Here is a 144179-nt window from a genome sequence, read left to right on the forward strand (position 1 = left end):
GTTCACTTGGGTTTCCCGTACAGCAAACACTAGCCAACCACTTGAGTAACTCCAGCTCAAATGTGCTGTGGGACTGCCAGGAGCTTCACAGCATGGATAGCTGTTCATTGACTACAAGTCTCAACAACCATATCATTAGCTTTTGCTTTAACTGGGAATTTTTTGCAAAGCTGTCCTCTGCCAGCGTTAGACGTTTCATTTTCTCAGGTCCTGTAAAAATATAAAGGTTTCCAAGCTCCATCTGGTTCCAGTTACTCAAGCAATAGAAATACACATGCTTCAGGAATTTGCAGATGGAGACTTACTGCTTTGCTGCCTTATAAAATCCTTTACAAAGTTCACCATGCTCTGCTGCCTCCTGATATACCTGTAGTTTGTAAAACAATTTCCCCAAAAACTTACGTAAGTTAGACAAACAGATAAGCTGGCAGTCTCAGGCCCTTCTTTCTAATAAGGTTAACCTGCCTTCAGTACTAAATATGGCTTTATAACACACACACGCACGCACACACACCCTTGACCACCAAAGACTGCCTCTTCCTGAAATCCCCTGTTCATATAAATACAGGAAGTAGAAATAAGAGAGGCTAAAATCAGACCTTCTTAGTAGTTTGCTTTCATTTCAGTGCTTGTTTAGTCCTCTGCCCTCCGATACTACTGAGATTGAAGCTGGTTTTAAACATCCTCCCCCTGCCACCCCTTGAAATATCATCTTCAGTACAAAACCTAAGGATGTGGAGATTCTACTCAGCGATGGAAAGGAATTGCTTTCTTTACCAAGGAACTCTAAAGCCACTGTGAAAGAGAAAGTGTCTTAAAGTTTGCTGTAATGATGAAAACATCAGCAGGAGACGAGGGAGCCAGGGATGACTCAGGGTAAGTCCTGAATCTTTAGTGACTGCTCATTTTAATAACTTGCTTTCCTTTTCCTACTTAACAAAGAGCTCTCGGCTGCATTTGCGAGCTGGCTGCTGAGTTACCAGCTACACAATGACAATGGTGTGGCATGATTGTACTGTAATTTACAGGATTTGCTTTAGCTAGCATATTCCAACTGAAAACAAACTGCATTACCTTTTTTTAGCTTGAATCTTAGCTATTTAGGGAAGGAGAAGGATGAATTCCAAGCTGCAGTTTAGGGCAAAGGACAGAATAAGGGAGTTCTGTGCTTTTGGAAATGTGACAAATCTTTCCTGGGAGGCTTGCTTTGTTTCTGCTGAAATGCTGAGAAGTGGATAAGGGCTCGTCCCTATGAGCTGATGGTCACTCCAGCTCCAGCACACTCAGGTACACACAAACCCTGTCCACAGACTCCCAGGAGACTTCAGATGTGCTTTCTGTTAGGAAAAGACTCAGGCTTTCCTTGCTCCTGGCCAACAGACACTGCACCTTGCAGGATCAAGCCCCAGCAATGGGAGAGAAAATGGGTTTTGATTGGGAGGACAATCACTGCTGGGATTCCAGGATCAGGCTGGAATCCACCCAGTTTTATCATAAAACCCATGCTGAAGCTGACCGTTTCTGTTTCCTGTTGAAAACAATCGGGAAAATTACATAGCTGCCGCAACCTTCAGTCATCCCCCTTGGAAAAACATATAATAGCAGATATTAAGAGTGTTTCTTATCTGTCTGACACACTTAGCCTGTTTCCCATGAATAAAAGCTCCTAGTTGTGTCTGTGATAGGTGCAGTAGAAGAAGCTGTATAGGTGGGTAGATATGGGATGCTTGCATTTTCAGTCACTGAGTGTACTGCAAGTCAGTCCCCTTTGACTTGGAGCACACTGAGTCAAAAAGGGGATAAGATTGCTGCTGACAGGCTCGTGTGCTTAGTTTCACCATAGCACTGATCCCAAATACGCACATGGAGCACGGGGGCTGGAGGGAGAACCCTGCATTACAGCTGTCACTGCTTTTGCTTGTTCAGTTGTTTACATTAAGTGGAACAATGTCACTCCTGTTCCAAGGTACAGTTCCTCAGTTCCACTTAATATTAAACACTGAGGGACAAAGATCACACAGCCATAAGGAAAAAATGAAAGAATCCAATCCCTGTAGACCGGCAAGAGGAACTGTCACGGTTTATTAGTAGATGGTGATACAAAGAATTTGCACTTTGCAGATATTCCCTGCATTTGTGTTAGTTAAGATGCCAAGTACTGAGAAACTGAAAGATTTATACTGTTTATATCTTTCTCAGCTTGTCTGAAAGGAGCCACATGTTTGCAAAGGTTTGCTTTCAGTTTAGAATTGCAGACAAAAGTAAACAAGCCATAGACCCTGGATTTGGACTGTAAATCAAGTGGTTGCAGGAATACTGAAGCATGAATGGGTGAGATGCATGCATTCTTCCTAACTTTATGAGCATCAGAACAACTTAACAGAAAGGCCTTTTATTTCGTTAACTGATTGTCTTTATTTTCAATCTATCTCCCGCTCATAAAAAGGAACTTAGGTATTTAAAAAATCTGTTTTAACTCTCTCTGTTTACATGCCACAATATTGCTGAAGATCCTCAAAGTTACACTTCAGCATGTATACCTTGTGGCCTCCAACACATTACAGAATTAGAAAGGTGTCTAAATGATTAGCTAATTTCCTGTTACGGTAACATTTAATCAGGTGCTAATTTCACAAAGTATGTGTAGATAAAATTTGTAGCAACTTGGAAAGTATCCATGTATCCATTCCTAGTAATGAGTGACGGGTCTATTCTGCATGTAACAAATCAATAAGGAGGTTTTGCTGACTTTCACTTCTGAAAAGGCAGAAAGACACTGGGGAGAAATCTGCCTCCAGAATAAGTAGCTCCTCAGAGAGAAATGTGGGGAAAAGTGTAGCTAGGGGCTGGACAGAAATCAATCTAGTCAAATCTTCCCAAATGTGTTGGGAGAGAAACAGGGAAATTTAACCAGTAATTCTGACCTAGAGTCAGGCTAACTCCTAGGAACGTTAATAAGTGGTGAGATCACAAAACATCTGGAGAAATGTGAGCTGATTGAGCCTGATGACCACGGTTTCATGAAAAGATATATGCCTTCATTCCAACATCTGGCAAATGTATGGTGGAGATGATGAGGAGAGCAGACAGGAGCTGAGACAGACACATAATATGCAAATATTAAATAGTTCTTTGGGATAATGGCTGGTTCAGGTAGCTGGGATGGGTTAGAGTGGTTCTCATTTCTGAGGCACCAGGCTGCCTATTTGAAGTAATGATTGTACATCTTTTCGGTGACATGTTTTTTGGCACAAAAACCACCATCATGGTTGACAGATTTCATGTGATGAGCATAGACATAAAGAGGTCCAGCACTGGAGGAATCTGGAAACTGAACAACTCTCATACGTTCACAGATTTTAGCTTCAAAAGGGGCTGTTTTGATTGTCTAGTCTGATCTCCTGTGTAGAGCAGACCAGAGAAACGCTTTGGTAAACACCCTGTCAAACCCATGACTTCTGCTGGAATGGGAGCTTTTAGATACTTGTTGGGCACAAAAGCTTCTGTCTCTGCAGTGGGCTAAATAAATCTAATATCAACATTTACAGGCTTGAACTGAGAAAACTATTTTTAAAAACTCCTCAAGAGCCATCCTTTGTAAAGGACTTAATCTAAGCTTATTTGAGTCAGTGGAACAAAGTCCTGTTGGCCTCAGGAGATCTTGGACCCAATGCACAGTACTGCTCAAAGAAAACCTCAACCTAGAATGTGTGAGATGTGGTGTTTAAGTGGGGAAGGGACAGCTCAAGCAACTGGAAACAAATCAGTGTCATCAAATCTCTCTGTTGTCTTTCATGCTCTGATAAGGGGTACACTTTCCAGTCCTGGGGGATGGTGTTTCCCAGAAAGGAAATGTCTGTGCTCAAGATGTGCTGTACCAAGAATGGGGTATTACTGTAAAGATACAAAGACAGAGATGCTCTCCAAAGATACCTGGATGTGGTGCATCCAGAGAGGAGACATAAAATCTCCCGAAATTCATTTAACAGAAAAGCATGTTTACAACCATGCTGACTTTCGTGATCTTTCCAGCATTTCTCAATAAGTGGGTACTCGCCACACTTAGCGGATGCTTTGAGCGTGTTGTGCAGTGATATTGGTGGCAGTGCAGAAAGCAACCGTCCCTTTGTTTGCTAGAGGGTAGGCTACACTGGGAATATTGCCCCTGAGTAGGGAACTGCTCATCATTGCAGACAGTCTCATACCAGTGTTCACAGGAATGGGGGCATGAATGTAAGCAATATTCTGCTCTTTCTCCTTTCTACTACGGTTTCAGCTAAATATAGTTTTTCACTTCCTGTCCTAAATGGCTACATGCTGGTTTGTATAGTTGACTTTCCAACCTAGATGCAGCATAGGATGAAAAATGTACACATATGTGTGCATGCATCTCTCTTTGTGTGTACAGGTATACCTGTAGAATAGTGTGTCCTGGAGAGTAGCTATGAGGGTTGATTGGCACAAATTTGGGCTGGCTCCATCCCTTATCAAACCATGTGTACGTAGTCCAGATATCTCAGCGATTATCTATTTTATAGCATTTTTCCAAATGATAGTAGGACTATATTTTAACTCATCCATCAGTAAATATAGGCGGCTTCTCTGAGATCAACAATATAGGCTTGTGAGACTCAAAAGGATCTCTAAAATGACCTGAAAAATAGACATAAAAGCCAATACCTAAACCCAATCCATTAGAAAAAGAAGCTGCAGCAAGATTCTTTTCCAGAGTTTCAAATGCTTGCCTGCTGTAATTGCTAAAAAGCACAGAAACCGAAGTGTCTTAGTGAAACTAGGACAAAATATTGTCCATCACAGACCTTTAGCCATTATAATTTTGGAAGGGAGGAGGGGTTTTGCATTTGGGAATAGAAAGAAATAGTTCTTTGGAAGAATAATTAGAAAGAAAAGGCAGCTGTTTGGAATTATTGATGAAATTCTAGTGCAGATGGGTCTGTGAGTAGAGGGTAGGTATGGTCATCAAAAGCCCTGTGATGTCCGGTAAGACTATTGCACTTTCCCAACTGTATCACAAGGGCACTTGCTCTGTGTAGGGAAGGGTGTATCTATGTTTGTGATTGTTTAGGTTGCCCTTTGTGAGGATTTACAAATGAATGACAATGAATGCAGATATTTAAGAAGTCATTATCAGATTTAGAATTAGAAAGACCTAGGGGAAAGCACATTTAGCACATGTTCTCTGGAAGACCAAGGAGAGGTTATAATCCCTTTTGCAATATTATCGTCAGTACAGAGTGGTCCTACAGTCAAAGGGGGTGGGATGTGCTGGGATGGACCCAATCTTGGCAACCCTGGTATTCAGAGCAGCAACTAGATCATAGATCACTGTGCTGATGTGGGGCCTTACGCAGAACAGACTTCTGAGGAATTAAAGCAGGAATAGTTACAAACCTGAGATGTTTGGTCATTAAAAAAAAAAGCATAATATTCTGTAGGTTTGAAGTATTCATACTACCAAAGAATCATAGAATCATGGACTCATTTGGTTGGAAAGGACCTTTAAGATCATCAAGTCCAACTGTTAACCTAGTCTGGAGAAGACTCCAGATTTATCAAAACTGAGAAAACAAGACTGACAGAAGACTATGTTTCAGTGCAGAACAGTAGCTTTAAGGCGGCCATCAAGAAGCAGTGGAAGCAGTTAATCAAAGTCATGCTGAAAAGGCAATTAAGTAGCAATTCTTGGATCTCAGAGCAGGCACTGGTCTAAGCAGGGGTCTGCAATTCAGAGTCACTTTTCTGGTAACCAAGTACAAAATCCACCCGTCTCCTCCTCCAACTTCTTCATCCATGGGGCTCTGACTGGCTGGCAGTTCACACCAGAGCTGGCCCCCAAGGCAGTGGGATTGTGGATGAATTTCTCCTCAGGGATGCTGCAGCCACATTCATTGCCACAGCTGCACGTTGGATTACTGTACCGGTTTGAGGTAAGGGCCCTCCCCAGCAATGAACATGCCCTTATCCTTAGGGAGGATTGGGGGTGCTATTGCAATACAGAGAAGTAAACAAGTAGACCCCTAAGCAAATGGTGCTTAATTTCAAAAATCATTCGAAAAGTCAAGACCTCGTGCTTCCTGATCTTACCCTCCCTGTACCACAGTTGTCACAAATACGAATAATAACTGAGTAGCAGCACTACAATCACCAGAGCAACATAAGAATTGATTAACTGAAATTTGTTAAGAGTTTTTAAGGTGGCAAAGGCAAGATGATACTGATGTTTAGAGGAGAAGGACTTGAAAACCACTGTTCTGTTCAGAGGACATCAGTTTCTCAGGGTTGCAAGATCTATAGCAGAAATTCTGCTGGTCGATTAATTGTGTCTATTTTAGGAGAAATAATTTGCTCCTATGGGATGTTTAATTTGAGGATGAATAGATCAAAATTCTGCCAATCTTTCGTTTCCCCAGTTACGTTTCTGCAAACTTTTAGGAGGGTTGTATGTGGACAGGTAATTGATTATTTTGCTACTGTGGATATTTGTTGATCCTTATGTATGAGCTGGAGGGGTCTGGAGTGCTTGTTAGGTATTTTATAACACTAAAAACCTTCAAACTTTGTTCCCCAGAATTTGCTGAATGAGAGGAGGCAATGCCCTTACAGCCCTGTTGGGCATGGCCTGGGTTACTGACTATGTTGTCAATCAGAGCTGCAGGACTTGTTCAAAGCTGGTCCTTTTACTAGAATTACTAGCCGTGGGCTGCAGGGGACATAGTATGGCACTTCTGGGGTGAAATCCATAGGGGCTGCCCATGAATTTGAAGAGCAAAGTACTTGAAGAGATATGTATGACTGAGTCCTGTCCTGCGTGCACACCACTTGAATGAGGGTGCGCAGCTCTTCTGGGAGAGGCAGCCGGCAGTGGAGTACTCTGAAATTCATGGTTACAGGGACAGGACACATCTATACTGCAAAGTGGGAGATGTAAGGGTGCTGGGCACACCCGGGCTCTGGCATTGATCTAGCTGCACGAAGAGAAACAGCAGTGAGAAGACAGCTGAGCAGGCAGGCAGGCACCCATAGGAACTGCCTGCCAGAAAGGGTGCACAGCGTCTGCAGGGGTTAAAATCTGGCTGTCAGGCCAGTTCTGTACGTCCCTGCCAGAGACGGCTGCCTGTGGTATGCAGGGTAGAGTGTTGTCCTTGTGCCATGGTTGCACCCCACCTGCTGTGGAGGGGCGTGGGGCTGTTATAAAAACGTGCTTGTGTGTATGCTGTATTTTCGGCAGAGACCCTCGGCACCCCACTCTCCCTCCACTGCTCTGTTTGGCATCCACGATCTGCTCTTACAATGTAGGAACACATGTGCCAACCCCATCCTCTCCCCCGATGGAGGGAATCCCTGAAACACAAATATGCACATCGCTGAGTTGGAACCCCTTGCTGGTGTCAGTCTGGAGTTGGAGAGGGGCTGAGTTCGGAATCCATCCCAGGTTGTCAGGTGCTCGCTTCTCAGAGAGGCAGGGCAAGCTTTCAGCTGGTGTTCTTTTAACTGTGAAGTTTGGGGGTGTGTGTATGTGTGTGAACGTACATGATAAAACGGCACTGCAAAGCAGCTGTGGTCAAGCAAGCAGCGCTATTTAAGCTGTGCAAATACAATAAAGCTACAAGCATCACCCAATATGCTAAATATTGTAGCCGCAAGCCTTTCCTCTGAGCTGTCTAAAGTAATTCTACCCACCTCCAGAAATGAGATCCCTGCCTCAATATACCCTGCTGGAGCGGGAATGATAAGGCAATGCTTCCCTCAAGATATCAGCTGCAAGAGGGTTGGAGCACTTAGCTCCTCTTCTCCTGCACCCAAAATAGTGTAAATCTTTTTGCAAGTGAGGATGATTACTTGAGCAGCAAAGGATTAGCAGATGCGAGCATTGCATAGCTGGTTATGCTAGTCACATTTTCCTAAATAGATATTCTATTAGATGCACGCGAGCCAGGGAGTGCTATGGAATGCAACTCTTTTCAAACAGACGAATATACACATGCATATCTGTGTGCCTTTCCCAGACTTTCAACCACCTTTCTGCTCAACAGGGAATATATTTATGTCTGAGTAAAGGACTTCTGCTTTCTGCATTACTGGTACCTTTAGAAGGAACACAGTGTTTTCACTAATCATAATGACATTGTATGATTAATATAAAGCCCTTGTGTGTATGAAAGGATCTTTGGGTGTTTCATGAGTATTCAGCCTCCCAACAACCAGTTGAAGGCAAGTATCTACTACTGCCACTGTTGGAAGGGAAACTGAGGCATGAGCTCATGGAGCTGACTTGATTATAGTTACTTACTTTGTAGCCCGATCCCCTGGATCCTTGTTAAGCAGTTAAACCCTGGCCTTGCCCTAGACCGTCCTTTAGGTTTGGGGTGATGCCAGGAACAGAATTCAGTTCTCAGAAAGCCTTTTCTTTTTGGTGGATGAGTTCCCTGCTGCATTACGGAGCTGAACCAGCTTCCTCAGTGTTTGCACAGCCTCTACACCTGAAGCAAGAGAAGCAGCAAAAGTGAAGTGCTGGGAGTGTGTGCAAGTGGAGTCAAGGGACTGCCCTTTCTGCAGTATCCTCCCATTGCCCTGGATTAAGAGGAGCATGAAACCACACCCCGAGAGTTGTTCTCTGAGGCAGGGCTGCAATTCTGGCTCAGATAATGGTCCTGCAAGGGCTGGGGCTGCCGGTATTTGCTCTAGGTGAATCGTCGGGGTCTCTGGAACAGCACTGTTCCTGGTAGGGCTGAAAGACCTGTCTTACTTCTTGAAATTATCTCCTGACCATGTTAATTAGTACTTTCTATTTGCTCTTTCAAGGCTAATGAATTTTTGGGGAATTTCAAGTGCTTTGTTGAAACCAGCTGAATACATACAACCTTTTGGATGCTAGGAAAACCTTGCCAAATATAGGGAATGCACGCAGCTCAGGTACAGTCCTCCTGTGGCCCTCAGAAGAAAGCCAGTCTTTTGAGGCCTCTGTCTTGTAAAAGCAGTTGTTGGGCAGAACTGGAAGCAGCTGCAGCCCTTTGTGAACTGGATTAAATTTTGTGCTGCTTGGGAAAATTCACCAAGGAGACAGAGAGAGACCAAAAAATAGCAGAGTCTGGAGACAGACAGCTCTGCTGGCTACCTGCAACACTGTTCTGCAAATTGCTAGCAGAATTCTAGGCAAAAGAAGGTTGTCCCACATATTTGGCTAAGTAACAGCCTGGGACCTGGCCCAACCTTTCACGTTGCCTGCCAATAATTTTTCTCTCTTATCTCCTTTTTTTTCCCCTTGAGTTCTCTCCAAGGAATTTGTCACTCCTGATACCCCACACAAAACCATAAACAGGCAAAGCTCAGTGCTTCTCCTGCTGAATCAGCAGACAGTAAAGAGCTTGGCTTTGGATGACTTTCCTTTCTGTCCAGGGTACAGATATGTAACACAGGACGTTTTGGTGTAACTCTGTACTGAACTCCCATTCTAATCCTTTCTAAGGATTAGAAGTTAGTTAGTTTTAGACTGGATCTCATTGGTAACCTTTCCAGCCTACAGGGAAAGTGACTGTGTCACCCTCCCAGCAGGGATGGGTCCTCTGGTCCGCAAAACCATGGTAGAGATTGCCTGAGGGGCACTGTGAAGAGCAGCCTGTGATAGGGATGGATGGTAGGGGTTAGTCCCTTGGTCTGGTGTTCTGATACCCCCCTTTGCTATTAGACCTAGCTATCTAGGTCTAGCCCGGATTCACCTTGCCTAACTGTAGGTGTTTAATTGTTGTGTTCCATTTAGGAACCTGTGCACCCATGAGGATCTCTGGTCTCCAGAAGATCCAGGGTGACTGGTGCCAGCAGGGCTGAATCCAAGTCAAATATTTGTTCATGCCTCACCAAGCTGAGCAGGGAGCCAGGCCAGAGAGCTATGTCCAGCACAAAGCTGCTTTCACACTCCCACCCCCTGAGTCAGATTGCCCCGGGGTCAGACACGCAGTGGCAGCCTGGAGGTGGGGGTGGGTGCAGCACTGATGTTTTCAGGAGGACATGACAAAGGCAGCAGTGTTATGGATTGTCTTAAACTGCTGTGAACCCACAGCCTTTGGCTCATGACATATTTACATCGTAGCCATGGTGAGCAAGTGACCAGGTTTGGTAGTCACATGCTGAGCTCCCAGCCACCACAGGGACAATGCAGCAGCTTCTGACACTGCTCCGCTAACCAGTCCTTTGTCCCCAGGCTGTCCCATCGGCACAGGGGAATGAGGGCCATGCCCACACACAGGGCAGGTCACTCAACTCAGCCCAGCAAACTAGAACACCTCTCATCATCCTTGTGGTGGGGGACCATGCCCTTTCACCACCTTTCCATATCCCTGAAATACCCCAACAAGCCTTTTTCTTCTTTCTCTTTCTAACCTTGCCTCAGTTTGAATGCAGGCAGGGATCCTATCAGATCATAAAGCAAGAAATAAACACATTTCTCCAATGCCTCATCAAAATTAAGTATGAGAAGTATGAAATTGCTGGAGTAAGGATTAAGGACGACAGTCAAAGAGTAGGTTCACAGTTTTAGATATATATTTTTTTTTTTACTAACAGCACCATGTATTGAAATGCATTCACACTGACTTTAGAAGGAAATCTTACCCAAAATATGAATATTCGTGTGTAAGTCTGCAGATCAGTGTCCGAATGACTGGTTTGAAGACCCTTTGCGTGATACCTTAACAAGAGGGGGGACCTCTGAAGGCCTGGTCTCTGCTCCTTGAGATACCACAGGATGCAAGTTCAATGGATTTCTTTCCCTTGGCAAAATGGCCTTTTCTAGTTGCAAATCATGACTGAGATAAGTGTTGGCAGGTATTTCTTAGAAGAGGGGAAGACTGCTCAGCTTTTGGCAAGTCTGTGTGGCTAGCACCTCGCATCTTGTATATCTCATGTCCACACTAAATTCACTCACAGGATGAGGAAGCCATTGCTTTTTACAACTAGTCGGATGTTTCTCTTAATATTTTGCCCAGGGTTTTGACTCTGACACGTCATGCAGCTCCAAATAATTTTTGATAAATAGAGTTTGAAACAGAACGGCTTTATTTAAGCAAAACTACAGTGTATTCTTAATGAAGTTTGAATTTGGGAATTTCTCCCTCCCCTTCATTTTCCATTTCCCTTTCCCCTCTTTGTTAAGTGAGTACAATATAGAAAAGCATTCCCCGGGTTTTCATTCCTGGCTTCCTTCCTGGCCAGATGAGCTGCGAAAGGGCAAAACCTCTGCCAACAGCCCTGACCCTGCAGTCAAAAGAGGGGTGCTTGGGGCTTCCAGGTCCTGGGGTGTTTTTCAAGGGCACGGAACGAACCCATCCATCTTCTGTCCAGCTGGTGGCTCTGCTGGGCCCTTCTAGTGCGCTGACACCAAGGTGGGAGGAAGGTCTTGGACTTCCTCATGTTCTTACAGCTTAGGAAATTGTTCCTCTTCTTGCAAATATTTGCTTTTGGTTCCTGCACCTCACAAGCTTTTCCAGAGAAGCTGAAGTAGAATTATCCAGCAAACACTTTCGCAGCTTTTTGTCAAGGAAAATGTGCTTTCTTTTGCTCCTCTGACCTCACCAGAAATGGCTCCTGGCTAGGCCCACGTTTCCACAGCTCTCTTCTTTGCAGTGAAATGACCTTGCAGAAGTATAAATTATCCTCTGTTGCTTGCACACAAAGAAAAATCTTTAGTTTTGCTGATATGCTGAAATTCCTAAGACAATAATTTGGGTTTGAAATAGGCAAAGGACAAATGACCGAAAAGCTCTGATTATGACTACGAGGGAGAAGGGCTTATCTTTAACGCAGCAACTGTCTGTTGTTAGTCAGGGAGTAGGCTAGTAAAACTTGCAAAGTGGTTTTGACTTGCAAAACTGTGTTTTGACTGAGTAAAAAGAGAAAGTTGATAAGATATTTTGAGACAAATTGTTGAATGCAAAATACATATGTGCAAGGTTACATAAAGATAGCAGTATAATTTGTGGGGTGGATACAAGCCAAGTCATGTTACACCAATAGGATTTAGTAGCCCAAGTCCACTATGGGGCCACAGGCAGCATATACCATCTGCATTAACTTCTGCATTACTGAATGCAGGAAACAGCTAGACTGAAGAAAAAAAAAGGGCTTTGAAAGAAGGCCTCTTCCTTCAGGGAATTTATGGTGGTGGTTTTTTTTTGTCTTGTTTCTGTCCATGTCATGACTGTGAATGTGAGAAGGCTTGTTTGTTAGTAGAGCTGACCTGGGTACTAGCAGTAATGTGAATTAGCTTGTATTTTGTTTGGGTTTTTTATGCATATGCAATTCCTTATGATATACATACCTTTGTGTATGAAAATGGAGGGACAGACCAAATGAACCTAGGAAACACGTTGAAGTTAGCAATTTAATAAACACTTAGTGGCACCTCCCTGCTCCTTGAAAGCACTCCTGCGCTGAAAGATCGTTCACAGGGTTAAACAAGAGGCTTTGACAGAGGTATTGCCACTGCTTCACTGTAGGCACTTAGAGCTAAGCTTGACTAATTTAGGAGGAAGAGCAGCTCTTCTAGAGGAGCTGAGAGCTGGCCCCTAACACCTGAGATGGGTGCCCCTGCAATGGGAGGTCTCTCTGAGTGACTAGAGCAGAAACCCAAGCAGGTAGCGCGGCTGCTGCGGTTGGGTGGTTTACGGGAAGCACTGCAAGCACCCCCTCCTTCTCCACCCCTGAGTGACTTGGCCCTGCTGCTCATGCCCTTAGAGAAAGATCATTAGTCTTAATCACCCAGTTTGCGCTCTGATGAGTGACAGTGGTTACGTGTCCCTCCTAACATCAGTAGCTCCCATCCAGCAAGTCTTCTCCAGAGCTGACCTAACTCCTGACCTTAGAACAGGGCCAAGATTCTGCTCAGTTCAAAATCCAGATAAGCTGACATCATGTCTTTTTCATGATGGCAGTAATGAGGAAAAATAGAGTTGTTAGCTTTAAACCAGGTAAAGGCAGCAGCCAGGGTACCAGAGCTTAGCACAAGCTAAGTTATTCTGCCAGCAGGCTCTGTGTTTTTGCATAGAGCCTACTCTTGTGGCTCAGCTAACATGCTTAAAGCCAGCTCAGCTGTCCTTGCTGTGCTCTGCAGGCAGCAGTACAAGTCCGCACTGTTACTTTGGTGTGATGCTGGTCTATCAGACCTTCAAACTGAGCCCTGTACTGTATAAGACAGCAATCTGGTGTCATATGTGAGCAGAAAACTGTCTGTGGCTGCTTATTACTTAATAGATCAACACATGAATTAGCATTCTTCCACCTGCACAAGTGGCCATTACACCCTTCCCCCCATGGACTTGCTCATTTTTGTGATTTCTTCTGTTGGTTTCTGTGACTGGGGAGGTGAGTGCTCAGTGAACTGGTGAGTGATTTAAGGGCAGATGAGCTGTTCCATACCTGATCCCTCTGTGCCCATTAGTGGAGCTCCCAGGCAGAGTGATGACTTGCTCCACTTTGGCAAACATGTGAACATGTGCAGGCAAAACAGGTCCAGCTGGGGAGAGGTGGATGCCTGCAGCCTGTGTGTGCAAAACTCTGCTAGCCTTCCCAGAGGCAGGCAGCTTGGAAATCCCTGGAAGGTAAGGAAAAGCTCGCAGAAGTGAGCCTTCAATTGCAGGCTGCAAAACTTCACTGCTGAAATTGAGGGTACCTGTATGGAAAGTGGAGTAGGTGGGGAACAGAGAGGTTTGCTGAGCTATGAGGTGTCAGGGTATTTAGGAGACCCTTGGTTTGCCTTACTTGTGGCAGCTGGAACAGCTGCTGCCTTGGCTATTAAGCATGGTGCTTTCCAGGCTGAGCAGAAAGGCCTGGACATGCAGACCATCAACTGTAGATCAAAGACCAAACAGATGACGGGTGGACATAAAAGCTAGAGTGGAAACAAGGATAGCAGCGAGCAAGAGGAAGTGCTCTGCCAACCACAGGTTGTCCACAGACCACAGTTCGAGAAGCACAATTTCCTGAGCTACGTGTTTGTCACCAAGGTGGTCCAGTAACACAAATGTTCTGCAAGGTAGGAAGGACTACTGAACAGGCAAGTATGCCTCATGGGATGCACTGAGCCTGTCATGCCGCTTCCATTATCCAATTTTTCTGTACATCTGAGAACCTTACAATGCAGGAAGCTCCCATGGCTTGCTTAGCTACCCTTTCTTTTTGCATATCAAACAAGAAGTTTGGTTTTTATTTCTAACTAAAGGGTGACAAACATCTGGGTGTGTTCTCTGAAGACCTCAAGAACTTTCTTCTCTTTCTGCTTTTTGAGTTTTTAATTGTGTTTTTTTCCTGGTTGTTGGTTTGATTTTTGTCAGATGTCTTGGATCTATTATGAAAAAGCATTTATTAATGCCTGAATTTTCTGTGAGGCAGTGTTAACCTCTGGTGCACTAAGTTAGCTGTTGTGCTATGGGTTTTCCATGTGTCACCATGTGCCACCTTCCCATTTTCCTAATACTCTGTTGTATGATGAAATCACTCAAGAAGTTTACAGATGATGGAGCTCTCCCCGTAGCTAGGTTGGGTGCAGTGCCTCAGTTTCACGAGCTGTTGGAAGAAAGAAATTAGAATCCAGGAACGTGACCCAAGCCAGGTCCAGAAAGTAAATGAATCCTTCTCCTCCGCCTTGTATTAGTTTGATCTGAACTGATAAAGTGAGCAAAGATGGGCTGGCTTATGAGAATAATGAGAAAGCATTGAGAAATGACCACATCTAAGATGGAAGCAAAATGAAGTTTGACATCCTCTAGCTGGGGCACTGCATAACTTTCCTCCCAGTGAACTGAAAATAACAGCACATGAATTCACATGCATCTGAACAAAGATTTTTCATGAGTCTATCTAATCATAAGTTATATCAAACCAAGGAAAGCATAGGTAGCTATGTATGTAGCAAGGGTCTAACTGATAAAACCTTGCTGCACTTCTTTTGCTGCTACTCACGTAACTCTGATTATTCTTTCTCCAGTGTGCTGGGTTCAGAACTCCATGCTCTTTTCAGCAGGAAGGTGGCTATGAAAAAAGGGATACAGAGATCTACCTCTATCAGCAGTGTCATAGAGCCCTGCAGCTGAGTCCAACTAGGCTGGCTGTGCCACGGGATGTAAAACAGGGCTGTGAGTTTTCTGTCAGTCTCTTATTCTCAGCACCATCATCTGACCCATCTCCACGAAGCCCCGTGCTCCCATGTCTCTCTTTTAACCACAGAAATTACCAGCATTGTCCAGCTACTTCTGCTGGGACTGGTGTGTCAGCTTCAGGAGCTTCTATCTTTTCCTCCTGCTTCATATGCTCCTTGTAAACTGTGTTGCTGTGCTTGAAGGGTTTCCACATGTGAGCTTCAGATACAAGCTGGCTTGTCCTGAATGGTCTCCCTTCAGGTACCAGGTGGCTTTGGTGCAAAAAGTTGCTCTTCACCTGGCACATGGAGTTTATGGCCACTTGTCTGTCTTTCTCCCTCAGTAGCAAGCCAGCTGGCACACATTTTAAGACCTGTGGTGCCTGCTTTGCTATAAATATGAATATACCAGAGTATCTCTTTTCTTGAGGACAGCACAGCAAACCCTTGCTCTTGCTCTCTCTTGATGTCTTCTAATATTCAAGGGGAGAAATAAAAGCAAAAAATATGAAAAAAAACATAGCTTCTAATTCTTACACCTGGTCTATTTAAACATTAAGGCCCTCAGTCTTTACTTATCAGTGCACTACAGACCATTTGGTTTCTGACTGCAGACTCAGATTTAATAACACCTGATGCGTCTTCTCAGATCTGCTCTGGTGACAGGCAGAAGCTGCAAATGTGTGGGGGTGATGAGGACGACCAAGGCTGACATTGTTGGAAGCTCTGTCCTAGCTCATCTGACAGTCCCTGCTGCTGTTGCACACAGCTGCTATGTCTCAGAGTGACCAGGCCTGGATAGTACAGCCAGCAAGCCCTTAGTGTCAGCAAGTTTGTGGCAATATTTCTAAAGTCCCTCACAAACGTATGCCCAGGCCTGCACCTGCGTGAAATTCAGTGGATTATATCCCCTTGCAGTTCTGATGATTTCTGGGAATATTCAGCTGGCAAGCGTGGCTCTTCGTTTCTGAGGCAATGAATCACGGTGGTGTCATGTGTACAGTCACTGTGCAATAATTCTAATCACCATTGTTGTCATTATTACTTTCCAACCAAGCAACCTGATACCTTCTGCCAAACTGGGGCAGGTGTGTGAATGTAATCACTGTGCAATTAATTAATCTGTGTTGCTGATCAGTATGCAACACACAGCTCCCCGCATCCCAGCTGAGTTCAATTTCACAGAGCGGCTGCAGGATTTAAAAGCACTTTGCAGTAAGAACTCAGTTAAAGAAAATGAAAAGCAGGCAGCTCTAGGGCCAGCTTTTCAGCTTTGCATCACACCTAACAAAAATGAGCACCTGCCTGTATCAGTCGAAGGGTTTTGCAGGACTGTGGGAGAAGGAGAGAGTTAGCCAAACAGCACGTTATTTCTGAAAACTGAGCTTAGAAATCATCTGATGCATGAATTCTGAGTGAGTGAAATAGTGAACACCGGATGCTCACCACGGCGGCCCCACAAATCCCTTCAGTTGGCAGCACAGCAAGAACCTGGGAGCTGCCTGGGCTCCCTCCTCTCTGTGCAGCTACAGAGCTACTGTGGAGCCAGATGAAATTGCTGGATTAAGCCCTCCTGCAGCCTGGCATCTGGATCTCGGTGACAGCTGTGCCCAGGAAAGAAGTCGAGCATTGGTGCCATAACTGCGTCAGCTGGCGTGTCATGGGTCACAGCATTACAGCTGGAAAAGGTCTGTTAGGTCATTCACTCCCATTTCTTAGCCAGCACAGGATTTGACTCAATAAAGTGTTTGCTACTGCTCTAAATGTGGCATTTTAAGGATTTTGGTAATGCAATCCTCTTTCCCTTCTCTTGGGAGCTTATCTGTCATCTGTTATAACTCGCTGTCAGGAAGTGTCTAGCCTACCATCCTGTGTTTTAGTAAGATCCCATTAATGACTCTTCTTGACTTTCCTTTTCATCAAAGCCTCCCCTTTTGCTGAGCTGTCCTTTCCTCCCTCTGTACAGGTACAATAGCCTACTTAGTTCCTTCTGGGCTGGGCTGGCTTCTGAGGGGAGGATACTCCACAGCAGGGCTGTCATCCCTGAGGGCCCTCAAAAGGCTGGGTTCCTCTTCTGCCAAAAAGCCTCATCCACTGTCCTTAATTATCTGCACTGAAAGACCCCACACACTCAAATGGTGAGATGTTTCCATTAAGACAAATACTTTCAGACTCTTCATTTTTTATCTTGTATGTCTATGTTTGGAATCATTTTCTATTTTTCATCCATTCTCCAAAACTTAGATGATGGGCCCTACATGCAGCCACATGCTTTGAAAGGTCAGTTTGGTTATTTTTCTTCACCAGTCTGTTGTTCTTGTTGCTAAACTGCGTTGCTGCTGCGAGCAGGGCTCCATCCAGACGATGTGCCTGTTGTGGGGAGCAGAGGGCTGGGTGCCTCTGCCTGCATCAAGCCTGGGTTCCCCCATGGGGAACACCATGCCCGTGTCACTACATGCCTGGTGCTCACCAGGTCCAACCTACTTTGTATTACTTCCTTGCCTTTGTTGATATCCCTCATTTCCCTCCAGGCAATGGGATTCTTGCGCATCAGTGCTTTGCTGGCCCTTTTCACCTTACATAATTAATGGGTAACGAAGTTCAGCATCCCTGGAGCTATCGCAATGCATGTCACCTACTGGTGCTGCAGCAAGACATTCTCAGCATTGGGCCTGTTTTGGTCTAGGTTTCACACTTCATTGGCAAGATCAGATTCATGCTTTTGTGACTAATTTGGGGAGTAGCTTTTGCTAACAGTGTTATGGAACATTTCATTATAACTCACCTTTCTTTTCCTTCAGCTCATTACTTCTTTCCCATTATCGAGTATGAATGTTGCCATCCAACACACACTTTCCTTTCACATGGTTACTAGGCATTTCTTTTGGTTTTTACTGTAAAGAAAGAAACCGAGAGGTGAATCAGGTTAACTTCCAAAAGCTGTCCTCCACTGTTTTACTCTGTATGTTCAAACAATACTGATTAAAATCATATACTGTTGCATCTGAAAGAAATTGCCTCACCTGTGTGACAAGCTGTGCTTTTATCATGAGTGAAGAGAATGTGTTTCACTTATTTCTATTTGCTTTTTAAGCACAATTCTCATTCTTAGTGTCTTGGCTATGATCTCGAAAACTGATTGATTAAAATCGAGACTCTGTGGACTAATATCCTGAGTCAGCAACTGGGATTGCAGAAGAACATGTATTTTCTAAGGAAGCTGTCTCTATAGGGTTGAAAAAGAAAAAAACTACTAAAAATAAAATCTCACTGTTGGTTTTGGGACTTGAAAGGCTGTTTTTCTAAAAACTAGCTTTTGGGATAAGCATGCTGTTTTAGGTTAGGTCTTTGAAGGGACTCTCTTTTAGTAGTTTAAGTCTGATGTATTTGAAATGTACTACTTTAAGATCTGTATCATTAAAAATAAAAGGAAAAAGAAAAAGACTTGAAATAATGGCAAATCAAAAGTGAGAGTCCTGCTCTTTTCAGCTCTGACATCTAAGCAGCAAAACTGGTACAGAAAAACGTAATATTTTATGTATGTTCTCATACATTTTCTTTATTTTTAAAATCAGTTAATCCAATGAGTGACAAGCCTATAACCGTGAGTCTGTAACCTTATCCAGTAGAGCTCTTAAGACCAGACCTTTCAGCACAAGTATTTCCACTGACTGCAGTGCTAAGCACATGTATAAATACTTTGTTGAATAAGCACCGTATCTAGAAACCAGCATTTAATGCCAGTCTGCCATTAGACTGCGAGGACTAAAAATAAATCGAATTCGTTCTTTGTGTCTCTGATCAGAACAGGAATCTAGAAGAGAACGTGTCCCAGATCATTAATATTCTCAACCGCATAATTTCAGTATTCTCACATTTTGTACAGCTGAGAATCGGCTCTGAGACATAAGCTGTGACTGGATATTGCTAACACATGGTGCCGCAGGGTGGCCCCTCTCTTGTCACTCAGCATCTCCCACGTATCTTTTTGGAGCTTCCAATTATGTCTTCAGGACTGGCCAAAATGACAAATGTGGCAAGAAAAAAGAGGGAAAACAAGTCTTCATTTCCTCCCACCTGAAGGTCCCTATGGTGTTTCCCCACGTTTCCTGTGTTCCCTCCCATCCCTCTCCCTTGGCGCAGGGAAAAGGTTCACTATGTCTGTGTCCTTTGAGTCTCATCCCGCAGGACTTGCTGGGTCACTCTGAGCAACCTAGGGCTCCTTGCAGGGCTGCGCCCTGGATTATTCTGCTGCTGCAGATCAGCCTTTGGGAACCAGCAAAGATACCTTTTCTGTATTGGAGCTAGCTGTTGAATGCATCCTATCACATCCTCCTCCTCCTCCTGTACTCTGAGTGACAACAGAGGTGGAGGATATCCCCCTCCCCATGAGCAGCCACTGCTGGCCCCCTGGGTGCAGGAGTGGAGGAGTAACCATGTCTGCAACCACCAGCCCCAGCACAGACTCGTCAGTGGAGATGGGGAGCGCTTGGTGTTATTTTTAAACAGTGACATGTCTTAGTCTGCCTTTCTGCAGACTGCCTAAGGTGGGCACAGAGGGTGGCTGCCAAAACGTGAGAGAAGCTGACGGTGCCTCTGGCTACTGCTGGCAGGCTTCCTCCGAGAGGCTCTGTGAGCGGGGGGGAGGTACCACGCCAGTGCCCATCACAGCTCCTGCATGATCAGAGAAGCGCTGACAGTGGCATGGCCACAGGGTGAGCTGCAGGCTGCCTGGCCCCAGTATGCCTCGGATGCTGACGGATGCTGTGGCTCTGTGTGTGTGTATTCCCAGCAGCTGGAGAGGTCTGTGGCCCCTTGTCTCTGCTGCAATGCTCCCTTTGAAGCCATGAAAGGTTGCTCTGACCCTTCAGCTGGAGATGGGGGTCCAGGGGACAGGCATGCTCTACCCTCCGCAGTGCTGTCTGCCTCTGTGCTTCCCTTACCTCTGTCTCTGCGTACCTGTGCTTAGGCAACATAGATAGATGAGCTGAAACCAACAGGCCTCAGCACAAAGCACCCTGCAAGCCTGTGGTCTGAAACCCAGGTGTGCATCATTAGTATGAGGTTGTAGTCCTTAGGATGGGATGTATCTGTCTGTCTTTCGAGGACTGTGCACCCAGTTTGCCACTATCATAGCAAAGCATGTGTGGTCTGATGCCCTTCGAGGAACTCTCCCAGTGTGTAAGTGCCTCTGTGTGTGCCTGTGTGTTTGCATTTACAGTCCTTACTCCCTCCAGGTTTTCCATTTGCAGTTCTGCTTACAAGGGACTCCCTTGCTGTGTTTCAGCCCTATCAGAGATACTGGCAAAGAGGAAGAAGAGACATATATCTGTCAGGCCACTGCCCCGCAAAACTGCCTCCGGCTTCCAGGGATCAGCATCCTTGATAAACTCATCAAGACCTGTCCCGTCTGGCTTCAGCTGAACATGAACCAGGAAAGGGCTGGGGCGATACTTGGCAAAGAAACAGCAGGGGTAAGTCCAAAGCGGTTTTGGTTCAGACAACCACATTTCCTGTCCTTGGTGGAGCTGGTTAGGAGAGCAGTGCTTTTTTTCATGTGGAAGCAAAAATATTTAGCAGATTATGCTCTCTGTTTGCATTACCTTTTGATGCTTTAGCCACTTGCAGTGGTGCAAGACAGATGTAATGGCTTTGGGGAAGGAGGAATTTTATCTCTGGTTTTATTTACTTAGCATGTAGATTCATGGAGATGCCTTCCCATTCACCACCATACCCACAGGTATTTTGACTGTCCTCATTTGGAGCAATAAAAAAAGAAGTCCTGAAGAAAAGGTCTTTAAATTCTGGGAGCTGCTGGGAGTATTTTTTATTGCAATAATTGGTATCTGGTCCCCATAAGCTGTGTTAGAAAATGTGAGGCTCATGCAAAGCTCAGAGCTTGCTTAAGGAAAACAGCTCTGTAGGAAAGGGAGCTCCCTATTCCTGGGGTCTCGGAGGTGAGGCATGGCAGGGCAGTGACAACATCCAGTGGAACTCACCTGACCAACCTCGACTGTGCAGCGTGCCTCACCCTGAACCAGATGTTGGGCAAATTATTCTCTTTGTTTTTCTGCACTGTCTGTAAAAGGAGACCTGAGTGATTGTCTCTGATATAGCCATGTATGGCCCCAAACCTCCTTGGTCAGGCAGGGCCATTCCCCACCTCTGAGCAGCTTTGGGAATAAATCTTGCCTCTGTTCCTCCTGCTCACACCATCCTTAGGCACGATCTTCAGCTGCGGCTCAAAGCAGGCAGGAAAAGAGCTGATGCATCAGAAGTGTCCCACGGCAAGGGCAGGCTCTCCTGCCCACTCTGAGCCCACCTGAAGCTGAATCAGCACAGCACCTTTCCTACTGCCGGTGAAAATGGAAGAGACTGGTTTGCTACCAGTCCTGACCTGGGCAGTAGGGTTAGGTACAGCTCAGAAAACCCACCTTCCTCTCATCTGAAGAGTCATGGGCCAATTTTAGCCTTTGGAGCCAGGGCAACCAGTCGTGCCAATCAGGAAAACAGAAGTGATTCGTTCCCAGGTTTCACTTCTCTCCTTGCTTAAATTTAATTTCAGATGAGCAATTTCATTGCTCTTGACCGATGCAATGTGAGATAGTGCTGTCTGAGATCCAAGGTCGCAGTAGTCTCTCGAGGTGGATTAGAGGGACCGTGTTGTCATGTGGGTGATAGGACCTGGGGAAGGGAGAGCCTCTATGGCTTTTTCCTATCTGTACATATTTTCCGTGATGTAGAAGGTGGGGGCTGCCCTGCGTTTGAAATAGGTCTGTTTCAGGCATGCACCTGTTTGCCATGCGTTTATTTGGATTTTCTCTGCGCTGGTGGTCCTGAGCCCCCGGGGCTCAATTTCATATGAATGGCAGAGGCCAAGACAATGGCACTGTGTGAAGTTGCAAAACCGCCCCAAAGCAGTGTGTTTAGTGTGGGTGCTTCAAAGTGACAGAAAATGCCCCTATGACCAGGACTCATGCAGAGAAAGGTCCTGGCTTCTAGACAAGCTTTTGTTTAATTCCTCTGTCCAAGAAATTCGTGTTTTCTTGATAGATTTCCAATGCATTATAATTGATTAATCATTTTATCAGCTCACACTTCTTCTTTCTAATATTAATGTCCAGACTCCAGAATTAGCCTAATTTTTTAATTCTGTTTTTATAAAAATACCTCAACTCTCTCCTGCCAAAACCTGCTATCAAAGAACAGATAAGGGTGAAGATTACTTTGTCTTTGTATCTGCAGCTTCAAGGTGCAAGCTAAAAATATCCTTGGCAATAAGCTTTAATTAGTAACACACTTAGGAGCTCACACAATACAAAGAATGAGATATTTTTCTTTTTTTTCTTTTATCTTTTAAAAGTTTTTTACTTTCTCTCTTTTCTCTTTTTTCTTTTTCTTTTGTCTTCTGTCTTTTCCTCTTTGTTTCTTTTTCTTTCTATTTTTTATTTGCTTTTGTCTTTCTTCTTTCTTCTTTTTTTTTTTTTCAATTTCACTGGTCCCATTGGTGGGAACCAATGGCTACAGTGGTTCCACTGGTTCCAATTAAAGACTCAGGGGCCCCTTATCAATGTGTGTGAATACCTGATGGGAGGGAGTACAGAAGATTGAGCCAGATCATTCTCAGTGGTATCCAGTGAAAGGATGAGGTGCAGTGGGCATAAATTGAAACACAGGAAATTCTGTTTAAATATTAAGAAAAGCTTTTTTTACTGTCAGGATGATCAAACATTGGAACAGGTTGCCCAAGAGGCTGTAGAGCCTCTATCCTTGGACATAATAAAAACACTACAAGACATAATCCTGAGTGACTTGCTGTAGTTGATCTGTCTTTGAGCATGAGGATTGGACTAGATGATCTCCAGAGGTTCCTTCCAACCACATCTGCTCTGTGATTTCAGGACCAGTCAATACACTTGAAGTCAGTGCTGCCATCCAGAGGGATCTTAGACAAGCTGGGGGGACAGGGCTGGAAGAAACCTTCTGAAGTTCAACAAGGACAAACACAAAGCACTGCCCCTGGGAAAGCAGACCCCTGGCAGGGATCTGGGCTGGGACTCCCTGGCTGGGCAGCTCTTCAGGAAAGGCCCTGCAGGGGCGGTGGGCAGCAAGATGAGCACAGATCTACTGAGGAGAGGCTGTGGGACCAGGGTTTGTCCAACCAGGAGGAGAGACAACTCTGAGGAGACTGCACAGCAGTTCCCTGGTACCTACAGAGAGGTCATGGCAAAGATGGACCCAGGCTCTGCTCAGCCTCACATGGTGGGAGGACAAGACATGACAGGCGTACATTGAAACCAGAGGGGTTCAGACTGGGTACATGGAAACACTTTCTCCCTCTGAGAACAGTAAGTGGTAGGACAGGTTGCCTGGAGAGGTGGTGCAGTCTCCACCCTTGGAGGTTCTCCAGACCTGTCTGGACCCTGAGCAACTTGATCTGTCTCATGGTTTCGCCCAGGGGGTTGGACAAGAGCCCTCTTGGGGTCCCTGCCAGCCTGAATAATCTTGTGATCCCATGAAAAAAACTCTGCCATGAGACACTGTGGCCACCAGAGCCTTTGGCCTTGTGTTCCACTTGTGAACACTTGACTCAATGTACAAGTGACTCTCTTGCTTTAGTCCTGGACTGGGACATTCTAGGGTGAATTGTCCATGATTTAGGGCACTTATGTGAGGAGAATCACTTGATGAATTGCGAGTGCAGCTTTATACTCTTCAGTTAGTGAAATAGTTTGCCTTAGGCTTAAGTGGGACATCAGCGATGGATAGAAATTTTGCTGGTTCCTTCACAGGTCTGAATTTCACCCAGATGAAAAGTCCCTTTATTCATTATTTTTGCTCTGTAAAGTTCAACCAAGTGGAACAAAGCTAAAATAAGATCATTTAAAGGTGGATTGTACTGATAAAAAACTTCATTGCAAATGACCTAAAATAAAGTTCAGAAGCTCACATAATGTAGCTAAACTCTTGATTCCTTTCTCCTTTTTCAGATATTCTTGGTTAGGAAAGAGGGTAACATGAACAACATGGTCCTTGCAGTCCACCTGCCAGTGCAGAATAAGGCTCCCAGTGTGCTGGAGTACAGCATTAAAGAAGAAAAATCAAGTAAGTTCTGTACATTTTTTGATCTTGCTCTGATTATTGTACTGAATCCTCCTGTGATCGCCAGTATTTATGTAATCTCACTTGCCATGAGCAGGTTCCTCTTGTGACTGGCAGCAGATCTTGCTTTTATGGTGTAGTTCAGTTAATATTTCCTGCAGCTGCTTTACCTCAGCTCCCCTGTGGTTCTGCACCTCATGTTATCATTTACAGACTCACAACAGGAAAATAAAGCACCTCCAGATGAGCAGGCCAGCACTTTGATCAAGCGAGAGGAGCTGCCTTTCACCAGGTGGAAGTCCTGAGCAAAGCGCAAGGCACTGACAGACTAAGCCTTGTTAACTCACTGACTCTATTTCTGCCACTGAATTTGAGGACCACCAGGCATCTGACATCTGCTACATTCCCTTTTGTCGCACCTCATACAGTCATACTGAACAACTGGTTACTCCTAAACTGACTGTTTTCAACGCCTCGCTGTTTGTGGGACGCAGCTGAGTCTTGGGACTGGTGGTATCGGTGCTGTTCCTGATCGGACGGCCAGGTCTGCCATGAGCAAGCAAAAATGAATCCAGTTTACAGTCAGCCATGCCTGATGCAGCCCTTGGTGTAAATGTATGTGTAAGGCATATGATTTCCACCTTCCAAGAAATATTTGTAAACACGGGAATTTTAGGGTAGTCACAGAAACATGCACTTGAAACAGTTCATCAAAATAACTTCTCACTATTTATATGAACACATCCAAATCCTCTGTCACTGAGCTCTGCCCCAAAGCCAGCTCTCCAGGTTATATGTTTTACTCTCTGCTAAAACACTTGTATTTCCACTGATCAATGTTGTGGCTTATTTCTTCCCCATTGACAGTTGCTCAAGTGAATTTTTCCCTTCTCATGTGTTTCTTTGCATACCTCTGTGTCGTAAACAGACTTTAAAGCCAGAGGGACAAGTGAATCTCTTAATCTGCTCTGATCTCAAGCACAGACCACAGGCTGTCACAGCGTTGCTCCTGCACAGAGCGCAGCTGCCTGGCTGCCATGTACCCCCTAGGAAAGCTTTCTCTCTCATCTGTGTGCACCTCGGAGCACACAATTGCGGAGATGCCGCACGTGTTCAGTGCTCCTGCGTGAGGGCAGGAATAGCAAACCTTTTGCCACAACTTCAGGTGTCCAGATTAAGAACACAAGGGCAAGGGTTAGCTGCAGGGTGGGGAAACTTTTTTCTTTATTTAGTTATTTGAAGTTGACCTGGGGCTTAGGTTTTGCATGGTGGGGAATTGTTTTTTGATGATTCAAGTTTTCCTTTGGATAAAAGTTAAAAAATTGAATCCTGCCATCCTAAAAATGTAATTTATAGAAATGTTACTTCTTGACTTGTGTCCTGTGCCATAAAATCTGATTTCTTTGAGGACAGGCAAAGTAAAATGTAGTACAAAATACGCACTGTGAGCCAGCCTAGCTAGAATGACTTTTGTGCCCTCTTTTTGAAACTTGCTTGCTTGCTATTTCTAACTTATCACTAACTTAACGCAAAGGATATGTTCAGAGACACAGCTTTCTGGTAGGAACAAGAATTAAATCAGTTTCCATCACTTTCATACAAGGTGCAAAGTAAGTGAAGGAGGGTAATTAGAAATTAGCTCTCATTCAAAAAGCAGGAGAACTGCCATCACATGTGCAGTGATCCCTGTGGCCATGAGGCCGGTGCATTCCTATGGTGGATATTCACATTATTTTTAGCTTGAGTTCTGTCAGTGTTGAGCTGTAGAAAGACTCTCAGTTCTCCATCCCGTACCGTTTTGACAGACACACATTGGGCATGGTCTCGTGCTTTTGCTTCCTTTCTTATTTAGGGTAAGTAGCCTGGCTTTTGAGTTTAGAAGAAATCTAATTAATTTCTGTTTGTAAAGCCAAAGGACTATATCTGGCAAAAGGGGAGATGCTAAATCTTCTATGTCTCGGAGTAAACTAATACATTAGCTTTGATTTATTGTCCCTGTGTTACTCATATAACATATAATAAAATTATATGTTGTCCGAATGCTTTAAAAGAATTAAGACTAGAGTCTGAGCTTCCTTGCTAAGTACCCTGGTACGTCTGGATTGTCTTAGCTTAATGAATTGCCCTTCACTCTTCCCTGGTATTCTGTAAGTGTCAAGGTAGGAGACCTCTGAGCACCCTTGGTAACTGCAGACCAGGGACGTTATCTTGCTGTGGAATGCCAGTCTGTTGACAGTTCGGTGTTACACCTCCTGAGAGTGTGTACAGAATGCCAGCTGCATAGCCTGAGGACCACTGTAGCCTGGCAGGGTTTTTCCAGGCATCTAGTCTCACTTCGGAAAGTCCCTCTTCAGTTCTTCTGTGCTTGCTAAAAGAAGGCTTCAGCTCGCCACTGAACGTCGCAAACAGGGAGGTGGATTGTCCTGATAGCTACCTGCTCTTTGAGTCTGCATGAAGTGGAGCAGAGCTGGTGCCCTTCCAGTGCCCTTCCAAAGGAGCAGCTGTAATTCCCCTGCCATTTGAGAATCCCCCTTCCCAGCTGTACTGGGGACAAGTAGCTTTGGGTTTGTTGGCCTGCTCCTAGTATTTCCATTCTGAGTTGACACATAAGCAATGATCTGTGTAATCTGCCCTACAGAGAACTGTTTGTCCCTTTCTGAGAGATGACTCCTTGTAAAGGGTTTGAAGAAGTGGGAGCAAGTTCCCCCTGTTACCTCACTTCAGCTCATTAGACTCCACAGACTTGATGCATTCAGATGTAAACTGAAAGCTGAATTTGCCTTGACATACATAGTTCGGATTTGATGGAGAGCCTCCCTTCCAGTTAAAATTCAAGTTGCAACCCATCTACTGTTTTGGAGCACCTTGCCAGCTGCTTCTTGTCATTCTCACGAGGACTCAGTGCAATCTCATCTTCACAAGTGACACAAAGAAGGATGCGCTATCCTTAGAGGTGACATGATGGCTTTGTGCCATCTCTACAGTGATGTCCATCTCTTACTTTTACCATATGCAGTTTTAAACAGCAACTTTTATTGCTCAGCTGTTTGTGAAAAGCCATTCTCATCCTGTCCTGCTTTTCAGATAGTGTCTGAAAAGGTTTTCCCCAGTATCATAATGACAGTACAGAGGTTGCTGCCCAGCCCCTGAGATCCATGTATAGATGGCCGTTCAGTGAAGTACAAAAAATGGAAGCTTCCTAGCATTGCACTGCCAAATGATGGTGGATCATTGTTTTTCTCTTTCCTTTCCCCATATCAGATCTGCTTTGTTGACATTTGATGAAATATTTAGGGAAGTGTAATTTTCTGAGGGGAAGACCTGATTTAATTGTGATTTTTTTAAAAATGGAAATCCCCAAAGAACCCACTAGGTAAGAGAGTCAAGAAATGAAACCTCTTTCCCTTTTTTCATGGGGAATTTTCACCCGTTCTGTGAAGTAGCCCTTAGAATCATAAAACAGGAGAATGAAGAGACTGGATTTTAAAAGTTTTCTTCTGGTTCTTTATCTTTGGTTGTAATTCCTTCAGAGACAGGAAGGCTAAATCCTGGTCACAGCAGCAGGTATGGTAGAGACCCAACAGCAGATACCCTGTGGTTCATCAGAAAGCTGAGAAACCCGGCAAATTTCAAAGCTTTGGATCTCTGTGGTTTTGCTTCTCAGCCTGACAGATCCCTTACTTCTTATTCAGAACAGTGGAAATCTCCCAGGGAGAAGGCTTGTTACAAAATTTCTTTCATTTAGGGATGCAGTCTTGGGAGATACCCCTCAAGCTCTGCTAAAATCTCAACTACTTTGTGCACTTTCAGTTCTGAGTTGTCCCTTACTTCTACTTCATCCTGAAATGGAGCCCTAGCCTCACATACCTCAAAACCTGAGCACCATTTCCTCAGCTAACTCCTACCCTTGGCTCTTCTCAGCCAATCGATTGTAACCTCAGGTCCTGATTCTCCTTCCCCTTTGTGTGTATACAGTCAGAAATCATTTCACTGACATCAGTGACAACGCAGCAGTATTGAAAAGAAAACAGTCAAATGTTTAAAGTAAATGTGCGTGTTTGAAGTAACATAAACTCAGAGCTTGAAAGAAGCATCTGAGTATGATAGACCACTTGGTGCAGGTAGCGACATGCCACAGGGGTTAAGTCTTTTAATAGAAGAATGGTCTAGCACCATATGCTGAGTGTAATGCTGCTTTTTTCCTGGGAAATCTTGTGAATTATAGCTGAAAATAATTTGATTTCATGAAACATGAGCTGACCATATACTTCTCAGGAGTCCTGCACATATGCTTTGGTGCAGCATGTGTAGCAATTGTTTTCCAAACGCTTCTGTACCAAAAAAAGAGGATGTGATTTCTTTCCAAATATGCAAAAAGATGCTAAACAGAAGTATTTGCAATTGCACAGAATAAAGAAGAACATATTATTCATATAATTAGGTATTTTAATAGAAATAACTATGGAAATGATTTGCCAAGTCAGTACCGAACTCCTTGGGCTCATGTCCTAAGGGGTTTGAGGCTGGCCTGATCCTGCCATGGATGCCCACTCTTGTAATCCTGCTCCTGCCTGCCCCATCACTGCAGCTGACTTTGCTTACTTGGAGATTTATTTTCCTGAGGCTGTTCACATGAGCCTGCGTTGTGGAGTTGCTGTCCTTGTTCCTTATTTAAACCATACCCGCATGGGACAGTCTGCCACCAGGCGTAGCTGGCTGTTCAGAAGCATCTCTTCCAACGTGCTGGGCCCAGGCTGAGTTGAGCCCCCAAAATCAATGAGTGCACAGCTGAAGGACAGGTTTGTAGTGAGCCTTGTCTGTAGTGTGGTTATTTCATTTATTACAGGAAAATTCTGAGATTTAAGTTAAAACTCTGCCTGCTCTGACCCTCCTGCCTTCTCTGAAGACACTGAACGAGCTGGAGCATAACGAAGGTCTTGAAATAAGCTTAACACAAATAGGAAAGCCAAAATAATTTATCCCCAAGTAATACAAAAATGTCCAGATCACGATTAATACCACCTTTGAAAGATGAGACACAGTGCCATTGGACACGATAGATTATACTCAATTTCTGGTTTATGGACAGCAGCTGTACTTCAGGTTATATGGTACGGGCTTGTGGTAAGGACCCACAATATATCTTGACAGAAAAGATACAGGCAATTACTGCACTCAAAAGCAGTTTAAGAGCAATCACTGAGTACTGCTGCAAAGTTGCAAGTCTTTTAGCAAAAAGGATGTTGATAAAGAAATCCAATGTCCTGCCATGGTCACCTTATTTGGCCTTTCTTAAAGTTAGACTGAGCTCAGGGAATGCAGGCTGGAGCCTGATACAAAATGCTTGAGACCGACGGCAGGGATTTAGGAGAAGACCACAACTCAAGTAAAACACACGGCAGCAGTTTACCTGCCTGGGCAATTCTCTGATTGCTTTTACCAAAGGAAATCTGTTTGCCTTGAAAGCTCATGAGGACATGACCACTTTGTACATCCACCAGCCACTGAGCTCTGTCCACCAGGACAGAAAGAAGAGTTACACCAGGTCTAGAGGCAGCAGGAAGGCAGGCCTTGCCGGGGAATCAAAACAGCAATTTAGATGAGCAAAGGTGTTCCTTTGCACGCTGGATTTTAGGATGGGTGAAATCAATTGGGAAAGGGAAGAGATTATTTAAAGGCTAAAATTTCACAATCTACTTTCTTGTCTTAATAATCCCAAATAGGTGCAGTCTAACTCTGTGAAAGCAAGCTTAACTCTCAAAGCCAACTTTGTCCATTATTACCAAGTTACTTCAGCCACTTCTACACTTCCATTCTTACTTCCCAAGCACATATGGGGAAAAAAGTTTTTTATTATAGACTAGTGCCATTTTCATAGGATAAAAAGGGCATGTGCAGTCATTCTGACTGTCCTGTAGCAGTAACAGATGGTAATTAGACAACAGTAATCAGGCAGCAGCATGTTTACAGAGGGGCATTAGACTGACACGGGGATGGACTTTGTTCATATTTGCAGGCTTAGCTCTAAACAAAGCTGCTGAAAGCCCTGGTCTTTACAGCCCAGCCAGCCTGAGGTGAGGGCTGTGAGCATGCCTGGCATGATGGTAGAGCTCAGATGCAAGGGATACAAATTCCTGCCTGTGTCCCTGCATGGGTCAGCAGGCCCAAACACTATGTGAGGGCACTCACCGAGTGAGCACAAAGCAGGGAAGAGGAGGCAGATTGACTGGGAACAACTCAGTGGATGCTCTTTGTTGGCTCAAACATCTTCAGATGCTGATAATGGACTTGCCTATTGCATTCAACTGGCACCCTGGCCACCATGGCCAGATATAGTCCATTATGGCAGATTTCACTGTTTTATTTTGTTAACATTTCTTTTAACACATGTTGCTGAGGCTGGATTAACAAATTCAGAGCCCAAAGTCCTCACTGCTAACATGGCATAGCATGGTCAAGTGGTATTTTCCCACATGAACTGCAATGAAGTACTGCACGAATGAGGTCATGGGAAAAAATGGGAGGATAGCTGAGTTACTGCAGCCTACTCACGATTTAACTCCTTTAATGAGAATGGCCAGTTGTGCAGATGATCTTTGTGACATGAATATTTTTGTGGAAGTTTTGGCATCTCTTGCAATAGCTTCCTCCGTTTTGCAAGTCTTTTTGCTAACACCCTGCCTTCTGGAATCAGGAAGTAGAGTGAAGACAGACAGAATTCTTTTTTTTTTTTTTCCCCCAGAAAGAGAAATAACCCTCACAATTGCAAAGAAAAACCTAAAGATGTAACCTTAAAATTTCTTAAAGACTCAGAAAACAAAAGATACAGGAAAACAACCTATAGGAAGACAATCTCCCATTTTTACAATTAATTTTCATTGCATTTATTTTGGATCCCCTCTGAACTGGAACGGAGATGGGGAAGGTGGAAATCTGTGGTACTGACTGAGGTCAGAAACATGGGATCTTTCACTGCATAGCTAAAGTGAATGAACTGAAGTGCATGCTGGTATTCATGACACTGCCTTCTAAGATAAAGCCATTTATTTGGGTAGCACTTGCAGATTTTCACGGGAGGTTTTCAAGACATGGCTGGATGAAGCCTTGAGCAACTTGATTTGACCTTATGGCTGACTCTGCTTGAGCAGAGGTTTGGGCTAGAGACCTCCTGGGGTCCCTGCCAGCCTGAGTGATCCCATGAGAGGGAAGCAGCCAGTAAGACTGAGTCAGTCTGTGGGCAAGTTCAGGGCGGACAGCAGTTCTCAGAAGGGATGTCTCAGAAGAGCAGCAAAAGCAGTTCCCATTCTCTAAGACCCAGGTTCTGGGAGAAATACTGCTAAGATTTACAGAGGGATGGTGGTGAGAAAGGGTAAATAAAACATAAACATTTCCTAGGTTAGTGTCTCACCTGTGATTTCCCCCAAAACTTCCTTTCTTTGGTAGATACCTTGTGGATGGGGGAAAGGAGAGAATGTGCTCAGTCTACTTAGTGAACATTTCCAGTTGAATTAACTCATATGAGGTATCTCAGCATGCTTGAAAAGGCCCAGTAATGCCCTATAGATGGAATTATATGCCCTTCGGCATATTGCAGAGCTAAGCTTGCTGTAGGCTGAGACAGACTCCATCATGCAGAGTTAATAGCACTGCAAGGCTCCTGGACTGTTTTTGTGCAGGCGCTAAAGGGTCTTTTCAGTTGGAGTAGGCCAATCCAAGGAGTAAACGTACATCCTGTCCTTCCCAAGTCAAACCTCTGGAGACAACCTCTGGCTCATCAGAGGGCAGGCAGAAGGGCCCATCAGAAAGTACATTTGGTTACTTCTGTTATCACTGTAATGGTACCATGGTTCTTTTTTAAATGGTCACTTTAACCGAAACAGTTGGCCTCCTTGAGTGGAAACCCTGCAGCTTTCAACACCGGAAAGAAGAATTCTTCATACTGTAAACTACGGCATGAAAAGCAGGGTAGGACTATTTATAGCTCTGATTTCCTCTGAATAGATGAGAGTCTAAACCTGACCTTATGGAGTGATAAGATCAAGTTATTTTTATTTTTTGTTTATACATCGTGCTGCTATTCAGCAATAAAGCAGACAAAGAAGGGACTGCCATGGCAACCTCCTCATGAACCACCCTGGAGTCTTATCTACCAGCCAGAAAGGTCATTAGCCATCTTCAGCTTCAGGTTTACTATAGAATATGATCTTACTGAATATAGTCCCAGTAACTAGTAGTTAGGGTACTGCAGCCTCATAAACACAAGTAAAGTAGATGGAAAAGGGTGTGGGCACTGTCCATAGGAGAGGCAGGAGCCAGGTTTTAGGTGAGTTCAGGCTGTAACTTTGTGCTGACACTGCTGTCAGACACTGTCATGAGAAGTGCTCTTGCCATCCCTTATCTGCTGGCCATGTGTGTCCATGCTCTCATGCCCCTCTGGTCCCTGTCTTCCTCTCCCTTATGCAGGTTATGGCTGGGTAGGAGTGAGCAGTGTGGACATAGGGATGTGAAAGGAGGATGGTGTGGTGGGGCAGTGCTTCTTTAGAGGTGCTGCCATGTGCTGGCTTGTGTGAAATAAAGCCTGGAAAGGAGAAGAAGGTGATATGGGGGTGGAGCGGCAGCTGGTGACTGTGGGGAGGGTGGGTGGCAGACTGGAGACAGAGATCTGGGAACAGGGTGGAGAGGGACAGAAGGTGGCTGAGGATGGGGTCACAGCCTGTAGTGCTGGGTGACTGCGTGAACCTCTCAGATGCTCTGGGTGAAGCCGAAAGGAGGCTGCCCATGGAGGCAGGAGCTCAGCAGAGCTGCCCAGTGGTGCAAGGAGAGGGGGCTGCAGTCAGGGGGCAAGCACCATCGGGAAGGGTGGGAGGTCTGTGCAAAACCACGGACAAATTGCCCCTTGGCAGCCAGCTTCCTCAAGGCAGAGCATCGCTGGTGTTGTGCTGAGGAGCTGCCCTTCCCCTCCCTGCCGAGCTGAATTCAGCTGAATTTTCCCAAGGAAGTCAGTGTCATTGCACCCATTTTATAGACTGAGAGCTAAGGCACAGGTTGCTGAGGGGCTCGGCCAGCCGTGCACCACCAACCCTGAACAAGTCCAGCTCCCTGCCAGCACCATATTTATTGGGCTGCAGAGAGGCCCTTTGCCTGCAGAGCACTTGACTTTGTTCAGCACTGAGGTACCAACACTACCATTCAGACATTTTTTGTACGCTTTCTGTAACCCCTGACAGGCAACTCCACTGCCGTACTGAGATGGAAGCCAATTTTTCTGCTTCAGAGGAATGTTTTCCTTTATTGTTTTGTGATGGAGTGTGTGATCGAGGCAAAGTTAAGAAACTGTTGTCAGCTCTGGGCCTAACTAGCCTGAAAAAAGCAGAAATGTGCTGGAAAAAATAACAACAGAATTATCAAAGCCCTTGGGAGAGAAGATCCCTCTTCCCTTCTCTTGCCAAAAATGGCTGATTTCCCTAATTCCATCTCAATTAAGCAAATCATACATTTCAGCAGCAGAACTTGACCAAGACTACTTTTTTCAAGGATTAGCCAGTCGATGAATAAATGTTTGTGTAGTTTTAGCAGGGGAGGCTGGAAAAGCTGAATATGTAGTTAACCTTAAGCTTCAAATTTTAAGCAGTTTAATTGCATATAAGAAGGTCTCTGGGCATGCAGGCTAGTATCCCATTTTCCTGTAGTAAGTGTCTCCTGTTCAGTGTGGTAGACACTTTGCTGTTAAGGAGAGTAGACTGACGAATGTTATCTTTTAAAGAGGTTCCTGTTGCTGCCAATGGTGTGTCTGTGCGACAGCTCTGAAGATAACCCTGGTTATCTTCAGATTAGCCTCGCTCAGACACAGATAACGATCTGCCTGCATCACCCAGGGCTCAGCATGCACTAATTTCCCAAGTTTATGCATGTTTCTCAATAGCAAGAAAAGTGTACCATCACCTACGCAGCTTCTTGGCGTGAAACACCTACCACTGAGCTGATCTGCCCCATGGTGTGGGACAACTGGGCAGCTCTGCCCCAGCCATGGACTCCAGCTCAAAGAGTGCCATTCTGCTGTTGCTTTCTGCTGGATCTCATCTGCCTCCACAGGCAATGCAAGGCCAAAGGCCACCTCTACGAGGGCTGTTATAAGGACACAGGAGACGTTATCATTGTCTGGTCTGCTGTCTGTGGTTTGGTTGGAGATAGAGACTGAACAATTTCTAGTTCCCTAAGGATGTCTAGGCTAGACATCTTCCCAAGGTTAGTCCGCCTGGCAAGGATGAGTCCTCCATTATCCCTGTTGTTATTAGCCCTGAAAATTGAGTTAGTGTCAAGGAGTTCCTACTCAGGAGACTACTCTGAAGTGGGAGCCCAGAGTATTGGTTTGGCAAGAACAGCGACCGAGGGCTTGGGAGATATTGTAAAATGTGGTATGAGGACACATTTTATAACCTGTTGTGCAAGTTCATCATTTGTCTTCTAAATGCAGGCATGCACAAGGAAAGCAGAAAGTCTCACCAAGTCCTGCTCGTTTGAGCCAAGTTCCACATCGCTTTAACGCACTGCTTATTTTAAAACATAAAATGCTTTTCAAATATAAAATACTTTTAAAACATAAGACACTTGTGCAGCTGCTTTTTCAAGATGTAAAAGTGCCAGGTTTCTGTGTGGTTTACAAGTTGTTTTGGAAACATTCTGGTTGCTTATAGCGGGTGTTTTTTTTCCTTTTTGTCTTTAAACTCTCATCCTGAAGAGTTACCTCCCCTCTCTCCATGCAAACATTTTCATTTTTACTTTAGGCTTTAAAACAATAGGATTGTAGGGAAATCCTGTTGGAAAGAAGCCCTCAGGGTCTTGTTACCTTTGTTAATCCTCACTTTGGCTTTTTTTTTGCCTTATTTCTCACTCCCAAGAGGCATAATGCAAAATCTGTGTGTAACCAGAGCTAGAGACTCTGCATGCTGTTCTAGGATAATATTGTCTTACCCTACTCTGCTTAGTACCTTGAACATAACCCAAAAAGCTTACTGGTTTTAAAACAGCTACTCTAAATCAGTACCCACAATACCAGTGCCCTTGTCTCAGTGGCTAAACTGGAACAAATTATAATTTTTGCCCTTAGACAGTGTTTGCTATCTGCAGATCTTAAAGAGCTTAATAAACAAGAGTTTAGACTTGTAACCAAGGTAAATAAGATACTGCTCGAAGTAAAATGAGGGCATCAAGGACCTCATACTTTGACCTTTGAGTAGGACCCTCAAAGTCAGTAAGAGTGCAATCGATCTCACTCAGAAGAGTGGGAATCAGAAGACCTTCTTCCACCAGGTTGGCAACTAGGTAGGATTGCAGCTCTCAGAAGCAAAAATATAATTTTTTCCTTTTATTGTCCACCCTATTGACCTCTGCCATTTCAGAGTGGGTTAGTCCCTTTCATTACTCACCTTTGGAAAGTGTGGTGTTTCTTCTTGGAAGTCTCTCACGCAGAATGTGGTTCTGGGTACCAGATGGCTTCCCTTAAAATGCTCAGAAAACTTCCTTTTTCTAATGTGATTAACCTCAACTCTATGGTGTTTCATGTTGTAGCTCAGAGACAGAGAAATAAACTTTTCTCCAAATTAAATAGAAAAAAATGGTTATTAATAACATATATCTGTATGATAACATATATTTTTCACATAAGGACTGATTCTCAAGATTATCTATATGACCTGGAAATTGTTGCTAAGAACTAAACCCCCAGAATTTCAAATCATAGCGTCCTTTCCTGTTACATGAGGCACAGGGGAGACCCTTTATATATCTGAAAGCTTTGTTTACTTCACAAAGTTTTACCAAAGAAACTTGCCTTCTGAGAGCAATTTGCAAGTATCCCTATTCAGTTTGTCTTGTCAGCCATAGCCCTGAGCCCCAACAGTTTGAATCACCGTGCTGGGCAGCATAAATCTTGTACTGCCATTGTAATGTATGGGTGGATGCTGAATTACCTGTGAAAATGTGACTTCTCCAGCAATGATCCCACAGCGCTCAACTGCTTACAGCAGGGACCATGCCAATTGAACGTGTCACCCTACTCCCCTTGGTGTCCTTGGGAGCCCTCTCAGTCCTCAACATTTCAGAAAGGCCACATTTTCCCCCTCATCCCTGCTGTGTGAGAGCAAGAAAACAGACCCTGCGTAGCTACATCTGCAACTCCAGCTAAACCTCATGTTGCCATACGGTCCTGGGAAGAAGTCCTGGATCTCCCCAGCCTCTGGCTGAAGAAATGGTGCAAACCAGGTATGGAATTTCCACAGACTTTAAGGTGTTTATTTGAACACTGAAAAGGAGATGCAGGGTGAGGATCTGACAAGGAAGGCACGTGCTTTGAAACAGAACAGCAGTTCACCAGGCTGTGCTCTGCTCTTAACCCCTGAAATGGCTGGCTGTGCCCGTGGGCCTGCCGAGACTGTTCGCATGGATACCTGTAGAGAAAGCACAGAGGAGTGTCATGGTTTAACCCCAGCCAGCAACTAAGCCCCACACAGCTGCTGCTCACTATCCTGCAGTGGGATGGAGGAGAGAATTGGAAGAGTAAAAGAGAGAGAGCTCGTGGGTTGAGATAAAGACAGTTTAATAGGTAAAGCAAAAGCTGCACACACAAGCAAAGCAAAACAAGGAATTCATTCACTACTTCCCATCAGCAGGCAGATGTTCAGCCATCCCCAGGACAGCAGGGCTCCATCACGCATAACGGTTACTTGGGAAGACAAACGCCATCACTCCGATTGTCCCCCCCCTTCCTTCTTCTTCCCTCAGCTGTATATGCTGAGCATGATGCCATATGGTGTGGAACATCCCTTTGGTCAGTCGGGGCCAGCTCTGCCAGCTGTGTCCCCTCCCGACTTGTTGTGCACCCCCAGCCTACTCGCTGGTGGGGTGGTGTGAGAGGCAGAAAATGCCTTGATTGTGTGTGAGCACTGCTCAGCAGTAACAAAAACATCTCTGCATTATCAACACTGTTTCCAGCACAAATCCAAAACATAGCCCCATACCAGCTACTATGAAGAACATTAACTCCATCCCAGCCAAAACCAGCACAGGAGCTGTGACACTTTTAGCTGGGTTAGCTGTGCTTGAAGTACCCTTGAGAGCCACCCTCTCAACCCCTGCTGAAGCACTAATCGCAATAAGGAAGAAACAGAGCAGTGAAATGACTGTAACAGGTTTCTGCTCAAGCATCCTGCAACAGAGGCAACAAGACCAGGCAGCAGCAGGAGTTTATGCTGAACTAAAGGCATAAAATCTGAGTGGACACCAAGGTGCTGCCCATCTGCTTGGGTGAATGTGGATGAGCCAAAGTACAGTGGAGTGGCCAAGAGCCCTGTGGCTGTTAGATGTGAGGATGCTCCTTTTCCTTAGCACCAGGATATGGACATGGTGCACAGGGAAACTGAACTCTGTCGAGTGTCCCCCGACTCAACCCCAGCCTGAGAAGAGTGCAAAAGCCTGTGTTTTGCATCTTCTTTAACAGCATTAATTGAACTCTGCACAATACAATTATATTTTGTGAAAAACATAGTTTAAAAATAGATTTCTCTTACACTCAAGACCCAAACTCATTAACACTTTATCACTTGTAATTCCTTAGTTTCAATTTCCCAGGGACTGCCATCAGCAGTGATTTTTTTCTATCAATCATAGCCAGAAAGATTAAACTCTGTAGGAAACCATAAAATTGAAATCCTGTGAGAAAGCGTGAGTTGGATGCACAACAGAAGACTCTGGCAGAAGTCCAAAACAGGGAAGTTTCTGCCCTTTCTTGATGAGGGAAAAAATAGAAACAACTGACAGTTTCATGAAAGAATCACTAGGAAAGCCAAGAAAGACAAAACAGACCTGAGTTGCCCAAGACGGTCTGGAACTGTGCAACCAAAAAGGAAACTACAGCTTAGACATCAGATGGGAGAAGCAGAGGCATGATATTTCAGAAGAAATAAAAAGGCCTTGAGAAGAGAAAACAGATAAACAGTGACAGTGTTTTGCAAGAACACAGCACTTGAATGCCATACAGTACCGTCCAGAAGGTCATCAAGAAGTAATACAAGAAACAATGTCAGGGACAGATACTAGGAGCTTTCAAACAAACAGAGCTGTTGCAGAAAGACACCATAAACACCCTGAAGACTTCTACCAGTGTAATCTAAATTTCCTTCTATCCAGCTAAAGCTCTTTCTCTTAGTACCACTACCAGCCCAGTGCATGAATAAGGGCCAGAAGGAGATTTGCACATGCTCAGGGAACTGAAGAAATAACCTGAAGGAATTACGTCACGCTCTCAGGCTTCTCTGTAAAGCACGGCAGGTACGACAAGCACAGTGTATTGTGACAAGCACACTGTATCGTGACAAACGCAACAGCCTCAGCACCAGGGCTACGGCAGTCACTCTAGTCCTCTGTTACAATACCCAGGGCTCATTCCCCCGGGGGCAGGAAACTTCTAACCTCGCCTGTGCAACAGCTAGGATTGTCAGCATCTGGAAGTAGGAAAGTCGATAACCTCTGCCTTGGAGTGATACTATCTCCATGGCGAGTAAAGGGCTGAGGGTAGCAGAACAGCAGCAAAGCTGACCAGTGCTCCTTACTGCAAAGGTCAGTGCAAGCAAGGTCATGGCAGCTGTGGTATCAAGCCAGAGACTTATTAAAGGAGGGAGACACCAAGGAGAGGTCTGTTTAGGAGCCTGTGGAGTTATAATCTTAAATCTTAAAATAGAAACAGAGAAGTGGAATCACTCCCATGATGATAGATCTCACAGTTTGCCAGAATCTGGAAAGATAAGAACATCTCAAGCACATCCAAGCAGGACTTCTGAGGATGGTTATGTTCTCAGTAGACCTCTGTCAACACAACTGCTGCAGAATAAGGAATTTATATATCTTTGAATTCAGATATTTCTGAAGGATTACACAGATATCAAAACCAGTGAATAGGACTAACAGCGCCATTGGAGAAGAAGAAGCTGAAGTAATTGGGTCCCATGAGCCTATGTAAGCAGTAAGAAGATGGAAATTGAGGTGGTTTGTCCCCCTGTTGACCAGAACAACAGGACTAGCAAACACAATTCTGCAGAGAAAGGTCAAAAAGGAAAGGACGGCAGAATGCCCAGGGACAGTGTGACTCGAAAACATCAGCATTTGGATGGAGAAATGATGGGGAGATCTAAAGAGTAAAGGAAACATGAAGACAGATCCCAATCAGTGCCTAAAGATGACACTCTTCAGAGGATGTTTGTGTAGTAAAGGGAATGACAAGACAATAGTAAATATTTGTAGCAGTTCATAACGTGGCCATGTCCTGTTCGCTTATTGAGTTGCACAAAGGACACAAAACAGAATATGGTCAACAGTGAACCACTAGTTCGTGTTACTAATGCTTCCATCACCCATAAAAAAATTTTCAATTAATTCTGATAACTTTGTTTCACACTGCTCAAAATTGCCCATTGATCTACACATTTCCCCCTTTGTTTCCTGAAGGTAACTTTTTTTCTGTGGGCTTCTGAATATCAGGTAAAACTCAATATACTGTGGCAATATGTTTGGCTCACAGAACCCAGCCTATTTTTGCTGTTGCTTTTGATCATATTCTTGACATCCTGCCACTGTTCTGGTGAGATACAGAGATTTCCTCGCTCTTCAAGTGCCCTGGGTGTAGCTTTATGAGCCCAAGAAAGGTGAATTTTGTCTCTGCGGTTTTCAGCAGGATTACAGCAGTCTGGCAGAAAAGAGTATGCTTGTAGCTTTTGCAAAAGTCATGAGTTCCTATAAGTGGCAACATCATGATCCCTTCCTGAGCAGCAGTGCTCATGTCAGTGAAATGTCCCCAGCTACCCACAGCACATCCCCAGCCAGAGAAAAGCCCCTCTCCCTGACTGTCTTCTTGGAGTAGGGTGCCTGGAGAGCAGTAATGGCACTGGAGGAGAGATATTTTGTCCCCAACAGTCAGCGGAGCCCTTTTAGCTGTACAAAATTGCTATTTTCTGAAAGCTATTTGCCACAAGTTATGTTATTCTTTCCGAGAATCAGAAACATGCAGCAGGACCCACTTAATGCTCTCCACAAGCCAATGACAGCCATTCCCACTGGAGATATTCCTATACTGAACCCGTCACCTGCCACCTGATGGCGAAGCGGTCAGGAAGCCCTACTTATCAGTGATGCCTGCTGGTGGTCAGCAGCTGTCTAGATAAAAACAGGTTAAGGAAAAAGTGTTACAGTTTCTCCCAAGGAAGACCTTCCCCACAGGAGATTGCAAGGATTTTCCTCATGGGTACTGTGGTGGGAGTGGATCCAAGTGGCCGTAGCAGTCTTGCACAGGCTGCTTGACACTGTCAGCGTTCAGAATAAGTTTAGGGTAGAATATTGGTCCTGATGGTGCTCGTACCTTGAGTAATGATCCATCTAAAGCAGTGTTTTTCTACTCTTACTTGTTTGCAGGCCACCCAAAAATGTCCCAGCAGAGCTGTGGGTCTCTGTACAATAAATTCCAGCCTGCTGACAGATACACTTGATTTTGTTACTTTCCGTGACCTCTCGGAGCTGACCAGGACAGTCCAGTTTCTATATACTGCCTGCTGAAAACACCTGTCCTTAAGCTCTGGCAGCTTTTGTACCTAGACTGCTTTAGCTATCTAATCCCTGGTGATTTGTGGTGTTTTATGCTATTTAATTATATATAGGAGCAGGAGTAACTGTGCGGTGACAAGGCACTTCTGTGTGGATACTCCTGACACTGAGGGGCTTGGTTTAATATTCTTCTGCCTAAAATTCAAGCTCCCAAATGGCAGAGCTTCTGGCACAGAAACAATCATTAGTCACAATCCAAGCGATCTGCTCATGTCTGTAAACATGTACAGGTGCAGCCTGCTCTCCTACGTACACCTGCAACTCAGGATGCCAAAGTGAACATGTGGTTCTTAACAGAAAAAAAAGTCCTTAAAACCGTCGTCCACAAAAGGGCTTTATTTAATTGCTGGAGATTCGAGTGAGTTCAGACTCTTGGGTTTTGGTTAATTCTCTGGAACAGCACTGAGTTTTGTCTTTATTTTTGTTTCCTGTGTCAGAGCTGCAAAGCAGATGGCTTTCAAACTATAGAAATTCTTCATGGTAGATGTTTAATGGAAATCCCTGACTGAAACATGATTCTTATTATGGAAAAAGAAAAAACTTGCTGAACATTTATTTTTCCAGTTGTGGGAGAAAAGTAAGGGGAAGAGATTGTATTTCTTTAAGTATGTTTTAAATTCCATGCTGCAGTCTGGTATCAGTGCGCACACTGAGGTTGATCTGTTAGTGCTGATACAACACAAATCGATGTTAGGAATGACTTCTGAGAATTACATGGCATTTGTCTCTTTGAAAAATGCCTACATTGGTGTATTCAGCTCAAAATAGCAACCTGCAGGGCCTGGGCTAGGACAAAGGGAGAAGTAAAAGGAGGAAATGCCTTGTTTGGGGAATGAACTGTGAAGCTGAACAAAAGAGACAAGCTTGAGCATTTCCTTCCAGTGGGATTCTCTGCTGGCTGGAGAACAAGAGCCAGTGCACAGAGCCAAGCAGACGTCTCCCTCCCACAGGTGGTGGAGGCCCTGCTTTGTAGGGGAACTAATAGCCAGGCAGGCAGGGCAAGGAGCTGGAGGTGTTTCACTGGGCCGTGAATCACAGCAGACTGAGGAAGCTGAATCATGATAGCTGAGCTTCATGTCCACAGCTCTGAACTGTGGCCTAGAAAACAGAAGGTTGATGGAAGGAAGATGCAGAGTGGCTGTGGGCATGGGTTTGAGCTGGGGGCATGGGTTGCTCCCCGAGGACTCCTGGCCTGCTCGTGGGGCAGGAGCGGGGCAGCTCTGGGTCTCCAGTTCTCCACCACCAGTAAGTGGGCATTTTTGAGAAATCACTGCAGATTTCCTTAAAATTGTCAGTCTCTGTTTGTGGTGATGTGTTGTGTACATACAGGCACAGAATTTGTGAGACTATAGAGCAGAAACAAAGATGGAGACCTCTCTCCTGCAGATCTATCTTTTTCTCTCTGCCTTGGATTATTGGTCAATGTGAAACTTTCTCATCAGCTGGTGAATTTTTTCTAGCTTAGCAGACAAAAGTGCTATACTAGCATGTGAGATTTGGGCTACGCAGTGCCATATCATGCTGTTATAAAGGAGATCATCTTGAAGAACTCTGCAATGTGGTGTACATTGTCTTTTGGCACTTAAAGGAAAGTGCTGTTGCTGTATAACACAATGGAAGGGAGAAGATGGGAGACACAAACAGGCTGTGCTCACACTTGCCTGCATGACCCAGGTCAGAGCCCACACACATAGTGATGAAATTGTACTTTCTAATTTTTTTACTTCAAAGCACTTTGTCCATCCAGACCAGACCAGATTCCAGCATGGAGAGTCACAAGGTCAGCCCCATATGTGTTGCAGATCTGTACATCCTTAGAGACAGATGGGTTTGTAATGAACCCTTTGGCTGTCACCTGGGGTTTTTTTCTTCCCATTATTTCTGTTACTGTCACAACACTGATATCCTGAGCTAACCATTCAGAGAGCCAGGCTGAGACATTTCTTCTCTAGTGTTTCCCTGAAGAATCTCATTGCTTTTGATCGCCTGAAGCCAGTTCTTTATGCTTCTTCATATTAGTCCATGCAAATACTGGACAATCACAGAATACAAGATGTGTGAACCAAACCCACCAGCTTTTTTTTTAGCATACAGCTCAAAGAAAACAGTTACTGACTGTCTTTTTTGTTTTTCCTCAGTCCTGTACCTGGAAGGATCTGTCCTTGTATTTGAGGATGTCTTCAAACTGGTTGCCTTCTACTGCGTTAGTAGGTGAGTTGGATTCATTGCTTCCATGGAGGGGTCACTTCGCTCTCCCTCTGGAGTGCCTTTCCCCAGTATCCAGTCACAGCACAGACCCAGCTGTTTCCTCTAGTTTCCTCTAACCTGCCAGACCAGGAGGTATTTCAGATTCTAGTATCTATGATGAGACCAGATCACCCAGTTTCTATCCAGGCGCACCATAACCACAGCTGTCCCTGAACCTGGAATCTTTGTCTGAGGACAGTCCATAGGGCTGCACCCACAAAGGACCAAGGCACAGGACTGGGCCTAGCAGGGCAGGGAGGAAAAAGGTTCCTGGATTAAACATCTCTTATTAAAAGCAGCTTTAAGCATCCACACACACCTGGCAGCGACTTAGCAAACCTGCTAGCAGACTTGCCTGTGGGAGACTCAGAGCACTTAGTCACCTATGGCGAATCTGTCAAGGAGAGTAGTCCTGAAACAATTTCTGTTCTTTAGCTCAAATTTAAAAATAAAATAAAGCGATAAACAACAGACCTTGGTTGTTTGCTCAGCGCAGAAATACCAGACGTAGTGGGCACAGAGATGGGAAAGACCTGTAAGGTCATTTTCATTAGGGCAAGGTTTGATCAGCAGCTGATGAGTCCCTCTGTGTAATTAAACCTGTGTGTCTGCAGTCTCCTCTAATCTGTGCGTCTGTGCTAAGCACACTGCAGCAATACCTCCACAACCTACTTATCCCATTCCTGCTGGAGCAGGCCTGGTTTTCAGTTGGATTTAAACTTTTGACCTCCCCTATATAAACTTAGATGACTCCTAAAGTAGTTATTTCCATTTAAGAGGGGAAAGCAGATTCAGGCTATGTTTACAAGGCAGTCATGTTAGTGACTTTGTTAGGTCACAGAATAGGAACAGTCTATCTATGGTATGATACAGCGTGCTGCAGCTTACCCAGCCAGTAATACTCGCACTGTTTTGGAGGCTGCTTCTGCTGCCAGCTGAGTTCGAAAGAGTTCTGTCATACCAAAGGGGCAAGAAGAGCCCAAATGCAAACAAGAATTGTGTGTTTCTAGTCAAATGGCTGGTGGGAGGTAAAATCTGCTCGCTTCTGCTTTCCTGCAGAAAGGACCATGGCTTAAGAGAAAGAAAGAAAAGCTTTTCTGTTAGTTCCTGTTATAGATGTTACTTCTGAGTGTCAAATACACATTCAGATGGTTCATGTGATTTCTCAGGTTGCAGTCAAAAGATAAGGTAAATAGGGAATAATTTTCTGAGGGAGGCAGGTAATAAAAAGGCTGCTCAGGCACTGACCTACCATTTGCTGGCAGCTTGTAGGAGCTCTCCGTGATGGTGAGTGGAGAGGCCTGTTCTCAGGGCTGCAGTAAATAATCTCTATAAATAGCTGGAAACAGCTTATCAGGGCTGAAAGGCTCTTCTCAAAAGAAAGTTTGGTGTGGCTAGATTACCTTAGATCACAAAAACAGCACCTGTAGGTAACAGGTGACTTGGTGGCTTCTCTGCAAGCTGCTTCTCCATGAATAAAACCAGATTTTTTTCTATTAGGGTAATGTCTTAATGTTTCCTGATTTTTAGATATATTTTTCTACCAAAAAAAAAAATAGAAGGGAACTACTCATGCATATAACAACAAACAAAGCAAGCAGAAGGGCCATGGACCCTCTTCCTCTTTTAAACTTGATATCTGTCATGAAAAAAAAATAATCCTGGGATCACACCAGTTTATGTCAAACATTGTGACAACAGAGTGCTCAGTGCACAGAGAACCCATGGAGAACACAGTACATCAGTAAGATATGTGTCTGTTAATAAGGGCAAAAATAGCCCCGCTGCATTCATCTGTCAACAGGTTGGTCCTCCCCAGGTCTGCAGTCACATGTATTTTTGGGGTGTGTGTTTGTGTAGTAGAGATCACCTACTCACAGGGGCAGCTTTTTCTAAAATAATTTCCTGCAGCTTGCAGAATATTTTGTTAAATTTTTAATGTGTAAAATGACCATTCCTTGCTACCTTTTAGGGACTATTATTACTGGCTTTTCTAGTCCTTGTTAGAACAGGAATTGAGGTAGGAACAGGTTTAGTGAATTGTCTTTGGGCAAGAGGCAAACCTGAACAGTTCACCATCAGCCCAAGAGCTCCGCTAAATTCTTTGAGACTTAGGGTGTGTTTCAGTGAAACCCAACTAACATCCTCTGAGAAAGTGCATCTTCTTTACAGTAAAAATACAGCATCTTTCAAGAAACTAAGCAGTCAGAAGTCTGAGAGCAGAGAGTAGAGGGACATATGTGTTTTCTCAGTGTCATGCAGCACTTCATTGTTGTTGGTCACTTCACCCAGGGGCTTCCCTTCTCCAGGAGGGTTCTTCATTCCCTAGCCCCACTGTGTCTTGCCACATCCCTGTGCCTTACACTGAGTTTTAGAAGAGGAAGCAGGGTGGGGAGAGAGGGGTAAACAGAAAGAAAAAGAACTGCAAATCCCCTCCACACCGTAAGAATGGCTTTTCTCATTACAATATTTACCATTTGCAACACCTCACTTTTCATGGGAAGGTATTTCAACCCTTGCGGCCTCCCCTGAGGTGGGCGGCGTTCCTGTTTTCAGAGGAGGAAGCCAAGGCACAGTGATTAAGCCAGTGGCACAGCATGAAGCATTGCCACAGGAGCTGGTGATCTCTTGTGAAATCAGAGCAACCCAGGCCAGCACAATGTCCATGACGCCCTACTGGCCATGAGATCTTCCTTTGACAACATCCAGGATTTTGCAGAACAGGGCTGAAATTGTGAACCAATTCAATCATCAAAACCAAGGGTAAAATCTGGAGTTCCTAACAGTTGTGGAGTTTATTCTTTTGTTGGTTTTTCACTGTGCTTCTTTTTACAGAGATTTGCTGCCCTTCACCCTGAAGCTGCCACAAGCAATATTAGAAGCCAGTAGCTTTCAAGACCTTGAAATTATCTCTAGTCTGGGGATAGGTAAGTCAAGTCCCTCAAAGCAGCCAGGGTTTCAGACTTGTGAGTACCATGGTGCTTCACGCAGACATAATGCAACTGGTGAATAGATGAACTATTATCTTCAGAATAGCTGAGGAGGCCTGAATGCAAGAGATAAGATGTTTATGATCTTTATGTTTATAGAAGCACACTGAAAAAAAGGCCACTTACCCCTTTGGACATAAACCTCTACTTGGACTTCTGTGCAGGGTGTGGGACCTACAGTCTCACTGTATAAGCTGGGGCTTTCCACAACTGAAGCACAGCATAGCCTCTCAGGATAGCTTACACATGTTGGAAGTAGTTGGCATCTGAGAAGAGGAAAACACCTTTTCAATTTCCTCTTCTAATGTGTGGGGGCAATGCTGATGGAAGTGTGATATTTTTGAATTTTGATATTTCTGCCTCCTCTTGCAGGACTTCTAGTTGGTAGAGAAATGTGTGGAGTCCCAACATGTTCTCTCGCCTCACACTAATCAGATACAAAAAGGAATGTTATTTTTAGTGACAGCACCAAGCAAGCAAATTTTAGATCAGATGTATAAAGTTACAGAGTTGGGAAATGCAGTTCTGTTAACTAAAGGAGGTCTGCTTCCTATTCCTTCCCATTATACACACTCCACTTGAGACAGCTGTTACAGTTAGCAACTGTCTCTCATGCTACTTTGCTTTTCAGTTTTCCCTCAGCTGTTGAAAACTGCCAAACAATGCTGAAAGCTGAAGAGAGCTGATTTAGAGATTCTCACTAAAGCACCCTGGGGATCTATTTTTGGATCTTCTGCATTATACATCCCAGAAGGCATGGGCAAACCCCACTGGTTTCAGTTCAGGCAGCTTTGTTGAATTTGACCATCAGATTTGCCTCTAACAATTTCAGCATCCTCTGTTTTGAATATGTTCCAATTTGTCAAAACATCCTTGAGTATGGGTGTCCAGCCAGCACTTAGAGCCTAAAGAAAGCTCCTTTGCAACTTGAGATAGCAAGATGTAAACTTATTATTAATTTTATTATAACAAGTGTAAACATTTGGATTAAAATATAAGAAGTGTATCGTGATTCTCCAACCTTCTGTCTAATCTGAGCCAGCAGAGGAGATCCTGACTCAGGCAACAGTCTCCAACAGCTTCTGAAAGGAAGGATTAACTAAAGCACAAGCACCAAAGCAATGTTGGTTGTAGTCTTCTTCCTTCTCTCCTGTACACTGGTGGTCATGAAAGTGGTGATGCTTTGGAGGTTTGCTTGCCACAGTACATTGCATGCCAGGAAAGTTTCTGACAACAGACAAAAAAACTGCTGCTGTGTAAAGATTTCCTGGGAAATGATGCTAGCTTATTGGAGTGCCGTGCTGTCTCAGTAAAGTCAACCAGGCTGAAGTAATGAGTGATGCTGTTTACTGCTACCTGGGTACACAAACAGTAAGTGCTGCCCAGAGTGGCTCTCCCAAAGGAAAGCTAGCATTGTTTGAAATTCTAGTATGGTGGGTTTTATTTATTTCAAAGTGATATGTTTTTTGAGGGGGTAGAAGTAAGATGTTTACCTGCAAGCTGGATTGTTCCGCAAGGGATCTGGCTGTTATGTATATTGTCAAAGAGCATGTACTGCAGGCCCTCTAGTCCTGACCTCACTGGTACAGAAGGCATTTTAGCAGGAGAATTGGCATGATTGCACTGCACAAAGAGCACATACCATCACAGACGTGCCAAAGTCTCAAAGAAGTGCTTAATTATCCCTCCCAGAGTGTAAGCTAAGGGAAGAGCCAGGACAGCAATGGGAGACGATCAAACTGTGAGACAGTGTGGCTGGGCTGGGAAACACCGTTTCTGAAGCAGCTGTGTAACCCTTGGTAGGACCACCTCATCTGGTCCTTCACAGTCTGAGTGGAGCATTGCATTTTCATCACAGTGTCTTTCTTATCCTTACCACTACTGAGAAAAATAACCAACTTCCCTTTTGTAGATTGATTTACTCACCATTTCCTCAGCCCATGAAACTCCACAGCATTATATTCTGACTTAAACAAGCAACATCCACTGTCTTGCATTTGCTGATACCCAGTAAAGTTGGAGTGTTTAAAGGAAATCATACCCCAGACAGTCTCAGACATGAGGGGGCTGGCAGCGTAATGCTATTATGTGCGGCTACATCTGCACATCTACTCCCAAATTCTGTTGTCAAGAGTGCTGCTTTTCCTGGCAACACTTTAATTTTAAGCTGCTTTGTTCACTTCTCTCTCATGGTAGGAAATCAGAGAATAAAGCTGTTCTAACCTCAGCCTCCCTAAGAAAACATGGTGACATGCTTATGAAGTCCAATTAGCCATGGACACTAGCCTAGGCTGCAAGAGGCTAAATTGGCGATTTTATCCTGATGGGAATGGACAGTCTTTTAGTTCACCTGTGCATGGCTTACTCTGTGCCTGTGTTACAGATACACTTGGTTAGAGGGAGCAGAGGGACAGCGAGGAGTCAGCCTTCTGCCCTGCCCTGCCCTGCCTGCAGCACTGGCACATGCTGGAGAGAAGGGGACGTCCCTGTCCCTGGGGGAGCTGGCTGTGCCCTGGGGGACCACATCGCTGGCAGAGGGAGGCAAGGCCAGCAGTGGGCTCAGGGCACCAAAGGGGAAAGGCAGAGCCCTGCAGAGGACAGGTCATGGCGGCAGCAGAAAGAAGATGGCCTTGCCAGCAGTGGCATGGAGCTGGCTGCAAGCAGGAAGCCATCAAAAGTCACAGCTGCACCAGAGAGCAAAACGGGAAGAAGTGGCCTGTCTTTGGGGATGCAGTGGGCAAGGGAGAGATTTTACCTGAATGTGTTTCACCCCCAAGTTCTGCATTGGCTTTAGTTTAACTTCAGTTAACTCTTTAGCAAAGAGTTTCTTTGCTCTGTTTTGAGTTCTGCTATGACTTTCCTAACTAGAACTCCCTTTGAGCTTTTCTGGGGTGCTGTTTTTTAGGAAGAGGCACAGGCAGATCCTGCCCAGGGCTCTGGCCAGCTCCACCCTGTGCCCCCTTCCCCATGATGGGCTGGGGGTTATGCTGGTGCAGCCAGCAGGAGAATGGGGTCCTAGAAAGGCACAGCTGAAGGCACAGTCCTCAGGGCTGTACCGCAGGCTCAGCAGCGGGGGTCATCCCACGCTTGTGCAGCCCCATTAATCCCTTCTCAGGCCCGACGTGATGTTTTTGCAGTGGGACAGGCTTGACACCACAAGACAGGGTTCAGGCACTGTGTGGCAGCCCCATTCGCATCCCCTGTGAGTCCACCCAGAAGAGTGTGCTGTCAGTGTCAGCTCTGTGTCCAGGGACCAAGCGTGCTGAAATAGTTATTTAGTTATCCGCATCCTTATGTCTCCAGGATTTCCCATCTTCCCCTTGTCCCTAAATCTCTGGGCATCTATACAGTCCTCACCCAGTGAATACCCGCAGAGGTTTATACCCTTTTCCTTGGTCAAAACACATGGGATTTGCAGGATCTTGTTTCCTGATGCTTCTGGTAGTGGACCCTAGATTAGCAGCTCTAAGAGTGATTAAAAGCAATCAGACTGGTAAGGCAAGCAGGTTTGAAAACTCACCTCTGGGGGAAGGGAAAAGGGTTAAATGTGATACTGAATCTATTCAAAAGATGTACAAATGCTTTATAATTTTTTTAAAACAAGTTATTCAAAGACAAATTCTAATAAGAGGTTTGTGACATACAGAAATGACTACTTGCATCTGAAACACCATCTTCCTTTTCCAGTCACAGTTGATGGTACTGAAGTACTTAGCTATTCTTTAGTCCTACAGTATACAACCTCCCTGCATACACAGTCTTTTGCACCATGTTTCCTCTCTTACACCTGCAGGCAGGCAGTCTCAAGGCAAGGTGCAAAACAGAGTTTACATGGCTATGGATAATTGTCATCCAGAGCTATAGATGTTAATGGTAATTTTAATCTGTGGAAGGTATTTAAAATCATATGTTTCCGGACTGATTGTACTGCAAAGCAGGATCAGACCTCTGTGTAGAACAGACTCTGCCACATGAGCTTGCTGCATAGTAGAGTCATCTTCATCTGATGTCTCTTGTACTCCCGGTGCACATTGAATACAGGCTGTATATCTCAGCCCTGCACCTTCCCACAGTCAGCAAGAGGGAGACAGAACTCTCCTGGGGTCTTCACAACCTCGCCTCAGGTATCCACAGCTATTTGCATTTGGAGGGCAACGAACACTGAACAAGCCATAGACACTTTTCACAATCATGCATGTTTGTTACCTGTACCTTCCTGCTCACACTGCATAGGCTGCACAGCATTAACAATTTTCACTAGATGAGTGTCCTAAAATTGGCAAGAGGTTTCTGGTGAAGCTGCTGAGCTTGTCCCGAGGTTTGAAGCATCTCACACACATAAAACAGGCAACCCTTTCTTCACACTGTTTTGTGCAGAGGTGTGAAAGCTTGTGTACTGTTTCTTTTAACAAAAAGTAGGACTTCTACATACCATTAGCAGCTAATATTCTTTCAGAGCATTTTTTCATTCTTCTTTTCTTTCTTTCTTTTTCTTTTTCTTGGACAGATTTCTGGGATTCCTCCTTAAACCACAGAAGAAGAGGAGAGGAGCTATCCCACCCTGCAAAAAACTCTGCTTTCAGCACTGCCCAGGCAGACAGTTTAAGATCTACCCAGTGTTTTGCAAGTAGCACAAACCACTGCTCATGTGAAATTGAGCTGTCAATAGGAAATGACAGGCTGTGGTTCGTGAATCCTATTTTTATAGAAGAGTGCAGTAATCCTTTTCCTCCAGATGTACCTCCTCCTAAAAGCCATGCTGTGAGCGCTGATCTCCCCCCTGCCACCATGCTCGCTGAAAGGAGGTCTCCCCGCCGCCCGCCTCCACCTCCACCTTCTCACGCTCTTGTTCAGAAGTCGTCTTTGAAGCTCCTGCAGGATCCCATGACTGCCTGTAAAGAAAACGAGCTGCTTCTTCAGCCACCAGGAAAAAGCATCAAGGAAACGAAAACTGAGGGCGGTGACAACAAAGAAGAAGAAGGGAAGCAGAGCTGCTCAGTCAATGAGCCCTCAGCAGTGAGCCCCAAGAAGGGCTCCCAGCCCTTTGTACCCCCACGGAGGCGGCTGTGCGAGAGGACCTCGGAGGAGAGCTGTGTGGCTAAGCCTGGAACTTGTGAAACGCCGAAAGGGGAACGGACAGAAGAAAAACAAGAAAGAAGTACAGAGAGCACAGATAATAGGTCACTGTGCAAAAAGGCTGTAGAAATGCCTGGGGAGGTTCCTGAAAGGGCTGTATCACAGTTTCAGGAGACAAAACCCGAACCCTCAGAGAAGAAGGAGGACATGCCTGAGATACAAAGAAATGCCATTGAGAAAGGAAAGTCACCTCCCATCCCACCACCGAGAAGGAAGAGGCTTTCCCAGGTACCGAGGATCCCCAGCTCCTCCCAGTTGAAGCAAAGAACAGTGGCAGAGACAGCCACAGCCAGGGTGCAGGCTTTGTGCAACAGCAGTTCAGCTACAGTGGCAGGTGGTGCTACTTGTACACACACCAAGACTGAACTGGGACATGGCCACAAATCTGTCAGCTCAGCTGAACTGAAAGGTTCGCACTCCTCCCTGGAGGGCCCGGGAGGCAGCACTGTGGCTCAGGCGTCAGCATCCGAGCCAGACTCCTACTCCACCAGCAGCACTGAGGATGACCTGGAGATGCCGAGTAGTTCATCTGGTAAAAAGACACGCTCCATGATCTTGGACAAGGCCAAGAACAGGCTGTCCTTTGTGAGCCTGTCCAATGTCTTCACAGTCTTTTTGTCTAGTGACAGGAAGCTGCAGAAGAAGATAGTGGAGCTGGCACAGGACAAGGATTCTTACTTTGGCAACCTGGTGCAGGACTACAGAGTGTACAGTTTAGAGATGATGGCAAAGCAGAGCTCCAGCACAGAGATGCTACAAGAAATCCGGATGATGATGACGCAGCTGAAAAGTTACTTAGTGCAGAGCACCGAGTTGAAATCTCTGATAGACCCAGCCTCCTACACCGAGGAACAGTTAGGTAGGTGACTATGCTTTACTCATCCTTGGGCAGGATTTGGGAAGGTGAGGAGGGATACAGGATTATGCAGACACAGGTTCTGCTTTACAGAATTGTAAACCATCTCCTAGAAGCTGAGGGGTGCAAATTGAAGTCTACTCTGTGGTTGCCAGCACTTGGAGGAGCAGCTCTAAAAACTGGGAGACCAATGAGGGGAAAAATCCCATAATCAGTGTTTTAGAGGGAAGAGTTTAAGCAGAAGAGATGTGTGTTTGTGTGTGGGAGACATACATGTATATGCATACGTACAAATATGAGTGTGTATGTATGTATATATATGTGTGTGTATGTATAGGCACACACAGAGCTGTGTTCACTGGAAATACAAAAGGCCAACTTCCCTGCGCAGCTGCGTTCCCCAGGGCCTTCCACGTCCACTGCCCCACGCTCTGTAGTGACGATGGAGAACTCCCTGCATGTGGCAGCCAGATCAGGGGTCAGTCACTGTCTCACAAAGAGGGACAAGACTATGATGATTTTTGAGTGGCAGGTTGGAGAAATCACTTGATCCCACTCTGCTCCTCAGAGCTCAGGGGCACGGAAGAGCTGCCTGCTGCAAGACCACTGCTGGCTCCAAAATGCAGCCTTCACCTCTCTGCCTCAGACATAGTTTGCCTTCAGGGAGGAAAAATAATATTTTTGTCTCTTTAGGGGTGTTCTGTTGCTTCTCAGTCAATATTCTGTGAGGGAGTAATGTGCTACTTCCCTCCTTGATAAGGAATGGACTGGCCTGTTTAATATACATTCATGAGCAGATATACAAAGAGCTATAGGATTTTTTATCCCAGTCAAGCCATACAGCCATAAAAAGCATGCATGCATGCACTTACATGCTCTTTTGACTTAAAACTGTTTCCTGAGGACCTGAGAACCAATGCAGAGCTATTTATGAGGTTCCTAAGTTGGCTTAAAGCAAGCTGGGAGCTGGAAGACCCCCAACACAGAACATGGCCAGCCACAGAAGTGACCAGGGATTCCAGGGGATCCTGCAGCTCCAGTATTAGGTGAGACCCAGTAAAGTGGTGAGCCAGGACCCAGAGGCACTCAGCTGTCAGTCTCAGCAGGCCCTGCTGACTTCTTTCTCACCCAGCAAAGGCTTCACAGGATCCTGCAGTCTCCCCAGCCGAACAGACCTGCTGCCAGCCCCTTGCCATAGATAGGAGAGGGGAGCTACAGTTTAACTTCTCATGCATCTCATGTAACATCTGATATTTTTGTCCCAACAACCCCTTTCTTTGAGGCAGAGGGGGTGTCAGCACAGAGAAGTCTGTTTTGAGTCTTGATTAGGGAAGGTGGAGAGGAGGCAGAAAGAAGTGTCCTTGTTCTGCTTGGTAGAGCTGCGTGCATGCAAGGATTCCCCCCCTTCACACAGACACACCTGGTTAGATCTAGCCCGGTTCACTGGCACTTCCTTAACAGGATGATATGGCCCAGTCAGCCTAGGGAAGACTGTCTTCTCCTGTGGAGGACAGAGATTCCCACTGTGGAAGATTTACCATTTGAATTTGTCTTGCTTCAGGCTGGTGATTCTCTGGAGTCTTTGAAATAGTTGCATTTTGTATACATAAATGTTACTGCCCTCTATTTCATTCCTCACTGGCTGAGCGGATGAACTCTTTTGCTGGTGACCTCTTTGCCTCAGTGCAGGGGTGACAAGAGGATCCCTTGCAGTCCCTCTGGCTCTGCCTCTGGTTTCTAGGAGTCAGACAACAGACTTTCTCAGAGTCTCTCATGCTTCCTTTCGTCTCCTGCTAAATATTAAGCAAACGCTCAACCCACACAGACTATTTCCTCATCCACAGGTGTCGTAAGAGGTGACCTAAGTATCAGTAAGTTAGAGTCACTTGAGCAGTAAGGCTGAGAAACTTCTGACCAGGTGTTGGTGTCTGCCTCTGAGCTGGAGGCTACAGTCCGTTTTCAGTCACTGTGGAGAAAGAGGCACTTTGAGGATGCAATTGATTTTGTCCCAAAGCGAATATCTCAGACAGGTCAGAGGGAGGTATCAGAAGGGACATGAGATGAATCCCACCTGGGCATCTGTAAGGGCAGGGCTGTGAAAAGAAACAGAGTTAGGCGAGGTTCCTCATCTCTACCCAGAGCTGGCTTTCCTGCTGCTGACAGTGCCTTGCTAATCAGCCAGGAGTCAGGCAAAGACAGCAGGGGCTGCTGGTAGCAGGAGCTCTCCTGCGGCTCCAGTGGCAGAGATTGTGCGTTGATGTTCATCTCAAGACTATCCAGGACTTCTGGAGGGTGTTGGTAATGAAATGTTTACTTTCTGGGATGTAATTTCTGTTCCCTGCTCACAGTGATGCAGTAGTGCATGAATAACCAACCACATGCTTGCTTAGGAGTTTTATTTGCACCTGTACTTCTGTATTGGTTATTTATTATGGACTTTTGTGTTCTCCCTTCTCTATGCAGAAGTGATTGCTGAGACGGCTTTGTACAAATGTGTCCTGAAACCTTTAAAAGAAGCCATTGATTCTTACTTAAAAGAAATCCACAACAAAGATGGATCTTTACAGCAGCTAAAGGAGAACCAACTTGTGATACAAAACACAACTACCACTGACCTCGGCGTCACAACCAGTGTGCCTGAAACCGTTGTGCTGGAAAAGATCCTTCACAAGTTCACAACCATGCACAAGGCCTACTCCCCAGAAAAGAAGATTGCCATCTTGCTGAAGTCCTGCAAACTCATCTATGACTCCATGGCTCAGGGAAACCCAGGTACAGCACTTGTACTGAAAAGGTATCCCTCACTGGTCCTTCTCCATGTATCAAAGGAACAGGATTTATGATACAGTTGGTGTGGTAATATTCAGATTGGAGGTAACAGTGATGGTCGGTGTGTTTGGTATCAGCTGTCTACAGGTTGTGTTCAGAATGGGCTAGTTAGTGACTGCGAAGTTCTCTGCATTAGTAACAGGTATAAGATGTTACCTGGTTAACTTTAAGCTCCATTAACTCCAAAAAACAGATGTCTGTAAGTGTGTGTTTTATAGGTAATGTCCTTTTTGCACAGGTCTTCACACAGCTCTCCATAAATCCTCAGAGCTCTGTCTCAGTTTGTATGAGCTTAATGGTAAATTCTAGGAATGGGTCTGATTTGGCCTTTACAAAGTTTTGCCTAGATTGAGGAGGAGATGCAGAATGCTAGTACTGCTTGTTACTAATTCCTGATGCTCCAGTAAGTTCCAAAAGCCACTACTACACTTCTTCAGTGTGAGAAAGTATGTGCTCTGAGTATAAATATAACTTGGGCTTCAGGCCAACCACTAAACGCACACGTTAAGCCCTTGGCCTGCAGACAAGATGCATTTCTGCAGATAGACCAGGAAGCCCCTTCCTCCAGGAACCTGCCTTGCCAGTTTAAGAGCTTTCTTTGTATACTGGTGAGCTGATGACCAGCCATGCATAAATTTGGAGAGAAGACAGATACTAATTTGCGACAACCTGTGGTTGTTAAAGAACTCATGATCTCCAAAGGTGCTTTTAGCTATTCTGCTTTATTTTGTACTGACAACAGCCTTGGAGCACTCATACAGGAATTGTTGTGTCCCTTCTGAGCCTCACCTCAGGGTCATCCCTTGAACAGTATGCAGCAAGGTTCAATGACCAATGTAGACACATTAACAGCAGAGCAAGAAGTCACCCCAGGGACAAGCCTAAGCTGCAGACCTCTGACTGTCTTCAAGTATTATGAGAAGATTTGGAAACATGTAGGGAATTTGCTGTAACTTTGTTAAAACAGTTGTGTTAAGTTTGAGAGTGAATTTAGTATAGATCAAAGAGTCACATGCCTCATTAAAACCCCCATAGGAGACACTGTCTCCTTCTGATGCTGGTGGTACCTTATGTGTCTGTCACACCTCAGTTAGCTCAGGGCTGGAATTTCTCTGTTGCAGGAAATGCCGTTGTGTCATTTTATGTAACAGAAATCAGGTGGTAGGGAAATAACTCAAAAAACCCTACATGTTTTAAAAGCTTAACATGCCTGAAATCAGAGGATTTCGTTGTGGTTTGCTATGCTAACCAAAGCGCTTCATTTCGGCCAGCTCAGCTGTTTTCTCATGTTGAGTACTACTTCAAGCGGGGTATAGGTCAGAAGCTGACTTCACCCCTGTGTGTCCAGTTCCCTCTCCAGAATATATGATCAGTGATGCATATCAAGGCCTGGTCAAAAGGAACTGGCCTGGCATTAAGGAAATATACCCCAATGAATTCAGACCGGAAAAGAGGTTAAAGGGAGGAGAATGCTATAGCCTACCTCCTGGAAGACAGTGGACTCGGAGAGGAATTGAGTGAAACGTCCTGTAGACCCACTTAGAAGTGAAATGTGTGAAACCTCTTCAACAGAATGAACTGACCCCAGATCACTGTGATTTTCCACCTGGCAAAGACAAACGTTCAGCAAACTGAAATATTTTTCTGACAGGGAACTCCCAGCTGGTGGTGGGCAGAAGAGTGCACTGCGAGCTGCTCAGGCCAGATTTCAGCGGGTAGGAATTCTCCTCCTGCTCTCTGCCCATCTCAAGAGCAGCGGCCCAGGGACCCTTTTGCTTTCAGCCAGCCCTGAGGCAGCACAGCACTGGTTGCGCAGGAAGAGCAGCAGCCATGCTCAGCTTCCTGTGCAGCAGTCTGTTCTTTTAGCTCCTTTTACTCACTGCTGAATTAGTGAGTTTCCTCCTCATCCAATCAGAGCAGGTGGAACACAAAACTAATCATTCCCTCTGCCGCCAGACCAAAATCAGTCTACCTCTGTCAGAAAAGTTATCTGTTCGGTAATATGATAACTACTTATGCTGTCTGTTCTAATTTGCAATTTGGTAGCTCAGGACAGCTCTTTTTCCACTTTAGGCTGACCATAGGATGAGCTGACCTGAGAATATGGTTTCATATTTGAAAACAAAGTGCAAATACCACCAAATCGAGCACCCCTTTTTTTCAGACTCCCATGAAAACACAAGTTTTTTAACATGTTGAGACCCCCGTACATCAGTCCAGGTTTGGCCAGGGTGTCCAGACAGGTACCAAGTTTTCTTTAAAACTAGGGATAGGCTTACTCAGGAATATCTGTGCCTGTGGTAGTGCCCATCTTTGCACTGCTGAAAGAGTCTTGAGAATTTGAAGTCAGCCTTGACTGTCTCCATGTGTATCAGGCCATTTTAAGAAAGGAGTTCTCTGGTTTGGTTGCAATTCATACTACATGACAAAATCTGCCTGAAAAACTGGCTGTGGTTGAACCCCCTGATACTTAGACAATGAACTGAATGGGCCCTCAGCTGGTTTAAACTAACATTTCTCCCTCATGCTGAAGGCAATCAACTTGCCTGAATCATCTCCAGGAATCAGGAAGACAAATTCCCAGTCTTTGTCAATACACCTTTCTCCCAACAGACCTCTTGAGTACAACTACAAGATATAGACCTATGTTGAAGTAGGACTCATCTACAACTACATCTAGCTGTAGGTGGCCACAGATGGGTATCATGTCTAGCTTCTAATTATAGATAATGGGGACTTAGTCAATGGAGTTCAGTTGATTCATCTGGCTAGATGTAGGTGTCTGTTTTAGGGTGAGATGACTCATGACAAACTCCACTGTTAGTTCATCAGTTCATTGGTTAGTTCATCACTGGCTATAAAAGGAGCGTAGAGGTACTGATTCAGATGTTCACATCTACAGTGTAGGCAGTGGTACTAGTAAGTGAATTGTTCCCAAAGGGACAATTATGATAGCATTGCGGTGTCTCACTGAGCTTTTCCAAGTTCTGTGCAAACTTAAATAACAGCAACATATGCCTCCAAGAAAGTAACCTATGATCAAAAAATATGTAACCTGCCTTCTAAAATACTAGGAGTAGTTAGTAAGAAGGATATGCATTAAAAGAATAAAAGAAGTAGAGTTTGGAAACCCACCCAGCCCCTCCCCTGCAAAATGGCTGGCATATTTTTTATCTGTGCACTAGAAAAAGTAAGAGGCAGGACTCACAGGGAGCTGTAAGCTCCCAGCTCTCTGACTGCTCCTACATTTGGAAGGCATGCCCCAATACCCGCAGGGAGAGTTGACCACGTATCTCATTTATATAGAAGCACTGTAATCTTATGTAGAAAAAACTGCTTCTTATTTATCTTTCAGAAATACCTTTACTCAGACAAAATGTCAAAGGCATATTGTATGGTAGGTGTAGAATGAGAATCTCTGCTTGTCGCTCTATGAAAAACACAAGTGACACTTGTGGAGTGATAAACAAGATGCAAATCTGCAGTATGTGTGGTGTGTACTGGCAGTGGTGAGCCTGGTCCCAGCCCTGTGCTGCCTGGAAACTGCCGCTCTGTGGAAGAGAACTGATGGAAAAGCAAAACCAGCAGAGCAGTAGGCACTGGCTTATGAAGAAACGCTGTGTAAGACAAACAGGCCAAGCTTGGTCAGTCCATGAGCGGGGAAAATCAGGCATGGAAAGGCTCTAAGCTTAAGTTGGAAGTTTGAAAGATGGGGAGACTGCTTTCAAAGGAGATTCAAGAGGAATGAACAGAACAATTTTCTTACTGCAACATTTTAAACTTGTGGACTACCTAAGGTTATGAAGCTTCTCTTTTGGAGTATCTTTGAACTGCACAGGGAGCTGGAGTATATAGTTCAAAACCAGTTCTGTACTAGTGATGGAGATAGCTAGGTGATTTGCCCTAAAACATCTGATTTAATAACTTCTGTTGCATAGTTTTGCATGGCTAATGCATAGCGTGCTTTTGGAAGAAGAGGAAAGATAGGATATATAGTCCACTGGAATCTTTCTCTTCCCTAGCTTTTAAGATGAAGTTTGTCATCCCCCACGGAACTGAGCAGCTGAATATTAGTTGCCTTGATACACTCCTATATGGCTCTGCAGTTGACAAAGGCAAGGATGTGAAGCAGTATGTCTTCAGTGGGATGGCTGAGCCTGTGAAAAGGAAATCGGCCTCAAATACTTCAGCAGCAAGTGTAGAACTGATGCTAGAAATTCTAAAACTAAGTCAGAGCAATCTCACCACACTGCTCACTTCTGAGAAGGAAAATAAAGCTATACATAACAGTTTTGCTTTGTTATCTTTAGGAAAAGGATATTTGCATTTAAGTTACTATTAATGAAGGCTGATGGACTAGAGATTATATCTTTTTTCTGGCTAGCACAATTACTACATTTGAATTAAAGAGACAGTTCAAATTTTTCAAGGGGAACAAATTCCTCTGATCTGTAAAACATGTGTTTTTGAAATGGATTCATGCTGCCTGCATGTATTAACTCCCTTAATTCAACTGTACCATAAATTGAACCTTGCTGAGGTAGTATGGGATGGACAAGAGACAGCAAAATGCTAGGGAGTAGAAGGACGGTCACAATCTTTTCTCATGATCTTGAACAAATCTCAGTTAACCTTTCTGTACCTCAGATTTCTCAACTATAAACTGAGGCTAGAATTCATATTTCCTGGAGAGCTGCAGCTAGACATCATTCCAGTGTTTGTAAAATACTAGAGCAAGATGCAGAGCATCATCACTGTCTGCTGGTTGTCAGAATATACATGGAGGGAAAAGAAACGCATGAATCTGTTAAACAGGCTGTAATTTCTTTATGGAGGCTTGGGCAGAATTCCAGTTGCTTTAAATCATTTATTTAATTAATACCCATTCCATTCAAGTGCTGCATCCCAGCCAGGAGCTGACGTTGTATTTGCTTTGCTATAAACATAATAGGATGAGTTTGTGGCAGAAGAGAAGGCTTATTTTAAGCTTCTTATAGATATTTATGAAATAAATGTTTCCTGATCCTGCAGGGAAGAGGGGGAAATAAAGCAAGCAAGTTATATCTGGAGCAGGACAACACCACCTTGAACAAACAAGCTCAGTCCGTGTCACTGAGACCGCTGGCAGGGTCGGAGCTAGATTTATCTCTGTTAACTGCAAACATACCCCTCTGTGAGAGACCACAGATGGAGTTAGACATGCAGGTCTAGGAGCTTGGCTCTGGCCCAGACTGAAAGTGGAGCTGAGGAGGCAGCAGCCTGCAGAGGACATCCCAGCTGCAGCCCCTGGCTGGATGCCGGTTAGTGCCCTGGTGCCTTCCATGACAGGGAGCATGTGGGTTGCAGGATGCTGAGCAGCACCAACCTCTCAAGTGTCTTGGTTCACTGGCATTATTTCATATATCTTTGTGCCTCCTGCTTCTGGTCATATTTGAGTTTCTGACAGCACCTATTATCCCCATGGATGGACCGAGATACAGGGCTTCTCAGGGCCATACTTGGTCTGATGGCTGTACAAGTCTAAGGTAGTGCCTAGCCAGGAGAACAAGGGGAGGTTCAGAGTCTTGTCCTCTCAGGCACCTGTCCCTGGCTCCATATGCACTCAGTGGAGAGAAGCTGTTGCGATGACTACAAGGAGTAGGCACAATATACCATGCCTGACCTGCCCTAGGGAATGCTGGAAGTTTTTGGCAACACATGGAGTCAGAGATGGATCCTTGATGATTAGCTTTGCTTTTCTCTTGTTGACACCTACAGCTCCTGCTGACTTCAGCTTTAGCTACAGACATGGGTATTTAAGAATCAGGCTTCATATTCCCACAAGTGAATTAAAATGATGTCTAGTAATTTATGCAGATTATGAGCATACAGCATATGGAGAATGAGTACTCTTTCCATTATTGCAGGCTGACATCCCTAGTCTGAGCTTATTGATCAAAAAGAAACTGTATATCAGATTTTCATATTTAAGCCATACAAACAGCTGTGAGTTCAATAATATTTCTATGAAATCTTAAAGTTGAGAAAGGTTTATAACAAGGGCTGGCGGGCAGAGCAGCTAAATCAGCTTATGGATATGAGATAGAAAGCAGTGAAAAATAATTTACTCAGTGCCTACTTTTACATACAACCACTTCTCAGCCAATAAAAAAGAAATAGATTTTGTGGGAGTTCTTGAAAAGTGTCCTCTAAATTTCATTTCGGTGGACACTAGAAGTTGATGGCTGGAGACATGGAATTGTTTAGCTCCAAGTTTCTGTTTCCCCTCTGCATTGGTTGGTCAGTCCGTTGGCTGGTTGGTGATCTCTTTCGGTGACATTTTACAAAAAAAAACCAGCGTTTTTTTCCAGTGGGTAGGAATTCATGTTGTGAAGTAGCAACTTTCTTGGACACCCTAGCAGGCACAACACACATTGGTCATGAAAATGAAGTGGTAGGGAAGAGAAAATTCTGCTATTGATGTTGCACTGGAAATCCCTTGGCCTTCAGGAAATCCTTTGGCCTTCAGGAAATCAGAAGCGCCCAATCCATACCACTGGTCAGTAACTACTACCTCATAAAGAAAGTTTTTAAAGAAGGGAAAAAAATGAGGCTATCAAACTTTGGTACTTCGTCTTCCTTTACACTATTTTTATACAGAACTAACTCTGTTGACATCTGATTTACTCAGGTCAAAAGGAGAACAAGGCTTTTCTCTGTGCAGTTTTTCTAGTATGTTTTCATGTCTCAGTTGTGTCATCCTTTTTTCCTAGACAATATTAATTAGCTGTAATACTAACCTGCTTGTATTAAGGTAATATATATGACAGTAATGAATTGAACCCTTCACAGAGCTGAAGCTTTCACAGACACATAAGCCAAGGCAACAACACACAAAAAAATGTCCATCCAGATGTTAATGAAACAATACAGTCCTTTTATCATTTGGTTGAAGACCGAAGGCTGTGTCTTTTAACTAAAGGCAGCCATAATAAAGCAAACAGAATGAAAGCGTTAATCCAGCTTTCATTAAATAAATTGTCTATGTTGTGACATGTGCGGACTCTGTTAGAAACAGACTGAATTACAGCCCTGACAGTCCCTCATGCTTCAACACTTTGTTTTAACTGGGTCAACTCTCTGTTCACTAGATATATTACTGGGTTTATTTAAAAGCCATACTTTTTTTTTTTTTTAATCAGGGGCTAAGCTCATATTTATTTGAGGCTTCAGAAGAATATCTTTCTTTGCCAGTGAAGAATCTGCATCAGCTATGAATGACAAAAAAGGAAAGCTGACTCATGGCAAATATTTGAAATAAGTCAGTGGGAACATTTGAGAAATAGGAATTTATGCCCTACCATGGAAGGGCATGTGGACTATGGGCCAAAAATGGCTAGGGCATAATTTCACCAAAGCTACATCAAGGGTAGCTTTGATTCTTTGAGATGAGGCAAACGGTTCTCAGGTGAGACACACATGGCCCATGAAACCAACACATCCAAGTGCTCAGGTGAGGAAAACTGCCCACCGTCTGAGGGAGGACATTCAGAATGAAAGCAGTCTGGGCTTAGATTAAGAGGAATGGTCAACCCTGAATGTTGGGAAGATAGGCCTGTTAAGCAACTTGTTATTATGGGTTGTCCATGATGAATTTATGACATGTTGGTAAAAAGTGAAAGCATCTTTCAAATAAGAAAAGTTATCCTTGTGTTCTTTGCCATTTATGTGGTGAATCTTCAGTCTGGATTCTATTTTAAGTAGTAATTATTTATAATGATGACTGTTAACATGTATGCTTTTTTGCCCTCCGAGATCCCAAAGAGCTTTTACAGATTTCATATAAAATCACTTTGTTGAGTTTGTTGATATGAATGTTTTAAGCACAGGAAAACTTGAGCCCATGAGGATCTGTTCCTGTAGCACCTGCTACACACAAAGTTCAAAAACTATTCTAAGTCCAATATGAAAGGCTTTTTGTTTTCTTAGCTAGACACCATAGCTGGAAAGATGCTTCCTCTTAGATCCTAGCTCTTGGGAGACTGTTTTAATTAGGAACATGTAGTGCAATGTTTTGCCTTCTGAAGGAACATAAACACAGAAGTGCTCAGTCCTAAAAACCACTGTCTCAAATTCCGTTTTCTGCTCCTTGTTCCCAAACATAGAGCAAACCTAATATTGAAAATGTGAATTGCAGTGTTTATGGCTGTGTCAAATCAGAGGGCCAAGCTGGCAGCCTTTGCACTCTTCAAGGATTGTCCCTTGTCTGTGATCCATAAAGTTTAAGTTTCTCTTTCTCCAGTTAATACAGAATGGGAGAAATGGAGCTCACTAAAAATTTTCAAGCTCATATTTTGGGCTTGAAGCAAGTTTACTTACTTTTTAAGTGAACTAACTTTCCCTTTTTCAGCATTTTTTCTTTGCTGGTGCTTTCAGGCTTTCACTTTTCAGATAATGTAAGCTAAAGTCTGCAAAGGGCATGCTGGGTGAGAAGCTGTCACTGTTGTGTGGGAACGTGTCTTTGTGGTGAGTTTATTGGGACCACTCTGTGTTTCTCTTCGCTCAGGGAAACCATACGGTGCAGATGACTTCCTCCCCGTGCTCATGTATGTGTTGGCCCGCAGCAACTTGACTGAAGTCCTTCTGAATGTGGAGTATGTGATGGAACTCATGGACCCTGCTCTGCAGCTAGGGGAAGGTACAGTGTTTGCTCCTGGGATTTTCACTTTGGAAATCATTATTTAGCTAGAAAGGCAGGGACCCAGCATAAATGAGAACTCAGTTGCTGGATTAGTAACCTAAACAGAGACATCTAGTGTTCCTTGGTCCAAAGGCTGAAAAGTTAAAAGGTCTTTGCCTAAAACTGAACTACTGCTGCAGTCCATTGTGTGGGCTTTTTTATTTCTTCCAGTGAGAAAAGAGCGCATTTCTTCAATTGCATCGTATGCCTGGAGCCATACATCATTCTCAGCTCACTCTACACTTAAATTTGAGTGATTCCTTTGACAATGTTCTCTGGTTGAGTATCATAGCGAGGCAGAGAAAGGAAAGTCGGGTTAGAAAGGAATATTGTTTTTTGATGTGAATAAAGACGTCTGCTATTAGAGGGATAAACATTCCAAGGAGCTATGGGCCTTTAGTTTCTTAAATATAGCTTGGGAAGCAAATGCTACTAACAGTGACAGGGTCACACACGCTGAATTAGGCACACAGATAATTTTTCACCAAGTAGTCACTAAACCAATAAAATGGGTTCTATTTTAGACTTCATTTTGGTAAGTACTGAGGTTCTAGAAAGGAGTCCTGGATGAACAATAGCAGAATAATTTTGTTTATTTTAAATGGAAGTATAAGTCTGTAACTAAGAGCATGTCATCCCAGCACAGCAGAGGTGGGCAAAATTAAGTACCAACAGAATGAGCAGTAGCAACACAATCGTATTAGTGAGGGGTTTCTTGCACAGGATAATTTTCCTGCTGAAAAGAATTGTTAGCAGAAAAAATGTTAGCCTAAGCACAGCATTTTGCTGATATAACTAAGCTGATTTTGGTGACTACGCTGCCCGCAGGTTCTTCATTTCAAAAGGGCACACTACCAGGCTGGTCACTGAAGTCAGCTGGGTTGGGGAGCTCAGGCTATTGAAGGCAAAGCTGGCTGGAGGTTCTCTTAATTCAAACATGCAGAGACTTGTGTGAAATGTGTACACCAGCCAAAGGGGGAAAATTTTGTGAGACAGTTCCAGATCAAACTGGCTAAATAACCACATCAGTAAGGAGACTGGGAGTAACTGCAGATACAGGGAATGGAAAAAAAAAAGAACATCTCAGTGAAGACAGCTCTGAGATCGCAAAGCACAGGGCTAAAATGAGAACTGGCAAAAATCAACTTGAGTTAGGCCTTTCAAAGTTAAATGGCAAAAGGTGATTCAGGCACAGAAATAAAAGGAAATAAAGGAAAGCAGAAGTGAGAAAACTGTGAAATTACCTCAAGTCAATACACAAAATCATTTCAATCTAGCCTCCAAATAAAAAAAATACTTTGAATTTTATAATAACAGTGATGTTGACTACTGGGGCAAAGGTAAGGATAGATGATGGAGAATGACTGTGGGGAAATTAAGATACTGGAAAGTGGAAGAAAAATTAATTCTTAAAGAAGATATAATGAATTCCTGTCTTGGGGGACTGGGAGATCTTCTTCCCTGGATTCTGAAGGACAGGATACGCCAGGTCACGGGTCCCATCCTGGGCGCCTCTGACTCTGCTAGAGCAGGAGAAATACTGAATGACAGACGAGGGAGGGCAGTAACTATATTTAAGAGGGGAAAAGTGTCACTTGCAGGCTTGTTAGCCTGTTCTCAGCAGCACTTTGTGGGAGACAGTAAAGAAAAAGAGAGTGTTTTCGGTGTGTGCAGACCTACGTAGCTATGGGACATTCCTCATTGGATCCACCTGAGTATGGAAAGTCAAATGGCGATGCCTTGATCTCTCCTCTGCTACACCAAACTTTAATGGTGTCCTAAAAATACTGCTTTTAAATAAAATGCTGTCTTAGCACCACTTACGCAACCAGCCGCAATGACTGTGGGGCTCATCAGAGCCTGAGGAAGGGCTGCGAAACCCCGGGCGGGTGCAAGGTTTGGGTGATGTGGAAGTGCCATCTAGAGGCAACTGCAATTATTATGAAACTTATTAAAAACAGGGAGCTCCTGGTTGTTGCTGCCCAGCTGATGGGCAATTTTTATTTCTCCCTGTTTTCCTGGCACCCAGGGTGAGGGAGCAGGATCAGGGGATGGCGCAGAGGCCGGGGCGGTGGACCTGGCCCAGCATGGGGGCTCGTAGACAGCGCGGGCACCGCCCAGTCCCCGCTGAGGCCTGGCCCCTCGCCTGCTTCAGGCCATGCTCTCGCCTGGAGACCCAGGGCATGCGTCCCCTTCCCCACTGCCTCTGGGACACCACGCTGCTGCTCCTGCAGGCTGACTGCTTCCCTCTGGTCAGAGGAGACCCCGGCCCAGCCTCTCGCTCATCAGCGGAGCTGAGCCCGGGCGGCAGCTGGGAAAACGAGCACTTTTAATTAACCTCTGACACGGGGCTGCCCTGCAACCAAAGCATCAGCTTCCTCGTATTCAACTCTGTCCTCTTATCAGGGCTTATCTTCATCTCTGTTGATGAAGCCTGTTCTTATCATGGGCCAGCTGCATCCCTGACTGCTGCAGTTGGTTATTTATTACCTGCTGCAGCCAACACTGCAGCGGTCAGGGAGTTGCTGAGGGAAAAGGACTGGTTGCAGGCTTTTCCTGCTTTATCCCCTGTTTCTCTGCTTTACCCAGATTTATCCCACAACTCTGAACAGTCTGGGAATTACTCCCAGCCAAACACCTGAGCTCCCTGTCTAGTCGATAGAGATGGAGGGAGGAGAGGGTGACTTGTCCTTGCAGATCAGAGACAGCCTTGAACAGTGCTGAGCCCACAGGGGACCCAGACTCTAAATGTTGTCAGTCATATCCTGGGCTGCATCAAAAGCAGCGTGGCCAGCAAGGTCTGCTGAGACCCCACCTGCAGTACTGCATCCAACTCTGGGGCCCCCAGCACAAGACAGACATGGAGCTGTTGGAGCGGGTCCAGAGGAGGGCCACGAAGATGATCAGAGGGCTAGAGCACCTCTCCTATGAAGACAGGCTGAGAGAGTTGGGGTTGTTCAGCCTGGAGAAGAGAAGGCTCCAGGGAGACCTTACTGTGGGCTTTCAATATATAAAGACAGAGAAAGGCTTTTTACCAAGACCTGTAGTGACAGGACGAGGGGCAACAGATTTAAACTGAAAGAGGGTAGATTTAGACTGGATATAAGAATGGTTTGGAATTGTTTGTGAAAGCTTTTTTTGTAGTAGTTTGCCTTCAGTCTGTGTTTATTCCCAGGTCATCTACAACCTCAGCGGTCTGGGCAGTGACATTGCTGTGAAGCAGAAAGGGGTGGAGGACACTGTGGTCCCTGCAGTGAGGCACAGATGCCGCTGCATGGGCACAAGCAGGCAGGATGGAAGTGGAAAGGAATGGCCCGTGCAGGTGTGATGTTCATACAAGACCTTCTCCTTTCACAGGCTCTTATTATTTAACCACCACCTATGGGGCCCTGGAGCACATCAAGAACTATGACAAAATCACTGTCACGCGGCAGCTGAGCATGGAGGTACAGGACTCCATTCACCGCTGGGAGCGGCGGAGGACATTGAACAAGGCCCGGGCTTCCCGCTCGTCAGTGCAGGTAGCTGGCATTACTTTCTAGGGAAAAAGCCTAGCAGATGAACATGCTCTCTCCATACTTACTAATTTTTAATATGATAATTATTTTAAAACAAAATTAACCCAAATCACTATTAAAAAAAGAGAGTATACACAGTGCAAGATTTCCAAATCTTAAAAAATCACACCTCATTTGAAATACATATTACTTTAAAAATGTATTTTGAAGTCTTGAAGTACCCTCATAACAATATAATTTTAAATATGACTGCAGAGTGATTTTGTTGTTCATTCTCGAATGAGGCGTGCTAGGAGCATTCGCATATGGAGAGCTGCGGCGGGGAGGCAGGAAGCCCCTCTGCTCCCTATCCTAAGGGCCTGGGGAAGTCCTAGGCTAAGCTGAGGAGATGTGAGGAGGCTAAGCAGGGGTAGCTCCTAGATGGCATAAAGCTGTAGGAGGATCAGAGTCTTCCAGAGCCTGGCTTCTCCTGTCTGGCAGCAGGGCAGACCCAAGAACGGCTGGCTAGCTTTGAAGCCCATGCTGTCTGTGGCCCAGCGAAGACCTCCCCATGCACCCGTGGGAGAGGGTCCCAGGAGGGATGGGTGCTCTGGGCCTCCAGCCATGGGGAGGCTGGGTGCAGGAGCAGGCAGACAGGATGCCCTGCCAGCCTCATGTCCTGTGATCAAATTGTCACCCACAGGGAGGCAGCAAAGGCCACGTCTCAAAGCCTTCACAGTGCAAAACTGAAGAGGGGAAAGCCAGGGGAAAGTCTCCTGAGGGGCAGACACAGTCCATCTAGCTCTGTGAAATCGTGGGGTTTAATATGCTTCCCATATTGCAGTCAAAACAGTCCCTGATGATATCAGAACGTGTGAATGGGGGCTGAGACACATCAAATACTCATCCAGCCTCAAGTGCTGCTCTGGCAGTAGCTCATAGCAAGTACCTAGCATGGAGCATAATAGCTGTGGCAAGCAAATGCCACATTTCCCCAGAAGATTCCCACCATCTACAGCAGCGTAAGGGCCATTTTCGATTCCTTTGGATGAGGGGTGATATCAGAGACGTGGGAGCCCATCCCCCAAGGGAACAGCTTGCTGAGGTGTTCAGCGTGCCCCTGCACACCCCTCTGGCTGCCTTACTCATCTGCAGTGACAATCCATAAAAACACAGTTTGGAAACCCATAGTCCAAATATTTTGTAAATCTCACTTCTGCTGAGGAACCTGAGTATTTTCTCACCAAAAAGGCTGGGAATTTTTTTAAACTTCACAGATACAAATTAAACACACAGGTTCCGCTGTGGCAAAGGTTCTCTAGATTCTGTTCCTCATGAGTTTGGCAAGGGGAAAGTCATCCCAACAGTCGTTACTGCTTGAAAACAGGATACAAGTATATCAGCCTTCTCAGCATAACCTCTGCTCTTTCCTTACTGATGAAAGGAAGTTTGGAGGAGACAGTCTCAAGGTGCTGTTTGGGTGATGGTGGAGTTACAAGGGCCACCGCACTGCCAGCCCTTTCCTGTTTCTGTGAGACAGGGGGTTTTCAGGAGAGATCTTTGAGGTTTTTTCTTTGTTACTCTGGTCTGTTACTTCTTTGCATCCTATTTCTTCAGAAGCTGTAGAAAGGTGGGAGAAGGAACTGTTGCAGATGGCTCACTAAGGATATTCACCAAAATCAGAAAGAAAAGCTTTCACTTACTTGTCTTTACAGGGCTAATTATTTGGTTAAGTGTTTGTTAGTTTAAGTATTTGCTGATTCAGAGCTTGTTCGTCTGAGGGGAGAAAGGAGAGAGTAACTAGGGCATTGGGGAATGATTGGAGGATATTTGGGAGCATTTAGGAGCTCTAGGCAGCCAGAGCTTTGGGGCTGAATTCTATCTCCTTCGGTCCTAAGTCTCTGCATTAACTGCAAGATCTATCCTCATGTTTCTCTTCAGGATTTCATCTCTATCTCCTTTCTGGAAATCAGTGGTCAGTCAAGGACACTTGCTTCCCGGAACGACACCACGGCTGAGCAGCTGAGCCAGCAGTGTGCAGAAAAGTTTGAAGTCTCCTATCCCAAGGACTACGCACTCTTTGTTTATGTTGATGATCAGTGGCTGCAGCTGGACAAAGATGCCCTTCCTCACCACATTAAAGCCTCCCTGCTGAAGAGTGAAACCAAGAAAGATTTCCATTTTATTTATAAACCAATAGACCATAAAACCCCACCAGTGCCAATTGTTAAAGAGTCAGACTTTCCCTAAGGGCCGTGCTGCTCTTTTGTTGTGTTTGCTGTCATCCTGGAAGGGCTGGATAGTTTATCTCGTGAGAACCTCTGATATCTGCAGACCTCAGAAGGTCTCTGGAGTGTGGCCTTCGACACAGGGCAGATGTGCTAATTGTAGATGCTGTCTGAATACAGGGCATTTCTCAGCAGAGTTCATTTGCAGAAATAAAAGGAGCATTCAGGAGAACATTCATCCTCTGGAAAACTTGAAGTATCAAACCTCAAAACCTCCTGCTGGCAATCAGCTGACATCGCGGAATGTAAATGGTGGACAGTGGAGAAAATCCAGAGATCTTGCAGAAAAGTGGACATTTGCTCCATAATAAATTATGGCAGGTGTGAATCACCTCTGTGCACAAGGCCTGTGAAAGGTCTGCACACACCTCAGTCTGTTTGGAGGTAAGACTGCGTTTTTGCCTTACAGTATCTGTTCACCCAGTTAGAATAAACCGAGTCTTGTCTGATGTATTCAGTGGAATAGGGTTGCCGCCTGTAGCAGAACTCCATCTCTGTCTTCTGTCTACAACATGTCATTGCCTTTGAAATCCATGTAATTACAGACCATGCAAGATGATCCTGTACATTCAGTAAGAATACATTTTCTGCCATCTATTTGTCACTGAAATTAGGTAGCACAGGCATTTTGTTCAATGTATTTTTCTCAAAGATTGAAAGTCTTCACCATCAGTTTTACATGTACAGCAGTTTTAATCACATTGGTTGTATGATAGTGTCTGGTTAATTGTATATTTATTTCCATGTGTGATATGGTGCAATTATTTTATAACAAGCATTTGTAAAGAATTTAATAATTTGCCCAGTGTAGCAAACCAGATTAAAATTTGAAAGTCAAAAAGAGCTAGAATTAAATACCTATCCCTTTTTACCCAGATGTCATTTTCTCTACTGTTTTCGTATCTACAAGTCCCACCAGGTTATTACTTTAAGAAATTCAGGCTGTTGCAGACAGAACTTACTAATTCTCCGCTCTACCTGTGCTTTCAGTCATTCAGTCATTGCAGACTTAAAATTTCCCTGCAAACCTAAATTCCCACAGGATAAACTGAACCAATGCAAAAATGCATTTCATGAAATTTGAAAACAATTTTCCACGACTGGGTAATGGAAATGAGAGCCTTAATTGCGAGACAGATCCATGTCTTCTGGGTGCTTTCATTCAGGCAAGATTCCCACTACAAACGTAAGAGACTAGATTGTCTGCATGCAGGAGGCAAGCAACCTCCACTACAGTGACACAAACTTGGGATCAGGCCTAGCAAAGCTCTGATTAGAAAGACAGGGCGTTTTACTGTGGGTTTGGCTCAAAGCTGCTATTGTTTCCTCCTATTAACATTCAGAAAAGAATTAGGACACGTTGGGCCAAGTTGCCCAAGGTCTCTGCCTTACTCCTGAACCTCCAGAGGTAAAATGGTGTCACATGTAGCTGGTCACTCTCTCTGTCTCAGGGCCTTGAAATGTCCGCATCTATGTGCCCCAGCTGTAGCGTGCACTGGCCAAATCTGCATGCAGATAGCAAAACAGTGCTGTGCATCTGCTAGCTTGGGCTGCATGTGTGTCTTGTTGGGAAGGGACAACAACCAAGAATGAGGAACAGTGAATAACAGCAATCTTGGTTTGGAGGACATCATGTGCTTGCAGTGTGTGACACTGGCACTGAGCTGACTCCAAATTCATGGTTATTTCTGCTCATGTGCAGCTGTCAGCACCTCCGCCTTGCCTCTGGGCAGCACACCCGCAGGATGCCAGAGCTGAACCCCTCCCTGGCGCTGCCATGAGCCTCTTGCAGGACAGTGTGCTCCTGCTGGGAGCCCGGGCTGCTTTCAGAGTGGCACTACGGATGCCATGGCCAAGCCTGAGATACAGGTTTCCAGTACTGATCTGACTGAGGAGATGCTCCTCTCAGGGCCCTGAGGGCACTCATGGGCGTTGCTGCCTCCAGTGCCTCGCCAGGGCTACCCCACCCAGCCCATGGTCCAGGACCCTACTTCAGCCTCCCAGGGCAGTCAGCCCCTGCCCCAGTGATGCTGCAGCAGGGCTGGTCTCCAGCTCCCCACAGCTATGATGTCCCAGCCTGGCCGCAGCCTGTCCCCATCCCAAGGGAGGTGCCGAGGACTGGGGATACCTCTGGTGCTCCCAGCTCTCCCACTCCTGGCTCTAGCAGTGGGACGGGCCCCCAGGGAGTCCCCACGGCCCCGGGAGCTGCTGGCCTCGCTGCCCCAACAACAGCTTCCCCATGTCCATCCTGTGGGCTGCCGCAAGTACATCAGCTCTCACCCTTCTGCAGTGCTGGCCCGGACGTCGTGTGCCGATGGCTTGGTGTCAAGCCCTCACCGGGAGGCTGGGTACAGAGTCCTGTGGGTGCTCCAGCTGTGAGGCAGCATGTCCTCACCCTGCCTGGCTCCTTGGCCCACTGCCATCCCCCTGTGGTGGAAGCACTGCTAGTGAGTCCCTGACACACAGCACAGAGAGGCCGGTTGACCTGTTTCCACCATAGGTATCATCACTGATGTGGGCATCAGTGAGGGCTGACCTGCTCCGTGTTGGCAATAGTGAGGACAATCTTGACTGTTACCCTTGGGGCTGTGGCAGCAGGAGGGTCCAACCTCTGGACAGCATCACTTACGAACTTTCCTTTTTTCTCAAACCAACTCCCACACACTCTCTCCAAATTCTCCCTTTTGCACCCACTCTCCTGAAGGAGACACCCCACTACACACCTCTCACCTCCCTTCCCCACCCAAACCAGGGACCAGACTTAGCTCTCCAGCCTACCTCCCACTGGCCTCCTCACCCCGCCTTGGTAGGGCTCCAAGCCATGTACCCACCACCACCTGTGCACAGGTATCACACTGCATGGGATCAACGTATGGTGGAACTGGGGGTCCCCCAGCACCAGACCCAGAGATGTGTGGGGGGGGTCTGACCAGCATCTTAGTTCTGCCATGACTGCTCCAAGTTGTTTTAAGCCCCAGGAGCAAAGATGTATATGTCTGCCAAAGTCCTTGGCCTGATCACGTTATCTTTATACTGTAACATTCACAGTTAATGGGCCTGAAGTAATCTGATGGGGATGAGGCTAAAGTAGAAACATGGAAGGAAGGAAGGAAGCTAGGACTGATCTTCTGCTGGATACTTCCAGAGAGCAACCGGACTTTGCACCAGCCAGGGTCAAGCAACAGACTGGTGAAGCACTCCAGCACCTCGCAGCGTCCTGGGACACCTGAGTCAGCAGCTGGACCTCGGGGCGAAGGGGAACCGTGGATCAGTGAGGCCCGTGGAAACCGCAACAGTGTTAAATCACTGCGATCCAGATGGGCTCAGCCTAAAATTTACCAAAGCCCAGTCCCCAAGTCAGACCTGCAGATCACAGTTTTCAAAGTGTGAGGAGTGCTAGCTGAATTTCTGTGGGCTTTTACAAAGGCTCTCAAATTGCACATGCAACATTTTCCTCTGGCATAACAACTGCAAAGCTCTGATGTGATTTGCAAATGTTGCCATGCCTCTCCCAAACTTGGAGAGATTATTCACAGTGATGCGAGTTACTCTGCCTGGCTGCGAGGTGCCTGGAAGGAAATCCCTGTGCGTGCCTTGGTGCAGAGCAGGGCTTGCTCAGAGGCCATGGGGCACCTGGCCTCTTTGGTCACATTATATAAACCACCAGCAACAACTTTGTTAAACATACATCTCTGAGGGCCAGGGGTGACCCAGCTCCTCCAGGGCCTGACCACAGCTGTCCCTTCTCAGGGTACACAAGCTGGGAGATGACCCGAATGACGGGACCCTGGAGGACCCAGGTCAGACACGGCCGCTGCCTCTCCGGGCTCACAGCTCTGTGGTGGGACCCAGGCTCTGCCTGTGCCAGGGTCATGCAGAAACAGCCTGTCTGGAACAAACGTGCTGTTGTTTTGGTGACCCTGGCAAAGCTCCAAGTCCCCAGCATGGAGACTGCTGGAGTGCTTCGGCATGTCCCTCTGTCTGGAGCCCAGCGCCCGGGGTCCTGCGCTGCTTTGGGCTGGTATCTGACATTTCAGGTGGTAAGAAAAAAATGTCAAATGTGGGAATGAAATGGATGTTTTTAAATGCTTCATGGGATTTTATGCATTTGCTTTGCCACGGGATTTCCTCATGCTGCAGCCCAGGCGAGGAGGAAGCAGTCCAGTCCAGTGGTCTGTGGCCTCCCCTGGTTAGTCAAGATGGTAACACCGTGACTCATGCTCTGGCCTCACATGAGCCATCAGCAGACAAGAGTGTTTCAGGAGACTTTGACCAAGTAGGGTTGTGTAATCCAGCCAAGGCCTCCTCTAACACTCGTTTGCAGAGAAACATTGTGCAATGGTCACTCATTTACTCACAAGGAAAGGATCCCAGTGTGAGAGAGAGGAAGAAGGAGACCTGCTGAAGCTGCCACCTTCTGCAAATTAAAAACAAAAAGCCTGAGTGGCCACTTTGTGCACAGAGCTGGTTTAACGCCTCTTTGCACCCAGTGATAGAATCTGTCAATAATTCACTGAAATAATTACACCAGCAGTTCATGTATAACCTAAAATAAAAGCCATTGAAATCAAAGGCAGTTTTCCTGCTGAATTCAAGAGCTTTTGGGCCTCATCATGCATCAGTCACCAACTGTACTTCAAAACCCGGCACAAGACTGGCTTTTTTCCACAGGCTGGTGCAGTGATTCAGGCTGGCAGGGACCCCCGGAGGTGGCCAGCCCAAGTCCTGCTCAAGTGGGGCTGCCTCCCAAGGTTTCTCAGGTCCTCGTCCTTTCAGTGCTCCATGTCTCTGGGGCTGGAGATCATACAGCATTTCAACTCCTGGCACTGTGAAAAAGTTTCCTCCTACCCAGCTGGTGTGAAGACCCTGCCTGTCCCATCAGAGTCCCTCCTTGGATGGGTGTTGCTACTGTACGATGCTGTCTGGCTCTGCCCATGGTGCATGGGATTAGAAACTTGTAATACTGCTGTCGTCTCCTGCCTCTTTTGGGGTATCATGTCCCTAGGAAGGAAGCAGCCTCTGATTCAGAATCACCTGAGATCTTGGCACGAAATGCTGTTTAGTCAGGACTTTAAGGTTCCTTTCCCTCTGCTGCTCCTCCATCCCTGTTCTCACAGGGCAGAGGCTGAGCACAGGAACGAGAGGCCTTCAGCCTCCTGCCCTGAGATGGGCACAGCTGCTCAGCACTTACCTTGAGCCACCCTGGTGAGAGAAGATGCAACTTGGTTTGGACATAGCTAAAATACTACTTACTGGGGTTTCTAAAAAAGTGCAATATATCTCCAACTCCAGGTGAACTGCTTTCTGCTTTATTGCTAGTAGAGAAGGGAGGGCAGTTATACATGCTCTGAACAAAACTGTGTCCATGTACATTTGCATTATACAGAAATAGCACACAGTGTACTATGGCGGCGGCCAATTGTGCCTCCTGCACTCCAGGTCCTCTGAAAGGAAAGGTGATGAACTGCTGTGCACAGCAGGATGTTGGGTGGAAACACATGGCAGATTTGGCACAGAACGGCTGGGAAAAGGGCCTTGAACTCTGTTCCTAGCAACGAGGAGGAAGAGGACAGGAAGCCCTGGCTGGTACAGACGACAGTCTTCCCAGGGGTTATGGATATGTGCAACTATTCTACTCAGGGAAGGCTTTTGTAAATAACACAGCCTTAACTTTGCCCTCTTCTGCCTGGTGAGGACAATTTGCTGGGAACCTGACAGTTTTCCATGTTCTGCAGAAGTTATTCCTGCACCCAGCATTCCAGGATCAGCAGCCTGAGCAGCTGCAGGCCTGCAGGAAGAGCGAGGGTGTCTGCACTTGCGCAATACACTGCAAGATACTCTGACGTAAGACTGACCTTGCACAATCCTAAAATGATTTTCTCATCAGGTTCTATTACCATCCCAAAATAAACAGCCTACCACGCAGGCACTAAGCCTGTGTGGTGCTATTTGGAGACCTTAAAACAAATGTATTGATCAGTACAGGTGAAGGTTGTTGGTGTTTTCTTCCGTGGGGCTGTTTCCTGAGTGACTGCAAAGGAAATGGGTGTCTGGATACGAACTGGCGATTCAATAGCACATTAATGCTTTTTGCGGGGCACGGATAAGAACCTGCTGCACCTCAGAGGGTATTGTGGGTGCAGTGACATCTTCAGCAGATTGCCCCTCTCTTTCATTTCGGCACATCCCTGAGGCAAGGGGTAACATTGCCATGGGTAGCACTTAGGATGGTGAAGCTCTGGAAATCACTCTTGCAGGAAGAAAATGGGCAGAACAAAATACCACTCTTTCATGTTTCACCTTTGCATCCTCAGAGCTACAAGTCATCAGGAGGGCCAGGGCACTTGACGTCAGTGAGGTACAAGTGCCACCTGGGTGTCAGTAATGTGTGCAAATAAAAATGTGTGCTAGCAGCTGATTTTTCATCTGATAATTACTAGAGATTCTTGGCTGTAAAGTGATGTGAAGAACCTGGAGGGCTTTTTTTTTTTCCCCTCTGCATTCTAGATATGAAAATCCGAAAGACCAAAAGCCTCTTCTGAATACTTCAGAAGAAAATGGGTATTTCTAAAGGGTGAAGAAAATTGTTAAAACTATGACTGATGATGCCAAGTGCTTGAGAAGCTGGATTTCTAGGGCAGAGAACAACTCTAAAAGCAGAGATGTGTAAAACTTAGCAGATTTACTGTATCTATTCAAACAGGGCTTTGAAGGAGTCAACTGCCTACAAGCTGCCCTGTGTGGCCAACCCTTCCTCCTGCCATCAGGGGAACGAACACCTGCAACACATTCAGGCACTCAAGACTTTCATACTCTATTATTTTTAGATTTCTGCTAAAAAACCTCAGCTTTACAGCTGAAAAGAAACAAGAAGTAACTAAAAAGCAGCATGTATCTGAACTTTCAACTCCCAAGGTGCAAACTTTCATTTCTTAATTCAGTAAAGCCTAGTTACACATACTTTCATCTTTTCCCATCCATCTTGACACTAGCTGTGCGCTGGGATTACTCTCTCACTTACTCAGCAGAGAGCAGAAAGTGCTAATGCTCCTGGTTTTATCTGGCTCTTCTTCATATGAAAGTAGTTTCAGTGACACCCCCCACAATGCCTGTCCTCTGAGCAGAGCTACCCAGCACTCTCTCCATCCTGGGGATGTTAGTTTAGTGTTTGCCAAAGTTTGTTCTTTTCCCGTAGAGATAAGGTAATTTTGCATATTTTAACACACTTTGGAAAGAACCCTGAAGTATTTCTGTATCCAATCTCCATGTGTAAAAACATATAGACAACCTGAAACTATTCTGAATCACCTCATAACCTCTAATTTTCCCTCTTCTTGTCATTTACTGAGTGACCCCTAAGGAGTGGTGCCTTCAAATGTGATTTGGGGCTTTCGGTATTTTTTTTTGTTGTTGCTTTTGGGTTGGGGTTTTGGGGTTTGTTTTGGTTTTTGTTGGTTTGTGGGGTTTTTTTGAGATGACTTGTCTTATAAAAGGCTTACAGAGGATAGATAACCTTTTAATGCAGTATCATAAAATTAATTAGCTGTCATTCATTTTCAAGACACAAGATGTCTAACACTGTATTGCCCTGTAGGTTGATGAAACTGTCAACTTTATTTTTATTCACAGGGAATTCCTGTACTCCATGACTGCCCACAGGTTTATGTGTATATACATTTAATTATAGCATACTGGTGCTAAATTTACAGCATGAGATATTTGTTTTTCTTTGGGAAACAGTGCTTTCTACCCACAAAGACTTTTACTGTTCACAGTTCAACTGTGTTGTTCACATCTGATAGTTCTTGAATTCACTTCTTTAAACTGTTAAGGAGTTAAAGCTTAAAGAACAAGCTTTGGTTTCTTCTCTCTTTAACTAATCTGCAAATTAGTCACGGTAATGGAATTCATTAACTTTTTTTAAAAAGCTAATAGTTAGCAATAGTATAAAAAAAAATCCAGAATTAACGACTCGATGTTTAAATTTAGCATAGATTTAGCAATCACTGATAGGTGGCTTGTAGTGTTCATCCAGAGATTCTTAGAAGTATTGCGCTTTGAAACAAACCATCCACCTTGAAAGCTCCAGATGGGCTGCCAAAACACCTCTGCCAAACCAGCAGGCCGTCAGCAGGTGGGGATGCAGGGGAGAGCACTGGCAAGTTCTGTGTCGCTCATGGTCAGGAGCCTCAGCTCCCAGCACAGCTCCAGTACAGTGGTTCACTCTCTTCATGTTGCATGCATGTAAAGTCTGGATTATTACAGTTTTGAAAAGTTATCACTTGTAGTAAGGGTTATATTAAGGACTGCTGTTTCCATCAAAACCCAAGGCACACTTGATCCATGGCCAGGCATATTCTGCAACGGAGAACAATAATTAATGATGAGAAACTTCCCAGGTGCTCTGATCTCAAACTATTTCCCAAACTGACTGCAGCAGGATGCCACCAGGAGTGGGGCAGCAGTTCATCTTCTGGGCTGCATGTGTATGCTGCCTAAACTACCAGTCTACCCTCCCAATCCCTACCCCTCTGCTTTCCTCTCTCCCTTTTCTTCCTCTCACATGACTCACAAGCTAGGATCCCATCCTCTACCACAAACTCCCAAGAAAGAATTTCAACACCATGCTTCCCTTGCCCCTACCGCACCACCATAGGGGCCAACCTGGACCATTATTTCCCTGCTTTCCTATCACACTCTCCCAGATGAGAACCCTAGCACCATATCCCCTTTCCTCATCAGAACCCAGCAGTGCTGTGGTGTTCTGAGGGGGCAGAGGAGAAAATACAGCAGTTCCCAACCTTGCTTCAGTGTAAGATCATACAGGAGTTACAGGGCAACACCCTTGTCCTGTAAAATGCACCAGTCATGCTATTTTATGTTACACAGTGCAGTGGGATCCTCTGACTGGCTACAATTTCCCCTGAGGGTCTTCAACAAGGAAATTAAAGGGTTACTGGGGAACTGGATCATTATGAGTGGGAGGAACTAATAATGATATGTTTTCCAAAATTAGCATTCATAACTTTAGAGTCAGAACTTTACAGAGCAGAACAAGTGAGAAGCTTTGTAGTGTTAGGCTTCATCTGCCTATAAGCTTCTGCTTTTCTAGTCACAGCGTATCTGGGAACCTCATTACCTGTCAATGGGGTATCCTCCTTCACAAACATTGACCAAGGCATACAGCTGACTCAGTGCATACTCATACTGAAATAAACAAACATTGTTAATAACTTCGATGATAAAGAGCAGGTATTGTTTATCCAAACTAAACTGTGGAGGTAATTTAGAGATGCTATTAACATTCACAAGGTGTTTACTTACTGGTCTTGACAATCTAGTACTAGGTTAAATGGATCTTTCTTCTGTGTACTTTTCTCCTTGAACTTCATTAGGTAAATTCAGCTGTTGCTGCACATTGACCCCTTAAACAAGGCTCAATTATCTAACCAATTTCATTCAAAAAACCCACAAAAGCAAACAAAAAACCACTAAAGAGGAACTAGAAGTTTAAAAGAGCAATGTGGCCTCCTAATAGCCTGGTTGATTAGAAGCTCCAACTGAAGGACTGCATCTGCTTTTGATTTTTATACAGTACTTAAATCTTGTCTAACTGCCAGATAATCACATTGCTTTCTCCTAAAATCAATTAATTTGCTGTTGACTCATCCTACCAAACACCACTGCCTGCTTAGGTTATCTTGTCTGACATCAGGACTGGGTTTTTTGGAATAGGAACTGACCTCTCTTATTCTTGTCTAAACAGTGCTTAGCACAACAGGAGTTGGTCCTCAAATGGGATCCCAGGAAGAGTAGACAGCAATAAAACCCCTGAGCTAAAAAGTGGCTCTCAGGAATTCAACAAGACCATGGAAGTGGCAGCTAGGCTACTGCAAGGAACTATGCAACACACAATCATAATACAGAAATCTGAATGTACCAGGATTATGAATTCACAGTGCTGGTGCTGTGTTCTATTTTGCTAGTAGAGATACTTCAAGCAGAAATACAACATGACTTATTTAATAGTGGGATTTCTGGGGAGGGAGCTGATGAAGGGGCAGCACTAACTAGTAAAAGTTAGGGATTATTTCTGGTTTTGTTTTTAGTAATCTTCTTGCTTATCTACAGTTGTAGTGGAAGTGGTTTCCTGCTTCCAAAAACATTACTCACACCCTCCAAAACTAAGCTGTAGGACTGCCCCCAAGCTAGCTTTTTAATAAAAGCTGATTTTGCAGACCTGCTTATGACTACTGTGCTTGTTTTACCGGTACGTATATCAGGTTATGTCTAATGCTTGACTTACCAAGGCTAAGTGCCAGTTGAAGCAATGAGCTTTGAAGTGGTTCACCGCTGACTCGTAGCAGTTATAATTGCTGATGGTCAATCTGTCTGACAGAATCTGGTTGGCCTGTTCTTTTGATCTTGTTACTAAGGTGATGATCTTTCGCATGGATTCTTGGATAAATTCTTTCACCTGCACATATAACAACAAGAACTTAAAACATGCTTTTTCTAAACTTAATTTGAAGAGTTTGAATTAAATTTATCATAATTAAATCTCTTTCTTTAAATCTCCCTCAATTCTTGGGCTCTTTAAGGAACCCAGCTTTGCCATTTATTTTTAGCACAGTCTTTTGGACATGTCTCTTAACACACAAACGAAATCTAGGGAGACAGGAAGTCAGACTCCTGGCACCCAAAATCACTCACTGTCCTTCCAGCGTTCTGCCAGAAGAAAGACAACACCAATACTGGCTACTATTCTGTGGGAGCTATTAGATTTGGGAGACTTCAGCTCTACTGAGACACGAGTTTCTGTAATACCAAAGAATAACTCCTCCTAACAAGAATCTCTGTGGATGCAGATGAGGGATTTCCTGGCAACAAAAGCCGTGAGACTGACTTTTACATTTGCTTACATTTGCGAAGATAATCACTACTGAATGTGCCTTCTGGAACAGATCCCTGAATTTTAAAGGAAGAGTAAACCATCAGATAGAAGGTACCAGTCTGAAGAGTAATTTTGTTATAATTTGCAAAAAACTGGAAGCAATCCCATTGGCTTCAGGGGTGTTACTTCTGCCATTGCTTATCATGGAAATGAATCTGACCTCATGTGCAGTTCAAATTTTTCTTTTTTTTGCTTACCTCCAGGTATGCTTTCATCTCTGCAGCAATCTTCCTAATCTCATAAAGGTCATTGGTAGCCATCAGCTTTCGTTTCATGATTGCAAGAGGCACGTCAGGACTAGGCGTCAGGTCATAGTGCTCTACAGGTGGCAGAGAAATGGGGACAGCTTTCTTCCCCATGCCCTGAAACTGCATCACTTTCATGGAGGAGATGCTCTGAAGGTCAGAAAGTAAACAAATGGCAACTGTCAATCATTCCAGTAGGCAGTCTGTCTTTGCTTTGCCATGCAAAACTTCCTTTATTGGACAAAATACAGGAGATCATAGGGTTGTAAGTGTGTGTGTGCATGCACACGTTGGGTTTTTTAATACAAGGTCAGGGCTGCCAAAAATCAGGGAACTTTTATTTCCAAAACTCACTGTGCCAAAAAAGACCATCAGGTTAAGTAACCTGACTTCTTTTTTTTTTTTAAACAAATATTTAATGTGTGCTTCTATTAACACACTGAATAACAGGACTATTACAAATGACATATCACCTCTCAGCTCTTCCCATTCAAGGGATCAATGTACTTATTAACATTTCATTAACACTCATAATATGCCTGGAAGTGGCAAATACCTCTCTTATACTTGATTGAAGTGTTGAATTACTGGCAGAGCTTGGAGGACAACTCGTATCCTGACTCCTTGGATTAAAGCATAATACAAGGCTATATTTCCTTTAGCATCAGGATCATCATCTCTTAAATGCTAAGAGCTCTTCTGAGATGAACATTCTCTAAATCAACTCTGCCAGTTTACAGTGTTTGGTGTTTTTTTGGGTTTTTTTTGGTTTTTTTTTTGGTAAGGGATGAAAGTATAGGGCACAAAAGGTTTTAAGATATATCTGACCAGGAAACCCACTCAAATACGTACTCTGTTTCCATACTGCATCACATGGCTGGTGTTGGTGCGTTTCTTCACCAGCTGAAACTGCTTGTGGAGTGTTTCTTTTCTTAGATCCTCCTGCATGAAGAAACTTCCATGTGGTCACAGAGACTTAAATTCAGCTATTCTAAAAATGCAAGGAAACCTGGAAAGGGTCTTAGCTGCCAGCATGTAGAAAGAAGTATAGGGCAAGAGCTATACAACCTTTGAAAGACATAAAAGCAAAAACTGAAAAGAAGATTTGTCTGCATATTCTCAAATTGCTTTTAGTGATCTCCTAATCTCCCAGCAAATGGGCAAGAAGGGAGTGGGCAGCATACAAATCCCAGATTTCTTTCATTAACGCTGCTTTCCATGATGCTAACAAACGGGTTAACCACAGTTCATTAATTAAGGATCCCTGAAGCAGAGGTAAAACTTACTGAACTGCCCAATTTGTTTAACAAATTTGGAGATGTGGTCTTAGATTAGCAAATGAAGATTATGTGACTTTGTAACTAGAAGTTAGACGGTTTACAATTTTATAAATGACAGGAGAAGACAATGTTTCTGAAAATAAAAAAATTCAGAAATAAATTTAGTGGCCCAATCAAAGATTATATATGGTTCTGAGCACTAGATAAATACTTTTACCAATTCAATTTGTTGATTTCAGTCTCATATAAAAACAAAGATTTTCACAAATCCTGTAAAGGAGCTATTTTTAAAAAGCCTAGTGATTTTTCATGCATGGAAATACAGAAACCTCATCTAAATAACTTACCATATCTGAATCTTCCATCCAATTCACACTGTACCAGTCCCCAAGATAAGTCTGCCTTTCGTCATCATAGTAACATGCATATGATGACTCTCTGGGATTGGCAGCTGTTGTTGCATAAACTGTAAAACAAATAGAAAGTAATTTTTTTCTTTTTTTTTTTTTTTTGGCCCCACATGATTTAGTACTTCACTGCATGTGATATATATGCCCAAGTATTTTGGCTTTCAATCATTTACTTCTAAATAGCAGGAAGGAAAGCAGCCTGTTAATCATTCTGTTCATCCAGCCTCAGTGCTGTTGTAAGAGCTCCTTCCTTGCTGCCAAATGTGTGGTCTGGGGTGTTTAAAGAACATGCACTTCTGAGGGAAAAATCTACTATCCAAAGAACTGCCTGAGAACACTGTGCACTGACAACCATATATACGTTCATTTTCTTTAGTATAAAAATGAGGACTTTTTCCCAAACTTGGAGTAAATCATATAAATCATCTTTTCTTCCAGAAAATGCCACCTTCTAAGCAATATACTTTCTTGGGTAACACTCTACACTGAGACAACTCTACAACGCCTACCCCAAGCACAGTGTTCCCAGTAAGTCATCTCTAACACAACAGAAATACCGTAAACACGTCTTTACAGGTATTATTAAGCCAAAAGCTATTTTGGCTTTTTACCAAAGTCAACTCATAGCAGACTTGCATAACTGAAGGAAAGCCCACGTTTCAAAATCAAAAAGTGTTAGGTGTGCTTTTATAGAGCTATAGTGTATTTCTACTCAGAGTGTACCTCAAGTTCAAAAGCAAAAAAAAAAAAAAGTCTTAAACTTGTCTTTGTAGTAAAGTGCAAGTGCTGCTCTCAGCATCCTTTAAAATGCGTACTAAGTAGCCAGTTAAGCTTTGTAGTTCACCACTGAAGTAATACATAAACTGTCAATTTTCTGCCTTTGTAAGCCTGGCAGAGCTGGTGGTAAAACCAGAGTTCTCAGACTGGAAATTTCTAATAGAACAAACTTTGAAAAATGCTGATTCACTGAGCATTTATTTTGAACAATCATCAATACAAAACATTCTGTGTGTACTTTCTGTAAGTCCTTGAGAGGGCTGTAAGAAGTCTAGGTGGGTGACAGGCAGTGTACCCCAGGGCCAAAGACCCAGGAAGCCACGGAAACATGGTTGGTCTTCCCTGAAATCACAGCTTCAAAACTACAAAAAAGCCAGAGCACTCAGTCTCCCTGCCACGGAGCAGGAGTTTGAAAAGGTTGTGATTCCTCGTCCTAACCAAGGCTGAGCTCACAGCTCTGCAGCAGAGTTTAGAAACCCTGAAAAATCTGAGTTCCACTTCCTGGGTTATTGTGCAAATGATTGTAGCAAAATTGCCTGGCAATGATGGCTCCCAAGTGCCTTTGTTACTCAATGAAACCGATGGCAGAAACTTCACACCTGCTGGGAGCAGTGCTGAGGCTGAGAAATGTCAGTGTAATTTAACTGCTACCAGTTAAGGGCAACCACATAGTTCCTGAAAATAAATACTTTTTTATTTGCAAGAAATTGAAAGCCATGATAGTCTTTGTAAGATTGCATTAATTCTTTAAAAGGAACTTCCCATAAATGGAAAATATTACTTTCTCTAATTCTTGTGCTCCCCTGCTAAAACTGTACATAAAAGCGCCTTGAACCTATCCTTGATGCAGTATCTGTTTAGGTCCTGCCTGTGACAAGTTGTGATGTTCAAGTCCAGTAAGTGAACTGATTGCTCACCATTGATATTATCAGCCAAATGATTCATCATAGATCCAGACTCACATGCTTCAATGTAAAACACCATCTATAAAATAAATCAGAGACTTTAAGAAATTCCACACAGAAATGGAGAAAAGTCCTTCAGTGCTTTTCAGCTGTAGCTAGTTGGCCTGTAGTGCTATTCCTCAAACAAAAGCTATCCATCATGCTACAAAATAAAGCACAAAAGCAAATAGATCAATTTTTCATTTTTTGGAACTAAACTATGTGGAAAGGGAAAACATAATCACAAGGAAAATATGCTATTAATCTCTACAGAATCCACAGGGATCTACTGACTAATGTACAAAGCACAAATCAAATACACAGTCACTCTTTAGGCACAGCAATGTACGACTATTGAATGTAGTATTTCTGGAACCAGTGGCCATTTATGTGTTTTTAAATACAGCCAGCCATAGTAGACAGATTACCACAGAAAGCTGCTTAAAAAAGGCAAGCTACTAAAATATTCTAAGTATTAGTTTTTCTGGTTAAAACTACTTGTGATGAAATAAATGCACAGAATTTTCTGACAAGACAGTCTCTTAAACAGTATTAGTAACTGTAAGAGAAACATGAAGTATATACAAACTTCCTGTAGTAACAGTGCAGTCTGAAGTGAACAAAGCACAGGAAGAACAAGTCAGACACATATTATGAGGGTGTGGTAGTTACAGATGTTTCTCCACCGTTGGTCAGAATATATACCGTTATCAAAAGGCAGTACACTGCATCTCAACATTGACTCCAAATATACAGTAGACTAAAAATGGAAAGAGGAAATTTGGAGAGGTTCAATCCTTGTAAGTGCAAAATCCTAATCCAACTTTCATTGTACGGCAACAGCTTCCTCCTGCTTTAAATGACTCTCAAAACGAAGACAAATCTCTCTGCTCCATGCCAGCTGCTCCTTTAACCTCACAACTTCTGATATGCTTGTTTACCTTCCGGTATTTTTTGTGACGATACATATACCAAATAGTCCTATTCAAATCCTTCACGTGAAGCTGTAAAATAAGAAGGCTTGTATTAAAACCACTTATGTTCAATAGACACAGAATTCACTTAATAGGAATAAATACTAACTGTTGTGAATATGTTTACTGTATCCTATTAAACACATAGGATATGTTTATCCAGTGCTTTGCCCTTCTGAAATACAACATTCTAGTATTTACCACTCTAGAAAAGATGAGTAATGGTCCCAGATGACACATATAGTGCACCAGAAAGCCAAGTCATACCTGTGTGAAACAGTCCGCTTGGACCACCAAAGTCCAATGAAATATTAAATGACATAACTTAATTTCAATTTGAATGCTTCAGATTCAAAGTGGAACAAATCCAAACTGCGGTGATGAGGAGAATATTGCTTCTTTTCTGCCTCCCCTCTCAATACAGAAGTGCATCAAATATTTTTGTATTTTACATTTATTACTTGTTATTTTAGTATGTCACTAAAAGGATGTTTTTTAGAAACAAAGTAATCCCCAAAATGCTTACATCATCATCAGGAAAAGCCAGAAGTCCTGGAGCTCCATGGTCAGTGAAATAAACAAACACATGATCCTTGGGACCACTGTAATGAAAAAATTGCAAACAAATTCTTTCTAACCACTCCAACCTAATCTTCATTACAAGAACAACCGTCTGCTTCTCAATGCCAAGACATGTCAATATTTCAAAATAATACAGCTGAAGCACCTCCTCTTCTTGGTAATATTTGTTTCCTCCCAAAGCACACTACTTTGGGTGCTTATGAGAGGAGATGAGTGTTTGCAAAAGGAATGAAAACAGGGATATAGGCTAGTCTATCAAGCATGGGGAATACAGCAATTACACTTCATGTTTCGAACTGTAACCCGATTGCTGGTTAGGCAGGGGCTGGTACGTTGAGTGTGGCGGGAGCACAATTGTTTTTTACTGCCTGTCTGAAGAATCTGTTATACTGTGGGCATTTGTAGCAGTCTGGTAAAAAAGGAATGTTTCTATAACTAAGTTATACCGAGGCACCAATAACACAGGGGTAAACCATAAGAACTGCTTTGATAAGATCCTTAGGTATGTTTATGTACTGTTGGAACTAGATGATCTCTAAGGTCCCTTCCAACCTAAACCATTCTATGATTCTAGGATCTGTATGGCCACACTTAGCCAAATCAGCATCAGCCTCCATCTCCATGAAGAACTGATGCATTTACAAACTCACTTGTTAGGCTAGACTGGCACTTGCACGAAGTGGCTCTGCAGTTGGTTAAGCACTGCATGCTCACAGGCTTTGATTCCCTGACATCTGTGTAGTACACTGTTTGCCATAAATTTTTATTGCACTCTAAACCAAACAGATCATGTTTGGGTCATATTAAGGTCTTGCCCTAACAGCCAGATCTGCAAAGGGATTTTGCTTTTAAACTGTTTTAAACTGTATTCAGGGACAACTAAAGATAAAATAATGTGAACAAATTGGAAGGAGACCCCAAACCCTCTCTCTTCCTCTGTATCAGTGGTCCAGAAATCTGTATTTGCTCTTGCTCTTTCCTGACTGCAAAGCGGGACAACTGCAGCAGCTCCAGGTGACGTTGTCCAGCCTTCTGCCTGGCCAATAACCTGCTGGTTAGGGAACAACCTGGATGACAATCTAGAAGCCTTTTGGACAGAGGATAAGCGAGTTCTTGTCCCACCCAACAGCAGAAGTCGGACCACTTGGAAATTCACACAACAGAGCCTTACAAAAAAGGGTTGGGTGTTATTCTTCTGGCTCCCACTCTTGACCCTAAGTGCAAAAAATTCGACCAAGGTGAAATGTAAATAACTAAGACTTTTATATGTGGGTTCAAGCTGCCTCCCTGAGTAGCTAAGAGTCTTTGGCCTTCTGCATAGCCACTCCCTTATTTCACTTGTAACATCAAGCTTTCACAGGTGAGGTGTGCTCTGAAGTACATTTTTTTAAACAAAAAATGCTTTATAGTCACCTCTTGACTCATTCCAGCTACTAGAAGAGAACAATCTAATCACTGTGCAGCTATTTATTAACTTTCTGCCTACGTGCCTTGCATATATAATTTTCTATCTCAGCTTTTCAGGATGAAGTTTAAACAACTGAGAGCAATACCTTATTTGACTACTGTCCTGCTCCTTCATTTTTATTCTCCCCAATGCCAGGGCAGGATTCTTCTGTTCTGTTTCATTGCTTTGTCTCTAAAATTAAGCTTTCAGATGAAGATAGGCACTTACACAATTTTTCTTTAACTATTCTTCCAAATGATCAAATTTAAATTCTTAAAGGTTTTACAGGAAATACTGTACATAAAAAATATAACATGATATAACTCTTTACCAGCAGTAAATATAACACATTTAGTAAATAGGCATCATATTTTCATATCTCAAACTCTGTAGAAGCAAGATGGATAACTGCCACCAGGTATCTTTCCAAGAGGTCTTCTAATTAGGCCCTCAAATATATTGCTTTTATACTTCAATCATCTAAAATTATATAAGCCTTTATAAACTACACCCATTAATTATAGATCTTAGGTTCTATTTAGCCAGTCTACAATTTATTATTGTTCATATATCAGAACACCGCCAAACTTACAATCATTTGTGTAACTTAGTTTACAAATACCTTAATCAGCATAATACATCAATTACAAGGGTAATTGCTTATGCTACTTTTTGAATTGCAGAGATCTTTTTGCATTAAATACAAACTATACTTCCATTCCATTACATTCAAAGCCTCAATAACCTTACATTTGCCACAAAGACCAAGGCTGGGATTAGACATGCAATTCTTTCAGCTGATGAGCCATTTAAGCTATCTCTGTCCCTCTGCCACTGACTGCTAAAGCTCACCACTCCAGGTGACCAATACAACTGTCCGTGTACATTAAGCCAAGCCTAAGCAAACCCTTGCTAGAGGTCTCCAAACCCTACTAAAACTCTCTTTGAATAGCCACTCTTGCAAAAGACAATAGTCTAAATAACAAATAGCTTAATACAGTTGAGAGTATCCTCTAGAGTTTTTATACCTTAATCTATACTGGACTCCATACCAGACAAATATCAGCAGTTTCTTCTTGGTGCTGGATAGTTTAAGAAACCAGAACCATTGTATTTCTAAAGTGAATGACATGGAATTGCCATCAATAGTCTTGCTGGATTCTCAAGTTGCTCTAATTTACCCTCTTCTTTTGTTGAAATCAGTGCCAATGTACACCTACACATGCAATTACTTTCTAAATTAAACTTATCTTACCTTTTCAATACTTTTCCTGATCCCACCCCCTTCACTGCTTCTGCATCTCCTCTGAGAACAGCAAGGAAATTCTTTGGAGTAACATCCTAAGGATTTAAGAGGATTAAAGTTAAATTGGATCATAAAAACGACAACAAAATTTTCGTTTAGAAAGATGGCTTCTGAAAGTCAGAATCCATGTGTGGATGGCAAGTTTAGTTGGCCATCCTTTTCAATCTGTCATTATATCACGTATTAGCCACTGAGTCAGCAACAGCGGCAGCAGCGGCAGTGGTGGCAGCAGCAGCAGCGACTGAGTGAAAGAACAATGGTCTCCACCCGGCGGAAGAAGACCAAAATGGATGTGGGAACCCAGACAGAGCTCCCACGGAAGGAGGCGATGGTGCAGGTCGCAGGCTGCCGGGAATGCTACAGCGTCTCTGTGGTGACAGGGGGCTGCGTGAGCTGTGAGCAGGTAGATGATCTGCTCGGCCGAGCGGCACAGCTGCAAAGCCAGGTTGAAAGGCTTCAAGCCGAAGTAGAAAGGCTTAGGAGCATTCGGGAGGCTGAAATGGAGATAGACTGGTGGAGCCAGGCTCTGCCTTCCCTGCAACAAAAATGGGAGCACCTGCCGGAGAGCTCCCAGGATCGAGGGACCCCTGTACTCTGCCCCTCTCAGGTGGAAAACAATAACCTAGAGGAAAGGAGTGAGTGGAGGCAAGTCTATGGCCGTGGCAAAAGGCGAGTGCCCTCCTTGCCTACCTTGCCTCCACAGGTGCCTCTGAGAAATAGATATGAAGCCCTAGTGGAATACAGCCGGTCCAATGGGGATGTGGTGGAGAGACAACCTATATCAGAGGTCCCACCACAGTCAGAAAAACCTGACAGGCGTATAGCTACCTCCTCCACAAGGAAGAAGAGAAGAGTTTTAGGGGTTGGAGACTCCTTCCTAAAGGGAACTGAGGGCCCAATATGCAGAGCTGACCCCCATCACAGGGAGGTCTGCAGTCTGCCTGGAGCCCGAATCAGGGATATCACCAGGCAACTCCCCAACCTGGTGAAGGCCACAGACTACTACCCCCTGCTGATCTTCCAGACAGGTGGGGAAGAAGCTGCATCCCGTAGTCTCAGGGGGATGAAGAAAGACTACAAGGCCCTAGGACAGTTGGTGAAAGAGTCTGGGGCACAAGTTGTTTTCTCCTCCCTACTTCCATTTTCAGGTGATGATGTGGGATGGAATAGTAGGATTCTCTCTATAAATGCCTGGCTACGAGACTGGTGCTACAGGCAGGGCTTTGGGTTCTTTGATAATGGCTGGTTTTATAAGACACCAGGCGTGACCATAATACATGGGAAAGGTTTATGTTGTAGGGGCAAAAGGGTTCTGGGACAGGAATTAGCAGGGCTCATTCAGAGAGCTTTAAACTAGATTCGAAGGGGGATGGGGTAGTAGCTGGGCTTGCACCACTGGGGCAACGCTCTAGTGTTGAGGTAGACCAGGAGGCCTTCCATCCCCCTGGGGTGAAATCGGTGTGCTCAGCTCGCTCCCTGAAATGCCTGTACACCAATGCACGCAGCATGGGGAATAAACAGGAGGAGTTGGAAATCCGTGTTCGGTCGGGGGGCTATGATCTAGTGGCAATTACAGAGACTTGGTGGGACACCTCGCATGACTGGAATGTGGTCATGGATGGCTATGTCCTGTTCAGGAAAGACAGGCCGCTAAGGAGAGGTGGTGGAGTTGCTCTTTATGTGAGTGAGCAGCTAGAATGTATCAAGTTCTGTCCAGGGGCGGATCAGGAGCGAGTTGAGAGTTTGTGGGTGCGAATCAAGGGGCAGGCTGGCAGGGGTGATACTGTTGTGGGTGTCTATTATAGGCCACCAGATCAGGATGAGGAGGGTGATGAGGCCTTCTACAGGCAGCTGAGAGCAGTCTCGCAATTACAGGGCCTGGTTGTCATGGGGGATTTCAACTACCCTGATATTTGCTGGGAGGCCTACTCAGCCAGCCATCCTCAGTCCAGGAGGTTCCTCCAGTGCATTGATGATAACTTTCTGATGCAAATGGTGGATGAGCCAACTAGGAGAGGAGCGCTGCTGGATCTTATCCTCACTAACAAGGAGGGTCTGGTTGAAGCGGTGAAGGTTGAGGGCAGCCTTGGTTGTAGTGACCATGAGATGGTAGAGTTCAAGATCTCATGTGGCAGGAACAGAATAGCTAGCAGAATTGCAACCCTGGACTTCAGGAGGGCCAACTTTGGCCTTTTCAAGCAATTGCTAGGGGAAATCCCATGGGACAGGGTACTAGAAGGTAAGGGGGCTCAAGATAGTTGGTTAGCATTCAAGGACTGATTCTTCCAAAATCAAGATCAGAGCATCCCAGCAGGTAGGAAGTCAAGGAAGGGTACCAGGAGACCTGCATGGTTAAACAGGGAACTGCTGGGCAAACTCAAGTGGAAGAAGAGGGTGTACAGATCATGGAAGGAGGGGCTGGCCACTTGGGAGGAATATAAGTCTGTTGTCAGAGGATGTAGGGAGGCAACTAGGAAAGCTAAGGCCTCCTTGGAATTAAACCTTGCAAGAGAGGTCAAGGACAACAGAAAGGGCTTCTTCAAATACATTGCAGGTAAAACCAACACTAGAGGCAATGTAGGCCCACTGGTGAATGAGGTGGGGGCCCTGGAGACAGAGGATAAAAAGAAGGCAGAGTTACTGGATGCCTTCTTTGCCTCTGTCTATACTGCTGGAGGCTGTCCTGAGGAGCCCCAGACCCCTGAGGCCCCAGAAGAAGTCAGGATAGAGGAGGAATCTGTCTTGGTTGATGAGGGCTGGGTCAGGGACCAATTAAGCAATCTGGACGTCCATAAATCCATGGGCCCTGATGGGATGCACCCGCGGGTGCTGAGGGAGCTGGCGGAAGTCATTGCTAGGCCACTCTCCATCATCTTTGCTAAGTCGTGGGCAACGGGAGAGGTGCCTGAGGACTGGAGGAAAGCGAATGTCACTCCAGTCTTCAAAAAGGGCAAGAAGGAGGACCCGGATAACTATAGACCAGTCAGCCTCACCTCCATCCCCGGAAAGGTGATGGAGCAACTTGTCCTTGGTGCTGTCTCTAGGCATATCAAGGATAAGATGATCATTAGGGGCACTCAACATGGCTTCACCAAGGGGAAGTCATGCTTAACCAACTTGATAGCCTTTTATGAGGACATAACCCAGTGGATAGATGATGGTAAAGCTCTGGATGTGGTCTATCTCGATTTCAGTAAAGCGTTTGACACGGTCTCCCACAGCATTCTCGCAGCTAAACTGAGGAAGTGTGGTCTGGATGATCGGGTAGTGAGGTGGATTGTGAACTGGCTGAAGGAAAGAAGCCAGAGAGTAGTGGTCAATGGGACAGAGTCCAGTTGGAGGCCTGTGTCTAGCGGAGTCCTTCAAGGGTCGGTACTGGGACCAGTTCTATTCAATATATTCATTAATGACTTGGATGAGGGAATAGAGTGCACTGTCAGCAAGTTCGCTGATGACACAAAACTGGGAGGAGTGGCTGACGCACCGGAAGGCTGCGCAGCCATTCAGAGGGACCTAGACAGGCTGGAGAGTTGGGTGGGGAGAAATTTAATGAAATATAACAAGGGCAAGTGTAGAGTCCTGCATCTGGGCAAGAACAACCCCAGGTATGAGTACAAGTTGGGGGCAGACCTGTTGGAGACCAGCGTAGGGGAAAGGGACCTGGGGGTCCTAGTGGACAGCAGGATGACCATGAGCCAGCAGTGTGCCCTTGTGGCCAAGAAGGCCAATGGCATCCTGGGATGTATTAGAAGGGGTGTGGTTAGCAGGTTGTCCTGGTTTGGCCTAAACCAGGCCGATTTTCCTTTCAGTGTTTTTTACTTTCAGCTAAGTCTCCTCTAAGTAACTGCACTTTCTGAAACTAACTGCATGTTTTCGCAGACAGTGTCTGCTTCCAGGACTGATAACGCTCGAAGTTTGTAGTTATCACTGAGGCACCGGTAGGGATGTTGTGCAGAAAGGCTCTTGCTGTACTTGTTCTTGAGAGAAACCAAGGTCACTGCTGAATTCCTCACTGCTTACGAGCGAAGAGCCGAAGGGGGGTCGCAGCTGCAGGGGGAAGCGGACAGGGCAGGTGACCCAAAATTGACCAACGAGGGTATTCCATCCCATACACGTCATTCTCAGTATAAAGCAGGGGGATCACGAGGGTCTCGCTCTCTTTCTGCTATGGCCGGTGTCCAAGGAGGACTCCGTCTGTTTTCCTGCTGCCCCCGATCCCGATCCGTGCATTCCTGAATCCAGCTCTCGACCATCGCTAGGCCCAGCCTGGGCCTTCCCGGAGCCTGCCCTGCAGTGCCGGTGGTGACGTGGCTGACTTCAGGGGAGCTCAATCTTGGTTTTGTATATATATTTGTATATATTTGATTATTTCTATTATTGTTATTATACTCTTTTTCATTATTATAGTTTATTAAAACTGTTTTAACTTTCCAACCCAGAAGTCTCTCTCCCTTTTCCCTTTCCCTTTCCCTCTGGGGGGAGGGGAGGGGGATAACAGAGAGCATCTGCCACAGGTTTAATAGCCGGCCCAGCTTTAAACCGTGACACAGGTCAAGAGAGGTTCTCCTCCCCCTCTACTCTGCCCTGGTGAGGCCGCATCTGCAATATTGTGTCCAGTTCTGGGCCCCTCAGTTCAAGAAGGACAGGGAACTGCTAGAGAGAGTCCAGCGCAGAGCCACGAAGATGATTAAGGGAGCGGAACATCTCCCTTATGAGGAGAGGCTGAGGGAGCTGGGTCTCTTTAGCTTAGAGAAGAGGAGACTGAGGGTTGACCTCATTAATGTTTATAAATATGTAAAGGGCAAGTGTCATGAGGACGGAGCCAGGCTCTTCTCAGTGACATCCCTTGACAGGACAAGGGACAATGGGTGCAAGCTGGAACACAGGAGATTCCACATAAATATGAGGAAAAACTTCTTTACAGTGAGGGTAACCGAACACTGGAAAAGGCTGCCCAGAGAGGTTGTGGAGTCTCCTTCTCTGGAGACATTGAAAACCCGCCTGGACGCGTTCCTGTGTGATATGGTCTAGGTAATCCTGCTCCGGCAGGGGGATTGGACTAGATGATCTTTCGAGGTCCCTTCCAATCCCTAACATTCTGTGATTCTGCAATTCTGTGATGACTTGCTCAGATACTGAATCACAAAATCACCAAGTGATTGGATTACTGTTCTGATCTAATGAAACAATTAGTCTTACACAGCTGTTCTTCAGATTGAGTTACAACATTTATGAATGCAAGACATACCCTCCTTTTATTTCGTGTGCCAGCACAGAAACAACGTAAAGGTTTACGTTTATGACCAGTGCTCCACTTCAAAGCATTGTTTACACTCATCTTATGAACACCAATCTTCATGCCAAACCATGCAGGTGAAGAAGAAGGCGGCTTTATGCTAGGTGCATTTTGGAATGTAAGCCTCAGGCTGAAAGGATTTATCCAGAACACTGGCTAATGTTGAACGTTCCCTGGGGAATGGTGTTTCATTCCTACCTCCTTTGTGTAGTCCTTGGGCACTCCAGCATACACATCTGTGCCATTAGGTCTATTGATGACTATGCCTTTTGTTGGATTTCTGAAAGTTAAACAGAACATAAATATGAGTAATTAGTTGTCTGGCACACAATGACCACAGAACAACTAGGAAACCATTTAAACTGTCCTGACTGGCCAGCTTGCCTGAGAGAGAGTATGGGTACTTGCACCCTGTGTCGTTAAGTGATCTCAGAATATAAAGGCCTTTTCACTTCAGTCAGTTACATATACTTGCCTCAGGTGTTCTCACCCTCAGAGTACCTTCAAGTATCCCACCTCAGATCATGTTGATTAATCTGAAGATGTAGGTGGATGGTCTCTTATACTATCACCTCTCTGCTTTCAGTCTTGCCTTTAGGCCCTTTTATTCTTTGCTCCCAGTGCTGCTATGCATGTGAAGTCCGCTGATTTCTGCTGAAGTTGTCTCAGGATTAGAGGCTGTATAACTGACCTGCTTCATATAGAAAGCAATGATAGGCTCTAGACAGTCACCAAGAATGGGACACGTACACTTCTTTGTTGAATGTACATTCTGGGAATTAATATCATAATGTCCCTTCAAAAAAAACCTGTAAATCATACACAGAGCTTCCCTATGTCTGTGGTTTTAGGCTATTTATCTGCTATAAAACTGTGATGCCTGGGAGTTAATATCACTTACTCTTACAACCATGAAGCTCTGCAGTCCTCAGTGCCACAACTGATGCTGAGTTGTGGAGTAAGCCTTGGAAAGCTCATGAGCACATGTCAAAGAAGAGTTATTGTGCTGATGGATAAAATGTCTCTATGCACATCACAGGTGGCTTTAAAGGCTTTTCTTACAAAACTACTACGAACTCAAAACACAATGGTGACTACGGTGCGTTTGTAGTAACCATATAGCTTGTGACTAGTGCACGTTCATCACTTACTCTTCATTATCAGCAATGTCATCATACATCATGACAATGATCTGTTCATCTGGAATTCCGTTTCGGTGTACAATCTGGTATGCATGGCACACGTCTGCCTGAAATTAAGCAGATTTTCATTACTAGTTTTAATGGAGATTTTTACCTTTGAGAACAGAAGAAAAATAGTTTTGCAGGCCGCAGAGCAGGCTATTGTCCAAAAGCAACTGCATTCAAATGTAAGAGATTGAGGGTTGCCAGAGGGCTAAAATGCACAGGTTAAACCAAACTGCAATGTTTTTCTCTAACTAGGAGTAGTTGCATTAATAATGGAGACTATGATTAAAGTCTCTCTCTCATTTACCTGTTTTGATTTGTTATTTAAACAGAAACCAGAAGTTATTTCAGACTTGGTACCGATAACAAAATTTAAGAAAAGCAATCATCTTCTGCGTTCTGTGAGAAAATCTAAATGAAAACCGTGTGCCAAGGAGAAGAAGAGTTGGATTTCCACTAATTTCAATTAGTTCTGCACGAAGTCTGCATGACTAAGCATCAAAGACTGTTCTTGGCTAAAGCAAGTATGGTTTACCAATCTCACCTCTGCAAAGATTTTATTAAATTTTGTTTTACTAGATGAGAATTTTGGTTAAGGAAAATTTCCTTTTTAATTATGTATTTCTTGTAGAGTAACACTGAAGCAACTTCAGGGCAAGAAAACAGATTTCAGTGGAAAACAGAATTGCAGAATTTCTCTTCAGGCTCTTTTCCTGACTTGTACAGGATATGAATAAGCAGATTTTCTTTAAGGAACTATCTTCCCATGATGTAGAAATAACAATACTCATCAAAGTGATATTACAGTAAATGCAAACCTCTATCAGAATGCTAAATTCTTAGTAATCCCAGCCCAAATAATTATCTTTCTAGACTTGCAATCTGTGAATGACCTAATGGGATATCAACAATCATTCCTAAACTCCAGAACTGCAACCTACCACATGCTAGAAAAGCTGTGCAGATTTAATGGAACAAATCTCATCTAACAAATACACACTCCAAATGCAGGCAAGAAGCAAGCTTTAAACCTTACGTCTGTTGAACTAACCTGATTTGCTAGCTTGTAAACCAAACTTAAGTGGTTTAAATGGACCTAAGTAAGTTCAGATGACTCAAGAGTATTAGTGATTTTGACTAGTTTAACTGAAAGGACACTGTGAAATCCTGTCACTTTATAATCCTTGGTCTTCTAAGTGTGGCTGAAGCTGAAAAGAAAGGGTAGTTGTGCAAGACTCTGGGAAGGGTGAGGCACATTCAATGCTAATGAACTCTCCCACAGCAAAATCTCTTCACGTGACTAACTATGAACATTAAATTGTCCTTACTAAGGCAGTTCCATTTCCTGCTATGCAGGTCAGCCTGTGTTCTCTTCCACCTATCCCAGACAATCTCCACTCTTTATAGTTCTCCATTTCCTTGTATGACATTATACCAGCCGCTGCCTCAACAAGTCAAACGGTAGAGGTTAAACAGAGTTACAAAGGCATCACATAGCATATGAAACAGCAGAGTGCAGGTTTGACTAAGCATGTATTTGGTTTTCAGAAGCAACCCAAGCAAAAGTAGAAGAAAACACTAACTGGGGCACCTCTACCCTGATTGATAAATAGATCATAGAACCCCTCTCTCCCTCAAGACATAAAACACTTCTGTTACACTGACAGAAACAGTTATAGCCTGCTGACACAAGGAAATGCTTAGGCATACTCTAGTGATAAAACATCAACATATTCAACAAACAAGTGTCTGTGCTCCCACAGACATGTGGTTGGCCAGTAGGGACTTCAGAAGTGTTTTTAATTAATACCAGTACCCAAAACTAGTAAAGCTTTGTAAATGCATATTATCAGCATTTTTTTGTCTCCTCTCTCCTTCCTTCCAATTAATTAACTATTTGCTCACTATGTCCTGTCTTATTTAGTAAAGTAGACATTGGTGGTAAATTTAAATGGGTTAAATTCCCTAGTGTGGAGGGAAACAGATCAATGTAATCAATTCCCCTCAACCTTAACTTATGCCTGTTTGGGGACTGTCCCAGCCTTTTAAGGCTTTTGCTACAGGAACTGTACCTGCCAGTAGCATAATTATATCACCAACATAGGCTAAAGCAGCAAAACCATGTTTTGTTGCTAAAACTCCATTGGCTAAAGTAGGACAGTTCTGAGTAAATGGTTGGGGTTTTTTTGCCTAGAGTTTGCTGACCTGATCGGCCACCTTTGATGTTGGTCACATGCTCCTCTTGTTCCCTCCTGTACATACAAAAAAAAAAAACCCCTCTACAAAACCAGAACAGAAACAGTCTGCTGCTAGAGTAGGGAGGTGTATGTGAAGCTGAAGTATTTCCTGTTGATGTGTAACTGCCTCTCATATGCTGCTATTTGAGCCTTGTTTCTTCCCAAAATATTTCTGGCACAGCTATACCTGTAAAGCACCCTAAAAGAGACAGCTAATGTTGTTCCAGATCTCTTGTTGGTATTATTCTTGTTGGTTTAGTATGTGGAATGAACACTATGAACATCTACTGGATAAATTGTCATTAAATGCAAATCATGCTCCTGTGGCCGTGATTTGGGGTGGGTAGCAGCTGCCCTGCGCAGAAGAGGAGAAGGTGTAGCTGTACAGCTGCTACTGCACAACTGACCTCACATGTCAGCTCCAAAATGGGACACTGTTAATGGCATGGTTCAGACCTTTCATCCCCAGGTTAGTCTAAACCTGTTGCTACATCAGCAAATTTATATGGAAGAAAACTATGCTTAAATAATTAACTCCTAGATTTTGAAGGCATAGGCATCAGAGGTGGAATTCCCCCGTTTTCCTGGGATGGGCATTTTGTTTCCCAGCATGTATATTTGGGGGAAATTCTAAAAAGAAAAAAAAACACCACCCCAACTTTCCTCTACCATACAGCTGTTTAGGCATTTGAGTGACACAGCTTTCAAGTAGAATGCTTGGGGGGGGGGCGGATTTTTGGAAAAATCAAGCTGTCTTAGGACACATGCATGCACAAATAGTTCCTAAAGGGAAAAGGCTGGACTTCTGCGAAATTGGTTACTTCTGGTCTTATGACTGGTAGGTTCACGGCTAAAAAGCATGTGTAATGAACCGGCAGCTTCATTGCAAAGCAGCACTGTTCCCATTACAGGTACACTGAAATGCCATGGCCTAAAAAAAGAATGAACTCTAATATATAAGCACGGTAGAAGAATAGGTCTGAAATGCCAACCATGTTTCATTCCCTTGCTTAAAAATACATCAGTAAATCAGCCAAAAACTATAACTGTATTAAGAACTTTAGAAAGGTTTTGCTGTAGCTTCAGTTATAATTTTCTAAGCACAGCGAGGAAATGTTATTTGAAGCCAAGCAGCCAAGGCATCCTTGATGTCTGTTACCTGCAAGACTGGAGAATTTAGGACTGTCCTAGACTAAGATACTGCTCTGGTTTGTAGCGTTCAAACCCTGAAACCCTGGCCCATAAAGCTCAGTAAGTATAAGACTAAAAACAACAACTGGAAACAGACCCATGTATGCAAATTCATATGTTTTTATTTTCAGCATTTTAATTTTGCCACACTTTTTCAGCTATTTTTCTCCTCAAGTATGTACTCCACCTTTAGTAAGACTGTGTTTCACATCAGGCTTTTCCATTGACTATGTCTTCTGAGTATCCAGAAAGTATTGGTCTGTCTCTCTTTCTGATGTGTTTGTGAAGCCAGCTTTAGGTTTGAGTTAGCTGGTACAATCATCTCCCAGGAGAGGCAGAAGTATATACAAAATTATATTTTTCTTAAGGAGAACTAGTTTGTTGGCTTGTTCTCTAACTCTACCAGTAGCATTTAATGCTGTATTTGCTCATATATGTCACTAAGCTTTCCAGAGATATATCATCTAGCTCTTCGCATGAGCCACCTTCCCAGGGAATGGAGGGAGTACTCTTTCTGGTATGTATTATTAGTGCTTAGTTGCATTTAGGCAATAGCAGCCAGTCTGGTAATAAAAAAGCTGCTGTAGAGAAGTCAGAGTAACTGCTGAGGAGCAGAGAGGAGCATGTCGATAGTCCTTCCACAGCCCAAGCACCTCTAATCAAAAACATTAAGATATGGGTAAAAACATCAAAGAACTGAGAAGCTACAAGCATAAAGCAATATAGGAGCTAGCTTTGCCATGACAGTAAGTAAGCCTATCACCTTGGGCTGTATAGTATTTAAAACACTCAAATTTATTTTAGGAACTTGATGAGAGAGATGTGCAAGACAAGTTTAGATCATCCTGATTAGTCCCTGTTCAGCCATCACAGAGGAAACAAGTGCCTGCAAGGTGTGAATCTCCCTCATAGCTAAGTGCGAACGGTGGCTTTTTTCCTTATCTTGTCTATGCTTGAGGTTTGCACCACTGACAGTGGATCCTGACCACTGACAGCTGAATTACAAGTCTTCTAAGTAGTTTCACATTCCTTGAGGTTACAGGTGCAAACTCAGTGTTTCCAGGGTCTGCAGAGTCATACTGCACAAGCTTATGTTCATGGGGTACATACAGTATACAATGCTGGACTATTTTCCCCACAACTTTTCATGTATTAAATTAGAGACATTTTTGAAGGTGTAATCTTCTTCTCCTTTTATGGTTGTTTAGTCAGATGAACACACACTGACACCAGGTAACTATCGTGGAAGGCAACAGAGTATGTTTTGACTGCGCTGTGTGCAGACAGCATGCAAAAAAAAAAAATGGAGCTCACAAAATCTAAATGTAATACAATCATGCAACATCATTTATTAACTGTACCCTGAACAGCTGAACTGAGCAACTGAAACCCAGAGATGTGTCAGCTGAGGTCTCAAATTACAAAGGAATATTATGAGTCCTTAGCTGCATGTAGGGAATAGCAACCAGTCTGGTAATAAAACAGTCACATTGAGGAACTACTCACAGGAACATTCACATCTACAAATTCACTTGTACACAGGTGAGACCAGAGAAGTTTTGAGGAAGAAAGGTGACGGCAGGAGGAAAGTGAATTAGAGCACAACATATTTCATTCTGCCGTTTCTCCCTTGGAAAGCAAAGAATTACATACATCTGCAATCCTGGAGTGCTGCTTTGCTTTCTGACAGTACAGGTATTATTGTAGTGAAAAATAACCCGTGTTTCTGCATGTGTTCACTATGGAATGACTTTCATGACAGATGAAGCACAGAACTGGAAGTCCAAGTCTACTCCTGGTTCCACTGCAAGTGACTTGAGCAAATAATTTAAATACTCTCAGTGCGTTTGCTTCCACTACTGGAAGGTAGGGAGTACTAACACACGCAAAGACACAGTTACCACTCTGCATAATGTTTCCAAAAATCTGTTATAGCTCCTGAGATTTCTGCGGTACCTTTCCTCCTCTGTATAACTCTCCTAAAAGTCCATGGTTCAGTCAGTTTTGCTGGGAACAAGTTTCCCCAATTTTTTGACACCCAAAGCACCCTTCTCTGGATTACACTTCGTAGCACACACATAGTGGATTTTCCATGAGTAACTGCTGGGTCTGTCTCACAGTATGCCCTCCTCACTCCTGCCAGGCCCTTAAGGTTGGCCACAAAAGGCAAAGACAGCACAGGCTTCCGATGTGCTGCATCTTCTGTGAATTGATTCTTTTCGTAACAAGTGAGGCATAGTATCTTGCCCAGGGCAGGTAAGTAGGAGCTCAGCCCCATTCTGAAGGATCCTTCACGCAGACTCTCTTATTTTGATGCTGATTTCATAACTTTGATAGGATTATTAGCAGTGTTCTAATTTTTTTTTCCAAATGTTAATACTGTACCTGAAGCAAGCAGTCCAAGTCAAAATACAGAAATTTCTAGCAGTGAAATTCAGAAAAATCTGACACTGCAGATATTTTGCATTGTTAGTTGACATTATCTTCAAAATTAAGGTGTCTAAAGAAATCCCGTTCTCATTTTTCTAACCTTGAAAAGCAATTACTTAACAACTGTCTGCAAAGCATGGCCACACTTAAAAATTAATTTGCTTCTGTGAAACTGGCATGTTCAAAAGACTTATTGGTGGACACAAATATGTAAGTGCACATCTTGTGTTCTTCATAACTCCATTATACCTGGCAGATATACTCACTGACAAAGGTTAAAAACTCTGCTTGGGCAACTGTAGATAATTCTCATGAGTCACAGCTTCAAAAATGTAATTTTATTTAAAGAATTAATGTTGTGGTATTAACTGCTCCTAGAGTGGAATGGAGCCAGCAAGACTGGTTATACAGCAATAGCAACAGAGCACACCTCAGTAATTACATTTAGACACCTCAGGGCAGGCAGTGATCAAGTACAACATTAGTATTTTTATAATTGTATTCTGATTTCAACTTTTAAAATCTCTTTTTTTCAGATTTAATTTGAAACAGGAATGGTTTATATTAAGGCTGTAATATCCCAACTATGGTTATCAGGTGACAGCTACAGTGCAAGGAGCCGACAAAATCCCTAAAACCAGTTTGTCAAAGTGTTGAGCTGGCATTTGCCAGTAATAGGTTCTTCAGATGCAAAGATGCAACAAGGTTGTCAGTCTGGTTCATTTGGTTTTAAGCTCCTGACTGCGCTGCAAGTTACAAACTGATTGTGAGCTGAGGAGGAGGAGAAAAATAAACACAAAACTCAGTGTGCCCAACACATGGAAGGCTCGCTTCCTCCTCAATCAACACAAAGAGAGGATGAAGCCTCTCTAGATTTTACAGCCAGTTACATTAAAAATAATAAATACTTTAACAGTTTCAGTGTTCAGCAAATCAGATTGATATATGTACCCTGTACATTTAATACAGTTTAACTTTTAAAATGCTGGTTTTGTACACTAGCGTTTCAATCTCTGTTCGAGTTCACCTTAAACAATAGTCTAGTAAACTATTTTTCTAACATTTAAAAATGTACAGATGTATACATAAATCAGAATTAAACGGACCATGTTTTCCAGGAAAGCAAGAGGTAGTTCCAAGTTTAGTGTAAAGATTGTGTTTAAGTGTAGATCAATTTGTTTACGGGATTGCCCAAGAATTCCCCAAAGGGAAAAACTGCCGTAGTCTCCTGATTGCTCATTATAAGTCTTGAACTTAATCAGAGTTAAGTCACTTGGATTTAATCCTGTCCCTCCTGACACTCACACTCAGACCACAATTCCACAACACACTGGCTTGGACAGCAGTGTCAGACTCAGGAGTTTCTGTTCCCTTTTCTCCTCTTTCTGCCATTCACTCTGATCCCTGCACCCCAATGCACCATATCCTTGTTGTGCCAACACAACTCTGAGACCATGCTGTCAAACACAGTGAGCAAACTGATTCAGGTTAAAAAGAACCCCCTTCTGCACATCCTCCACCTCACAAAAACACACTGTGCATTTGCAGCCTTCGCAGATTTTTTATCTGAAGAAAGGGAGCTTTTTCATAACATAAGGAAAAGCGAAAAACAAATGGAAAGAAACATGCACGTGTCTCAAAATGAGGTTTAATTCTAGACATCATTTGTTCACCTGCAACTTGGAGTCAGATCGTCTAGCCTAGTAATAGAATATTTAGCCTAAATGCTACAGGTCTCCCAGGATGCAGAAGCATGATTAGGGGAAGAACACTGCTTCTCATGATAATGACAGCTTTTCAAAAGATGAAAGACAGGACAGAGTTGTAAGCAAAACAAAATTCAAATAGTAAAAGGAGCAGTGGAGGTGAATTCTTGGGGTGAGAATGACAAGAATTAAGACCAGGCTGTGAGTGAATCTTGTTGCTGTTCGTTTTGAAAACTTCACACACTCCTGGAAGTCTAGAAGTAGAAGCACTTGGCCAAATGACAAAAGGGCTGAACTAGTCTAGGCAGCTATCATCTCCCCATGAGTCCCAGAGCAGGCCATTTCTGGAGTGTGGCCAGCACCAGCACGTGGGATCAGTGGTCCTTACCTGGTGTCGATAGTTGTACCAGCCATTCGAACCTGCAACAATCACCACCCAGTGCTTGCCTCCATCTTCAGGATCTTCCATGGGGAATGTGCTGATGCCCAGAGCACAGCCCAGCAGCACAACTGCTTTCAGTATCATCTCTCTTCTTTATTTACTCCACAAATGGGAGAAAAAAAAAAAATCCCTATGAAGAAGTTTGAGAGAAGTAGATCAGAGGACATCAGGTAAAAATAAACAAATGCAAAACAAACATCAGTAATATCACAACTAGAAGCTTTCTTGCTTGTGGGTTTTTTGTGTGTTTCACAGACCATTCAACCCACAGTACAAATTCTGGTCATATCTTCATTTAGCACCAAGCTGCTACTAGTTACAAGAGTTTTCTGTCAGCTTTCAAATCTGACTGAAAGCAATTCTGAATAGGACAACCAAGTCTTTCAGCTCCCTCTGGTTGTCTTGTTCTATAAAAACTGGTAATGAATAAGCCTCAAATACAGAGCAAGCTTCATTATCAAGTATTTCACAGATAAATTTTTCAGATCAATACTACTCTCTTGGTCTCTGCTTATGTAGTTCACTGGTTTCCACCCACTGGCAATCAGCCCATTATTATTGAGCAAATCCTGAGTGATGTAGGCACAAGGATGCACAGACATGGAGAACTGCTTGGGAGTTGAAAGGTCAGAGAGTCACAAAAGCTCTCTGTGCCCACAAAGCCAGAGAGGGTGGAGAGAAGCCACGCTGCTGTTCTGTACAAGTTACAGCCCTAACTGCTGGGGAAAGTGCAGACTTAATACAGAGAGCCTCGTGCTATTTGTGCAACCTGTTATGCTCGTGGAGAGCAAATGTGCGCCGATACCACATGAAAGAATAGCATTTTCGCCTCTTTTGTGCAACGGTTAAGTGTTTGCACAAGGTGCACAGCGAGAGAATCGGGTCTGAGCCTGTAGACGTCAAATCCAGAGCAGAGAGGAGGTTTGAGCGCAGGCAGAAACGTCTCTTTCTACTTTCTTGAGAGGACCAGAAGTAGTGTCCCCCCTACTGAACTTCCTGAGCACCTTGACTATCTGGCCATATCTAATCAAAGGTTTTCTTTTGGGTTTGGGTTTGTTTTTTGGGTTTTTTTTTTGAGGTGGGGGAGGCTGGGGCAGGTTATGTATATTGGTCACAGTCTCAGGTCTGCTGCATCCAACATGTAACTCACGAAGCAAACTCCCCTGAAGAATTGCATGCTCTTAGCACATGCACATTTCCTTGTGCACTCAGAGACGGGATTTTACACTGGCCTACTTACAAAAAAGAGATTCTGGAGGTTGATCATTGCTGCTATGCATGTAAGAGGTGTTGTAGTAGGAGGTGGAGTAGTCTACTTTAGCATGGTTTTCTCTGGAATAAAAGCTGGAAATTCTCAAGCCATACGACACAGTCACAAGGCACAATGTCAAAGCTACCACCAAACCAAGTAACTTAACAGTATCTAAGTCAGCCTCAGTTCCCCACAGTCAAAACCATCCACCTGCAGACACTCAAGTGAGGCTGAAACAGAGAAGTAGCCCGCTCACCTCCAAAGCAGTTGTGTACAGTGAAGACTGCTAACGTTACATGTAGTACGGGTCTTTCCAAGACTGAATCTACTGGTCACCAAGATTAAGTCTTGCAGGCAGTAGTAGGAAAAATATATTATGTATATATTTGGAAGCTGTTTTTTTTTTTCTTTTTAATGGAGCTAGCACAAAATAAAGGAAGTCACATTAGCATATCAGCTCTTATAGGAAGAGCTGTTACCACACAGAAACACTCCAGAACAGAACCAAAAAGACAGAACCAAACTTTAAGTGCTATGACACCACTTCTTCCAAAAACCCATTTGAATCTAGGAAACTTATCTTTCAGGAACAAGCCACTCCTGTCACTGCCTGCAAGCATGAGATTTGGGAACGAGAACAATACACGATAATTTAACAATTTAGGGTTTGTTGAATTATTAGCTACTTCAGCAGTTAAGCGGATATGAAGGAATAAGCAGAATTTTTCTGCAGTTTGATAGGCAGTTACAATCTCTCATGTTGAGCTGGAATTGTAAATTCTTGTCATTGTTGTCGCCAAACAGTGACGGGTGGCTTTGCATGGCAACTCTGCCTTGTCTATCTTGTCACTTCTTCAGATGATTAAGACAAATAACACACTAACAACTGTGTTGAAGATATAGTGTGTTTACAACATCCACAAAAACTCCTTAGTTGTTTAAAACTTTTGTGAAGTGCCACAATACACCATGGGCCAACAAGCCTATTAATTCCAAATATTCAGTTTCAAGTATATCTAACTCCTGAAATATTACGGAAGAAAAGAAAATCAATATATTTCAGATGATCTGCTTAGAAATCTTAACTGACTTTGACTTACTGGAACATGGAGCCGAATTTCATGCAAACAGATCCCTCAGAGCTCAGTGTCTGTTTCACGAGAAGAAACTTTTTTCCATGTTCGTTAAAGCATAACTTCTCATTTCTCCAACTAAACACATTACTTGCATTTACATGAAAAATATAAAGAGAAAATAAATGGTTCACATAATTGCTGAAGGGCTGGAGAACCCTTCACGTGACGCTTAGCTCTCGGAGACGTAAATCACTAATTTGAATTCAGGACGTATCAATAGAAGCTGTGTTGCTGCCAGCTATTCAGTGGGCTGTACAACATGATGGCTAATCTCAAGGCAGATCCTAGAGACAGGCATCCGTCACGTGGAAACAGTCACCGCTGCAGTTCCTGATACACCACGCAACAGAGACTGAAGTAGCTTCAGAAAAAATACTAAATCCTGAACTGGAAACAGTTTGATGGGACTGTCTTTCCTCATGCGTTCATACTCCAGACTATACTAACACAGATCTACAGCTCTCAGGGCCATGCTGTGCGGGATGCAGGTGTACCAGATACCAGCCCTGCACTCTGCCTGCAAACAGGCCCACCACAGAAAAGCCCAGGGCCAGATCAGGAACAAATACACAAGCTATCAAGCCCCTCAGGAGGTCCCTCCACGAGGAGTTCAACAGTCTCCCACGTGGTACACAGATATCCAGATCCTCAGATTTCTCACCTCTGCTGAGACAAAGTTGTAAATGATGCAGAAGGCTCAGGGGTAAAAAAAACCCAAACAGACACCAAGAAACATTTGCATTGTATTAGAATACCACATATGTGTTGTCATGGGTTATTTAGAAGAGAAAAACCCCTTTTTTATAGTAATTAATGACATATAATCCCACTTATCTGTCTTTTCCTATACAATAATTAAATCAAATTAACACCAGAAAGAAGTGGGGGAAAACCCTAGACATACCACAATGCACTAATAAGCCATGATTAATAAATGCTCAGCTCCCCAAGGTTCTCCAAGCAGCATTTAAAATAGGTTTAACCGTTAAACACGTGCGGTGGCAATAGGTCTTTCAGTGCTTGTTTCCAACTACTAAAAAAAAAACAAACAAACATAAAAACCCTAAAAAAATCCCATATTTCTTCTTGTTTTAAAGAAAGCCTTTGAGTGCTCAGGCACACAATTTAAAAGATTGTGTTCTGGTTTGTGTTGAATGAGTTCTCGACCTGCAGTTGAGAGGAGAAAGTTCCCATCACATGCTATGTCTTCAGGTCATACTAGAAGAGAAACCAGCTCAGCTGACCAGCTTACCACAGGTACAGAAAAAGCCTTTTTCTGAAAGCAAGGAATCAAAGATCTGTCACATACGATCCTAGTGAGGCTACACGGAAGAACTGAAAATTCACTACAAAATCATTTTAGAGCTTTGGCTGACTCCCAAAAATAGGAGATCATTTGACCAGCTCTGCCTAGACTTTCTGGTAGGAGAATTAATTAACGTTGCTTTGGAGACCATGTCAGGAAAAAGGCACATCTCCCAGGCATAGTGGGTTCTGCATCAGATCTACACAGGCAGAACCATGACATGCACACACGCAGGTAGGCTGCTGCACAGTTTGCACAGTCCCTGGAAGAAGCATGGCCAGAACCGGGTGGCTCTTACCACAACAATTCACTCAGCTCTTAAAATCTGTTTTTCCTGACAGAGGTACCTTGACCGCTTCCCATAACATGGCTGGCACACAGCTCTGACTTGATAAGAGGGATGCTTAAGAAGGACCGCAGTTGGAAGTGGCTGGCTGCTGCTAGAACAACTCTTCTGGTCAACAGCCTGTTCCCTGAGTTCCCAGCTTTCCTTTGGGAAAACAGTCCACTAAGATCAAAAATCTTAGAATACCCTGAAGAAAGGAGTTTGAGTTGATCAAAGTATTTTCCACTAGTGTTTAGAGTCATGTTGACACTTTGGTAGCTTAAACTCCAATACCTCAAGCACAGCTGCTAAGACCTATAGAAACAAAAACCATATATCCATTTTCCCTTCATGTGAAATAAGTGAGCTAACAGTAATCTTGGGGAAAAACAACAGCCTTAAGCTAATCAGCTGATCATTCCATTTTTTCTTGGAAATCTCTATTTCTTTTCAGCTGCTCTTCTTATGACCACTAGCCTTTTAGTTTTCAGAATCAAGTCACAATTCCTTTTCCCCACCCAGTGCTTGCATATTGCCTGTCCCTGTAATATTTAGATGCTGATATCTACAAAATGTGACGCACGATAGCCCTCCTCACAGGAAACTAATGTCTGCAGTTCTCTGTCAGCAATGTTCTCCCTACATGTTGTGCCGGCTGCTACGCAAACTGAAGCGCCTAAACCCGTGATTAAGCCCCTGCGGAATTAGTCTGATTTTCTTTATGCACTTGTAAGGCAGAAAGAAAAAGTCTTTATCACTGTAAACTCTGATCAGGTACATTTTGAAGGAGATTATGGTCTCTGTTGCAAAACAATTCTTTACAAAGTCTACTAGCAACCATTTTATCAATCAGCTTAATTGGATTAGAACTTGTAGTAAAATAGTTCAGTATAGCTACTGAAGATGTATAAGTCACTTTTACTGTAAAAAGAAGAATTTGTAACTATGTTAACTCAGAATGGTTTTAAACATTTTTAAACGTTAAATAAAGGTATTTAAAAGTCATTTTAAAGACAAATCTGCAAACAGTAGAATGAACTTTCTTAGCAGCAGAGAGATGGCATCATTTACCAGGGAAAAAAATTTAATAAAATCACTCTTTATGCTTCCTAGGATGGTGATAATCTAGTGCATCTGGTTTAGGGGATTTTTTTTTTTTTTTCTACACACTTCAAAAAGCCCAGATTCAAATTTGACACATCTTAAGGCTTCAGTAAAACTGCTTCTGCTATTTACTTTCCTATCTGTCTACAAATACACAAAGTCTCTGCAATCCCATTCTGATGGCAGAAGAAATAGCTACTGCAACACTGCATGAACAGCTTTAAATTTATTACCTTGCATGATTCAGGGCTGGGGTGGTTGAGGGTAGAGAATTAAGTCAGACGAGGCTAGGCACTTCTGCTCAACAAACATGGAAATGTTTGGAGCTTGGACAGAATGAAACTCCGGAGAAGTGATTACATGGAAAGTCTGAGATTCCTGCACTCCACATGTCTTTTACTATGGTTTATCTTAGCGTTTCAGATCCTCACTGCAGTGTCTGTTTCAACCCCCAAACATAGACACCCAACACAGTGCTGTCTCATCCTCAGTAGAAACTAGGGGTGCTTCTAACTCCAAGAAGACCTTCCTGTTACGGCAAGGTTGTCTACCCGCTATAAATAACCAGCCCCAGGGCAGTACCTTTCGGGCATCATCAGCTCTTTGCAGCAAACCCATAAGTTCTTACGCCATCGTTTTCCCCCGTTAAAAATGTATCACCGGGGACTAAATCTGTGCTGCTGCCTCCCCCCAGATCTCCCTCCGGTGCCGGCCCTGAGCAATGCCCCTCTCAACGAGCCGCTCGCACTCCTCTCCCCGGTGAAGCCCTTCCAGAAGGGCGAGCTCAAACACGGCTCCCGAAGCAGAAGGGCCCCATGACAGGGGGGACAACTGAGCCCAAACCCCTTTTATTAGGGCAGCATGGACGATGTAGCTCTGCAGCAATGCCCACAACGCACAGGCAGAACGGCGGCCGCACCGACCCCCCTCCCAGCGTCCCAAGGCTGGGGGGCTCTGCAAATCGACCGAACCGTCGCCCCGCGTCACCCCAGCGCTAACGGGCAGGCCCTTAACAGCCCCCGCCAGCTGGGTGGGCGGCGACGCGCCGGGACGAGCGGCGGGGGCTCGGCAGCGCTCGGAGCCGCTGAGGGAAACCGGCGCCCCTCGACCGCTCCCCGGGAGCCGGCTGGGCCCTTCTTCCCTACCCCGGGCAGCTCTGCCGCCGGGGAGCGCAGCGGGCCGGCACCCCCTCACGGCTCACCCTCACTCAGGCGTACCCCTGCCTCCCTCCTCCCCGCCGCCAGCCAGCCGCCGGCTGTGACACAACCCTCCCCGGACAACACGGCCCCGCGGCTCGGCCAGCGCGGGTCCTCGCCGGCCCTTACCGCGCTGCCTGCCCAGGCGTCGCCGCCGCGGCTGCTGTGATTGCGGCAGGCGCCGTGCAGAGCCAGGCGACCGCGGGTCGCGGAGGGCGGAGACGGGCCCCGGCCAATCGCGGCCGGGCGGAGGAGGGGCCGGACCCCCGCCCGGCCGCACTACATGCCCCAGCGAGCCCGGCGCTCTCCCGCGCTCAAAGGGCCGCGGGCCTTGCGCGCAAAGCACGCCGGGAGTTATAGTCCGCCGGCTGCCCGGTGAGTCGCGCGGCCGAGGGTGCAGCCGTGGAGCGCGTCTCGCGTGGCCCGGGGAGCCCGGCTGGGCCGGGGGCGAGGGAGGCCGCCCGGTGCTCCCCGGGCCGTGCCCGCCCCGGCGTCTGTGCGTGTGGTGCGTTGGGCACGAAGGGGTCAGCGCCGGCTGCGCTTTCCCGTCGGAACGGTCATTTCGGGGCAGGATGGAGGCAGGAGGCCTGGAACGGGAAGGCGAAGGAATATGTCAAAAGGGTAATTCGTGAAATGACGTAAAAAAACTAATGCCCCAAGACCGCCCTTGTGTAGTTCAGCCAAGGTGGCCAGCAGAGCCCTGGCTTCTTCCTGCAGGCCGTGCCAGCCCTCGCTCGCGGCCTGCTCCCTGCCTGCGCAGGAGCGGCTCCGGTACTGTACAGAACTCTGCACGTATCGACAGAGAGGTGTTGAGGGGGTTTGGTTGTGTACTACGAAAAAGCTGTAAAGTCTTCTCCATTTTTAATGAGAGAAAGAGCAGCAAAGATCTTTTTTGAAAAGTAGAGCCACATGCTCTTTGCCTAATAAACTGCATAAAGAAGAGCACACCAGCTTCCCCCTTGCATGCTGACTTTCAGTTAAAAAAAACAAGTTTGCATTTTGTTACCAACCAACTACGTTTTTGAACGTCTGCAGAAAGTCATAGTTTTGCTCCGAGTTTGCCATTTGTGTTATTTGGACTGTCTCAGTTTTGTGTATGATCGTAAATGTAAAAGGTCATTACAGGTTAATGATCAGCACTTTTCTAGAAGCTGCAGTCCCCAGTAACCTGGCATGCCACCTGACAAGCTGTTAAAATTCAGGTTGGTTCAGAGATGACCTTTTTGAACTGACAAAGACCATCATGCTGGTTATCCAACAGGAAAAAACAAGCCCTAAACCTTCCTTTCCCCTCAATTTAATCTGAACTTCATAACCACGTGGGTTATGCTCATGCTTTGAGTATTATCCTCTAGCCCTAAAAGTTATCTAATATCAGTTAAGAGCATCACTGACCCATCATCGAAGTCCAAAGGTGTTTTTCGTGTTGTTTGTCATAGCTGGGCTACATGAAGTAAGTACACCTTGTGTCAGCTGTCACTCCTAAGAAGTCTAATAATATAATAGCCAAATAACCTGTCTAGAAATTCTGCATTCATTAAACATCAGCAGGATGTTGCTCACTGTGAAAAATAACAGAAGGGAAGACCCCTACAGGAATCCTGCATCTCAGTTAAATGCATCAGACAGGTACTAAAAACACTCAAGTAATATTCAGATTTTTACTACTGAATGCGATTATTTCCTTGATGGTGTTAGAAAGTTAGCAAGCCTTCCTGAATTGGGTGGGAAGTTTGTGTAAAGGAAAGATACGAATGGTCTTGCTGGGTATGTGGGCTGAAGTAAGCAGAGAGATTGCTAAGATGCAGTTGTGGGGAGTCTCAAACAGAAGTGGCTGGATCTCCTGCAGCAGGAATCCAGCATGGTCCTTGAAGAAGGCAAAGAAATAATGCTCTGTCAATCACACAAACACACATTTTAAGGCTATGTAAACAACGATGCATATAATCTTTTTTGAAAGAGAAAAGCACAGAAGTAGGTAAAAAACATGATGCATTTATGAAATGTTTTGCTCCTTGCTATGACAGCGCTAGAAAGCAAAAGTATCCATCACCCGTATCTCATAACAAAACTTCAACTCTCTTGAACGCAGTTCCACCAGCCCGCCAAAGCCACACGCTATAAATGAGAAGTAAGACGCTAGCAAACTCTGAAAGTGTTGACCAAATGAGAACAAAAAAAAAAACCACCCCAAATGTGAAACTTAAAAACTGCAGATAAGGTGGGTTCTTTCTTAATAGTGGGATTTTACCAACCAAGGATGCGAAGTCCTACAGACCACAGGGCTGCCGTACAGTAAGGGTGAGTAGTTTAGCTCTGATTCTGTTTTGCTAAGAGTGGTCTGAGAGGATCCTCACTCCTACCTCCAACACTGTGACACTGGGCTGACCTAAAAGTGCTGGCATGGTAGTAGCAGTTCTGGTAAAGCACAGATTTCCCCAAAAGAGGTGTTCCAGATTTCTGGCAGAACTCTGGAGATGTTTTAACACGGGTATTTATGGTACCATGCCTCTAACCTTACAGCTGATGAAATTTGGACTGAAAAGTCATTGCTTTTGTTTTTAATCTGTCAGGAAAGATATTTATAAAAATGTACAGGAAGCCATTCTGGACTGCATGTGCATTTCTCCTTTAACAGCATCTAAATAGATCAAGACTTTTTTTTTTAATGAGTCATGGACATTTTTAGCTGGGAGAAAATGGACTGGAATCGTGAACTGAGCTCACTTAGGGCACATACCAGGAAGCAAGATGCAGAGGTTATACACTGGTATAGTAAGTGAATGCAGAATCACAGAATCAACCAGGTTGGAAGAGACCTCTGGGATCATCGAGTCCAACCATTGCCCTGACACCACCATGACAACTAGACCATGGCACTAAAAGTGCCATGTCCAGTCTTTTCTTAAACACATCCAGAGATGGTGACTCCACCACCTCCCTGGGCAGCCCATTCCAATGTCTAATGACCCTTTCTGAGAAGAAATGCTTCCTAATGTCTAACCTGAACCTCCCCTGGCGAAGCTTGAGGCTATGTCCTCTTGTCCTATCGCTAGTTGCCTGGGAGAAGAGTCCAACTCCCACTCCGCTACAACCTCCCTTCAGGTAGTTGTAGACTGCAATAAGGTCACCTCTGAGCCTCCTCTTCTCACAGCCTGTAGCGCTGCATGGGGTTGTTGTGTCCGAAGTGTAAGACCCGGCACTTGTTCTTGTTGAACCTCATGCTGTTGGTCTCGGCCCATCTATCTAACCTGTCGAGATTCCTCTGTAGGCCCTTCCTACCCTCCAGCAGATCGACACTCCAACCCAGCTTGGTGTCATCTCCAAATTTACTGAGGGTGCACTCAATCCCTACATCTAGATCATCTATGAAGATATTGAACAGTACCAGCCCCAAAACTAAGCCCTGGGGAACACCGCTAGCTTGGAAGACCTGGGACAATTTAGTATAGACAAGCAAAGATTCAGGAGGGACACTGTAACATGACACCTAACAGATTGCTGCAAGAGGAAGGTAAAAATATTTTCATGTCTCCAGAAAACAGAACAAGAAATAACAGTCTTAAAATGCAACAGGTACCTGTAGTAGAGTGAAAAATATTTCCCAATGATAAGGTACTAAAGCACTGGCCTAGGAATGGTCCTTAGCACTGAAGCCTACAAACATGGCCATACAAACACGGCCATACAAACACAGTTTCTTCCAAGACTAAAAGACATTACATATTTTTTGTTGTTCCTTTCTCCTACGGGCTTTTTGGGGAAAGACAAAAATCGCTCAGGAAATGTAGTATTTCTGTCACGTGGATTCTGCAGGCAGAGCTCTTCTGGGGAAGGAGGAGCTGAGTTTTACTCTGTGAGACTTTGTGTCCATTTCTGTTCCAAAAAAGAAATAAATAAGCCAGAGTCTGAAAGCATGCCAGGAGACCTCAGTCACTGATTCCTGCATAACTGCAAAAGGAGCGTGCACAGCACTGACACTCAATGGAAGACTAAAGATATGACTGAAATGCACCTGGTAATTTTCTTTATGGTGGAAGTATAAATTTGGTGCACAGAATTTGGGGCACATACTTCTACCCTGATCGGTGTCAAAAGCAGGGGAACAGGAGCACATACAGACATGTAAGCTGGAGAAGACAGAGCTTAGAGACCTCCTGATCTAGGATCTGTCTGCACATAACAGTTTTATATTTGTATCTGGGAAAGTCTGAATAAGTATGCCAGAAAGTTTATGTCTGATCACTACATATACATGCAGAACAGCATCAGCTTCAAACCAGGAAAGAGAGAGCTGAGAAAAGGCCCATCAGAAAAGCTAAATGCACTCAGTTTAGGGTTCAATTTTTACCTATAGAAAACATGGAAATTACTCTTATCCCCTTGTGCATCTTTTCCGCAGATGACACCTTTCTACCTTTGTAGCCAAATGTTAAGTGAGTTGTATGGAAAAAACAAGGGTTTGGAGTAGACTAAGGTAGGTGTGAGGTGATAGCCTCAAATATCTGTATGATCAGGCAATTCAAGGGAAGGACAAGGTATACTAGAGAAAACAAGCAAAGAGGAGGGAAAATGGGAAGAAGTCTAAAGGTTAAAAGACTACAAACACGTCCTTGCAGACAGTGGCTTCCAAATAACTTGTGTGACTATGCAATGGGGAATGTATTTTAAAAATTGTGGAATAAGGCAATGGCCAGCAGTAGGCTTAATGATGTTATTTATTGCAAATCTAGTTCATCAGCATTTCATACCTATAAAATAGCCACTGAAAACTGTGGAAAACAAATGCCAGTTATGAAGTGTATACACTCACAATAGGATTCTCTGAACTTGACTTCTATTGTCTTCGTTCTTCATCTCAGGCAATCGTGGGAATCCTCATATCTGACTGACATACTTCCTAAACCTCACTGCATGCATCCCCTTGATAATGATTTTTTTCCTGCATACAATTAATGTCTAAATATGTGATGTGTTTGCAGTATCATTGTGGATATCTGCACTCAGATTCCAAACAGTCGAATTACCCATTGCCATTGTCGGGAAGAATACTCTTTTCTCTCTCTGTTGGTTAAAATACACTTCCCCCATATTAGATTCAGGCTTGCTCAGCTGATCTACACATTTACGGCTCCAAGATTAGTCCATGTAATTCACAGTTAAGCCAAAAAATTGCCAGACTTGCCCATGAAGACCTTCCACCCATCACTCACATCACCAGCTGTGCTTGCCTTTTGTGCTGGCAGCCTGTTGAATTTTCTGTCAGGCTTGGATCTGTTACCTTTCTTTTCAAAACTTCTCATAGCCTGTACGGGCCATTTCAGCCCAGAGTACTTAGGAAGATCTCGGGCAGTTATATTGCTCTGGAGTTGCTGAGTTTTCACCCGCAGGAGTGAGAGCGTGTATGCAGTAGATAACAATTTCTTAGTAAGGAACTCCTCCTAGAGACATGCTGCATGCAAACTTAGGTGCCTTCAGGATGGATAAGACCTTTTAAACTTGTCTTCCACAGTCCTACTGCCAAAAAGGGTAAACTTGTATCTTTCCTCAGAGAAAGAAAAAGGCAAAACATCTTCAATATCAAATTAGTAATTGTGAGAGGAGCCAGGTATAACAGAGGTGAACAGCAAAAGCATTCAATTACTTTAAATCTTTTTATTGAAAAATGCCTGTTTTCAAACATTTTCGCACAAATGTTTTGCCTTATCCAGCTTCAATAAGTATCAAAAAAAGAAAGAAGAGAAATACCATTGGTCTTTCATTCTTTACGTCAAATTGCGTCCTCTTGGTAGAGGTAGACCTCTACCCTTTTAGAGAATTATTCTGACTGTCTTGAGTTCTTTTCAACAAATAATGCATGAAAATGCATAAAGAAAGGCATATGGCTGAATGCAAATAAACCCCCAAATCCTCAAATGGCAGTTTACTCTCCAGGCTTTATGTTCTCAAAGTTGCTGTTTTTTAAATGTCGCTAGGCACTTTTGGTCTCCTAACTTTAATAATTCTGGCAGCATCTAGGAGGGCTGGCTTTGTTGCTCATTAGAAGAATAATATGCTAGCTCTGTCATTTGCATATGGAGAAAGGAAATAAGATAGTGAGGACACTGCAGGAAAAATTTCATTGTGATTTATTACAGGAAAAGAAAGAAATAGGAGTAACGAAAGAAAAGAGAAGCAGTAGCAGCAGAAAAATTGAAAGACTGTGTATGTGCATAATACAGTTGATTTATACTGTGGGAGAAGGAATATAAGAACAGCCTAACTTTGTGTGTTTCATTTTGATGCAAAAGTGAGGATGCAACTGGAGACAGAGCAACCTTTCCAGGGTTTAAATGAGCAGTGGTCTAACTTGAAATATCCCAGCTGTGAGTCAGCTACGTGTTCTAGCTGGATCTGTTGCATTGCACCCCTGCACCTTGTGTATAGTCATGTACCCACAGTTACAGCCACTAGAGTTAAGAATTTCCATCATTTCATGTTAAAATTGAGCTGTTTTAAAAGTCTCCCCCAAACTCCTGTCTGTTTACCCTAATGTTTTCTATGCTAGATGTTTATGGAAGGTTTGCTTTCTAATAGTTCTCAGCTTATAAATCATTCAGCCATATTGAGGAAAACAAAAGGCGTGTGTTCAGGAAAAAGGAAACAGAATTGTTCCTCTATTTACAAATTCTCTAGCTGAGATGCTCTTGTACCTGTATGCTTCGAAAAATTCTATTAATTATTAAAGAAATTAAAATAAAAAAGTCTTTGAAGGCCTTTTATATGCAAAGACACCACCTCTGGCTCTGGAAGTCCCTGAGTCAAAATCCCAGGGAGAAGGTAGCTGAGAAGTATCTCCTGTCCTGTTCTTATACCTTCCCTCATCACCTGCAGTTGGCCACTTTCAGAGAGGGATTTGTGCTTTGACTGGCACAGCTGCATTAATATAACCGAGAGGAATTATTATGTTTAAGTCATGGCCATGAGTTTTTGCTGCATTTGTGAGAGGCCAGTCACCTCTGGACAAGTTACATACCTTCAAAACCCAGAAGTATGTTGAAGGCTGGTGATTAAAATTCTCTGAAAAGTTCATTAGTACTGAGCATGATACATCCCCCTTGTACATTTTACCAGACCAAACCTGCTTTGCTCAGGCATGGAAAAGGACTTCCTCTTTAGTTCCTCCTCACTGTACCTCAGTTCTCCACCTGGAACATGAGGATAGTAACACCACTTGCCTCAGAGGCTGTGGGTGTGTGAACCGCATCTCATGGGCTAATGTGACAGCGTGAGTGAATGTAGGCTTACTTGGGAGTGTAGGGGTAGCAAGGTAGCAAAAGGAAGAGGTTAGGTACCTTCATTTACCATGGAGTACACATGGGGACATGGGCAGGTAGCGCAGAGCTGTAACCTTTCACCTTAGCTTTTCCTGCAGTAACTGATTTCTCTGCCCATACTCAGTCATGCAAAGTCATAGACAACAGTCATACAAACTGACGGGGCAAGTTCATACCATTTTATTCAGTGATGCATTTATGTGATGAATGGCATGAGGCCACAGACTGAATGTTGAGAATTAAATAGAAGTTTAAATGACAGCTCATCCAGTGACCATCACATTATTGTCCAGTCCTTGGTATTTGGTATATTTTCAATATACTGCTTTAGTCCAGATATGTAGTTCTGTAATAATATATCATTAGACATATGCAAAAGAAGGCTGAATTAAGATGACATGACCAACCTTTATTTTTTGTTGCTATGTTTTGCGATTTTTGTGGTTTTCAGCACATTTTAGTATAGAAAATAACTGCCAAACCCCTATTTCAATATACTTAGAAAAGAGAATCATTAAATTTCTAAGTAGAAGTTGTGTGACTATGTGTCTCTTTTGCCTTTGCTACCTAACAATTTCCCTTCATGAACAATGAAAAACCTGGGAATCTTCTCAAAGTGAAAAATGGTAGTTTTTAAAAAGAAGTAATTTTGTCAACTGCAAAAACTGCCTCTTTTTTTCATTTAAAAAATCAAAACTAAAGCCCCAATTGTTTTCTTGCTATGAAATTTGAGGAAGTGATTTAATCTTGCTGTGATATAGTTATTGTGGCAGATATTTTCTAGCTTTGTTATTTAAACGTCCTTACAAAGAGAGCTATAATAGGAAAAATTAATGTGTGGAAATTATTGGTAAAAAATTACTTCTACTTTGAATATGAACAGGGATCTAAAGGTTTTGTACAGAGTCTAATTTTTCATCTACAGCTAGATATGAATCTCTTACTTTTCATGCTTGCAGATAGAGAAGTGCAGCCAGAACCTTTCAAACTATGCAGCAGCCCGTGTAGCATACCAGATCAGGGCCTGGACTCTGGGGAGGGCACCTGTAAGCTGAAGAGGCACCTGTAAAGTTTTCAGTGGTAGTTAATGAAGCTGTATGCCCCTTGTGACAGAATTGAATATTCTCACCACTCAGCCTAGCAGTCACAGGATGCTTGGAAGGAGCTGCTGATACAGCAGACATAAGGGACATTATAAATAGGTCAGTGAAACAGGCAGCAAGTTCTCTTTCCTTCCTCTTTCTTCCCTGCCACCCTGCAAATCCTTGCAAGCTGAGAATGTCAATTACTGGAATAAAAACACAGACCTCAAAGAAGCACCAAGGAAAGAGATATCACTACTCTAGATTTCTCTATATTACTCAGAGTCTAAAACATTAAACTTTCTGCTTAATTTTTTTTCCCTAATTTTCTAAATTGAAACATTTTTTGGGACTATCAGGAATTGTGAAAATGTAAATGGAGCAAACTTTAATAGTGTTGATGTAAACTTTATGTATTACAGAATCACAGAATCACAGAATGTCAGGGATTGGAAGGGACCTCGAAAGATCATCTAGTCCAATCCCCCTGCCGGAGCAGGATTACCTAGATCATGTCACACAGGAACGCGTCCAGGCGGGTTTTGAAAGTCTCCAGAGAAGGAGACTCCGCAACCTCTCTGGGCAGCCTGTTCCAGTGTTCGGTTACCCTCACTGTAAAGAAGTTTTTCCTCATATTTATGTGGAACCTCCTGTGTTCCAGCTTGTACCCATTGCCCCTTGTCCTGTCAAGGGATGTCACTGAGAAGAGCCTGGCTCCATCCTCATGACACTTGCCCTTTACATATTTATAAACATTAATGAGGTCACCCCTCAGTCTCCTCTTCTCTAAGCTAAAGAGACCCAGCTCCCTCAGCCTCTCCTCATAAGGGAGATGTTCCACTCCCTTAATCATCTTCGTGGCTCTGCGCTGGACTCTCTCTAGCAGTTCCCTGTCCTTCTTGAACTGAGGGGCCCAGAACTGGACACAATACTCCAGATGCGGCCTCACCAGGGCAGAGTAGAGGGGGAGGAGAACCTCTCTCGATCTGCTAACCACACCCCTTCTAATACACCCCAGGATGCCATTGGCCTTCTTGGCCACAAGGGCACACTGCTGGCTCATGGTCATCCTGTTGTCCACTAGGACCCCCAGGTCCCTTTCCCCTACGCTGGTCTCCAACAGGTCTGCCCCCAACTTGTACTCATACCTGGGGTTGTTCTTGCCCAGATGCAGGACTCTACACTTGCCCTTGTTATATTTCATTAAATTTCTCCCCACCCAACTCTCCAGCCTGTCCAGGTCTCTCTGAATGGCTGCGCAGCCTTCCGGTGTGTCAGCCACTCCTCCCAGTTTTGTGTCATCAGCGAACTTGCTGACAGTGCACTCTATTCCCTCATCCAAGTCATTAATGAATATATTGAATAGAACTGGTCCCAGTACCGACCCTTGAAGGACTCCACTAGACACAGGCCTCCAACTGGACTCTGTCCCGTTGACCACCACTCTCTGGCTTCTTTCCTTCAGCCAGTTCACAATCCACCTCACTACCCGATCATCCAGACCACACTTCCCCAGTTTAGCTGCGAGAATGCTGTGGGAGACCGTGTCAAACGCTTTACTGAAATCAAGATAGACCACATCCACAGCTTTACCATCATCTATCCACCAGGTTATGTCCTCATAAAAGGCTATCAGGTTCGTTAAGCATGACTTCCCCTTGGTGAAGCCACGTTGACTGCCCCTAATGATCATCTTATCCTTGATATGCCTAGAGACAGCACCAAGAACAAGTTGTTCCATCACCTTTCCGGGGATGGAGGTGAGGCTGACCGTTCTATAGTTACCTGGGTCCTCCTTCTTGCCCTTTTTGAAGACTGGAGTGACATTTGCTTTCCTCCAGTCCCCAGGCACCTCTCCCGTTCCCCACGACTTAGCAAAGATGTATTCTTGAAGATCAGGCAATTGCAAAGATTATGCACCATACTGGGAGACACTAAATATGGGCAAAAATTGTAGTGGAGTTACTACATGTTATCAGAGCACTCAGAGGGAATAAATGTGTTTTCCAGGTTACACATAAAAAATGATTGCTTTGATGGAATGATTCTATAACCCAACAATCCGATATAAAATCTATACAGGACTTAGAGGATTGGGTTACCTCCACTCTTACCATGTCCCTTTATCAATATAGGATCCCAGTTTTTAAGATTTTTGTATGAACAGGGAAAGAGGGCTGCCATGGAATTTACTTCAAGGTAAATAACTGTCATCTGCAAGAACCAGTAAATCTCAGGGTGTGGGCAGTTCAGATGTGGTCCTAGGTAATATTGAATAAAAGATACTTCTTTCCAACCATTTATTAATCTAAACTAGATTACATCTGTAAGATGATCCAGTCAAACAAGCACCATGCAATGGCTGTAGAGTGGAATAGGACATGTTAAAATGTGTGTTGAATTCCACTTGCTGCTTACATATCTCTACTGTGGGTGTATTTCCTAAAAAGGTTTTCAGACTATTCAGGTATTTTCTGGATTGAAATATGCTTTGTCCGTATCCTCTCTGTAAAAACCAAAGATAATCTAGGGCATTGGCTTTGGCCCTTCTTGTTTCTTTCCAACACTGAGAATAGATGTGTTCATGTCACTTTGGTCTTCAATGATCTATGCTTCAAATGTTTACAATCATATGTGAATTTTTCACTGAGGGGATTTGTAATGTGTTTTGAAGACTAAACAAGTGGAATAAAACTAGAATTAATTTGTAATTAATACAATCTCTTAAAAAAACCTCCTTGTTCTTACTGGTTTACATGAAAATTAATTGTGCCATTGCCTGTTGAAACCTGAACAGATGGTACTATAAGACTTAAAAACAATCCTGCCACATACCACAAATGCTCTAGGATGTTATGATTAACTTGAGTGGTCTAGATGAGCTTCCCATCCCACACCAGTGGCATTGGCTGTTAGGGTTTTAAATATTATGTGAAAAGAAGATACACTACATTTTTTTGGACTTCTGTATGGTCTTGAACTCTTTTTTTTCTGAGTGTCTGAGAAGTGATGTATTCACATTAATTGAAATTATGATCATGGGCAGCTGAGTCACATGATGTAAAAGCTGAAGGTTGAGAATTCATTTGGTTTATTATTTACAATGTGTTGCTTAATCTGTCATGAGGCAGGATGGATTTTCTATTAACTCACGCCAGTACCAGCACTGTGAGTATGTTCTGAATAGGCATCAGGGCTGATGTCTCCTCCTTGGGTTTAAGTCCTAATGAGGCCCAATGATAATTGATAATTCATATCTGTAGACAAACATTTTGGAGCCTTTGTCCTACACAGGAGCTCTCTGTGACCTTCCCAAACCTTGTGGGTTCCCCACAGGAAGAGGATTACCAGGATAAGATGTAAGGAAACTTCTGTGAACCAGAGGAGGCTACTTGATAACAACATTCAGCATACCTGTGAATTTAACCAGAGAATACTTGTAAGGTGTGATCTGACAAGACGACATGTAGAGCTCTGGGGAAATGTGGATGTAAGCCACCAGCCATGCACTCAGCATTATAATCAGAAACTCGGGAGGACAACAGGTCCTCAACAGAGGAGGATCTGAAGTGGCAGGAGCTGTAAGTGTTGTCTTCATTCACACTCTTGCTGGTACCTCAGGCATGAGTAGAAGTTCTCCATGGAGAAAGCATAGTGGTTAGTTGCAATATGTTAGTATAGAAGATTGTTTGAGGAAACAAAGGGAGAGGGTGGGGGAAAGAACAACAACAAAACCTAACCTAATGTTATGTACACTTGAACAGCTATCCTTACTAAGAATAAGCATTTACAGAAGAGAAATAACAGCCATAAAGCTTGAAAGAGTTCAAGTACTGTAAGTTTGGGACACTGAACCACAGACAATGAGAAGGAAAGAAGTTACAGTCACAAGTATGGGGACATCCACAGTGCAGGAGTCCCTCTAAACAGTGCTCGCCAAGTGTCTTCACTCAAACACCTAATTTGAGAGAGAGCCTAAATAGTAAAATGTATATGGACAAGAATGTGAGAGGGATCTTGAGCTCTCACATATAAACCTGACATCAGCCAAAAGGTTTTGACTTGAAACAGTGACTGAAAATTACTGAAAATACTGAGTCTAAGTCAGAGTAGACTTACTTGTTAAGAGTAAGTAAAAGTGAAGTTTGCTTTCTCAAGGGAATTTGCTGTATTATACATTTGCTTTTAGGACTAGAGCAATTGTGAAAGAAGATCCATTCTTAGCCTTTTGCATGTGACATGAGCCGTATTCCTGAAACTATCTCTTCCAACCTTTGCCTTAGCTGACCTGTCAGATAGCTGAACCTGCGAGACAGCCTTCCACAACAAGTTTTGTTTTCTTCTTCTTGGCTCATCATTTGTTTAATATGCAAAATTGTGTGGAATTGGAGTCTGGGGCTCCAATTCCCCTTTCAGCTAATGAGTACAGTAACTTAGAGGCAGATGAAACAATATCACAGGAGAAGCATTCTTTTCTTCTTACCCTACTGTAAAAACTGTTCTGATATTAGCTAAAAGTTATTTGCTGTTTACTTCAACGCCATACACACAAAGCCATTGTAAAAGTCCCGTTTATCTGTCAGAAAAGCCAGAATCCTTCCTTCCTCCTGAATGTTCCTTTTATATAATTAATGATAATAAATATTCATAAGTATCACTCACTGTTGGAGCAGTATTTTATTCCTTGTAGGACATTAGTAGTTTTCACTTAACAAAAGTAATTTTTTCGTCTTTGGATGGAGGCAAAACATGCCCAATAGTGCAAATTCATCCAAAAAGAGTGCTGAGCACATTCTTTATGCCAAGACCCTTGGTTTCAGTGTGCTCAAGTGCCCTTTTTTTGTCATGCAAACCTCTAAATCATGGGGCTTTGAAAAAAGGAAATGGGCCACTCGAACTGGCCATCAGGAAATGGCCTCAGAAAATCCTGACAGTGTTTGTGGAAAAGAAGACTGAAAAAGTCGAGGCTTTAGAGCTTAGATTATTTCTTCACTAGTTCCAGGATATTCTCTTATAAAGGAGTCTCTAAGGATGTGGGAAGCCCTTGTGTTAACCTCAACTAATGTCTAAGACTAGTCATGATACCTTATGTGAACTTAATCTGAAAAAAACGTTAAGAAAACCTCAGTATATTTTCCTATTACCAAAGTAAGAGTCACCTTTGTTTGCACAGAACCTTTCAAGGATTTTCACCAGAAACAAGGAGATATTAGTGTTATCATGCAGGACAAATGCACGGGAAGGACTGTTGCAACAGGCCAAGGGTGAGCCTCGACAGTAAAGCTTCTGATAAAAAATTTTGTGAATCCAGGAGGTTAAAAGGACACCTTTAGTTATTTGTATTGTGGGGGGGTTATATCTGGGGGGGGTCCTGTGTTCCCTGGTATCTTACAGTTGCTATTGAGGATCAGAAGGTCATTCCCTTCACACCTTCCCCAAGTTGTGGAAAACAGAGCATAAATGCCCCATGTCATTTCTTCTGGTCGAAATTCCTGTAATTTATTGGCAATATCAAGGCCAAGGTGTTTTTTTCCAGTGGGCCTGTACGACAGACTGACATCCTGACCCGGGGAGCAGAGACAAGGAGAAGGGCTTCCCGGGCCTGGAGCAGGCGAGGGGCACCCCGAACGGGTCACCCACCGTTTCTGGTCAGAGGCAGTGACACCCTCTGTCAGGTCAAGCAGCCATTTATAAACCACCACCCTTCAACCCCGCGTCAGGAAAGGCAACATCAGGCTTGGCTGTTTTTAACGCCACGCCGAAGACCCTCCGTGACCCCTCGCACCGCGGGGCTGGAGCTCCTCCTGCCACCGCAAGGCAGAACTGCGGGAAAGGTGAGCACCGGGCACCGCTTCCCTCACGGGCGGCCGAACCGGGCGCGCCCTTCCCCTCTTCCCGCCTCTGCCCCGCCCCGGTGGGAGGGGCGGGGCTTGACGCACCGTGCCACCTCACGGCGCCTCCTGCGCATGCGCACCGCGTCCCGGAAAGGCGGCCACGTCTACCGGAAGATGGAGTTGCGCCGCCGAGATCGACCCGGGGCCTCACAGTGACCGTCGCCGCCCGGCGCCCCTTTCCCCCCCTACCCCGTTATCCCCGTCACGACTCCCCTCGGGCCGGGGATCTCCCGCGCTGGGAGGAGGTGAGGCCGGGCTGTGCTGAGGCCTCCGTCGCTCCTGAGGGCCGCCGGGTGGGGGCGGGGGGCTGGGCCGGGGGAGGGCTGGGGACAGGCAGCCGTGCTAATAGTGGGCAGGACGGGGGACAGCGGCCACCCTCAACATCCCCCTCCCACCCTGCCTCGCCTGCCTCTGCGCTTCCCCCTTCCCGCTGTGGGTGTGCTCGGCCAAGAGGACCCTCCACAAGCCTGCCCTGGGGTGAAGGGGCCCTTCCCGGGAGCGGGGATAGAGGCACATGTCGCCTCTGTAGCCTCGCTAGCCGTTGGCCTGCCCCTGTCCCCCGTGTTGGTGTCACAGAAGGGACAGCAGGCTGCAAAGTCTGCCAGAGAGAAGTTCCTCCATCTAACCTAGATAATGAATCTGCAGGCCAAACATTTCTTTGTTGTTATCTGTTCCTATAGCATCTGGCCACTTCTCCTCCTCCAACTGAGTTTGGTTTTGTCAGGTGCAACTACACTTTTATTTTGTGTTACTGTTTCAGCTTGGCTAGGAGGCTGGACCCTCAGTAGCAGGTACTGATGCCGGAAACAGATATGGTGGTCTGATTGCTAAGCCTTGTTTTTTATCTGTCTTCCTCAGAAACTGATGTGGTTTATTTCCATCAGTTACCAAAACAGTGAAATACCAAGCAAGTAGGAGAAAAGTATTAAAATAATCACAGCACTAATAGATTAACACAAGAGTTGTTTAGGTAATCCATACATCTTGCCATATCAACACCGGTCTGATTTGTAATCGTTCTGTGTCTTTTGCAGCATATATTCCTGAAATTTTAATTTTGTAGAGTTTATCAACAGACATCCATCATGTCTTGGCTTGCTGATCTTGCTGGAAAGGCAGAGGATCTACTCAACAGAGTTGATCAAGGAGCTGCGTCAGCTCTGAGCAAAAAAGACACAAGTGGTGCAGTTTATGATAACAAGAATTTGGACTCTGCCAATGAATATTCTGAATTGTGCCAGCATCCTGGAGAACTGAAATATCAGATGTCATCCAAAGCAGCGTACATCTCCTCGGCAGCTGATAATATTAAACATCAAAAGGCCACAATCCTAGCAGGAACAGCAAATGTTAAACCAGCACGTAGGACACCTTCAGAGGTTGCTTCTCCAGTAGAAAGTGTTTCCACACCCAGAGCTTCCTCACATTTTGTGAGAAGAAAAAAGTCTGAACCTGATGATGAGTTGCTATTTGATTTTCTTAACAGTTCAGAGAAAGAGCCTAACGGAAGGATGGACTCTAAAAAAGAGAAGAGCAAGGCACCTGTTCTTCAAAATCACTCTCGGACTTCAAGCATTAGTTCTGCATCTACCAGTACACAGAGTGCAAAAACTACTGAAGATAACTCCATCAGGAGCCAAGGCAATGGTAGTTAAATAATATTGAACCTAGAGATATTTAAAACCCAAGTATGTCTAGGGTAAGGCTAGGTAATGGATTTACTGTCACTTCATGAAACATTTAGTGGTAATAGTATGTCAAATGTGTGGTGTACAGCAGGGTCCTTAACATTTTTTCATCACTGGGATAATCTTAGATACTATGCTAATTTGACAGGCTGCATAATTAATACCTAAATCTGTTGTGTTCTCAGTCTACCTCATTGCTACTGCTCACTGTGACCTCCCTGAGCTATAACCTAACCTTGCATCAGCCCGCATACATCCCTGCTTAGAAACACTAGTGCTGCTGCGTTCGTTTGATCACTCAGGGGCCTTACCTGTTGTTGCCACATAGGAGAGTGAGTGACTTTCACTGACTGGTAATGGTGTTGGCTGTTGCCCAATGCACCACATGAGGTGATGTGAGTTTTCTTCTGTTCCACCATGGAAGCTGTGAAACTTGCTTGTCCTGCAGAGTGGAAAGTTGGATGTGGATAGGTTGCTGTACAGCTGCAGGCGTGAGAGAGCTAGACAGAGAAAGCCTTCAGGTTTGCTGGAAGTAGTTCATTACTGTAGTCGAAATCCAAACGCCTGAAAGAGCCTCCAGGCCAGATGGTCAAAAGTTGGGGCTATCCTCAAGTCAATGCCAAGGAGAGTGTGGCTGGGAAGCGTCAGGAACGTGTGTTCTCTATCAGACTGTCCAATCTATACTCAGTTCTTGGTGTTGCTATGCTACTTTGTTGTTGTTTATTCTATAAAATTGAAGCAAATGATTATATTATTTCTTAATAATGTAGTTAGAATACTTTATTGTTTGTTCAGTACTTAGAGTGTGTAAAGCATTGTAAATGTCAGTTTTTTACTTACTACATTAAGTATGCTGAAAAGTTTTAGATGTAAAAAGGGATCCTTTCCAAAGATGTGAATATTTACATATTTCTAGCTGTGTAACTTTTCAATAAGCTTTAATAATAATGATAATTCAAATATGTTAGACCTGGCTATATGGCCTTGCTGATTGGTGCTTAAGGAACATATTTGTTTTGCTCAGTGTGGCCTCTTGAATTTTCTTCTGAGGATTTTTGAGTGGACTTTGCATTGTGGAGCTGCCGAATGAGGAAGCACACAATTACAACATTTGAGCACGCTAGTTTCAAAGTTGATTGTATAGATATATCTGTGTCATTTAAATGTTCTGTATAGCACTGTTGAAGTAGCTTCTGATACATTAGCTACAGACAAAAACAATTCATGTAATACTTTGTACATTGCCATAGATATAATATAATATGTGCTATAAATGGCTAATTTCTTGCTTCGTTAGCTTCATTAGTCTATTGAGTTTTCCAGACAAAGGACAGAGGATAAGTTGGCTGATAATTTGGAAATTGTGTAAATGAATCAAAAGGAAGGAAATGACACTTCTTAGAACTGTTTAAATAGGAAAGGTTTTGAGAAAATGTGGAAGAAATATTGTCGTCACTGCTGCTGCTTATTGGTGTGGTGGTGTTCAATAGTCTGCCCCAGCTCCCTGGGCTCTGGGTGACAGGGGCTGTTGCAGTGGTAACGAGGTAGAGCAGGTTGGTTGTTGATCACCAGGTGAACTAAGTAACGTTGTGACAGCTAAACTGTAGTCTTGCTTGGAGTTAGTTGCAGTCTCTCCCCCTGGATTTTCAGCAGTTACTCAGCTGGGATATACTAAATTCAAAAGTAATATTTTCTGATCACCTGCTTGTTTGCTCATTGCATGCTATGTTTTGTCTTAACACTGCTGCAAAGCTTCCAACTGTCTGCATGTTGGAATAAAGAGTGTTACAGTGGAGGTACCAATTTCACAGCATTAATCCAGGACGCTCAGTGTGTGTTTGTGCATGATGGGTAAAGGCTGTTGGTTCCTCCTTCCCTGCAAGGGACTGTTGTTCAGACTAGTGCCAGGAGTTCCCTTACTGTTCTCATTGAGATTCTAAGATATAAAAAAAAAGAAAAAAAAAAATCTGTATTTTGGTTTCCATAATGTGGAGAATTACAGTTTTTATTGGCAGAAAGCTTTTAACAGTTTGACAGAGTATATCTGCCTTATGTTTTTACATTAGAGAAAGGAAAGATCATGCTTCTGCTTCAAATCACTGCAACTCGATTTCTCGTAATAAAAGTGCTTTTGGAAAAATAATTTGAGAGAATTATTAATGCAGACTTATCAGTAAGATGATGTTTTGACTGAAATTATTCTTAAAATGCTTTTTTACATAAAGATAAGTAAAATATGTGGCTGAGTTACATATTTAGGTTTGATATCAAAATGACTAAGTATAGTCATCTGAACAGATTTTAAAAAATAAAATTTACATCCTTGAAATCAAAATCTTAACGAAAACCATAATGAACTTGCACTAAAAATTCCCCTAGTTAGTTGCTATGTATATTTAATTTCTTCTGTTACTCTCTCAGCTTCTGAAGACATCTCTGGGCAGCATAGTCATAAAAAGTATTAATGTTTTGAAATCCTAAATTTGACATTAATGTAATAAGAAATTTTATAACTTCCATGTCTTCTCTTGCAAGATTAGAAAAAATACTGCATGATGCATGTATGCTGTATAATAGTCCTATTTTGTGCAAGTCCCTTGGGAGAAGCAGCTCTGTATTCCATTTCAATATAAGCTATTTTGATGGGTTTTTTTATCTTTATGTTATGCATTTAACCACTGATGCAGAACATGGAATTGCAGTTTGTATCAAGGCAACTTACAAATACAGGTATTAGTTCTAACTTGCATCTCTCTGTACAGAAACTCCAGACAGTTCAGATTCTGGACTAGGAGCACAAGGGGATGGCATGAAGGATTTATCCCTAAGTGCAGTAACTAATCCTAGCCTTTCAGCTAATGATGATCTCAAATCACATGAGCTATCCAATCTTCGCCTGGAGAATCAGCTGCTGCGAAATGAAGTTCAATCTTTAAATCAGGAAATGGCTTCATTAATTCAGAGGTCCAAAGAAACGCAAGAAGGTACCGTGGTTTGGAAACTAAACTGTAACATATTACTAAAATGCTAGTGAACTAGAAAACAATGCTATTTCTGTGTTAGTGTTTCGTATTTATAATAAAATCTCTCTAGTTAAATTTGCATGTATGACTTACCAAGCAAAATGTTTCTTGGTTTCAGAACAATGAGCTGGGAGAAACTAAAAGGCTTGTTCAACTACAGAGATAACACAAATGTTGATTAAAATTATGCGATCAAGTTAGTTCCAAAACTTTCATCTTATTAAAACGGTTTTAGCAAATGTTAACAGTATTAAAATATTTTTCCTGGTTTTTAAAGGCCATTGCAAAATACTTAATTTTTAAATGAGTAAATTACTTTAAATACTTGAAAATCTGTAGGCTATAATCTCTGATGCCTAGAAACTGACAGTAAAAATATAAAATTTAATATTTTTGTATGACTTCACTAGCTTTTTCAAAGCCAAATGAAATGACAAATATAAAAAATGTGAATATAAATACACTTAAATGATAAAACGTAGAGCAAACTGCTGCTGTTAGGCATACAACTGAAGGACCACATTTTTTTTCAAAGTAACCTTATGAACCAGAGAATTTTAATTTGCATTGAAGCTTACTATATGATTCTTTTTATTAAAAACAGAAGCCTCAGTAAGTATTCTGGCATTATTTCAAGACTAGTGTATTTTTCTACTGTTTTTTAAGTCGAGCTTATTGTCACATTGAGTTGAACTAGGTGCTTTATGCAGAGGTTTCCAAAGGCTTGCTCACACAGAACTATTCAACAGTAGGCCATTGCAAGGGGTAGGGCAGGTAAAATTTTTTAACTGCAGTGTGACACAGAATTAAATGCCTATTTTGAGATTACCTGCAAAATTTTATGGGTCATGCTCTGACAGCCAGTCTGGCATTTGTTACTTCTTGGTAGCTCATAAAGTTTCAGTGTTGCTTCAACTTGGTTGTGTTTAATTTCTTTCTCTAAGAAACGTGATGTGTGCATCCTGACCATTTACAAGACCTCGCAATACCTACTTTTATAAACTTCAAAGAAACTTCTTGTTTTGTAGAATTGAACAAATCCCGGGAAAGGGTCGAGAAGTGGAATGTTGACCATTCAAAGAGTGACAGGATGGCTAGAGAACTTCGAGCTCGAGTTGATGATCTGACAGAAGCTGTTGGTGCCAAGGATTCACAGCTAGCTGTGCTGAAAGTACGGTTGCAAGAAGCTGATCAGCTCTTGAGTGCTCGGACAGAAGCTTTGGAAGCATTGCAGAGTGAAAAATCGCGGTACTTCATAATTTCATACTTACTAATTTCATACTTCATAATTCTGCAAATAGTAATAGGTTTTAAAATTCAAGGTAGATAATTTAGTCTCTGTAAGAATAAAAATGGATAAACTAATGGGGAAAGGGATTGTATCAAGGTTTGAAATATGAGGATTAAAGTTTGCTCAGAGCCCGCTATATCATAGCTGGCAGTGGGAACAGGGCAAATGAATGTTAAATAGGGACAATTGTCACCTGATTATTGAAATCAGTTTTGTATAAAGTATTTATGCTTGTGTCAGAGGCCTGAAGCTGAAGATGTCAAAAAAATGTTTTTGTCTTGAAAAATACGTTTGCTTATCCACAAGTATGAAGACTTTTCTAACTTATCTCAGCACTGGGATTGAATTGGCAATTGGATACTCCAGAATATAGGTCAGGGAGGAGATGCATGAGTCATTAACTCCAGGCCTCACACCTGGAGCCAGCCATATTCAATGATATACTGGGTAAACGTTCAAAGCTGGTCTGAAAACCAGGTAGTCATATTTCTACCTGAAAATCACACTAGATTTCTTCTTTTTCAATTAACATGTCTGTCGCTCTTTCAGGATAATACAAGACCACAGTGAAGGGAGCAGTTTGCAAAATCAAGCCCTTCAAACTCTTCAAGAGAGGCTGCGTGATGCAGACTCCACACTCAAGCGAGAGCAAGAAAGTTACAAACAAATGCAGGTTAGACATAAAGAGTAAGGAAGAGTTTCAGACTCTACTTTTCAGATCAAATCTGTGAGGTTCTAACTGCTCTCTTTTCCCCTTGACTTTGATTCCTGTTCAGAGTACTAAGTGCTCGGATGGATGTGTTGTCTGCTGCACTAAGTATCCTTATGCTAGTTTACTTCTTATATGTTATTTTGAAAGCTTCATGATTAGAAGTTTTTGAGCATTAATGCTGACAATTTTTACTGTTTTTTTCGTGCTAACTTTGATGTTAAAACATGTTTTAGAACTAAATCAGTAATCAGTTTAATTTTCCGTGCTGTTGTTACACAGCAAATTGTTACACAATTTTCATATATAATCTTAAGCATATTAAGCTGGATGATCACTTCTGTGGTAAAGATGTGAGTACATCATTGCTAGAGACTGCTTTGCACACTTAGCTTGGCCTTTGTTATGTATAACAGTATCTTTGGAAATCTTTATCAGCATCTGTTTTTTTGTTGTTTTAAAGTACGTCAAAATATGGCAGACTACATTCGATGATGTTTTTTGAGGGGAAAGCTTGCTTTTTGTTTACCAAATAAACATGAATAATAGGAAGATTGCTATTCCCTCACTATTTCTGGTGAGGGAAAGAAATGCATATTTTTACTGATATTATTTAGCAATTGCTTAAGCAAACAGGATTTCTTTCCATATAGGACTAATGCATCTTTAAGTTGGAGGTGGTAGATATGAGGTGGTGTGTCATGTGTAGTTGCTTTTAAACTTTCTTTTTTCCGTTCTAGGTTGAAGTTGAGACTGTGTTTAAACACAAAGTATTGTTTCTTTATTGCTAATAGAATGAGTTTGCGGCTCGTCTGAGTAAAATGGAAGCAGAACGTCAGAACTTGGCAGAAGGGATAACTGTAGCAGAAAGAAAGTATTTAGAAGAAAAGAGGCGAGCTGATGAGCTTCAGCAGCAAGTCAAAGTAACTAAAACCCACCTAGAATCTGCAAAACAGGAACTGGCAGACTATAAACAGAAAGCTACTCGCATACTCCAAGTAAGCATTTCTGTAAAGAAATCCAGTTTGATTTGTACAACTTTAAGATGTTATGCTTCAAATAATCGAAGTTTTGTTTTTTTTCATGTGACCTGTAATATATTTTTGGGAGCATATCTATAGTGATATCTATACAGAACAGCTACCAGTCTGCATTTTGTAAATTTAAGTTTACAAATTGAGTTAACTAATTGAAATGGAAGTTCAGGTCCTGAGCTTAAAGAAAAATCCACGTGAACCATTGCAGTTACTGTGCAACATCTGTCAGTGTGTTCCGCACCCGAGTCCAATCTCAGGCAGATAGATAAACAGATGTAACCTACAATTTGTTCCACACCCAGTGTTCTTGAGTCAAGAATGTTGCTCTAATCTGCTTGAGGCTGAAACATAGCTTATAATGGATACTTATGTGTAAACCAAAGAAAATATTTATATATATTCTGAAAGGTTGCGTGTGATCAACGTTATAAAAACAATGGCAAAATCAGGTATTTTATGCAGAGTTCAATACTACTTCACAGAATCACAGAATCACAGAATGTTAGGGATTGGAAGGGACCTCGAAAGATCATCTAGTCCAGTCCCCCTGCCGGGGCAGGATTGCCTAGACCATATCACACAGGAACGCGTCCAGGCGGGTTTTGAATGTCTCCAGAGAAGGAGACTCCACAACCTCTCTGGGCAGCCTGTTCCAGTGTTCAGTTACCCTCACCGTAAAGAAGTTTTTCCTCAAATTTAAGTGGAACCTCCTGTGTTCCAGCTTGCACCCATTGCCCCTTGTCCTGTCAAGGGATGTCACTGAGAAGAGCCTGGCTCCATCCTCTTGACACTTGCCCTTTACATATTTATAAACATTAATGAGGTCCCCCCTCAGTGTCCTCTTCTCCAAGCTAAAGAGACCCAGCTCCCTCAGCCTCTCCTCATAAGGGAGATGTTCCACTCCCTTAATCATCTTCGTGGCTCTGCGCTGGACTCTCTCTAGCAGTTCCCTGTCCTTCTTGAACTGAGGGGCCCAGAACTGGACACAATACTCCAGATGCGGCCTCACCAGGGCAGAGTAGAGGGGGAGGAGAACCTCTCTCGACCTGCTAACCACACCCCTTCTAATACACCCCAGGATGCCATTGGCCTTCTTGGCCGCAAGGGCACACTGCTGGCTCATGGTCATCCTGCTGTCCACTAGGACCCCCAGGTCCCTTTCCCCTACGCTGCTCTCCAACAGCTCTGCCCCCAACTTGTACTCATACCTGGGGTTGTTCTTGCCCAGATGCAGGACTCTACACTTGCCCTTGTTATATTTCATTAAATTTCTCCCCGCCCAACTCTCCAGCCTGTCCAGGTCCCTCTGAATGGCTGCGCAGCCTTCCGGCACATCAGCCACTCCTCCCAGTTTTGTGTCATCAGCGAACTTGCTGACAGCGCACTCTAATCCCTCATCCAAGTCATTAATGAATATATTGAATAGAACTGGTCCCAGAACCGATCCTTGCGGAACTCCGCTAGACACAGGCCTCCAACTGGACTCTGTCCCATTGATCACCACTCTCTGGCTTCTTTCCTTCAGCCAGTTCACAATCCACCTCACTACCCGATCATCCAGACCACACTTCCCCAGTTTAGCTGCGAGGATGCTGTGGGAGACCGTGTCAAACGCTTTACTGAAATCGAGATAGACCACATCCACAGCTTTAATCGAGATAGACCACATCCACAGCTTTAATCGAGATAGACCACATCCACAGCTTTAAGATTGTCAAAGATGCCAAGTCCAAACGTGGTCAATTTGAGTCTTGTTTATAAAAGTTAGCAAAATGTTGATAAAGGTCTCTGTTTAGAATAATTAATTTAGTCTGATATCCAAGGACGGGTTTTAAATCATCTTGATAAATATGAAAAGCATGAGATCAAAAGTCAATGTCAACATTAGGTTGATTCCAAATAAAATAGTTCATCGTCTTTCCCAGAAGAGTTATTGCTGTATTTGGTTCTATTTGGCTTTGTTGGCAGGAGAAAGGAAGGACTGAAAGGGGGTCAGTTTTGTCTTTAGTGTCTGTTAGTTGTCTGTCTGCTCTCTTGTGGTAGCTGGAAAGCCAAAATTGTCATCCATTACATGTTTAACATTCCAGGCACTTCTAAAAAGAAAAGCTGTACTCTTCCTCAGATGACACAGACTTTCAGTAAATCCAGTCTCATGGCATACAGGAAGTGAGAAAAATTATCAGTAGGGAGCATTTTCATTTTAAAATGTGTAGGGTCGTTATTTACTTCGCTAAAAAAACAGATAAAGCAGTTCTTTTACTGTATGTCTACATTTGAACTTCAGAGCAAAGTCATTTTGGCATATTCTAGTTAGGCACTTGTTAAATTTTGCTATTAATAATATATTGATTTGTTATTTCAGTCTAAAGAAAAGTTGATAAACAGCTTAAAAGAAGGCTCTGGTATTGAAGGCCTGGATAGCAATACTGCAAGCACAATGGAACTAGAAGAACTGAAACATGAGCGAGAGACTCAGAGGGAAGAAATACAAAAACTAATGGGACAGATACAACAGCTGAGAACAGAGCTGCAGGTGATTATGTACACATGTATTTGTAGTTAACCATGCACAAAGGACTGTTTTCTTGTATACTTCAGGGCTGTTGCTTCTAGTCTTTATTTGACCTGGTATTAAAATAAGCCAACTTTTGCTCAAGGTGAGACAAATGCTTATTGATACACAATTTCTTTCCATGTTCTCTCTCACCACTTCAGCTCCTGGTGGGAGGGATACTATAGATACCACTTCTCTCTTCGCTCACTACTGTGTGCTCCTTTTGAGGGAAGTGTTTCTTTCCAAATAAGCGTGGTGATTTCTGTAGAGATCACCCATATCCTTTTCTGCAAGGACTACTAATCCTCGAAGCAACTGTAATCCAAGTCGTCTGCTGGCATAATTGGCTCAACCCAGCAGTTGCACGCAAGCCTTCTTTACACAGTATTAGCCTGTGGACAGTACAAAGGAAAACGTGGAGGCTTTTCATGTTCACAAAATGCATTTATTTTATTACTATATTAGTAAAAATCTTCTGTATAAAATCGCCCAATGTCATTTATTCAGTTCACCCTTGCCTTCATTTTCCTTTGAAGCAATATTGCAGATACAGCTTTTTTTTGCTGTTACCTATGAAAGATTGCAGTATTGTTTGAATGTTAGTGAAATGGTAACATTTCTGTTCATTTCAGGATATGGAGACTCAGCAGGTAAGTGAAGCTGAGTCAGTGAGAGATCAGCTTCAAGACCTACAAGAGCAGATAGCAGCACATAAAATGGCCAAGCAAGAGGTAGAAGCTGAACTAGAACGGCAAAAACAGGTAAGGAATTCTTGAAAGCTGATTTTAGGCCTCACGTGGTGTCATCAGTAAAGCATCTGGCTTAATAAGAGAGTAGCTTATACAGTATTTGGGTTATTTTTTGTCTGGTATTCCAAAGAAATCCCCAAAAGCTTAACGAATGTCACTAGGCCAAAAAAAGCGCAGCCAGTACTAAGCAATGGACAGGGCCTTCTGGATACTCCTGGTAAACAGAGATCTCGCGGATGTGTTAAAGAATAAACATGACCCTAGGGAGCGCACAAAATGGATCATGATCTTAAATTTTATTCAGCAGGGGAACAATCAAACAATAGGGATATAGTAACATTTGTAACCACTATTTATATCAAGAAACTCAAATACTAAAAATGGTTACTGTGGAACTTCCTGTGCTCAGTCACTACATAAGATTTAGCTTGTAAAACAATGTTATTGTAGTACCAACTCATAATTTTTTTTTAATCCACTTGTTACTCAGTTCTCAATTTAAATGTTACTGCCAAACTGTTCTATAAGACAAATTGCTGATAAAATTATATTAATTAATTTTGTCAGATTGTGTCATCTTTTTAAGCAAACAAACTCCCCCTTGATTTAAGCAGTTTTGTGCTAAAAAGAGGGAAAAAAAGGCGAACTCATATTTCATGTGAACAAACTTATTATTCAGTAGGCATCAGTTAAATGATTTGCACCCTATTAAAAAATTTCTCTATAAGAAAAAGCTCATGTAAAGAAATTAATAATGAAGAAAGCAGGAGAGTACACTGTATCTGCTAGGAACAATTTATCTTATAGGATTATCTGTTCTTCCAGAAATTACATTTTAATGAGATGCTAGCAGCTTGAACTAATTAAAAAGCAGAAGCTGAGGTCTGCTCTTGATGGATAGCTGATGTTTATTATATCAAAGCAGATGGTAGGCTGTATTTTGTTAGTCCTGTCCTTCTGAGGGGTATATTTTAAGTCAATACTACATATAGAAAAAGTGAGGTGAATTAAAAAAAAAAAAAGGAGGCATTATCAGTTATTACAGAAACTGAAGTATTCCTTTTGATGACACACATTTACTTGTGCTTTTTAAAGTAATTGTGTGCATTGATACATAATACAATTACCATCTGTTCTGTCTGGGAATTCCTTTAACTATTGCCATAGGGTTTCTGAGACTGAAGATGGAAAGTAAGTAGAGGTGTTATTTCTTGTACATCTGATGGTTTGAAGGAGAATAGGATTATCTGTTTTCTGTAGCAACTGGCAGCTGAAGTGATAACAGTGGTTTGAAAACTGTCTTAATTTAAAAGATAAGCATGGCAGGTCTTTTAAGTCGGAGTTTAAATGGTCACTGTATCATGGGAATAACAAACCTTACAGTTAGATTTACTGTTCAGTAAGTTGTCCCTTACTAATATTCCTTCCCCTTTCACACGTTATGTTAATTTCACAGAATCACAGAATCACAGAATGTTAGGGATTGGAAGGGACCTCGAAAGATCATCTAGTCCAATCCCCCTGCCGGAGCAGGATTGCCTAGACCATATCACACAGGCACGCGTCCAGGCGGGTTTTGAATGTCTCCAGAGAAGGAGACTCCACAACCTCTCTGGGCAGCCTGTTCCAGTGTTCGGTCACCCTCACCGTAAAGAAGTTTTTCCTCATATTTATGTGGAATCTCCTGTGTTCCAGCTTGCACCCATTGCCCCTTGTCCTGTCAAGGGATGTCACTGAGAAGAGCCTGGCTCCATCCTCTTGACACTTGCCCTTTACATATTTATAAACATTAATGAGGTCCCCCCTCAGTGTCCTCTTCTCCAAGCTAAAGAGACCCAGCTCCCTCAGCCTCTCCTCATAAGGGAGATGTTCCACTCCCTTAATCATCTTCGTGGCTCTGCGCTGGACTCTCTCTAGCAGTTCCCTGTCCTTCTTGAACTGAGGGGCCCAGAACTGGACACAATATTCCAGTTGCGGCCTCACCAGGGCAGAGTAGAGGGGGAGGAGAACCTCTCTCGACCTGCTGACCACACCCCTTCTAATACACCCCAGGATGCCATTGGCCTTCTTGGCCACAAGGGCACACTGCTGGCTCATGGTCATCCTGCTGTCCACTAGGACCCCCAGGTCCCTTTCCCCTACGCTGCTCTCCAACAGCTCTGCCCCCAACTTGTACTCATACCTGGGGTTGTTCTTGCCCAGATGCAGGACTCTACACTTGCCCTTGTTATATTTCATTAAATTTCTCCCCGCCCAACTCTCCAGCCTGTCCAGGTCTCTCTGAATGGCTGCGCAGCCTTCCGGTGTGTCAGCCACTCCTCCCAGTTTTGTGTCATCAGCGAACTTGCTGACAGTGCACTCTATTCCCTCATCCAAGTCATTAATGAATATATTGAATAGAACTGCTCCCAGTACCGACCCTTGAGGGCCTCCGCTAGACACAGGCCTCCAACTGGACTCTGTCCCATTGACCACCACTCTCTGGCTTCTTTCCTTCAGCCAGTTCACAATCCACCTCACTACCCGATCATCCAGACCACACTTCCTCAGTTTAGCTGCGAGGATGCTGTGGGAGACCGTGTCAAACGCTTTACTGAAATCAAGATAGACCACATCCACAGCTTTACCATCATCTATCCACCGGGTTATGTCCTCATAAAAGGCTATCAAGTTGAGTAAGCATGACTTCCCCTTGGTGAAGCCATGCTGAGTGCCCCTAATGATCCCCCTATCCTTGATGTGCCTAGAGACAGCACCAAGAACAAGTTGTTCCATCACCTTTCCGGGGATGGAGGTGAGGCTGACCGTTCTATAGTTACCCGGGTCCTCCTTCTTGCCCTTTTTGAAGACTGGAGTGACATTCGCTTTCCTCCAGTCCTCAGGAACCTCTCCCGTTGCCCACGACTTAGCAAAGATGATGGAGAGTGGCCTAGCAATGACTTCCGCCAGCTCCCTCAGCACCCGCGGGTGCATCCCATCAGGGCCCATGGATTTATGGACGTCCAGATTGCTTAATTGGTCCCTGACCCAGCCCTCATCTACCAAGACAGATTCCTCCTCTATCCTGACTTCTTCTGGGGCCTCAGGGGTCCGGGGCTCCTCAGGACAGCCTCCAGCAGTATAGACAGAGGCAAAGAAGGCATTCAGTAACTCCGCCTTCTTTTTATCCTCTGTCTCCAGGACCCCCACCTCATTCATCAGTGGGCCTACATTGCCTCTAGTGTTGGCTTTACCTGCAATGTATTTGAAGAAGCCCTTTCTGTTGTCCTTGACCTCTCTTGCAAGGTTTAATTCCAAGGAGGCCTTAGCTTTCCTAGTTGCCTCCCTACATCCTCAGCTCTCTTTTTTTTTTCCCATCCTAGCCAGACACTTAACTATGATTGAATTTCAGTTTATACTTGATTGCAGCATATTGCCTTCTTGTGTTCTACTGTGAAACTCTAGATAAGAGAATGTCTCTCAAAATACATATACGTATAAAATCTTTTATTTGTGATTGTGATAAATTTTACAGGAACTCTGTTATACCGAAGAAGAATTGTATCGAACAAAGAATACTTTGCAAAGCAGAATAAAAGACAGAGAGGAAGAAATTCAGAAGCTCAGAAATCAGGTACTCTGTGTGTATAGAAAATAACTTTATCACCTTAATTTATGAAAACAGTGATGAGAACTATTAATTTGATTAAACTGTACAAAGGAAACGTAAAGGCTCTGCTAATGAGTTACAGTGTACTTGTTCTCAATACAAAGTAGAGTTTTTGAGTGGAGGGAGTACAAGAAGGGAACCATGAAGTAGTAAATAGCCTGATTTATAATTGCATGTCCTTTTGTCTTTGGGGGGAGTGCAGCGGGGGCAGGAATCACCCTCTGTCCCAACTAGACCTGATGGGACGGTGCTGGATCAACATTCTTCTTTTTGAAAACTAGAAAAAAGTCATTGATGTTTGATGAGATCATCATGGTTTTCGCTAAGATCCTTTTAACTGGGCATAAGAACCTAAGTAATGCCCTGCAGATTCAGTGATCCATCTATCCCACTGTTCTATCTTGGACAGTGTCAATGGGGCCAGCGTGTGAACCTGGCTGTTTTCTTCACTCCCTTGTACTCTCTCAGCATCAGCAATTGAATTAGGGACATTAGTTTTTAAGTCCCTACTAAATCCCACCAGTATGTTTACGGACTTCTTTTCCTTGAATCAGTCTCACCCTTTTGGAACCTCCTGATACTTGTCAACCCCTGCAGTCTCCTTGGGCAGCATGAAGACATAGGCCTCGTTTTGTGTAAATTATCTTAGCGTAATGAAAAGTTGTCTATATGTAGAGAAATTCATAGTCTAGAGTCAGCTATGGTCAGCTGTACAGTTATAGTGTCAGAGGATTTGGAAATTGTTGTGTTGTGTTACAGCTTTCTTGAGCCTGTTGGCGAATGATTTGTCTGGTAATGCTGGCTTCAGGACTACCTGCACCTGCCCTGGTGCATTGCATCCAGTTTGTATTTCTGATATCTCAGTGCCTCTGTTTCCTGCTGGTTCTGTTTTTTTCATCATTGAAGCTATGTCTTTGTGATATATGATGCTGCAAGTGGCTGAGGTCCAAGACTGTTGTGAATAGATGAGCTATTGCGCATATGGCTAATCTGGAGATTCCCATTTGCTTTAAATATTTTCTGGAAATTGGATGACATGTTCCATGTCTTCATTTGCTGTCCTTGCAGTTTCTATGTGCTAGTACAATCTGTTTTCTGCCTCAGTGCTCCTCAATTCTTCCGCAACGTATCCTGCATTTTCACCATTTTCATTCAAGCTTTGCTGTAGAATGGCATCAGATTCTCCCCATTTGTACTGAGTTTTTCTTTCCTTGCTTGAAAACATTTTCTGTACTCACTTGTTTTGTGAAGTTGCAAGTATGATAGCCAGACTGGATTATCTTGCTATTGTCATGCCTACCATTTAAACTCAGCTCTGAGGCGCAGCATTGATTTTTGTGATCAAACTTCTGATGGTACAGAAATGTTCATATGGTTAGAGGTGGAAAACATAGGGATATATTTTTACGTAGGGGTACATTTTTACATAGGGTTTTCTGTGTCATGTAAAATCTTATTTTAGCAACTGTTGAAATTAAGTTTCTTCTTTATTGTGCTCATTGGTGATCATTTTGGTAGTATTATCCCATAAAAATTCGGCGAGGGGGTAACTTGGTTCTTGGAGGGCTCTCTTGTTTAGAATTTTGTAATATATCAGTTGGTCAGACTTTGAACTTATTCTGATTTTTTTTTCTTTGCTTTGTTTTTTAGCTCACAAACAAGGCTCTAAGTAGTAGTAGTCAGACAGAATTAGAAAATCGGCTTCATCAGCTGACAGAAACACTGATTCAGAAGCAAACCATGTTAGAGAGCCTGAGCACAGAGAAAAACTCCCTTGTCTATCAACTGGAACGACTTGAGCAACAGGTGAAGGCTATCCAAGGCACTAGTACTAATGGACCTTCTATTAATATGGGAGGAATTGATGGTGCTGAAGGTAAATAAGGAAATACAAAACCTAAAACTCTGTCTTTTCTGCAGCTCAGGCTTTTATACTTCCTAACGCCTTTCCCTGAAAGTCTGAGTTTATAAGGAAAAAAAAGTGCTGAAAATATGCAGCTTATGCCAGAGATCTTGTCAACAGCAGCCAGTGGCATAAAAAGTAGTTAAGTAGAAGCTCCTTTCTGTGTGTAAATGACTTTAAGTAAACTTAAGAAAGCCAATTTCATCTTTAATTCTCAGTACTATGGCACTTTCAGAACAATCATTACAAATCCTGTCACAGGTGCAAATGAATCTGTCTTTTGGGGTTTAAACTGAATGTCAGAAGCAGGGTATAAATTTTCTCTTGCAAAAAGGGTTTGGGAGGTGATCAGGAATGGGATACTTCCTTTTGAGAGTTGGTCAGAATTCTGGTTGAAATCAGTTTCCTCCTTAATTTCTGTTTTTCTTGAAAAGCAGCTTAAAATATGGTGGTTCTGCTGAGGTTGGTTTGTCTGTACTGTGTAGCGATCTTCCTAGATCTCTAGGAGAACCTCAGCAGTTGATTCATGGTTTTGAGATGTTACTTTTCAAAGTCAAAGTTTGTAATTTTGTATGTATGGTTAAGTAACTTTGAAAGCAATGGAGAATTACTAAGAGGTGTAAAATGACAATCCAGACTTTTGTTTCCCTGCTTATGAAAGACTTTTAAAGACATAAGGCAGGGGAACTAGCAAATTTGAAATATGTTTCCTTTTGGCTTGTTTTTAAGTAACTTCAAGAAGCTTAAGTTTAGTTGCACAAAGGTAACATTATCTGAGAATATTTTTTTTTTAGTAAAGATGATGCATAATAAAAATGTAAATAAAAAAAATTTGCAGAATATACAAGTTAGTATCAGAAATGCTATCAAAGTTTTACTGTATGAGAAATAAAAGCAAATGGAAAAACTGAAAGTATCAAACCTATCATTTTATACACCTAGTAATAGAATTATTATTACATTATTGAATTGAATATCCAGTTGTCCATCTAGTGAACTAAAATTAATTTTAAAAATATACTAAGTTGAAGAAACATTTGACTTGATTTTAAGTTTTATCAAGAATCCTCCCCTCAAAACACACTTCTCTGCCCCCAGCAAAATGGCACTAACAAATCAGATTAATCACTATTTTTGTTATTTTTATGTATCTTTGTTGTACATTATCAATTTGTTTTACTTCAACAGCTGATTTTAGACTAACGAGATTTTTACCTTCAAATAGGTGCTCGTATGCGTAATGTTCCAGTCCTGTTTAGTGACATGGATACTAACATGGCAGGAATGTACGGGAGAGTTCGCAAAGCCGCCAGTAGTATAGATCAGTTTAGGTAAGACTGTGCTAAAGGAATGAATTTTGTAATTGCTGGGATCCTTTTGCAGTTTTCAGATGGCACACCTTCTGTTTTGAGTTGCTTTTATAAAGGTAAAAGTAAAAAATAACAAAGCTAATATAGTAAGTACGGTATAAATTACTAAATATTGACCTAGTTCACTTGTGCTTTCCTATGATATTAATATCCTTGGGCTTTTGCAAATTGTAGTCAATTATTTAAACAATGATCTTGTAGATTTTGATACAAGAGGATCACTAAACTATGTACAAAAAAACCCTAACCTTTTTCATTACGATCTTCCACCTTTTTCACTTTCAGAGGTTTTGACTGTGTCTGTGATAAACACTGTAAGAGTGTATTGGTGGAGGAGTATCAAATGTGCTCGGGGAGTATCATATGATTTTCTTTTACTCCTGTTTAGGCATCCTGATGAAGACAAGATACTGGGTTCTGACCCGGTGCAGCTGTTTCCCTTGAAGGATAACCTGTTTGAGGAACTAGTAAATAAAAATCTTTCTGGATTCAGCAAAAGACTTACTTTGATCCATTTTCTGAGCAGTTAGTTTAATTTTCAATATTCACAACAAAAGTCTGCTCCAAAACTTGAACCAAATACCAACAGGAAACAAAATTAGGTTATACTTCTTAGTCCTTTAGTCCTCTGAAAGCAAGATACCTTGGTTAGAAAGTCCTTTCTGTTCCCATGGTACTTTAGTTTCATTGTGAAGAATATCAGGATTTACATGATTGGGACCTATTATATGTGATGTTTTAATACTAAACTTCATTTGGCAGTATCATACTCACTTCAGTATGCACATGGTTTTTTTTTTTAACTGACATTACTGAGCACACATCTAATGCAGTACGCTTCGTAGCACTGTAGCAGCCAACTTGGAAAACCCATGTCTTTTTCATCTAATGAAGTGAAAGAATGATAGTGATCGATCAGTTTTTTTCAAAGGAATCCAAAGTTTTAGTTGCTTCAGTCTTTTTGAAAGATTCATGACAGGTCCTCAAGTAACAAAATTTGACAAATACATAGTGTATTTGTGAGTTTTAAAATACCTGTACAACTCTTGAGTCTTAGCTCTTTTTCACAAACTCAGAGCCTAGCATGTAACAGAAAAAAATGTTTTATGGTCTGAATTCTGAATTTTCTCAGTCCATTTAATGTCTTGAATACATGAAGTAAAATTCAAGTCAGAAACAAAGCCAAGTGTATAACATCAGCTGATGTTTATGAGTTTGTGGTGATTAGAATGAGAGAAACAGGAATTTATTGCTCAGTGCTAACTTGTGTATTTTGTTTCTCTCTCGTACTTGTGTAGCATTCGGCTGGGAATCTTTCTAAGGCGATATCCCATAGCAAGAGTCTTTGTAATCATTTACATGGTGAGTAAGCTTTCTTTAAAGTAAAAAGTTTAATGTGAGATTTCTATAACCAGTTTATACAATACATCTTAAATTGCAGGATGTTTGATCTTCAAAAGGCTCTATAATTAACTTTTAACAGCTCAGTGTATTTTTGTAAAGCAGACTAAATAGTACTTACAGCATTTTGGAGTCGTGTTGTTTGGCAGTTTTCAGTTTTTCCCAGAAATTCTTAGTATAGGAGTCTTAAAGACATTTATGTAACTACCATTTAAAAGACTGTAAAAGTAGAGTTTTAGTACTAAAATACAGAATAATAGTGACCTGTTGCCAAGGTTAACCCACCATACCTGCATGCACTGCATTTAGGAAAATGACATCTGTTGTAGCTTTTTTAGTATTTGGCACTTCACTGGTTGTTCAGTGACTAATAATCACACTTCTCTAGTAGCTGAAAAAGTAGCAAGAAAAGTTTTTCTTGCTAAGTTTAAACCATCCATACCAGGTGAGATTGTCAGACTTTGAACTGATAAAAATTAAATTCCTCCATTTTCCACTGGAGGGCAGGCGTCTGTCAGTGACCTGTGGTAAGGTAGGTGTGCAGTCTACTCTGAAAATATTCCACTAGTTGAGCCTCTGAGTCTTTGAAATTAAAAAAAATGTTGCTTGGGAAGGCATAATGATTCTTCTAAACAAAGTTTCTGAGAACAGCTGTCACTATTTCAGGATATAAAGCAGACAGACACACGTGAATAAAGGAAACAACAATTTCCCCCTGCAATTGCTTCTTCCAGCCTATTAAGTACTGGAAGGAAGAGGGTTGTTTAATTCCTAACCTCTCTCTTTCTTCCCATTCATGACTTACTTAACAGTATATGAATAAAATGCTTTGTACCAAAACACTGAAGACTTCTACCACCTAAGCTGCTGTCTGAAGGGAAACTCAGTGGTGGTTGCATAGGAGCTGTGTATTGGGCAGTCGGTGGCAGTTACCCTTTTTCAGCTTGAACCTTGACTATGACTATTGTAACTTGATTTTTTTCAATTTTCTTTTTTCAAGAAAGTGTGATTTATGTATTCTGTCAGTTACGTTCCTTCTTGCACTCCCCAGCAACTTCTGTTCTAATTGGATAGTTTCAGCCAAATTTGAATGAGAATTAATGTTCCTAAAAGGTTCATAAAAATGCCTCAAATCAGGGTTCGTGGTAAGAACGAAAGCAGAACTCAGCTGTTTTACACAGTCTGGTATCAGCCAGTTGGCAGAGGAGTAGTGGCTTACCAGTCACTCGAGGCAGGTCACATAATGTGCTGGCTGGGGACTGGGTATCAGAGAGAACAGCTGGAGCTACTGGGGCATGGAGGGGAAAGAGAAGCCAGAGGACCATAA

The 144179-nt window shown here is 43.5% G+C and overlaps 3 protein-coding genes across 5 annotated transcripts in view; 2 read left to right on the plus strand and 1 right to left on the minus strand.

The window, feature by feature from the left end:
* The first annotated feature begins 829 nt into the window (after positions 1 to 829).
* On the plus strand, positions 830 to 69479 carry RIN3 (Ras and Rab interactor 3). The gene is made up of 10 exons (XM_068397381.1): positions 830 to 876; positions 20436 to 20622; positions 24139 to 24253; positions 43036 to 43108; positions 45980 to 46071; positions 50642 to 52129; positions 54590 to 54898; positions 63501 to 63632; positions 67032 to 67195; positions 69113 to 69479. Exons 1-10 carry the CDS (start codon positions 830 to 832, stop codon positions 69419 to 69421), a joined length of 2916 nt encoding a protein of 971 aa, XP_068253482.1. The 3' UTR covers positions 69422 to 69479.
* Positions 69480 to 77042: 7563 nt separating this feature from the next.
* On the minus strand, positions 77043 to 109387 carry LGMN (legumain). The gene is made up of 14 exons (XM_068398279.1): positions 109316 to 109387; positions 102814 to 102997; positions 94826 to 94923; positions 93873 to 93954; positions 88328 to 88413; positions 85570 to 85645; positions 85011 to 85073; positions 84043 to 84109; positions 82286 to 82404; positions 81511 to 81600; positions 80611 to 80808; positions 79766 to 79936; positions 78599 to 78666; positions 77043 to 77817 (listed from the first exon to the last, which is right to left on the minus strand). Exons 2-14 carry the CDS (start codon positions 102949 to 102951, stop codon positions 77778 to 77780), a joined length of 1296 nt encoding a protein of 431 aa, XP_068254380.1. The 5' UTR covers positions 102952 to 102997; positions 109316 to 109387; the 3' UTR covers positions 77043 to 77777.
* Positions 109388 to 123574: 14187 nt separating this feature from the next.
* GOLGA5 (golgin A5) overlaps positions 123575 to 144179 on the plus strand; it is a 22266-nt gene continuing 1661 nt past the window's right edge. Inside the window, exons 1-12 of one of the 3 annotated variants that reach the window (XM_068398753.1) lie at positions 123575 to 123723; positions 124513 to 125125; positions 127929 to 128150; positions 129218 to 129437; positions 130030 to 130153; positions 130984 to 131187; positions 133589 to 133759; positions 134413 to 134541; positions 138044 to 138142; positions 139829 to 140054; positions 141307 to 141412; positions 142750 to 142813. In XM_068398753.1, the coding sequence (XP_068254854.1) occupies positions 124564 to 125125; positions 127929 to 128150; positions 129218 to 129437; positions 130030 to 130153; positions 130984 to 131187; positions 133589 to 133759; positions 134413 to 134541; positions 138044 to 138142; positions 139829 to 140054; positions 141307 to 141412; positions 142750 to 142813 (2127 nt within the window). In that variant the 5' untranslated portion in view covers positions 123575 to 123723; positions 124513 to 124563. The remainder of the gene's footprint in view (positions 123724 to 124512; positions 125126 to 127928; positions 128151 to 129217; positions 129438 to 130029; positions 130154 to 130983; positions 131188 to 133588; positions 133760 to 134412; positions 134542 to 138043; positions 138143 to 139828; positions 140055 to 141306; positions 141413 to 142749; positions 142814 to 144179) is intronic. The other 2 variants (XM_068398754.1, XM_068398755.1) reach the window with 2 other exon arrangements.

Source organism: Nyctibius grandis, chromosome 4 (genome assembly GCF_013368605.1).
Source record: "Nyctibius grandis isolate bNycGra1 chromosome 4, bNycGra1.pri, whole genome shotgun sequence".
In the NCBI taxonomy this organism is placed as follows: Eukaryota; Metazoa; Chordata; class Aves; order Nyctibiiformes; family Nyctibiidae; genus Nyctibius; species Nyctibius grandis.

Coding starts and splice junctions, on each gene's coding strand:
- RIN3 (XM_068397381.1), top strand. CDS start 830: ATGATGAAAACATCAGCAGGAGACGAGGGAGCCAGGGATGACTCAGG. Junction 43,109..45,979: donor GCCTTCTACTGCGTTAGTAG/GTGAGTTGGATT, acceptor TTCTTTTTACAG/AGATTTGCTGCCCTTCACCC. Junction 52,130..54,589: donor CTACACCGAGGAACAGTTAG/GTAGGTGACTAT, acceptor TTCTCTATGCAG/AAGTGATTGCTGAGACGGCT.
- LGMN (XM_068398279.1), bottom strand. CDS start 102,951: ATGATACTGAAAGCAGTTGTGCTGCTGGGCTGTGCTCTGGGCATCAGC. Junction 85,646..88,327: donor TCAGGAAAAGTATTGAAAAG/GTAAGATAAGTT, acceptor TTTTCATTACAG/TGGTCCCAAGGATCATGTGT. Junction 84,110..85,010: donor GTCACAAAAAATACCGGAAG/GTAAACAAGCAT, acceptor TTTATTTTATAG/ATGGTGTTTTACATTGAAGC.